The sequence below is a fragment of the Alnus glutinosa genome, chromosome 3, assembly GCF_958979055.1.
Source record: "Alnus glutinosa chromosome 3, dhAlnGlut1.1, whole genome shotgun sequence".
NCBI lineage: Eukaryota > Viridiplantae > Streptophyta > Magnoliopsida > Fagales > Betulaceae > Alnus > Alnus glutinosa.
The window spans coordinates 9,516,544-9,629,841 of NC_084888.1; the positions used below are offsets into that span (position 1 = coordinate 9,516,544).

General features: G+C 36.2%; 9 protein-coding genes across 18 annotated transcripts; 5 read left to right on the forward strand and 4 right to left on the reverse strand.

The window, feature by feature from the left end:
- Positions 1-28,231: 28,231 nt before the first annotated feature.
- On the reverse strand, positions 28,232-31,152 carry LOC133864166 (probable inactive purple acid phosphatase 29). 3 transcript variants are annotated; one of them, XM_062300418.1, is made up of 5 exons: positions 30,612-31,152; positions 29,847-30,244; positions 29,309-29,759; positions 28,944-29,216; positions 28,232-28,592 (listed from the first exon to the last, which is right to left on the reverse strand). In XM_062300418.1, the coding sequence occupies exons 1-5, from the start codon at positions 30,880-30,882 to the stop codon at positions 28,540-28,542; spliced, it is 1,446 nt and encodes a 481-aa protein (XP_062156402.1). In that variant the 5' UTR covers positions 30,883-31,152; the 3' UTR covers positions 28,232-28,539. The 3 variants fall into 3 exon arrangements, with proteins under 3 accessions (XP_062156402.1, XP_062156401.1, XP_062156403.1); XM_062300417.1 differs by having other exon boundaries at positions 28,233-28,592; positions 28,944-29,222; XM_062300419.1 differs by having other exon boundaries at positions 28,234-28,578; positions 28,944-29,222; positions 30,612-31,151.
- Positions 31,153-38,526: 7,374 nt separating this feature from the next.
- Positions 38,527-39,132, forward strand: LOC133863135 (aspartic proteinase-like). Its single transcript, XM_062299124.1, has 3 exons — positions 38,527-38,677; positions 38,771-38,890; positions 39,007-39,132. The coding sequence occupies exons 1-3, from the start codon at positions 38,603-38,605 to the stop codon at positions 39,130-39,132; spliced, it is 321 nt and encodes a 106-aa protein (XP_062155108.1). The 5' UTR covers positions 38,527-38,602.
- Positions 39,133-47,994: 8,862 nt separating this feature from the next.
- Positions 47,995-49,425, reverse strand: LOC133864952 (uncharacterized protein C594.04c-like). Its single transcript, XM_062301406.1, has 3 exons — positions 49,127-49,425; positions 48,774-49,037; positions 47,995-48,674 (listed from the first exon to the last, which is right to left on the reverse strand). Exons 1-3 carry the CDS (start codon positions 49,379-49,381, stop codon positions 48,195-48,197), a joined length of 999 nt encoding a protein of 332 aa, XP_062157390.1. The 5' UTR covers positions 49,382-49,425; the 3' UTR covers positions 47,995-48,194.
- Positions 49,426-52,953: 3,528 nt separating this feature from the next.
- On the forward strand, positions 52,954-56,445 carry LOC133863921 (uncharacterized). The gene is made up of 4 exons (XM_062300071.1): positions 52,954-53,317; positions 53,529-54,043; positions 54,694-55,605; positions 55,895-56,445. The coding sequence occupies exons 1-4, from the start codon at positions 53,144-53,146 to the stop codon at positions 56,139-56,141; spliced, it is 1,848 nt and encodes a 615-aa protein (XP_062156055.1). The 5' UTR covers positions 52,954-53,143; the 3' UTR covers positions 56,142-56,445.
- A 7,352-nt stretch (positions 56,446-63,797) lies between these two features.
- LOC133863053 (MLO-like protein 1) lies at positions 63,798-84,769 on the forward strand. Its single transcript, XM_062299027.1, has 13 exons — positions 63,798-64,072; positions 64,203-64,450; positions 68,399-68,515; positions 68,640-68,700; positions 69,020-69,117; positions 69,983-70,057; positions 70,163-70,251; positions 70,408-70,457; positions 74,875-74,915; positions 83,694-83,903; positions 84,005-84,072; positions 84,189-84,249; positions 84,348-84,769. The coding sequence occupies exons 1-13, from the start codon at positions 63,889-63,891 to the stop codon at positions 84,576-84,578; spliced, it is 1,533 nt and encodes a 510-aa protein (XP_062155011.1). The 5' UTR covers positions 63,798-63,888; the 3' UTR covers positions 84,579-84,769.
- A 1,125-nt stretch (positions 84,770-85,894) lies between these two features.
- On the forward strand, positions 85,895-95,541 carry LOC133863738 (UTP--glucose-1-phosphate uridylyltransferase-like). 8 transcript variants are annotated; one of them, XR_009899431.1, is made up of 21 exons: positions 85,895-86,746; positions 86,894-86,997; positions 87,098-87,188; positions 88,528-88,588; positions 88,671-88,748; positions 88,831-88,904; positions 91,094-91,166; positions 91,316-91,373; positions 91,491-91,537; positions 91,631-91,696; positions 92,852-92,884; positions 93,105-93,142; positions 93,225-93,300; positions 93,377-93,409; positions 93,506-93,589; positions 93,719-93,817; positions 93,899-94,003; positions 94,574-94,645; positions 94,787-94,973; positions 95,066-95,083; positions 95,283-95,541. XR_009899431.1 is itself a non-coding variant. In XM_062299815.1 (19 exons), exons 1-19 carry the CDS (start codon positions 86,073-86,075, stop codon positions 94,811-94,813), a joined length of 1,893 nt encoding a protein of 630 aa, XP_062155799.1. In that variant the 5' UTR covers positions 85,895-86,072; the 3' UTR covers positions 94,814-95,541. The 8 variants fall into 8 exon arrangements, 1 of the variants encoding a protein (XP_062155799.1); XR_009899429.1 differs by having other exon boundaries at positions 94,787-95,083; XR_009899430.1 differs by having other exon boundaries at positions 95,066-95,541.
- A 1,442-nt stretch (positions 95,542-96,983) lies between these two features.
- LOC133863699 (uncharacterized) lies at positions 96,984-97,531 on the reverse strand. The gene has a single exon (XM_062299749.1). It carries the CDS (start codon positions 97,510-97,512, stop codon positions 97,099-97,101), a length of 414 nt encoding a protein of 137 aa, XP_062155733.1. The 5' UTR covers positions 97,513-97,531; the 3' UTR covers positions 96,984-97,098.
- Positions 97,532-97,691: 160 nt separating this feature from the next.
- On the forward strand, positions 97,692-100,843 carry LOC133863698 (large ribosomal subunit protein uL3c). Its single transcript, XM_062299748.1, has 2 exons — positions 97,692-98,412; positions 100,437-100,843. The coding sequence occupies exons 1-2, from the start codon at positions 97,851-97,853 to the stop codon at positions 100,724-100,726; spliced, it is 852 nt and encodes a 283-aa protein (XP_062155732.1). The 5' UTR covers positions 97,692-97,850; the 3' UTR covers positions 100,727-100,843.
- A 5,068-nt stretch (positions 100,844-105,911) lies between these two features.
- Positions 105,912-113,051, reverse strand: LOC133864492 (chromo domain protein LHP1). Its single transcript, XM_062300843.1, has 7 exons — positions 112,893-113,051; positions 112,480-112,816; positions 111,456-111,481; positions 111,236-111,322; positions 110,120-110,896; positions 106,380-106,440; positions 105,912-106,251 (listed from the first exon to the last, which is right to left on the reverse strand). The coding sequence occupies exons 2-7, from the start codon at positions 112,789-112,791 to the stop codon at positions 106,177-106,179; spliced, it is 1,338 nt and encodes a 445-aa protein (XP_062156827.1). The 5' UTR covers positions 112,792-112,816; positions 112,893-113,051; the 3' UTR covers positions 105,912-106,176.
- Between the last annotated feature and the right edge of the window lie 247 nt (positions 113,052-113,298).

Consider the following 113,298-nt stretch of genomic DNA (forward strand, 5'->3'; position numbering starts at 1 on the left):
TTAGTATTATTAGTGTTTAAATAGCAATATTATGTTATGAGTTAGTAAAATAAATTATGGGTTTAAGATTGAAACCCTAACTAATGCGGTTAGATTAATTTGGGAGGCTTTTGGTGTTTAAAACCTAGATTACTAATTTATGGATTAATTGTAGTTATTGTGATGATTAATTCCAAATTAGCTATGGGTTTTGTAAAAAGATTAGTGAATATAATTTTAGGATTAATGATATTGAGAAAATGTAAGTGAAAATAATCTATTGATTAATGAATATAATTTGGGTTAACATTTAATGTTATAGGTAATTATTTAAAGGTAGTGATTTTAATGTTCAGTCCTAAATATGTGTTTTGGGTTAGTGGCGTTGTAGGTAAAATTAGTGAGTAATGTTTATAGGTATGTAATTGAGACCCTTAAAATATTATAGGTTTTCCAACAGTTTAGCCTTGAGCGATTCAAGTGCTAATTAGAACGTTAAATTATTTAGAGTATTAAATTGTGCAAGGTATTGTTTTTACAGTGGCACATTGCGCGGGCTGGTGAGTATTCTACTCACTCAGGGACCTTAGGAATTTAAATATATGAATTGTCATGTTTGGTTTAATTGGATGTTAACTCTATGATGATGATTTGGTATATGAAATTATGAACTATATTATGAATATGATATATGTTGTTGAATTGATATTGAAGAATGCATGAGACTTGTATTATAATGAGATAATGTAGAGATATACATTAAACTCCAAGTGAATGATGGCAAGACGTTGAATTGATGTTGTGTATTGCGTGAATATGATATATGTTGCTGAATTGATATGTAGGAATGCATGGGATTTGTATTGTGAATGGAAATGTGATAATGAGATAATGTAGAGATATGCATTAAGCTACATGTGAATGGATAACATGATGTTAGACATATATATATATATATATATATATATATATGTGATTGAATTGAGAATATGATGATAAGTTAGTGTTGAGATGATTGAAATTGATATGTTTGTAATTGTTGGGGATTGAGTAACATGAGATTATATTATGAATGTGGTATGAGTCGGAAGGAAGATGAATGAGAATAATGTGATTGAGTTGTGGATCGTGGGAATTGAATCTGTTGTGATAGTGGAAGTATATGAGTACTTAGTATACAAGGTAAGTCTAGGGTATGTGGCTCTAGCACTTGTGTATTGTTGCCCTGCGAGTATGTGGCTTTACGGGCAGTGTTAAAGGTAAGTCTAGGGTATGTGGCTCTAGCACTTGTGTATTGTTTCCCTGTGGGTATGTGGCTTTACGGGCAGTGTTAAAGGTAAATCTAGGGTATGTGGTTCTAGCACTTGTGTATTGTTGCCCTGCGGGTATGTGGCTTTAAGGGCGGTGTTAAAGGTAAGTCTAGGGTATGGGGCTTCTATCACTTGTTTGTCGTTTGCCCTGCGGCTATATAGCTTCACGTGCGGTGTATTATACAAGGCAAGTCTAGGGTATGTGGCTTCTAGCACTTGTATGTTCTTTGCCCTGCGGCTATGTAGCTTCACGGGCAGTGTATTATACAAGGCAAGTCTAGGGTATGTGGCTTCTAGTACTTGTGTGTTGTTTGCCCTGCGGGTATGTAGCTTCACGGGTAGTGTATATTGTCATTCTGATATTCTATACGTGAGTCTAGAGTAGATGCGTCTAGCTGCGGTGTTGGTAATTTCCGAGTTGGAATTAAAGATAATCTATAGGAGTGAATTTTATTCGATGATGTGTCAGCATGTGGACATAATGATTTGAGAGTGATGTTGTTGAACCTTGTATATGTGTACGTATGTTTGTGTGCTTTGTTTACTCCAGTGAGTACTATATTGCTGGGGCCTCAGTAATTTATTATTGAGGTGGTGAACTCATATTTTTACCTGTACAGTTGTGGTTAACCCCACTACCATACAGATACTGATGCTTTGGCTACAAGTTTAGCGGATGTAGAGGATGACCCCGTAGCTCTGTATTTGGGGTGCTGCAATTGAGGCACATCACTGGAGTCGTAGCTGTGTGGGCTTGGACGTCCACCTTTTGGTAGTTTTATTTATGGCTCATGTCGCTTGTGACACTTGTATTTATAAGCCAGTCTTTTGATATGTATTTAATAACTATGTAGAAGCCTTAAACAGATAGACATATTAATGGCTCTTTTGTTGTGATTAAGTGTTGTTTATAGATGTACCTTCCACTATGTTGATAAGTTATCCGCTGCATAGAAGTAACTCTAATTATCAGGTACACGTTATGGACTGTGTATCGTATGTTGGCTAAGCGACATGTAGTCGTGCCACTGTTATGACTCATAATATGTTTTCAAAAAAAAAAAAAAATTGGGTCGTCTCACAACAACATACTGTGAATGTACGGTAATCAGATAAGAGCAAAAGAAAAGAAAAGAACGAAACACTAAACCATAAAGTTGAAGACTTGCCAAGGTTATTTGAAAGAGAAGTGAAGAGGAAAGGTACAAGAAATTTACCTGTGGTGGTCCCCAACAGAGAGAGAGAGAGAGAGAGAGAGAGAGACAACTCGTAGGAAATGCTTGGGGTGAGAAAGGGTGAGACGGCTAGTAGCATTGTGAAAAGGGGGGAGATGGGCTGACTTAAGTACATATTTATAGGGCTAGGGTTTGACAATTTGGGCTTTTGCATCAAAAATTAAAATTGGGTATAAATATTAATATAATATTATTAAAAGTGAAAAATTAAATGACTTCTAATATAAACAAGTGTGTGCAAAAATGTGTGCAACAAAATATCAAAATACGGAATTAAAGGAGACAAATATTTTGTTAACGAAGTGAAAACTCAGTCAAAAGAAAAACCACTCCAAAGCAGCCAAACCTAGGATATCCACTATTCAGAAGACAAGACTAGTTACAAAGTAGTACCACTCACATACCCCTAATGCAGTGGTCGTACCTTGAACTCTAAAGTGTAATCCAACATGAACGCCTCCCAACTAGGTCTCCTACCTGAAAGGGTCTTCAATGGAATCATTTACCTTAGGGCCAACCCCTAAGATAGACTTCAGCGCAGCAACAACACACAACAACAACGGCTTAAAAGAGACTAACTCAGCACAACAACTCTAAAATATAACTCCCTAAGCACTAAGGAATTCAATACCGAATTATTGCAGTTCTCAAGCCTAGGGACCTCTATTTATAGGCTGCAGGTTCAAATGAGCGTCTGCCTTAAAAAACCTAGGCGATGTCCGGACGGTAGACATAAGGCGTCCAGACGGACAACTGTGCGATCGGCTTTCCAAACTTTTACTGAAATTCTTTCCTGATTTGAGCCATGTCTGGACGGTGTTGCCCTGTCGTCCGAACAGTTGCATCTTCGCTGCACGCAACTTCCATATTAAGGCTTCGCACGTCCAGACCATAAGAATGGTCGTCCTAACGGTTGATCTAATGCACGCAATTTCCATAAATGTAGCTCGCGCATCCGGACGATGGAGACTGGTATTCAGACGTCTTGATTTTGAATGCGCGACTTGCCTTTTGGATGAGCGCGTCCAGACAGGAATCCACATCTTCCGGACGGTTGCAGCTGTCTTCCTATATCTGTGTTTTGGAAAGAAATCCCATAGCTAGTCGAACACTGAGTGTCGTCCGGACGTGCTGCTAAAACATCCGGACGGATGCAAGCTAGAGCTGTTCGAAGCTTCTCGACACAGAGGAAGGTTCGGAAGGAAAGTTCTCATCGTTTAGACGGATGATGCTTTGGACAGTTGGGAGTCCGGACGGTATATCACGTCGTTCTGACGGCTGCAAGGGATCCAATTTCTCTGACTTGTAGACTCTGCAGAATCTTCTAGAAGACCTCTGAATAGCTGAATCCCTATTTAAATGCATCATTACATAGAAGTGATTTTGTCCAACAGAATGTGGCCAATTAGAAACTAACAAAAAGTAAAAGCATTTACTTAATAAAATATGAAAATCGATTATCTCGTAAATGGTCGCAGGAAGAGGCTGCATGTGTTTGTAGACCATGAAGAGGAGGAACCAATTGAATCGGTTGCTTATCTCTCAGACTCCTTTAGAGGGGGAGATTCAATATTCAGAGGATGATGTACCAAATCACAGTTCACAACCAACACAGCAGTCTGCTATACAGCTAGCACAACAGCCAGCACAACAGCCAGCACAGCAGTCTGCCCGAAAGTCTGTCCAAAAATCTGCCCAGGAACCTCAGAGGCAGTCAGTCCAGCAGCCTCAACAGCAGCCACAACAGCAGCCTCAAGATGAGGATGAGGAGAAGGATGATGACGAGTACCTTGAGTTGAGTGACTTTAAAGTCACTAATGGAGAAGAAGAAGACATCTTCACTTAAAGTGAAGAAAATGTTTTACGCCATGTGAGGGAAGAAACTAGCAAAAGGTATCAGTCATGGGATAAAGCATCTACATCAAAAGAGGGATGTGATGCAATAAATGACCCAGATGACATGTACTCAAATAGTGTGACATTTGACAGTATGAACAGCGATGAGGATGATGAAGGTGAACATTCTCCGAGAAGAATGAAGAGGTATCCCGAGTGGAAGCCGAAGCGGGACCTAAAAGAAATATTGCAATTATCAGTAAAATTGAAGTTCAGCAACCCTACTAAGTTCAAGAAAACCTTACAAGTGTTGCGGTGCAAAATTCATTTGACTACAAATACCAGCACAATGAGAAGATGCGGGTCTCCGCGGTCTACAAGAAAAATTGTCCATGGAGAATACACGCAAGCTGGTCCAACTGCAAATCATTTTTCCAGATCAAAACCTTTCACTCAATTCATAATTGTGGCAGCCATTACCACAACAAGCGGGCAACAATATCTTGGGTTGCTAATAGATATATAGACAGTTTTCGAGACCAGAGAGACTTGAAACCGAAAGCTCTGAGGGAGATGATCAGGAGGGATTACCATGTTGAGCTAAAACTGTTGAGCTGCCGCCGTGCAAAAAGAATGGCACTGGAGCTTTTAGATGGTATAGATGGTGAGCAGTACAAGCACGCCAGGGAGTACACCAATGCATTACTGCATTGGAATCAGGGTTCCTCAGCGTACATTCAGCGGGATGGAGTGTTCTTCCAGCAGATGTATGTCTCGTTGGCTGCCTGGAAGCAAGGGTTCTTGGCTGGCTGTAGGCCAATGATCTGTGTAGATGCTTGTTTCTTGAAAGGGAAGTGGAGAGGTCAGCTGCATGCAGCAATTGCTCAAGATGCAAATGATGACATCTTTCTGATAGCATATGCTATATGCGAGTCTGAAACCAGGGACACATGGACCTGGTTCTTGCAGGCATTGTTGGAAGATATTGGGTACCCTCGTGAGCATATGTGGTCATTCATGTCCGACCATCAAAAGTAATATTTAATGTAATTATCTTCTGCTCCTATAAAATGTACTCAAAAATATTTTAACATGTCTCTACTGAATATTATCAAACAGGCATTGATTCAGGCTTTAAAGGAACTGATGCCTTGCTTGGAGCACATATACTATGTCAAGTACTTGCATGCCAACCTCAAAAGGAAAGGCTTTAAGGGGATGGAGTACAAATATGCTCTTTGGGGTGCAAGATACAATTCAAGTATTACCTTGAGGTAATCAAAGGAATGGACCAGAGAGCATACAGCTACCTTAAGAAGGTTGACCTTAAGATGTGGTCATGCCATGCTTTCAGAACGAGTAGCTGCAGTGACATATTGCTGAACAACATTGCGGAAAGCTTCAATGCATGGGTGATGGAAGCGAGGGAACATCCGATTCTATCTTGTTTGGAGACAATACGAAGGCAGCTGATGAATCGGTTTGATAAGAAAAAGGCTAGAGCAGCAAATGCAACTAATATAATGTGCCCTAAGATCATGAAATAGCTGGAGTGAAATAAAGAGGCTGATGACTACATATGTCACTAGAGTAATAACCTCCAGTTTGAGATTGACCACAACCATGAGCCCAGGAGGATCGTTGACCTTGAAGCAAAAACTTGTGGATGTGGCCAGTGGTAGCTGAACTGTATTCCATGCCCTCATGCAATTTGTGCAATATACAAAAACAAGCGATACCCTAAAGAGTACATCAGCAATTGGTACTTAATGGACATATATAGACTGTCATATGCCCCCAGCATTCATCCAATGCCTGGACCCAATGATTGGCCCTTTGACCATGATGTAGACCCTATGGAGCCATCGATTCCAAAGCCACAACGAGGTAGGCCAAAAAACTCAGGAAAAGAGGCAATGATGAGACGGAGCCAGATTAAAGTTTTAAGGTCACTCGAAAGGGCTACGATGTATGTTGGGAAAATTGTGGTAAAAAAGGCCATAATGCTAGAATTTGCAGCCAACCTAAAAATCCAAACAGGAAGAAGTATCCCAAGAGGGTTAAGAAGCCAAAGCCAACAAATGTGAGTTATAATACAATTTTTTTATTATTATTTTAACTTTACGAGATAGCCACAAATTGATTTATAATTGAATGTTATGTGTTGTTAGTTTGTAATTGGTCACATTCTGTTGGACAAAATCACTTCTTTGTAAATATGCTTTTTATCAGGGATTCCGCTTTTCAGAAGTGTTCTAGAAGTTTCTACACAATTTGCAAGTCAGAAAATTCGGTTCCCTGCCAGCCGTCCGGACGACGTGTGGATTCCATTGAAGACCCCTTCAGGTAGGAGACATGGTTGGGAGACGTTTGTGTTAGGCTACACCTTAGAGTGAAAGGTACGACTACTGCATCAGAGGTATGTGAGTGATACTATCTTGTAACTAGTCTTGTCTTCTGAATAGTGGATATCTTGGGTTTGGCTACCCCGGAGTGGTTTTTCTCTTAATTGAGTTTCCACTTCGTCAACAAAATATTTGTCTCCTTTAATTCCGCATTTAATATTTTGTTGCACACTGTTTACACACACTTGTTAAAATTAGAAGTCCAATTATTTTCAATTGGTATCAGAGCAGGTACACTTTGTTAAGGATTTATTTCCTGAGTTTCATCCTCATCTCTTTGTGACTTCTATTTTTTGATTACACCTTTTAACAATGATTTTTCTCAGTATCTGAAGAAAATTATGATATTGAGCTCTCCAAAGTTTTTGCTAAATTTGATAAAATTGTTTCTCCAAAAGAGCTCAAAAAGGTGAAGCAAGAAAAAGAGTCATTGATTATACAATTGTCTGAATCACTTGCTTTGATTGACTCTTTGAAATCTGAGAATACCATGTTGTTGAATACTATTAATGAACTTGAGTCTAAATTGGAAAACTACTCAAGTGATAATTTTAAAAGCATGCTGTGTATTCATTCAGAAATTTCGAACAAGCCTGGTTTGACTGCTGATTTAAGTACTTCTACTTCACATGTTTCTAATTCTGAATTAGATTCTGTTGATATTAAGCATGTGATAGTAGATGCAGCTTGTTCTGAAAATTCTTGCTTAAATAATCATGTGATGCCAAAATCCAAGGAATCAAGAACACGAGGTAAGTTTGTTCCTACTTGTCATAATTGTGGAAAAATTAGTCATATTAGGCCAAATTGTTATTTGTTGAAATCCCACATGCCTTGGATTAAGCAGGATGCTCTGAGGAAAAGTGAAATTGAAGATTCTTCCTCATCTAAATATGTCCCTCCTCATAGGAGACATGCAAAAGGTAAGGGCAATGTTATTTGTAAGAATGCTAATCATAATTCTGCAGAGAATGTTAAGAAGCATTCAATCAAAAGAAGTCTGCCTACCTGTCATCACTGCAGCATCACCGGTCACATCCGATCCAAATGTCCACAGCTCCAGAAGTTGAATGTTCAGAGGAAGCTGCCAACAAGAGCTACATCAGGCACTCTACCTCCTACGGCACTCCAGGCTCCACGGCATCAGCAGCAATTTGTTCCTGCCTATCAGAGTGGCAAATCAAAGAAGAACAAACCAAGGCGCTACAAGAGAAAGCCGCAGAAGCCCACTAGCAACCATGGCTATGAAGGGTTGCTGAGCCTGATGCAAGATATGCTAAGGAGTATGACCAATATGGACATGACCCGCAAACCATCTCCACGGGTTAAGCAAGTATGGGTCAAGAAGGATGAGACCAATCACCCCTTGAGGGAGAGTGGACTCACCTAGTAAAGGTGAAGTCTCCCATGCCTAGGATTGTGGTTCCTAAATCCTAGTGCATGTCAGGTATGTTTGCATTGCATTGTTTATATTGTCATATCTTATTCATGCCTTGCATTCTGTTTAAGGAACCGTTTATTCTATCCCCCCATATTTTCTCTTGTTGTCTTGAGAAACATCTGCAGATATTCTTTTGGGGATGACAGTTAAAGCACGTCGGGCGGCTACTTTTCTGTCCTGGTATTTCTAAACCTCTCTCCATGAGGACAGGTTTGGCCTTACCTTACATGCTGGGAATAGATGTCATTTCCTTTTCCATAAGCATGTCTTTATTGTTTTTCTGTGTATTGGTTTTCAACAAAAAATAAAAAAATAAAAAAAAAATAAAAAATAAAATTGGGGGAGAAGATGCGGAACTTTATTTTTTCTTTTGATAGCTTTTCAGATATTGCATGTGTTTTTGCCTGATATATCAGTTTATTGCGTATTGATTAAATATGCTTATATATGATTGAGAGTTTATGCATGATATCTGCTAAGTTTTCCTGTGGCATCTTAATGATAGATAGTTACTTTCCTCATGCGATAAAAATGTGCATTATCCAAGATGCCCCTAAGGTACATCATTTTCCTCTCTGACTTCTTGCTTCTAGAAATTCTAATGAGAGAGATGTCTTTGATTAAGATGGTCAAATTGACCACATGCTAGTTGAACCTAGAGCCTAAAAATTCTGGCACTCTCTAGGTTGCAGCATCACTAGAATCAAGCAGTAATTCTTCAGTTTTCTATGCTATATGCTTACATTCACTGTTTCTGTGCTGAAATAAGCATTGTCCTTCATGATGCAAGTAAAATTTTACTTCGCCCTTCATGGTACAAATAAAACAATTAGGTGCTGCATCTTAGGGGGAGTGTATCAGATGAGGGTGGCTAGGCCCTAGTAAGATAAGGTTTGACTTTTGGCTGATCTTTCATTGATTTTCTCTCTTGTTTGGAAAATCTGGTTGCTTTTTGTCATATCAGTGAATTTCATACCTTATTGAGAAAGTCTTCACACACACAAACGCATTGCATGAGTTGAGTAATCTATTTAAAATTTCTATCTGTAGGGAAATTTGTACTTATTGAATACTTAACTCTCATTTATATCTTTGCATATTTTTGCAATGCTATTTGACTATTTTATCAGTTGATTATACATGCGTGTTCTGAAGCTAACTTTAGGGAAAAATATTTTTCTGCAAATTTTTCTCCAGTTTCAGATTTCAGTGTGAAGCATCCAGACGGACTTTTTCTTACGTCCAGACGAGAACAGTCTTGCCATATGCTGACCTAGCAGTTGCCATCCGAACGGTTAAGTGACACGTCCGGACGGGATCTCTACAGGTTTAAGACTTGCGTCTCTTTCTCTACCATACACACATCTTTGCATTTTTATTGATTTATCATTGCATGTTGTGTGTTTTTCTCGTGGATTTCTCCCGAGATTTGGTATTCTTTACACATCTTTTCTCATCCCATGATCTTCATTGTGTCTTCCGTTATTCTTTTAAGTTTTTGTGCTTTTAGAATATTGGAATATTTGTTGGGATATTTTTGAGATAGTGTGCATGAAAATCCTATTTTGTCTGTGTGTTGGGTTGATATTGATATATCTGGGTCATTTGGATTGCTATCTTTGCTTTTGTAGTACTTGGGCATCCAATTGACAGTTGTAATAATACCACTTTCTTTTTGGGACTAACAGGATCTAATGTTTCTTTGTGGTGTTATTTTTAGAAATATTTATGTATAAATCTTTTCTGAAATATGTCATATAGCAGCTCCCAGCACAATATATGACAGATGGATCCTTTGGAAAACTGACCGTTGTTGAAGTTGGATGTTCAAATTCCAAAGGTCTCAGGATTAAGATGAGTTTTTTCCCCTAGCTCATGCAGAGCCATCCGTAGCATTCCCTCATATCTGCATTAGTTTGAGATTCAGTGGTGAATCTCCTCATTTATCTTGCAGACCAGTTACTTAGAGGATGTCAATCTGCGGATAACAAGGATCAGGCTTTGCAAAATCAAGAGATTGAAGGTTTTCAGTCCATGGTTGCCGGCTTCCTGAGCTAGAAGCCGAAGTAGTACAAATCCAGCTTTTTATACGGATTTCTCTTTGTTACTTGATTTCAGCTTTTTGGACCAGGATTGTATTTTTAACCGGTCAAGTGATTTTTGTCCCAGAATGGCCAAAAGGGGAGTTTGTTAGTTTGTAATTGGCCACATTCTGTTGGACAAAATCACTTCTTTGTAAAGATGCTTTTTATCAGGGATTCCATTATTCAGAAGTGTTCCAGAAGATTCTGCACAATTTGCAAGTCAAAAAATTCGGTTCCCTGCTAGCCTTCCGGAATACATGTCATATCGTCCGGACGCCTAGCTGTCCAATGCATCAACCGTCCGGACACACATCAGACTAAAGCATCATCCGTTCGGACAACGTGGATTCCCGTCTGGACCTTCCTCTGTGTCAAGAAGTTTCGAACTGCTCTACCTTGCATACGTCCGGACGATTCAGCAACCCGTCCGGACGACCCTCAATGTTCGATCAAGCTTCAGGATTTCTTTCCAAACACAAATATGGGAAGATTGCTGCAACCATCCGGATGACGTGGATTCCCGTCCGGACATACTCATCCATAAGGCAAGTATCGAAATTCAAATCCAGACGTCTGGACGACAGTCAGCATGGTCCGGATGCACGTGCATCATGGAAATTGTGTGCATCAGATTGACTGTCCAGACGCCCATCCTCCTAGTCCGGACGCGCGGAGCTTCTATATGGAAATTACTTGCAGTGGAAGTGTGACCGTCCGGACGACAATGCCTCACCGTCCGGACGCCGCTCTCAAACAAGAAAGATCTTCAGCGAAATTTTCATAATTTTGGTCGCACAGTTTTCCGTCCGGACGGCCTATGACCACCATCCGGATGGCGCCTAGTTTTATCAAGCCAGACGCTCATTTGAACTGTTTAACTATAAATAGAGGCCCCTATGGTTGAGAACAGCAAGAATTCGGTATTGAATTCCACAAGTGCTTAGAGAGTTATTTTGTGAGGTTATTGAGCTGAGTTGTTCTCTCTGAAGCCTTTGATGTGTGTGATGTTGCTATGCTTAAACTGAAGTTTATCTTAGGGGTTGGCCCTAAGGTAAAGGATTCCATTGAAGACCTCTTCAGGTAGAAGACCTGGTTGGGAGGCGTTCGTGTTAGGCTACACGTTAGAGTGCAAGGTACGACCACTGCATCAAGGGTATGTGAGTGCTACTATCTTGTAACTAGTCTTGTCTTCTGAATAGTGGATATCCTGGGTTTGGCTGCCCCGGAGTGGTTTTTCTCCTAATTAAGTTTCCACTTCGTCAACAAAATATTCGTCTCCTTTAATTTCGCATTTAATATTTTGTTGCACACTGTTCACACACACTTGTTAAAATTAGAAGTCCAATAATTTTCATGTGTTTTCTATGTCTCAGGGACGACCCTTAGAAACAGTATCTACCCCTGGAAACACTACCCCTAGAAACACTGTTGGTCAACCATCTACAAGTCAACCATCAGGCAACAACCCTCAGACTACAGGTCAACCATCAAGTAACCCTCAGACTACAGGTCAACCATCAGGCAACCCTCAGACTACATCTCAACCCATTAGGAATAGAGAAAGGCGGGTCTTTGACCTATACAGGAGGATGGCACGAGTGAGCTTCTCATAAAGTTTGTGTGGATTTTCCTTTAATGCCTTACATTAATTTGTTACTTATTACTTGCAGCTTCAAGAACAAAATTGAAACCCAGTGCATCAACTGCAAGGAGGATTGCAACAGGATTAGAAAACAGATTGTGTCTTTGACATTTGGTCCATTAGTGGTGTATGTAAATTTTGAGATCTAGACATTGAATGTGAATGATTGTGAAGTTGTGAAAGATGTGGATATGTAGAGTAGTGCACAGGTTGGTCATTTTCTGAACAGGTTTAAGTGTAACAGGTTGAGTGTGTGTAACAAGTTGGTTATTTTTTGAACAGTTTTAATTGTAACAGGTTATTATTGGTTTTGGTCATTCAAAGTGATGAATGTAAATTTTGAGATCTAGACATTGAATGTGAATGAATGTGAAGTTATGAACCAGTTGGGCAGGTTATTATTGGTTTTGGTCATTCAAAGTGGTGTATTACATTTTGAGATATAGACATTGAATGTGAATGAATGTGAAATTGTGAAACATGTAGACATGTTATTATTTTTTTTGGTCATTTTTTGAATCAAGATTGGTTGTGTTTTGTTCATATTTTTGTTTACAAATGAATGAATTGTTTCATCAGGTTAGTTTCTGAACATGTTATTTTTTATGAATACCAGACGTAAGCAAATAATTTTATGTAAATAGGTACCATTTATGATAAAAGTAAAAAACTGAGGTCCCATTTGTCATACATTTGCAAAACCGAGGTACCATTTGTGTCACTGTCATGTTTTGTTTCAAAATTCTACTTTGATACAAGTTTTGTTTCAAAATGCAACTTTTTTACACAACATGTTGCAAAACATGCATACCAAACGTAAGCAAATAATTGTGTAAAAAGGTATCATTTATGATACATTTAAAAAACCGACGTACCATATGTGATAAATATGAAAAACCCGGGTACCATTTGTGTCACTGTCATTTTTTGTTTCAAAATGCTACTTTGATACATGTTTTGTTTCAAAATGCTACTTTGTTACACAACATGTTGCAAAACATACATACCAAACGTAATCAAATAAATTTGTGTAAAAAAGTACCATTTATGATAAATGTACTAAAACTAAGGTATCATTTAAGGTAACTTTTAAAAACCAAGGTACCATTTGTGATACATTTGAAAACCCCGAGGGCCATTTGTGATACAAATTGAAATACATTTGACCATTTTTTTTTGTATAGAAATTTTAAAGAAATACAATTAAGTGGCCACGCATATTTCATTGTGTTGCCAATTGTTACAGATGACTAATTATGTCTTGTTCATTTTTTGCTTACAAATGGATGAATTGTTTTGTTTCAAAATGTTTAGTTTGATACAGGACAATTCAAACTTAGACAATTCAAAACTTATATGATTCACATACATATGTCAAACTACCAAGTCACTTTAGAAGTGCAACACAAAAAACCAACAACATTGTAAACCATGACAACAACAAAGCATACATGAAAATTTTATCTCTTGCCCTATATATACAATTTTCCTTCTCTAGACACTTGATGATTTCCATGTGTTTATCATCCACCTTCTCCAATTTCTTAGCCCTTTCCATGCAACTTTCCATTTCATTCTCCAAGTCTTTCATCCTTGCCACCAATGTATCATTTTCATCCTTCAGGTCATTAACCTTCTTCATAATCTGTCTTAAGACCTCCACACCCGTTGCACAAGTTGGTTTGTCTAGCCATTTGAAAAATTTGCATGAAGATTTTGTCTGCATGTTGAAGTATAGGAAGTCAGTAAGAGCTCACTCAAATTATTTTGTAGAAGTTCTTCAATCATAACAACAACAAAGCATACATGAAATTGCTTGGAACTACCTACTCTTGAGTTGTAGGTGGCGAAACCCCAAAATCTTCTTCTAGGGTTTTCCTCAGTCCAGGAGATCTTTAATGGTGCTAGTAAATTACAATAACATATGTACGACATCCCAGCACGCCCCACCGAGGAAGATCCAGTTGATAACTACGTTTGATTCAAATGTCAAAACAACAAAACAAAAGATAATTTTTTTTTAACAGCCTGATACAAAAAAATAAAAAAAAATAAAAAACAATCCAAACTCAAAACCAAACCAATGGGTTAAGAACACACCATGTCTAAAGAAAGGGAAACTTCTTTCCCTCCCGAATCTCGTAGGCGACTTGATGATGCCATTCGTCCGATTGTGAACTAGATTCTAGGAGAAACGGTCGTGCAGGACTTGTGGGACGCAACGAAAATATGCGTCGACCTTATTTGCTTCAGTTCCTAAGCTTGATTTGGGGAGATTCGTCGGGCCATAGCTGGTTAGGGTTAGGAGTCAGGGTTTTCAGACATCTAGGGAAACAGGGTAGAAGGAAGACGACTTGTTCAGTTTTTAAATTTCCCTCTTTTTGAAATAATATTATGTGATTATGTGGATTTTCATAAACATGTAGAATGTCTGAGGTATGCACGGGGACAGGTGTCGCGCATATATGCTGACACATGTAGGATGACATGGATGGACGTTAGTTTTGGACGGAAAATTGGATGGAGGTACCATTTTCGTCTTTTCCACCTATGATAAGAATGAAAACTCAGGGAGCAAAAAATAAAGTTTTCAAACTACAGGGGTGTGTAGGATATTTAACTCGTTGACATAGTTATGTACAACACCCTGATTAATGCGCTTGGGAAGGCTGGCCAGATTGAGGAAGTAAACAAGCCTTTTGAGCAGATGAAGACTAGTGGGATCAATCCAGACATTGTCACTTTTAACACTCTCATTGAAGTTCATAGCAAGGCAGGTCGATTAAAGGATGCATATAAATTCCTAAAAATGATGCTGGATGCAAGCAGCTTGCCAAATCATTTACAGACTCGCACTACAAAAAAATTCCTTTTTGGCCACTTGCAATTAGCCACATGGATGGGGGCCATCCACGTGGCTAACATGTCACCACGTGTCAGTGGCGACGTGGGCTCGGTGTGGCAGATCATGTTGTTGTGAATTGTCTAGTTCGCAACGTGGCCACATCACCATTGGGCCACGTGGCCACATCACCATTGGGCCACGTGGCCTTCTGGCCACGTCGCGACACGTGGGCCACATGTATTAACCACGTGGCCCGAAGCCACTTGGCCCATTCACCAAGTGGATTCAACCACGTGGCCGATTGTGGCCACGTGTTCAACAAGACACATGGCAATTTTTGCCACATGGGATCAGAAACATGGCAAAATGCAAAAAAAAAAAAAAAAAATTCCAACTTTTTTATTAAATCCATTTTTTTTTTCAAAAATATCATCAAAATATTAGGACAACATTTGAGATTTAACATAAACTCAAATTCAAATTTCAAATCAATAATTCTGAGCCCAAAACAACAATAAATTAGTTATCAACGAAACACTATTGTTACCATCATAATAACAAAATAGGACTACAAAAACTCTACAAATCTTTAGGCCGTCGTTCTTGGGAATCACGAATTCCCGTACCAGGCGTGGTCTCAGCAACAGGCAATTGCTGTGCAAAGGACTATGTAGCGGGTGAAGGTGTCCCAACGGGGGAGTGCTAGCCCAGCGGTGATGGAGAGTACTGTCGTCCAAGAGGCGACAGCGGACCCATCGTCGTCTCATTAACTACAAATAATAAAAACATTAAAAAATTAATCTATATGCATATCAAGTCCATAGCATTGATTGAAAATAAGTTAAATACACAATTTTAATCATACCTACAGTTGCACTACTAACGAACAATGTACCACCTCCATTTGCAAGTGGAGACTGCTGAGCACCAGGGCTCGTATGTGATACTCCCATGGAGGTGAGAATGCCCTCAAAGTGCAGCATACGCTGCTCTAACGTCTCGAAGTGTCTCATGTGCTGCTTCAGGGCCTCATTCCTCTCAGTCTGAGCCTGTAGCAATGTCTCCATCGTCGCAATCCGACCCTGTGTACGAAGTAGCTCTGAGATGTACACTGTGATGGCCTCCATGTGAGCGAGCCAAGTATGAGAAAGACGTCCCCTGTACTGGAGTAATGTTTGGCCCAACCTGACGAACCCTCCCCGCGTATTCAGGACTTCCCAGTGCCTGTTCGTATGCATCGTGTGGTGCCCAACGCACCGTGTCTTCTAAGACGCTCTGAGTAGCAGCAGGGTCACACAATAAACTCTGTGACATCCTCTCCTGTATGTTGTCAATATACAATATATATGTAGTCAATATATACGTTATCACATGCATAACTTATAAATATTAAAAAAATAGATCAGTAGCATACGCATAGGACCCGTGTACGCTCGTTCGGATGGGACCCGTCCTTCCTTGTGTGCATCTTGACGAACGACTCCGCTCCAATGGGGGGCGTACTAGAAGTGGTTGCCTGTCGCCATCCAAATAAAATAAATAACAAACAGGAACATTATTTTTAAAAAACAATTATATACAAATATTATAACATCTACATATATATATGTTTATACCTCATCGTGATTAAACCTGGCATAGCTTTTTTATCCCAAGCAGTGGGGGAGGTCGTTCTGCTCTCGCATCCTCTTCATCCGTTCACAGGCCGCCTACACAGTGAACATTTCATAAAATTTAAGCATTAACACACTTAAATGAGACATAAAATTAATTGAACTGTTATTAAAAATACACATAATAGTAATACAATCAAAGACCTACATACCTTTTTTTGCTCAGTACACCAATCCCTCAGCAGGTGCTCCATATCAACTCTGTCATACTTCTCAAAAACTTTAGCAGGCACTCTTACACGTATACTTTCTGGCATGTCACCCTCTCGAATATCTAGCTGTGATTTAAATGAATGCTACCAAGAACAGTGCTTACGTCTTATATCAGCTCACGCTTCGTGCTGTGCCTTGCGCTCATCTACAGATACAGGGAGATAAAACTCCTCATGCACATGCAATTTAAACATTAAGTTTATAATGTTCAAAAAAAACATAACGCAAAGTTTTTAAAAATAAATTAATTAATTAATCAAAATACGGATGTGTAATGAAACATCTTTATTAAACATACCATTAGCGTGTCCCACATAGCCCTCTTAATCTGCTTATTTACCCTAAACCATTCATCCCGCATATGTATGTAAGACCCGCTCTTCACAAGATTTCCTATTTGCCGCCTAAAACGGTTACAGGCTCGTCCTAGGGGTTGTGTTGCGGCATTGTACTGCAATACAACCTTTTTCCCCCTCGGGAGCACCCAATTCCTCTCAGGGTCCCTAACCACTTCATAGTAGATGCTCCCATCTGGATTGTACCCTAACCAAAGAAAATAAAATACTTAAGTTAATATAAGAAGAAAATAAATTATATTAAACAATGATAGATGTATGTTATTTCAAACTTCATATTAATTGGTAATATAAAATGGGATTTAATGATGTATAAATATGAACTTACCTATCAACCAAATTTGGTCGGGTTGTATGCATTAGGTCGCTGGGTCATCTGCATGCTCCTCTCCAGCCCCTTCCCCCGGGGGAAGCTGTTGGTCGTCGTCTGAAGGCATATCTTGGGGGCTATCGGGGGGCGACTGATGGGGACCCAACATCGCAAAGTCTCCCTTATAGGGCATCTGGCTCTCCCCCAGATCTGGCCCTTGACTCTCCCTTGAAGAAATCGGCACCAAGCTCGCCCCGAGCTCTGGGCGTTGGCTCTCCCCCGGAGCGGGCATCTATCTCTTTCCCACGAAGCTGGCATCTGTGTCTCCCCCGGAGCCAGCATCTGGCTCTCCCCCGGCTGGGTCAACGGGAACCTGTAATCCTGCGTCTCACTATCAGATCCACATGGCTGGGGTCCAAACCAGGGGTAAGGTCCGTACTGAAAAGAAGACCAAGGGCTACTGATCCCTTGATGACCCTCTTAGGCCTAAAGTTGAGCCATATGACCCGAAGAGGTGATCCCTAGCTGCGAGAACGTCGGCGACATAGAATATGGCGAACAAGAATATCTAGCGGAGCTAGCCTACCCGTGCTCTGGCAGATACCCCGTCGTACTCGGCATCAATGGTCTATAAGCGTCATCTGGGTGGTGTGGTAGTGGCATAGTATACAGTAACCCCTGGGGTGTGGATGTGGACGTGGACGGCACGGGAATGTGTGGTGCCCAGTGCGCATAAGGAGTAGGTCTTTGGTCTTTTGAAACCTGCGAACAAATTTAGACAACAAAAGAAACATGTTAATGCATATAATTACCCAATTATATGTTAATAAGGAACATGCAAATTTGACAATGAGATTTATTACATTTTGGAATGATCGCACTTATTAATTATTATATGTTACAAATATAGTAATTGAATTTAAGCGAATTGTACCAGCAATTAATATTTATTCATCCAACTGGCACTTCAATCGGATCTATATCGAACCTGTCGTGCTCGAATTCATCATTCATGTCATTTAGGTTACCAGTGGTTAATACGAGCGGTTCGCACTCGTGATAGGTTGCACCTGCATCATGACTCCCTTCACCCTTACCAACGTCGTACACGTTCCTCGGTTTAGTCCTCACGGCACAAACCCAATCTGGGTTCCTTCCATCTTCGACGTAAAATATTTGGTCAACCTGAGATGTCAGCACGTAAGGCTCGTCAGTAATCAGCTCTCTCCTGTGGACAAGGTGATTGAAGTTGACAAACATTAGGCCATAATCGTCTATCCTAAATCCTGTCTCTTATGGGGTTCGCCCAATCGCACTTGAATAGGACGTATTTAGTCTTGTTATAATACTCGACCACAACTATATCGGTTAACTTCACGTAGTACGTTTCGCCATCAACGGTTGGCACACATACGCTGCTATTTTGAGTCCTCCTTCCCACATCATAGGCAAGAGTGCGGAACAGTTTGCCATTTACCACGTACCTGTTATACTTGACTGCTGTCTCCTTCAGCCCTCTACAATGCATAACCAATTTGTGACCCAATTCATCCTTACGTTGATTGACCAGTCCATCGACCTATGTGTGTATTACAATTAATAGAAATCACATTGATTAATTAGTTTGGTAAATCGATACTTAAACTACATTGAACACGCAGTATATATACTATATAATGAAATGCCACTATTTCCTTACATATGCACGGTACCATTCGCAGAACTGCTCATAGTGTTGGGCTTCAATAAGATCATCCGCAATGTGACCCCTAGTGCATGATTGCCTGAGCACATCCTCGTGCATCCTACATTCAGCGCATATAATTATGTACTAATTATTATTCAGAAACATATTTGAATTTACATACTATATAAACACGTCTTACATCCGCAATGGAAGGAACTCGTCAGAGTTGAACAAAATGAAACGATGAATCTGGTTCATTGTCAAACGGTTCAGGCTTACTCGCATTCCCGCCCCCTTTGAATCATTGGGATTTCTCTGAGGTTTGTTGTGGAAGCTTGGAGCGTTATCTAGATACCTCGAACAGAACGTCACCATCTCGGTCGCTATGTAACTCTATGCAATGCACCCCTTAGGGGTCGCTTTATTGCGCACATTAGACTTGAACCCCCCAAGGCTCCTAGTGTACACATATGCACATCAACTTAGTTAAAGTTTGTCAAACCAATTTCAAAATAAATAATATATATATATATATTCACATTTTACCTCTCTGCCGGGTACATTCACCTATACTGCACTGGTCCGCTGAGCCTACATTCGGGCACAAGATGCACGACCAAGTGGACCATGTTGGTAAAAAACTCGGGGGGAAATACCTGTTCCAGCTTGCACAAAGTGATACAGTCGGTCCATCTCATCTTGTGTTAACTTGGTTGAGCATATGCCTCTGAAGAATGCAAACATCTCTACAAGAGGTCTAACCACTTTATCTGGCAGTGGCAGGTGCAAAGCAATTGGGAGAAGCTACTACATCAGTACGTGACTGTCATGGTTCTTCAACCCCGAGATCGTACGTTCCTTGACTCGAACACACAATGAAATGTTCGAGGCATATCCGTCCGGGACTCTCACATTTCGAAGAACCTTCAGAAAGTTTTCTTTGTCCTCCCTGGACTTAGTGTAGCAAGCTGCGGGCATATATGTTTTATCATTTGCGGTTGTGAACGGATGTAATTTATGTCTCAACCCCATTTCTTGCAAGTCTTGTCGGGCTGCCAGGTTGTCTTCGTTTTCCCTTTGATGTCCAGAATAGTGCCAAGTATGTTGTCCATGACATTTTTTTCTATGTACATGACATCAAGAATATGGCGAAGTAAATTGTCCTTCCAATACGGCAGTGTGAAGAAAATACTTTTCTTCTTCCACACTACATCATCAGTACTTGCTACACCCGTCTTCCGCTTCTTCTGTTTCTTCTTACCCGTGTTCTCATCCCCAAATACAATTCCGTCCAATTGTTGAAGGATCTCATCCCCGCATGGCACATTTGAAGCACATTCTAATTCTTCAGTACTATCAAATGTTCTTCTGTTCAGCTGCCACAAATGCTTCGTTGGCAAGTATCTCATGTCCCTCATATAGCAAAATTTATTGTCGTTCTTCAAATATTTAGACCTTGTCGAATACATACAGCAAGGACATGCTTTCACACCTCTATTAGGCCACCCCGACAAATCAGCATATGCCGACAAGTCATTTATTGTCCACATCAACTAAGCTCGTATATTAAAATTATCCTTCTTTGAAGCATACTCACCAATCAATGGCTAAAGGTAGACATCGATATCCATACCAGGTGAGCTCGGGCTAGGGATAACTAGTGATAGTATGAACGACGTCTGTTTCATGCACATCCAAGGAGGCAAATTGTACAGTACAAGCATGACGGGCCATTTGCTGTGGGATGTGCTCATGTTTCCAAAATGATTAAATCCATCAGATGTCAAACCAAGCCGCACGTTCCTATTATCTGCCATAAAATCTGGATGTACTATATCGAATGATCTCCATGCTTCCCCGTCAGCCTGATGCCTCAATACGCCGTCCCTAGTGCGGCCTTCTGCATGCCACCTCATATAGGGTGCAGTATGCTCCGACATAAAAAGCCTCTGTAGCCATAGGATGAGTGGAAACCACCGCAACACCTTCACTGGACGTTTTTTCCTCGATGATATGGACTCACCATCCTCGTCTAAATGATTGTCATTCTTCCACTAAGATTCTCCACACATACGATACATGAATCTAAGTCCTTATTGTCTTTCCAGAATAACATACAACCATTACGGCACACCGGAATCTTCTCATACCCGAGCCCCATGTCACTTAGAAACTTCTTCGCCTCGTATGTATTACCTGGCAGGGTCTCATCACAAGGAGGCAATAACTGATTCATAAGCTCGAGAATATCAGAGAAAATTTTGTTACTAATACCTCCAACTCACTTCAAGTTGTACATGTGTACAGTAGCACTCAATTTACTATACTTGGTACCGGGGTGAAGTGGCTTCTCGGTAGTCTTTAGCAACTCGTAGTACTTCAGTGCGTCCCCTCCAGCCACCCCTTCATTAACTGCCTACGACTAGCTATTGACAGCTTCCCTAATATCGTGCATGCCAAAGGCATCACACAACACAGCGTGCATGTCGCTACCCAGTTCTGTGCCTCCGCCCTGTTCTGTACCTCCACCTTATTCTATGCTACCGGCCATCGCATCTGTGGCCACAGGATTTGAATACCGGCCAGGAACAGGTCCACTAATTGCGGTTTCACAGTGCATATACCACAAAATGTATCCTAAGGACATTCTCATACCCCCTTTCAGGTGGGCAAGAATGTAATCTGGAAAAGTAGTGCTGGTTATTTCGACAGTACTTACATGGGTAGTAAATTTTACCATCGGCGGTCGTACAGTTTCTAACAGCAAATTCTACGAACGCTCTACACCCGTCATTATACTATGTCGTACCCCTACGGGCTAACATCTAAGACTTGTCCATAATTGTCTGTACGCGAATCAACAGACCGAAACAAATTAAGATTTTTAATTTGAGCAATTAAAGGGCCTAAAACTCGTGTTTAAATTTCACGTTTGTTTTAAACTGTTGATTGACTATATAAATTTTAAATTTCCATAGTCCTGTCTTAAATTTGAGATTTTTTTTTTTTTGGTCATCTGTTCGAAGATACTAAAATTTCTCCATATTCATAGCACCTTAAAATTTATAAAACCTTCTCACATCAGCAGTTACACAGAAAAGAAAAGAAAAAAAAAAAAAAAAAAAAAAAAAAAAAAAAAAGGGTAAGAATGTGGTTGTTGAACTTGTTTAAATTTCATGTTTGTTTTAAACAAATTATTCCACGGGTTATTTTAAATATGCATATGTCGTCAAATTTTGTTCTTATTTTATTTTGGTCGAATATACCGAAATTCATGTGCATTAATAACACCTTTAAATTTTGAGAACCTTCTCACATCAATAATTAAACTGAAAAGACCAAAAAAGATAGGTAAGAATGTGGTTGTTGAACTTGTTTAAATTTCACATTTGTTTTTAACAAATTATTCCCTGAGTTATTTTAAATATGCATATGTCGTCAAATTTTGTTCTTATTTTATTATGGTCAAATATATCGAAATTCGTGTGTGTTAATAGCACCTTTAAATTTTGAGAACCTTCTCACATCAATAGTTAAACTGAAAAGACTAAAAAAAAAATAGGTAAGAACGTGGTTGTTGAACTTGTTTAAATTTCACGTTTGTTTTAAACAAATTATTCCACAGGTTATTTTAAATATGCATACGTCAAAAATTTTGGTCTTATTTTATTTTGGTCGAATATACCAAAATTTGTGTTAATAGCACCTTTAAATTTTGAGAATCTTCTCACATTAATAGTTAAACTGAAAAGACCAAAAAAAAAAAAAGGTAAGAACGTGGTTGTTGAACTTGTCTAAATTTCACGTTTGTTTTAAACAAATTATTCCACAGGTTATTTTAAATATGCATACGTCGAAAATTTTGGTCTTATTTTATTTTAATCGAATATACCAAAATTTGTGTGCGTTAATAGCACCTTTAAATTTTGAGAACCTTCTCACATCAATAGTTAAACTGAAAAGACCAAAAAAAAAGAAGGTAAGAACGTGGTTGTTGAACTTGTCTAAATTTCACGTTTGTTTTAAACAAATTATTCCACAGGTTATTTTAAATATGCATACATCGAAAATTTTAGTCTTATTTTATTTTGGTCGTATATACCGAAATTCGTCTACGTTCTTAGCACCTTAAAATTTTTAAAACCGTCTCACATCAACAATTAAACTGTGAAAAAATATACAAATAAATTGATAAACACGTGGTTGTTGCACTTGTTTAAATTTGATGTTTGTTTTCAACCGACTTTTTTTTTTTTTCTTTTAATAGAATTTAAGTTTTTCAACTGTTGATTCTGCATATTATTTTAAATATGCATATGTGAAAAAAAAAAAAATTCTTCTTATTATATTGTAGTTATGTCGAAAACAGTCCAGTTCATTCATGTTCATAGCCTAACTGTAAATCATGATTAACTTGCTCGCATTAACAATTAAACTTTTTTTAAAAAAAAAATATTTGAACGTGGTCGTTACACTTGTTGAAGATTGATGTTAGTTTTAAACTACTGATTTTGCATATTATTTTAAATATGGACCATGTGGGAAATTTATTTTTTTTTAAAGCGAATTGTATCGAATGCTTCTCATAAATCTATAATCTCCTCACGTCAACGGTTAAAGTTAAAGATGAGAGAAAAAATGTCAATCGTCGTTATTCACATTTATGACGTTTGTTTTAAATTTTTTAGTACGAATATTATTGTAAATGGTGGACGGTAAAAGATTTTTTTTTTTTTTTCCGGAATTACCATCAGGATTTATGTATATTAGTAGCACAATTTTTATTTTTTTGCCACAATTTATACATATTCATAACACAATTTGTTGATTATAATTTCGTATTTTAATTTTAGTCTGTCATTGTTGGTTTCGAACATATTTTAATAAAGTTAAAATGATAGTGAATATTGTTTAATTTTTTCCGCTTCCCAAAAATACCAAAATTCATAATAGCACACTAAAATATATATCAAAACTTCTCACAACAACAATTAAAACAAAAAAAAAAAAACAAAACAAAAAAAAAACACACAACATTATAGTAACATAAACACCAAAAAAAAAAAAAAAATAGAATCGAACAAAAAATTCCAACATCTACGTAATAACCAACCACAGTAAAACCAAAATAAACAAAAAAACAAATCATAGATATACAAAATTACAAAAAATCAGTAACATTGCAAGGGAAAAAAAATCTACAAGTGTATATTACATTTTTATACGTACCGGTTGCCCAAAAAAATCAGAAAATATTACAAAGAAATCAATAAAATGTACAAAGATATACCAAAAAATTCAAGACAAAAATGAAAAAATTTACTCACAATGGATTTCGTAGTGTAAGGATCGATGGTTGCCTATGTACCTGCATTTTTGGAGAAATAAAAAATGTTAGAACACTACTGCATGTAAACCGAGAGAGAGACAGAGGGAACTGAGCTAAGAGAGAGTTAGGGCTAGATACCGTTTGGGGGCCGACTGGAGTGTCGCCTTTCGGAGGTAGTTGCCGAACGGTGGGACTTTTTTCTTAGAGTGAGAGCGAGAAAGATAGAGTGTGTGTGTGTGTGTGTGTGTGTGTGTGTGTGTGTGTGTGTGTGTGTGTGTGTGTGTGTGTGTGAACTGAGCTAAGAGAGAGTTAGGGCTAGATACCGTTTGGGGGCCGACTGGAGTGTCGCCGTTCGGAGGTAGTTGCCGAACGGTGGGACTTTTTTCTTAGAGTGAGAGCGAGAAAGATAGTGTGTGTGTGTGGGCCGACTGGAGTGTCGCCGTTCGGAGGTAGTTGCCGAACGGTGGGACTTTTTTCTTAGAGTGAGAGCGAGAAAGATAGAGTGTGTGTGTGTGTGTGTGAGGTCCCGCGCACGCCACTTGGCCAAATTTGCCCACGTGGTCAAAACCACGTGGCTATTGGGCGACATGTATATCAAATACACGTTGCCCATTGTGTGACATGGGCTAAAACACGTGGCTATTTGCCACGTGTTACTTAGCCACGTCACTGTATAAGATTTTTAATAAAATTAAAATATTTTATATTATATATACTATATAATATGTATTTGTAATAAACCCATATAAACTCTAGCCCTAGGTATACTATATATAGCAATAAACCCTAAACTCTAAGCCCAAAATCCGAAACCCTAACCCTAAGTAAACTACTAAACCCTAACCCTAAGTATATTATTTATAGCACTAAACTATAAACCCTAACCCTAAGTATACTATTTATAGCACTAAACCCTAAGCCCAATTTAATATATTACATAAACCCTAACCCTAAGTATAATAAATATTGAAACATGCACTTAACCCTAAACTTTAACCCTAAGTGTATATACTATATAAAGCACTAAACTAGCTAGGGTACGTTATAGTTCATTAAATTAAATATTTAAAGTAGTTTCAAATTTTTTTAACGTGAAAAATTTAAAAATGTATATATATTTATAGTACATAAAAGTAACCCTAGCTATATATACGTACACATACCATATATAGCACAAATCTAAGGTTAGGGTATATAAATAGTATATGCAGAATATTATATATGTATATATGCAAATTAATTGGAAGTTATTTGGCATATACTTTTTAAAGTATTTAAATAGTACACGAATGTAAACCCTAACCCTAAATGTATGTACCACATATAGCACTAGAATACGGTACATTAGAGTTCAATAAATAAAACACACTCAAAAAAGTATATATGTTGGTATATATAAAGTAGTATTAATTTTCCAAAGTACAAATAAAATATATATGTTGGTATATATATAGCACTAAACTAGGGTTAAGGTTTAATAAATAAAATATACCATTAACACATGTATTAAAATAAACAAAGACTTATACAAGATTTGACTAAATGTAGAGAGTTGAAATAAACTATAGAGTATTAATTTGTTATAGTATAAAATACCAAAAATGTATATATAGTACGTACACAAGTTAATGTAAACTCTAACCCTACGTATGCTATATATAGCTTCAATCTAGGGTTATTTTTTAATAAATAGTATATGTACAATATTATGTATATAATATTGCATGGAAGTTAATTGGCATATATTCTTAAAGGAATATATATTATATGGATGTAAACCCTAACCCTAAGTATATATACTATATATAGCACTAAACTAGGGTTAGAGTTCAATAAATAAAATATACAGAAAAAAGTATATATGTTGAATTAAAGTAGTATTAATTTGTTAAAGTATAAAGTTTAAATATATATCTATATATAGCACAAATCTAGGGTTAGGGTATATAAATTGTATATATATATATTATGTATATAGTATTAACCCCCAAGTTGACATATATATTTTTTGAAACATATATTTTATATGTGTGCGGAGTACACAAATCTAAACCCTAACTATACGTATATATACTATATATAGCACTAAACTAAGGTTAGGGTTTAATATAGAAAATATATCATTAACACATGTATATATTATATAATGACTTATAAGAGATTTGTGTACTATGTGGAGAGTTGAATTGAGTTCAACTCGCCCTCCTTCACGTACATGACCCTCTAGGACAGTCTAACAAACCATCAATTGCTGCGGTGGTCAGCTCAAGGCAGTGGCCATTGAAATATAAGTATAGGGCATCTGTTCGGACACAGTCTCCAAGGTTTGAAATCCTAGATTCGTTATTTAAGCGTGTGTCTGAAACTATAGATGAAGGCCCTTATTAATTAGGGAGCTTTTGATTAACTTCTATAAGAGTTCAAGTCGGATTAGGAAACACCAGCCCTGGTCGGATCATTATATTCAGAGATGGCGTCAGCGAGTCACAATTCAACCAAGTTTTGAACATTGAACCAGATCTATATAATGATAGAGGCATGAAAATTTCTATCTTTGTAGGGTATGCTGGAATGCTCGGGACCACAAGGCCAACACATTACCATGTTCTATTTGACGAGGTTGACTTTTCTGCAGATGATCCTCATGAACTTGTGCATTCATTTTCTTATGCGTACCAGACAAGCACAATTGCGGTTTATGTATATAGTATTAATATATTGCAAATTGTTATATTTTTTAAAGTATATGTTTTATATGTGTAGTACACAACCCTAACTCTACGTATATATACTATATATAGCACTAAACTAAGGTTAATGCTATATATACATTATGTATATATATATATATACTAAAAAATATGTATATAGTATTAATTAAAACAAGTATATATTCTTATTGTATATATACTATATATATCTATATTGTATATATTATACAAATATATACTCTAGACTAGTCATACGTATATGTGCATGCTATATAAAAACTAAACTAGAGTTAATTAGAGTTCAAATCGTAAAATATACCAAAATATGTATGTAGTAATAATTAAAAGTTGTATTTATTTTTTAAAACATTTATTTTACATGTAAAGTATATTATTTTTTCAAATGTCAAAAAATTAAAGTAAAACAAAATAAAATAAAAATTACAACAGTTAGCCATGTGTATATATAACACGTGGTCATTTAGCGACGTGGGATTAGCCCACATGTGGACAGTCGGCCACGTGGTCTAAAAAACGTGGCTAACTGTGGCCACGTGGAATGTGGGCACGTGGCCACATTGCCGCGTGCCCTTTTTCCACATGGCCATGTGTCCACATGTGTTAATCCACGTGGCGACATGGTCATGTGCCCTAATCCCAGGCGGCTATGTTGCCACATGCACTAATCCCACGTGTCCAGGTAGCCGCACGGTCATTTGGACACGTCGCTGATACAAACAGCAACGTGGTCATCTAGACCACGTGGCGATTTGTATGAATATTTGTAGTGACGACTTTGGATTTTCTGGGAAAGGAGATTTGAGAAATCGAGGTACCAAAAGGCATCGATCATGGGCAACAAGGATGATCTGTCCTGGCGAAAATTTTGCTACCAAGGTTGGTTCAAGCATAATCAGAATTCTTGCACCTTGCGACCAAATAATTCTCTGTTGACTAGAAAAAACTCAGAATGGAAGAGGTAGAAGTAGAACCCCGGATCATAATGAAAGAGCTGTAGTAGTCAAATTTTTCGTTCCTTGAGTGTATTGTAATCTTTAACCAAGTTGCATGCTTTATGTATGGCAATTCGAGTTAAAGCCTAGTCATATTCTCAGATTGTGTCTGCTGCATTGCACCACGCATCCATATATGGCTCAAAATATTACAGTAACTTACTACAAATTCATCACAATGTTCAAAAATACAACCAGCCTTAATACATAAATATCCAAACTTTATTCAGATCTGAATACAATATTCGAACACACAATTACATGGCATACAAATTCATCCGTTACCTCCTGTAGTTTCACTAATTCTCAAGATCGATCGATACGTATGCCATACATAATGTTTAGATAACTTTATAGTACAACGACACATTAAAATGTTCCCAACAAACCAGTTCCAAAACTTTATTTCTCACAGCCAACTTGTTAGGTATGAACTTGTACGTATATAGTAATTGTTTTTCATATGCCTGCTACTCAAGTGCCACCAATTTGTTTTTTTCTGCGGGGTCCTGTTCAGAGCAAACTATATCGAAAAATTAGAAAATTGGGAGAAAACAGTTGATCGACATCGAATGGAAAACAAGTGTCACGGTAGCCAAAATGTGTCTTTACAAGGCAATAGATAACAAACAACAAAAAGGAGAGGATTGATTTGTGGTGTTCCCTATCTAATTTTCTGGTATGAAAGTAGAGTAAGGGCACTGGCAAGGATGGACTTCAATCTTTCAAGGAGACCTGAGCCTAGAGGCTACGTCTGTACCACGTCAAGAGAGAAGTGAAAAGTGAAAACACAAAGGTTAGGTTCCTAAAGCTACAGGATAAGCTAAGAGCAGCAATAAGCAAAAAGCATGCATGGAACTTTAGGAAAGCTTACCGGCAGAGCTCTTGCTCCAGAGGACCTGACCATCGATAGTAGTGAGATGCTGATCATCAAGGCGCTTCCATGTTTTGATTGACTTTACTGCACCCCAACCACCCTTTTCTGTTTTCTCCAAGTTCGCTACCACCACCCTTGCTCTCCTTGACCATCCAGCCTTCCCATAAGCATGGTATCCAAATCCCCCAGCATAACAGAGCTGTGTAGTGTTTAGCTTGCCACAGAAGTCATTGACATGATCATGGCCAGTGAAAGCTGCCTTCACATCCCCTGCAGCTACCATGGTCGTGAAGAAGCTAGAGTTCACAGAAGCAGAGCTAATGCGTTGCTGTTTCACACCAGTGAAGTTTAGGAAAGCTTACCGGCAGAGCTCTTGCTCCAGAGGACCTGACCATCTATAGCAGTGAGATGCTGATCATCAAGGCGCTTCCATGTTTTGATTGACTTTACTGCACCCCAACCACCCTTTTCTGTTTTCTCCAAGTTCGCTACCACCACCCTTGCTCTCCTTGACCATCCAGCCTTCCCATAAGCATGGTATCCAAATCCCCCAGCATAACAGAGCTGTGTAGTGTTTAGCTTGCCACAGAAGTCATTGACATGATCATGGCCAGTGAAAGCTGCCTTCACATCCCCTGCAGCTACCATGGTCGTGAAGAAGCCAGAGTTCACAGAAGCAGAGCTAATGCGTTGCTGTTTCACACCAGTGAAGTTGGTCGAGTCAAAACTTGCAAATTCCGGCAACGGAATGTGAAAGTATGCAAGCCCCGGTGCAGGTCCTTTCTGAGCCTCTGGCTTGTCCATGTATGCTCTCTGCAATGAAAACAGGTATGGTTGATAAACAGATTATCGTAAGTGTATTCTTTTTGTGATATTCTATACAAAAAAAGAGGTTAGTACCCGAAGCTTTGCAGAAGTGCGTTCAAACCATAGTTGTTGAGAGGGTTTAATCCAACCATAGCCAGGGATGGAAGAAACGGTGGAATAATCTCCACTGTCAAGGAAGTACAGATTGAGAACCGACTTGTTTTCAAAACCAGAGCCCTCAACCCCACCAACCTCGATGTTATAGTTCCCAAAACCATCAATATTGTGGGCTTCCACAGGATTGACCCGAGACACTGTGTTCTTCAGGCCAACTATATGTTTCATCACCCCTTCCCTTGAGAGGGTAGTAGATTGCTGATCATGGTTCCCGAGAACGGCAGCCCATGGGATGTTGGATGAGATTGCTGGCGCAAATGCAGCATTCAAAGACTTGGCCGCATCCGTAGCGTCAGCCCCAACGATATTATCCCCTGTACCAAAAAGTTAACGGTCGCACAGGTTGAGTAGAATCTATAACCAAGCAAGCTTAAGATACTGTCATGGGGTGAATTGGGTATAAGCTTTGCAAATGTTATCAATGAGTCCTGTTCTGTACATGGTAAAAAAGTGCCCACTTGCAATATAACTGAAAGAGGAATGCAAGAGCATCTTTTTTATTCTCTTGAAATGGTATAGATGTAATTTTTTTAATTAAAAATTTACATATATGTCATCCAAAACAATTTAATTACATCTATGTCATTCTAGGAAAACACCGTGAGAACACTGAGAGATGTTCTAGCATTTCTCGACTTGTAAAAGAAAGCAGCATAAAGAAAAGAAAGACGAGTAGTGTACCGGTGAAAACAATGAGATGGGGTTTCTCGGCGAGGATCATGCGGCGGAGAAAGGCGGTGGTGTTGAGGTCGGAGCAAGAGGCGACCTGTCTCGGGAGCACGTTCTCACAAGGCGTGGTCTTGCCGTTGGCAAAATGCATGTCCGCCACTTGCAGTATCTTGAACTCCCTACTTTTCCCAAACCGCAGTTGTCGTTCCGCCGCGAAGCCCCAGATAGGAAGCCAATAAATACAAAGGACTGCCACTCCCATCAACTTCCAACACCCTTCCATTTTCTTCTGCTTATGGGGTTTTCTTCTTCTCTTTTCAAAGTTCAAACAAGCCCAGAAAATGCCCAACTCCGTAGTCTTATCTCTCTCCCCGACTTTCTTCCATCTTCTTTGTTTACGTTCACAAAGAATGATTTGCTTTCAATAATTTATGCCCTGGGGCCTCGTATATTCCCACGGCAGAAGATATATACTTAAATACTTTGAGCTCTAAGCCCCAATTAAGTCGGATTAGATTAAGGTAATTATCACCAAATCTGACCCTGTCTAAAATTGATATTTCACCAATTTTAGATTTTTTTTTATTTGCTCTGAAAATGAGATTAAGGTAATTAATGCCCTATGAATGCAGGAATTATGTTATTCACCTAACCAAAAAAGGGAAAAAGAAAAATAAATTAAAAAAAAAAAAAAAAAAAAAAAAAAAAAAAAAGGGAAAAAAGGGAAAAAGAAAAGTTTAAACTTACTTTATATCTTTTTCTAATCATCAATCCAATCCAAAACATTTTTGGACCAGGACTTGTTGTGGAACAAGTGTGGTTAAAGTTTTCTTTAAATTAGTTAAAGGAAATTTTTTTAATGAATAACTTTACAAAAAGTATCGAATTATACGCCGTTTGGAGATAAATGTATTGAACTAGCAAACATCTCAAATTGAAGTATTCACTAGCAAATCCTAACAGAGTACCCAAAATACCCTTCTTTTTTTAAGGAAAAAAAAAATTAAGATTTAGGTGTTGGTCAAAATTTAACAGAATTTACAAAAATACCCATGTCTGAATTTTTGAAAAATTTTATAATTCTTTTTTTAAAAAAAAACAAAAAAAGTCACAGTTGGAAATTTTTACAAAATTTAACAGTAAATCCTAACAGAATACCCTTAAATGAGACGTTTAAAAACGTGAATACTCTTATTTGAAACGTTTGCTAGTGCAGTACTCTTATTTCAAAACGACATATAATTCAATACATTTTTATAAAGTTATTATTATTTTAATTAATCAATCTATTAACTGACCTATATTTTTAAATGACGCTTTGTTTAATATAATTAACTGAACATGTAATTTTCATATTTATTTTAAAAAATAAATATCAGTTTAATAAATTAAATGAAAAAAAATTATGTGATTTGTCCCTTAATTAAATAGACTTACACACTTCTCGATTCCCCCCCCCCCCAAGCAGCCTAACAGGACAAGGGAACTGCAAATTACCTGTCCGGCCTCTAATCAAGCATGCACGTTTTATCTTTTTCTTCGGGAATGGTTGTTGTGAATGAAACCATTTTGAGGTTAGTTGTTGGATATGCCGACCAAAACAAGGAAGAAAAGATATATGGGGAAGTGAATTACCCATTTCTATTTTCTTCGGTACATCCTAATTAAATTAGTTAAAGGAAATTTTTTTAAGGATAACTTTACAAAAATAAATATTGAATTCGAATTATATGCTGTATTGAGATAAAAGTATTGAACTATCAAACGTCTTAAAATGAAGTATTCATATTTTTAAATGTTTCACTTAGGCCTCGTTTGGTTTGCGGAATGTCTATTCCATTAGGAAAAGGAATAACTATTCATGGGAAGAAATGAAGCTGGAATGGAATAACTATTCCTATTCTTTTGTTTGGTTGTAACGGTGGAATAGAACATTGCATATGTATTCTTTTGTTTGGTACAGTGCAATACATTGGTGAATGGAATCATATTATAATCAAATTTTCTAAAATACCCTTATAAAACAAATATAATTTATATTCTTGAGGACATTTTTTTTTCTTTATTTAAGAAACATAAACAATCATACTATGACCTTTTTTGTTTTTGTTTTTTTTTTTTTTTTTTTTTAATTTCATAGAGTTCATGGCTTCTTTTTTTTTTTTTCATATACAATTACGCTACAAAATGATTTATAAGGAAAAAAAAAAAAAAACACACACACACACATAATCATCATATCACCATCATAAAAAAATAAAAAAATAGATCATCTGCAAAGCCCTTTTTATTTTATTCTTTTTTATTTGTTTTCCAGCAACAAACATTCATTCTTTTCTTACAAAGTAAAATGATTTATAAGAGAAAAAAAAAAAAAAAAAAAAAAAAAAAAAAAAAAAATCATCTACAAAGCTCTTTTTAATTTATGATTTTTTATTTGTTTTTCAGTAACAAACATTCGTTCTTTGCTTATAAAATTTTTCTCAAACCTCCGCAAGGCAATTGGAGTCCCCCGGCCCCGATATTAAGAGGTACTCGTTTTGCTACGTCTAAGTGCATTCTGTAGGCTAAATCATAGGAGGAGGAAAAAAAAAAAAAAAAAAAAAAAAGAAGAAGAAGAAAGACTACCCCACAACAAATTAAGTTGGGTTGAGAAACAGAGAGAGAGGGATGAGAATATAATTGCAGAGATGGAGAAAGATATTGATGGTGCACTTGAGTGATGAATTTTTGAAATCAGAATTAAATTCTTATTTTGTTTGCGAATTTTGAAATTTGACTTTTTAGAAAAAATTGAATAAAATATGATTTGTTTATAAAAAGTTGAATAAAATATAATTTGTTTTTTAAAAAGTTAAATAAAATATGATTTATTTCTGAAAAAAGTAGAATCAGAATTATATTTTATTGTCAAAATTTCGTATCAAAACACACCATGAGTTGAGAAACACAGAGAGAGAGAGGGGGGGATAAGAGACTTGGGTGTTGAGAAGGTTGGGGTTTTTGGGCAAAAGACGAATTTAATTTATTCCTATAGGAAAGGAATAGGTATTCCACTCCTTTTTGAGTGGAATACCTATTCCTCTTCGTAAAGGAATAGCTATTCCGTGGAAATAATTATTCCCTTAAATAATATACAACCAAACAAAAGAATAGCTATTCCGTAGGAATACCTATTCCTTTCCATGGGTTTAATCCGCAAACCAAACGTGGCCTTAGGGGTATTTTGTTAGGATTTGCTGTTAAATTCTAACGGAATACCCAAAATACCTTTTTTTTTTTAAGAAAAAAAAATTAAAATTTAGGTGTCGTCAAAGTTTAACAAAATTTATAGAAATACCAATGTTTGAATCAAGCAGCGCCGTTGATTTTTATAATTTTATGTTATCTTAATTAATCACTTGATCTTGAATTTTAAGGTAATTTGAGTCCATTAACTGTTTACTCCGTGGGACCGTGTCCTTTGCCACTGTGACACTGTCTGTCAAGTGTCAAGTGTCAAGGGAGGAATCTGTTAAAAAAGAGAGAAAAAGAAAAAGATTCAACGCACCTGTCACTCACTGGCTGTCACTAAGAAATGTCAAATTTTCACACCTAAATTATTTGGGGAGAATGGTAGACAGGGACGCTGTCCATCTTTTAATATTAAAATTATATATTATATATTTTTTTTCATTTATTCTTTTTTATTTTTTTATTTTTTTTATATAATATATTATTTTAATATTAAAAGATGGACAAGGGACGGGACAACCGTCCCCTGTCTATCATTTCCCAATTATTTGAATAGCTCAGAAAAAAGAGAGAAAATAATAATAAAATAAGAAGAAGAAAGAACGAAGAAGTTGCAAGGCCCTGATTCTCATGGAATGGAAGACTCAGGCAGATTATGCTTCTCTCAAATTATTTATTTGAATCTAAAAAAATTTAGATAAGAAAGATAATTTATAAAACTCATCTAACTAAATAAAAATTGAGTTAATCAACCACTTATCCAGTTAGATGGACCTTATTAATGGCTTCTCACAATCACTTATCTAGTTAGATGGACCTTATTAATGGCTTCTCACAACCACTTATCCAGTTAGATGGACCTTATTAATTTTCTTAAATTATTTGAGAAGATCTCAATTCCCGCCAATAGCTAAAAAAGGTTGTAATCACGACAATGCATGTAACACTCAATAAATTTATTAAGTTGACTAAGAATACTTTAGTATAAATAATAGTTTTAAGTTGGATTAATTATATTTGGAAAAAAAAAATATATATATATATATATATTTGATGTCGAATTTTATATCATCAGTTTGAATTGAGAAGTGGACGTACAGTTTGAACTATGTTCTGATTCGCATTATGGATAGTTTAACATTTACGATTTAAATACTTTGATTTAAAATATATTAATTAAAATAGTGAGAAATTTGTATGTAAATTATACAAAGACTAATTAATGGGTCATTAAATTTAAAATCACTTTTGTAATTTTAAGATGGGTTTCAAGTATGTAGTTTTTTTAAAAAAAAAGAGAGAGAGAGAGAGAGAGAGAGAGAGAGAGAAATGTGGGTTAGTACGTTGGAAATTGAAAGAGAAATCAAAAGAAATAGATGGAGAATGAAAATAGTTTGTCAAACTAGCCCTTATTAACTTTTCAAACTTTGAACTTTCAAAAATGAGAAATGCACAATTATTAAGATAAAACAAGTCTATACGTGACTTGAGAAGAAGCCTTGTACAACCTTCACGAATTTGTGTAGAAAGCTTGCGTGAAGCTTGAAGCAGGTGTGAAAAGGAAGAGGATTTCAACGCCTACATGTCTATCCAGCTAAAACTTCAACGAAAATACTCATTGGTCCGTTTGAAATTCATTTTATCCTCCCATTCTCTTATTTTCACTTTTCTCAAAAACATCAACTTTAAAACATTATTAAATTTTTTTTATTTTTATATCACATCAATACTTTTTTATTACTTTTTTAAATAAAAAATTCACTACAATACAAATTTTTTTTAACTTTTTCATATAAATTATTTCAGCTTTATATCACATCAATCCTATTTGTGTCTGTGAATGAAATTTCAAAGTCCATAGAAGTGCAGATTTCTATACCCACTCTGTGGCACATTGGGCCACAGCCAAATTCAACTCTGGCAGCATTCTCATCTATCCTCCTATCTCCTCCTTTATTCTAATTGTTAGCAGTAAAGATATTTCATAGACTTGTTTAAATCTAACTTTAGTTTTAGCTTTAAATTTTAGCTTTGTTTAAATTTTATTTTAGCTTTAGCTTTAGCTTATGTAGACCTTTTACCGCGGTCAAAGGTAAACATGAGCGTGAAACAAGTCTCCATTATAGCGTGTGTACCTAGGGATGTAATCGAGTCGAGCCGAGTCGAATTTGAAGATTTCAAAACTGACTCGTTTATGAGTCGAGCTCGAATTTGAGCCAAGCTATAAATTGCATGTTCAAGCTCGGCTCGTTTAAAACTTGGGCGAGCTCGAGTTCATTGAAAATGACATTCGAGCAAAGCCGAGTTACTCGATAAGCTCGACTCAACTAAAGCTCGAAGTAGACTATTAAATTTTTCAATGAGTGATCAAAGCAGAATTCAAGCTCAAGTTTATGAACAACATCTATGCATTTATTAATAACATAAATATATAATATGTAATTATATAAGGCATATTATAAAATATAGTACATAACTATAGTGTATAAGTAATAAATTAACAATATGTTATTATATATAACTAAGAGTATAAATTATGATATATGTATAATGTGAACAAATAGTAAGCCTAATATATTCTATATAACTAAGTAACTATAATATATAACTATTAATGTTAATCATGTGTGATGTAATATATGTGTTTATATATATATATATATATATATGTTATGTTGTTATATACTAACTATTAATAACTTAATATGTTAATTTAACATACTAAATATTGTTATCAAAATATTATAATTAATATGTAATACTATATATGTTATACTATATTTACTATTTACTAATATATATGTAAGATATGAACGAGCTAACGAATCGGACTAACGAGCCGAGCAAGCGATCCGATCGAGCTTTGAACGAGCTGAGCTCGCGAGCCCCTATCGAGTTTTGTCAAGCGAGTCGGATATGTATCACTTATTAATCGAGCGGGTTTCTACAGTAATGATTGAGTTTCTACAGTATTGAGCTCGAGTTCGGATCGGACTAAACCGATCGAATTGTCGAACGGACTGATTTATTTATATCTCTACGTGGACCTATCCAAACTCTCAACCAGTACTGTACATACACGTTACATAATTCACCAACCAAAAAAAAATTGATGTTCTACCACAGTATTTATTTATTTATTTTTATTTTTAAAGTTACTACAGTATTATTGTTCACGTGAATCACGTTGCCTTTTATTTAAAAATAAAAAATAAAAAATTATCATATTAAAATTTTAAAATAATAAGTGATTTAACACTTTTGAATCTTTTGATGATCAACCACACGATACGTAATGAAAATTCAAACACGGAATCGGTCACACTTTTCTTTTTCCCGTCATCTTGCAAACCTTAAAAACGTTTACGCTTGTCTTTTCATTCCCACTTCTTTTTGACGCCATAATTCTAATTTCTAGGTCCACTACTACTGCTTCTTCTTTTTTCTTTGGAGAAACTTCACAAAAGGGTATCAAACTAACGCGCTTTTTCACTTAAGGGTACTAATGTTGCAAAACGTTCAATTGAGTGTATGAATTTATCAAAACTATTCAATGTAGGGTATTCCATTACCCTCCGTTCTAAATCGATGACGGAACCCAAAACACATGCGTTTCACGTGATTTACTTAAGCATTTCTTCCCTTTATGCCCTTCAGAGCTCTCAAAAAAAAATTAACTAAAAACAAAAACCATGCCACCTTCAAAACGCTCCATTAGAATAAAAAATTACACTCTTCGTCGTCGTCGTCTTCTTCCCGCGTTTTCTCTCTCCTCCTTTGTTTATGTACCTGACTCACAACGAAACCAGATCACAGCATATATGAAAACTATCATGTTTCTTGATTGCAAACTCAAACTGCTCCATCAGACACAACCGACCACATGATCCATGGTCTTCCCTCTCATAAGCTCTTCCACAAGCCTTCTGTCTTCACGTTGAAGCAAAATACGCGCGCATGCAAGCGTAACTTTTTGTTCCTCTCTTCAGTCATCGCGTGTCATGGTACATAAGTAAATTTCTAATATTAACAGTGTTCATCATGGCTTTCCCAGTTTGGTTCTAAAACACAGACGTGAAGGAAAAGGCCTCCAAGGAGAAGCTCCTCTGTTCACCTCTGTTTTCATGTTCTAAAACAGAGGTGAACAGAGCCATAAGGATTTCCTTTGGCTGTAGAAGACCTTTTCTGCAATTATTTCCCACCAAAAGCTGATCAGCAAAACGAGAATACTAACATAGCGTAAGTCCTTCATACTTGCTATTTGAAGGCAGAGAGACAGAGACACGGGTAAAGAGCTGCTTTTTCTTTTCCTGCCATCTGAAGAGAGAGGAGTGTGTACGTGTATAAAGTCAGAGAGGAGAGGTCTCAATCTGGGGGTAAGCGAGATATCAGGGAATTGGGTTTTGTGTTCGGTAAAGGTGCAGTGCAGCAGTGGGTTTATTATTATAGGATGAAAAATGGAAATGGAACCAGAATAAAGCACCGGAAAACCGCAGCTCACTGCTCTGATCAGAGCTACCCTAAATAATAATATACATGAGACATGCACAACATATAACACACAAAAATCGAATCACCTGAATCTTGCAAACGCTAGCTCAAAGAATCCTGACCCAACAGAAGAATCGCAGCAAGAATCACAGCCAAACAGTACATCTAACTGATAGTCAAACCCAATTCTATGCAGCTCTGGAATTGAAACAGTGGTTGAAAAGGAAAACAGGAAGGTATCATCGCCTGGGAATGATCAGTCGTGCGCTTTTTGTGAGATGGCTGTTATTTGGATCCAGAATCAGCTAAGGGAAAAGGGAACGAAGGACCAAGTACTCAAATATGTGAATGAGGTGACTTTTTCTAAAACCACAGACACCAATAGAAGGCCAAACCAACTATAAATTTGTAAGCAATGTTTAAGTATTGGCTTTGATCTTTCACAGCTCTGTGAGAGCCTGCCAAGTCCATCGGGTGAATCAGTAATAGAATGTGATAGCATTTCAAACATACCAGACATTGCATTCACCATCGGGAACAAATCTTTTGTCCTCACTCCAGAACAGGTTAGGCTTTGATATCACAGATTTTTTTTTTCCACGTACTTGATACATGGATATTCTTGTTAGATCGATTTGTTGAGTTGTTTGCCTCATTCTTTACGTACATGCCTGACTTTCAGTACATTCTGAGAATTGGAGAAGGCATTGCTACTGTTTGCATCAGTGGATTTATAGCTATAGATATCGCTCCTCCACTAGGTCCTCTGTGGTATCTTATCCCAACCATTGCTAATGCTCATATATAACATATATGCATACAAAAAACAAAAACAAAACAAAAACAAAAAAAAAAAACAAAAACAGTGTGGTCCTTTCTCTCTGCCTTCCTTATTAGAGAGAGAGAGAAAGGACCGGGGTGGTGGAAATCTTTGAGGATTTTGTTGTGTTAATTCACATAGAAAATCTTCTGGTTTTTATAACAGTCAAGACTAAAGCCTTGGTTTTTTGGTGGGTTAGGTAGGTGGGATTGGGAACGAGAGGATTGCATGCACAAGGTAAAGATGGCCGTTAGTTTTTGCACTGTGTAGATTCTCAAAGCCTAGAGACAGACACGTTGTTGAGTTTCCAAAATTGAAACGCTCCGAATTCAGCCCTCCCCCAAAACCTGCATGCACCTTTTTTAAGAGCTCTTAGGGGCATAAAGGGAAGAAATTAAGTAAATCACGTGAAACGCACATGTTTTGGGTTCCGTGATCGATTTAGAACGGAGGGTGACGGAATACCTTACATTGAACGGTTTTGATAATTTCATACATTCGATTGAACGTTTTGCTACATTAGTACCCTTAAGTGAAAAAGCGCTATAGATGGGTACCCTTTTATAAAGTTTTCTTTTTTTCTCTTACTTTACAACTGAATTGAACTTACTGTTTGCTTTTATATATATATATATATATATATATATAATATATGAATAATAATGTTATTTAATAGCCTATACCATATACGACTGTTTTCGACTTTTAAATCAATAAAAACTTGTAAAAAAAAAAAAATGTTTTTCACTTATATATATATATATATATATTCTCAGCAACAAAAAAGGAGGGATCCGGCTTCTATACAGTAGTTTTCACTACCAAATAGATGATGTGAAAATTGTGTAGTCAATGAGTTTGGATCACCATATTTTACCGACATTTGGGTCGGTATGTTTTATTTGATTGGGTTGGAAGAACTCATCAACTAGTTCAAAAACAGAAAAAATTAAAATAAAATAATCAAATTCCTGCCAAAGATGTTATTATTTTCAACAAAAAATTAAAAAAAAAAAAAATAGAAGAAAAAGTACACAATTCCTCTTAAATTACCATCCAATTTGCAATGTTCTCTTCCGAAACTAAAGATTTCCATCAATATCCCTTTAAACAAAAAAAAAAATTGGTTTTTTTTTTTTTAAGAATTTTCTTAATAAGAATATTTTTGTCGTTAGGGGTTATATTGCAAATTTTTGATAGTTTAGAATGGATATTGATGCAATTTTTAGGTTGGAGAGAAATTACAAATGACTATACAGTTTTCATTGAGACCATAGCATGTTTACACGAGCGCCGCTTTCTCTCGAGTGTTGTCACACCAGATGTTATCCAAATATATTAATGTCTTCCTCTATTCGTCCGTTATTCTTTTTTCAAAACACATTTTATTTTCTTTTGTTATTTGAAATTAAAAAATAGGAAAAAATACACATATCCCCCTCAAATTACCACTCAATTGTCAATATACCCACCAAATTACCAATTGTGTCAATGTCCCCTCTCAAACTACCAAAAAATATCAATGTCCTCCTGAAGTCCAACAAAAAGACAAAATAGACCCTAAATTTTTTTGAATAAGACAAAAATGTCTTTATAAATTCAAAAAAAAAAAACTAAAACTAAAAAATTAAAAAACTAAAAAAAATTATTTTTTAAAAAACAAATTAAATGAAAAACGAAAAAAAAAAATAATTAGAAAAATAACGATTTTTTTTTAAAAAAAAAAAAAAAAAAAAAGGCAAACGAACAAATAACTGAAAATTATAAAATCATTTATTAAAAAAAAAAACCAAAACAAACGAAAAAGAAAAAAAAAATAAAAACCAGTTTTTTATTAAATTAAAAAAAAAAAGTTTTTTTTTTTTTTTTGGAATAAATTTTTGTTATTTTTTTTTAATTTTTTTTTAGTTTTTATTTTATTTTAATAATTTTATGAAAAATATTTTTGTCATTTGGGGGAGACATTGACATTTTTTGAAAGTTTAGGGGAGGACATTGACACAATTAATAATTTATGGAGTACATTAACAATAAAAAAATAGTTTAAAGAAATTATGTGTATTTTTTTCAAAAAAATACTAGACTATAAATACAAGCCACACAAAATTTTAACGAGCCGGGTCCACAAAGGAGGACATAATTCGGTCATTTTCTTTGTGGACCGTCAAACCCTATGAAAATTTGTACGCGGCACTAATTTCTCTGCCTATAAATAGCTTGACATATATTCGTTATTGTTTTTATACTAAAAATTCACACTTCTCTCGCTCTCTGAGAAAATTTTGGAGCTACTTAAAGTGAAATTGTAATGTATAAATCTTTTTATCCTTAAGCTTACGTCCATTCTAATTATTAAAATTTAAATTATGTTGATATAATGCCTAAATTGTTGGGGAAAGTGTGATTGAATATCTCAAGGAATGATATTATATCCAATCATTCTTTTAAAATTACAAATGCATCGTTGTGCTGCCTAAATATTTTTAGGTAATTTACAATAGCGCTGTTGTGATGCCCAAATAATATTAAGATATTTTAGATATGCCGTTGTGATACCCAAACAATACTAAGATATTTTAGATATGTTGTTATGACGCCCAAATAATATTAAAATATTTAAATATGATGTTATGATGCCCAAGTTACATTTATGACATTGTAAACATGGCGTTTTGCTGCCCAAATTTTTTAGGATTTAAAATAAGGCTTAGGAATGAGAAATAAAGAACATAAGCTTGAACGATAAGTTCAAACTTACTGACCCTGCATTATTTTACAAAAGTATGTTATGTATATTTTCTTGAGCCGTGTTATTTTGATTACACTTATGAATATATTTTGAAATGTTTTACATTTGTGTTAAATGAAAATGTATTTTCAAAAGGATATGATTGAGTTTTGGAAGGAAAATGTGATTTTCAAAAATGATAATATTATTAGAAATTATGTATGAATGCATGCAAAGGCCTAGCGATTAGGTGAAGATTATGCGCCTAACACCTTAAAATTATGAGAGGGATAAATTATTAGCACATTGCGGTTAAGTGGGGTATCACTTGACACCTCAAAGCTATAAAATGGTTAAATTATTAGCAACCTTGCAGTTAAGTGGGGTAGCGCTTAGCAAACTCCTAAGAGTACTCTCAATGGATTATGTATTTACAACTTTAAGCTAGAATATATAACAAAAGTACTAAAAAGAGACTCTATCGACTTATGTATTCCAACTCTAGAATATATTTTTCTTAATTTCATAAATAATGCAACTCTACAAGTAGAGTTGTACTATTCAGTTATCTTTTTTTTTTTTATTCTTTATCTCCACCTTTTCAGCTTTGTTTTTTTTTTTCCTTTTTCCCTCCACTACTCCACGTTATTCCTTTTTTTTCTTCCTTTATAGCGGAGATTTCAGGGAAAGTGTGTAAAGTAGTGGAGATATCAAGCAGGACCCACGTGAAAGAAAAATATTATAATGAAAAAAATTAATGAAAAATAATAATAAAATAATATAGAGTTAAGAATAGATAATCGGATGTATAGTGCATTTTAAAACTCATTAGCTAAACTAGATAAAATGGATTTTGATTAGCTATTCTAGATTGAAAAATACATAAGCCATTGGGAGTGCTTTAAGGATAAGTGAGAGTATAAATTCACTTATTGTTATGATGAGATGTTATGTTATACTATGTTATATAATGTTATGTGCTAAAGTATGTTAATTTTAACTAATGTTTTACTTATCATGCTATGAACTGTTTTATTGCTTTATATTATAAAATGTGGAGTTAATTATATAGCAAGAAAATGCAAAGGAAGATATTTATGTTTTATTACTATGTATCAAACTATCTATCACTTGGTTTACTATTTAGCCATACTTTTATTGAAAACAACTTTGTGAAAACCCTGCATACGTACGTGGCTATCTAGTAAACACTAGTGATGAGATATTTTATAAACAATTGAGAGCTCAGATTATAAATGGTCAGTTTACTTGAACTTGCAAATCCATGGACTCACTCTTCCACCTATAAATTTTTATAGATGCGGTTGAGGAGGAAGAAGAAAAAGAAGCAAACATGTTCGAATGTCCGATCTATGACAAGAGAGGCTAACTGGAGACCTCAGTTTTTGGAAGAATTAATGTACTTAATGTCAATAGTAGAAATACTGGTAGTTTTAGATGTGTGTATCTCAGTATGCCACTTACGGCAACTTCTGCTCTACAGTGTATGATTAATAACCTTGTAAAATGATGTAGTCTACTATCTGTAGCAGTTTTGGGTAAACTAAGTTTTTAGTTATATATATATATATATATATATATATATATATATATATATATATATATATATATAAAATATGTGAAGTTTTAAGATGCTCTGGTACAATTATATTTCTAATGAAACTTTGATCTTTTTTTTAAAAAAAGAAAAAGAAAGTCTGCTGCTATTTTATGTAGTAATGTTACGTGTAATTTTAAATAATTATACTTATGGCTTTCTTTGAAAGCTGGGGCGCTACGGTGCATAGTTAATAATATAGTTGAGCCATCAAGGTCAATACAAGTAGTCAAGATATTAGATATGCATAATCACAGTAATGCATGGGTGGTTCGAAGTGGCTAGTTGCGGTGCTGCTGTGGAATAGACATTGATCCTAACTCAAAATTATTGTAACTTAAAACTGAAAATGATAGTTTACAAATAAGCATGGCCGTAGGGGTGTAAACCCCACTATATAAGCAGATAATACCTTTATTCCATATCTGCATTGTTTTATATGTCAAAGTTTCGGTTTCGACCTGCGGATATAGGAGGACTGTTTGCTACCACTGCATCCTCAGATCAACCTGCTATTCTCAAGCCAAGTGAGAGCATCATTGGCATCTTGCTATGCAAGTATTATTAATATTACGCGGCTGTACAATAGAATTAGAGGTCAGATTTTAGTAATAGGCGGGCGGAATCCGCTCATAATCACACACGGACGGGTGGTTTTTTTACTAACCGCATGTAACATCTGCTTTGTGGCTCTTTTTTGAGTTCTCTTTCAGTGTTTTTAGTTTTTTTAGTTTTAACTATAGACTTAAATTATATGGGTCTTTTTTAAAAAATAAAAAATAAAAAATTATTATGAGCTTTTTTAAATGAGCTTAATCCAATTTTTGAAATTAAATCCGGAATCAACATCGTTCTAAGATTAAATCCCATAACAACATCGTTTTATAAGTCATCTATTTTTTGATATATATATATATATAGGTAGGCAGGCAGAGGGGCGGATAACAACCCACACTCCGTTATTCGCCTGCATATGTGTGAATAGTAAATATAGTATATACCCACCTGAGATTAGAGGTTAAAAATTCACTTGTGACCCGTACAAACAAGCAGATCCACCTGAAAAGTGAACACCCCCAAGCACAGGTCCTTCATAGGGCAGGAGGAACCACATGGGAGGGCTAGCTAGCCAGGACCTTAATTTTGGTCAAATGGAAAAGATGATTTTACACTCAATGCGAAAGTTGCGAGGGTTCAGTTAATGTATCCACTTCCTAGTAAGCATAGCTGCTATCTGGCAAATCATTTGATTGAAGTCCTAAAGCTTTTATCCGTGCAGAAGGCATGACAAGGCCTCCACATTCTTTCCAAATTCCAGATGAATAGACAGCTAAAAGATAGATCCCCAAAAGTTACCTATACAAAAGCAATTATATATATTCCTTAATTAGCTCCTCAATAGATTTCAAAACTTTACCTCGTAATCTCTTTTCATTATGTTAATGCAGTTGCTACTTTAGTTGGGTCCACGATAAAGCTAGGGACATGCAAGACAGCAGAGGATTAGAGTGGCGCGTCGCGAGGGGGTAACGGCGACAGGACTTCCGATCCCAAAGTCAGTGACAGAATATGGAAGCAATGAACTTTAGAGAGTGAGAGAAAGAGATGTCTTAGAGCATACGAGAGCGTTTGCTGCGCATAGTACTCTTAAGACATCAGTTCAAAATATGTGAATAGCATGTGTTCTTCAAGACATGAACATTTTTAAAATGGAGTAGAATACTACTATCTAACATGTGATGGTAGCTAGACACACTTCATTTTACTCTAGAATGGAGATGAAGAAAAAGTGGACATTCTGACAATTTGGCAGTATCATCCTGTCCTACATTTTGGAGGTTAGATGTATCTACCATATAGATGTGCAACCGCATCAAATATGCCCGCGACCCACATAGCATAGGATCCAAATCTCCACTTCCTCAAGCTTCTAAACAAAGAAATATAATAACCTACTTTAGCCACTTTTGTTTATATCATACTGCTTGCCAGGATCATTTTTTCTGGCCTCAGGCACAGGGAGAGCTTATAGCTAGCATGTGAGTGTTAAAGTGTCCCACATTGCTAAGAGATCCTTGTCTTGTAGACTTTATAAGCCATGGACACCCCTCTTCTCTCAATGCGTCTTTTGAGAGTGGCTAAGGTCTATGGACTATTACATGGTATCAGAGCAGGTTCCTTTGACAATGATGGGTCTTTCCCTCCTGTTGTTGAACACGTGTTTGGCCAAAGATGACACACGTAAGGGGGCGTGTTAAAGTGTCCCACATTACTAAGAGATCCTTGTCTTATAGACTTTATAAGCCATGGACATCCCTCTTCTCTCAATGCGTCTTTTGAGAGTGGCTAAGGTCCATGGACTTTTACAGTGAGTTCTTGCTTAAACATTCCAATCCAATCTACATGACATTTTGTATTACACTTTAAACACCAGCTAAAAAACTCTATGCAGCCAAATATTTTGCTTCACCATTCATTTATTAACATTAATCTCTCTCATATCACTTTAGGAACATCAGACTTAAACCTATTATAAACCATCGAAAACTTCAGAAAACAAAGGTGAATTCTTTAGCCTATGCAGAAAGATTTTATACAAGAACAATACATACAGTGATCTATTTGGCTAAGCACAAACAGAATCCAACTTTTTCTTGAAATAAACGTACATAAAGTCTGGATAATCAAGGCAGGAACACAGAATATAAAGGACTATTCTGTCTTGTCTTGTAGACTTTATAAGCCATGGACACCCCTCTTCTCTCAAGGCGTCTTTTGAGAGTGGCTAAGGTCTATGGACTATTACATGGTATCAGAGCAGGTTCCTTTGACAATGATGGGTCTTTCCCTCCCGTTGTTGAACACGTGTTTGGCCAAAGATGACACACGTAAGGGGGCGTGTTAAAGTGTCCCACATTACTAAGAGATCCTTGTCTTATAGACTTTATAAGCCATGGACATCCCTCTTCTCTCAATGCGTCTTTTGAGAGTGGCTAAGGTCCATGGACTTTTACAGTGAGTTCTTGCTTAAACATTCCAATCCAATCTACATGACATTTTGTATTACACTTTAAACACCAGCTAAAAAACTCTATGCAGCCAAATATTTTGCTTCACCATTCATTTATTAACATTAATCTCTCTCATATCACTTTAGGAACATCAGACTTAAACCTATTATAAACCATCGAAAACTTCAGAAAACAAAGGTGAATTCTTTAGCCTATGCAGAAAGATTTTATACAAGAACAATACATACAGTGATCTATTTGGCTAAGCACAAACAGAATCCAACTTTTTCTTGAAATAAACGTACATAAAGTCTGGATAATCAAGGCAGGAACACAGAATATAAAGGACTATTCTGTCTTGTCTTGTAGACTTTATAAGCCATGGACACCCCTCTTCTCTCAAGGCGTCTTTTGAGAGTGGCTAAGGTCTATGGACTATTACATGGTATCAGAGCAGGTTCCTTTGACAATGATGGGTCTTTCCCTCCCGTTGTTGAACACGTGTTTGGCCAAAGATGACACACGTAAGGGGGCGTGTTAAAGTGTCCCACATTACTAAGAGATCCTTGTCTTATAGACTTTATAAGCCATGGACATCCCTCTTCTCTCAATGCGTCTTTTGAGAGTGGCTAAGGTCCATGGACTTTTACAGTGAGTTCTTGCTTAAACATTCCAATCCAATCTACATGACATTTTGTATTACACTTTAAACACCAGCTAAAAAACTCTATGCAGCCAAATATTTTGCTTCACCATTCATTTATTAACATTAATCTCTCTCATATCACTTTAGGAACATCAGACTTAAACCTATTATAAACCATCGAAAACTTCAGAAAACAAAGGTGAATTCTTTAGCCTATGCAGAAAGATTTTATACAAGAACAATACATACAATGATCTATTTGGCTAAGCACAAACAGAATCCAACTTTTTCTTGAAATAAACGTACATAAAGTCTGGATAATCAAGGCAGGAACACAGAATATAAAGGACTATTCTGTCTTGTCTTGTAGACTTTATAAGCCATGGACACCCCTCTTCTCTCAAGGCGTCTTTTGAGAGTGGCTAAGGTCTATGGACTATTACATGGTATCAGAGCAGGTTCCTTTGACAATGATGGGTCTTTCCCTCCCGTTGTTGAACACGTGTTTGGCCAAAGATGACACACGTAAGGGGGCGTGTTAAAGTGTCCCACATTACTAAGAGATCCTTGTCTTATAGACTTTATAAGCCATGGACATCCCTCTTCTCTCAATGCGTCTTTTGAGAGTGGCTAAGGTCCATGGACTTTTACAGTGAGTTCTTGCTTAAACATTCCAATCCAATCTACATGACATTTTGTATTACACTTTAAACACCAGCTAAAAAACTCTATGCAGCCAAATATTTTGCTTCACCATTCATTTATTAACATTAATCTCTCTCATATCACTTTAGGAACATCAGACTTAAACCTATTATAAACCATCGAAAACTTCAGAAAACAAAGGTGAATTCTTTAGCCTATGCAGAAAGATTTTATACAAGAACAATACATACAATGATCTATTTGGCTAAGCACAAACAGAATCCAACTTTTTCTTGAAATAAACGTACATAAAGTCTGGATAATCAAGGCAGGAACACAGAATATAAAGGATAATGCTGATAAAGATAATTAACTACCAGAGCTTAGGCCCAATATATCAACTCAATTGCTTTTATCTTTTCCTCCTATCGTGGATGACCTGAACCAAGGTATCCACACTGAAGTTGTCTTCTGGTAAATCCTGTATGCCTCAGCTCTGTAATCTTGTTTCAGCATTCGGTCCTCTACAAGCTTAGTCACATACGCTAAGCACATACTATTGATAAGCGCTCCGAAAAAGGTCCATCCATGTCCCAGGTTCCATGCAAATATAACCAGTCCCCACCACCACAACTGCTCTCCAAAGTAATTTGGATGCCGGGAGTAATTCCACAAGCCCTTGTCAAGATTGGGTACCATTGGCTTTCCAAGCTCCTTTAGTTTGCTGTTCCTAGTCACAAAGTCATGGAGTTGTGTGTCCGCATGGTACGCGACAATGATGCCACACACGGAGACAACGATTGCAATTAAATCCCAGATGTTCAATGGCTCATTGACCGAGTGTAAAACATACAATGGGAGGGTTACTCCAATCAGAAATACCTGCAAAACCACCCATATAATTAGCTGACATAGTTTGGAAACCCATTGAGGTAATTCATCGAGCAGTTAACGTGAAGTCAGATAGGCACATTAAACTACCTGCTGAGAGAGGTAGACGGCGAGGAAGGACACCCACCACCAGTGCTTGCCGTACTGTTGGCGCATATCGGTGAACCTCCAGTCCTCCCTGGCGCCCCACCGCCAGCCTTCACGCCTGAAGTAGTTATGGTTGAGCCTTAAAGCCCACACCCAGGTCATCAACATCGCGATCCTCGACCTCCACCAGTTGAAGTGAGCCAAAGGGTGAGTTGCGTAGTAATGAACAAGCATCACCGGTATCACCGTCCAATACAAATCTATCATCTGCAGCCAAGCCAAATCAAACAGCGAAAGTCAACGATCAATCGGAAAGAAAAACGACAAAAAGCAGCCAGTAGGCAGCAGGCACGTACCCAGTGGCTGTCCTGGACATGGCCGATGAGCCAGAAGAGCACGTTAACGTTGAGGAAGAAGAGGGCGTTGGCTAGCAGAAGTGGGTGGTGATAGCACCATGTCCAAAGCGGAGGAAGAGAAAGCGAATCTCCCTCACTCCCAGTAGAAGCATTAATACTGTTAAGGAAGGAGAGGTAGAAGAGTATGGAGGGAAGGGGAGCTAAAAATGCTACAATGGCGTTTTTCAAGTTACCACCATCGCCACCAGAACCCATGCTTGTTCGTGTCCTGACTCCCCTTTGTTTGTGCTTGAGAGGCCTATTTATATTCTTCTCCGACGGCCCCACCGTGATCGATCATTAGCATTAATTCTCTTTCGGCACGGAGGGTAAGTGAGGTCCAAATGATGATTAGGCCCCGTTAACATGTCAAACCCCAGTGCATTGAGAATCTTAATCATTTGACGAATCCTGCCTTTTTTTTGTTTTTGGCCTCTATTAAATTCACTTACATTTTTAAAATCTATTTTACTCCCTATGGACAGATGTCACAAGATAATCTTATTAAAAGATATATGTTAATTTAATAAGACTAAATTAAAAGAATTTATTCCAACTAATTTTTTTTTTTTTTAATGTTGAGAAATAAAAATAAACATTCAATAGTTTGTCCCTATTGGATCGGTTGTGAAAATTACAACTTAAAATTACTTGTCCGTTGGGGCAGGATAATCTCAATTTAAAATGAAATTAATAATGACTATATTTGCATCTTCAATCATAACTAAAATTAAAATGTCCACAAAGATCCATTGTGTGCCAATTTTTTTTCTTGGGTTTTCTCATCATTTCACATTTTTTCATCTTATGTTCGAGCTATTTCTCTCCAACACCCACTTGAATCTCTCTCTTTGTCAAAATGACATGCCGCACTGCTGTTGTCTGTGATCTACCGTGATCAAATCTCTACGCCCGTGATCTACCGTTGGGTTTGCAAGGGCGTAGTGAGACAAGAATTACAAGCACCAAAGAAACAAGAGTTACAAGATGATAAATTAGATTTATTGTTGTTAATATAAAAGTACAAAAAACTTGTAACGTTCATATTTTTTCTCTATAAATAGAGTCTCATAAACAATCAAATGAATCAATGAAAAATGTAGTCAATAAAAAATTTTGACATATGAATGTAGATCATAAGTCAAACCATCTTAATTATGTGTCTCTCTTTCTTATTCTCACCTTAAACGTCGATCTTAGTTACCTAGTAGCAGGTCTCAAAACAAAAAGGCATTGTGGATTACAGGTTGAAAAGGAATAAAAAGCAATGATAAAGGGGCCTCTAATAATGCACACAATCCATCAAACAAATCCCATAATTATGAGGTCCGTTACTATACCATGCCTGCCGTGTTCGTAATGATGTTTGCTGCCAAACGTGGTGTGCCTAATCATATATGCCTCCCATCCCCTTCGCCCTTAAATATTGGTCCCCCACTCTCTTCTCTCTAATTCCCGCAATCCGCGCAAAGACAAGTCAAAAAAACTACTGCACTGGCCACTGTGCGCTGCCCCGCTTCGGGTGGAGCAGGAGCCAGGAGGCACTATATGCTCACACCAGTTCATCAACTTCGAAAGCACAAGGCATAAAATTCCTTTATGCTTTTAGCATGCATAGGTCCATTGGAGGACAAGTTCCTTGTAATCATAGCATAGGTACAATTTCAATTGCTCGACTACCTACCTCCGATTGGCTATGGCCTATGGGTTTGTGCGTGATATGCATATAGGGCTGCAGGGGCAAACCAGAATTTTTGATGTGGAGACGAATTTTCTTTTTTGATAAGTTGGGGATACGGACTTGTATAAATACAAAACCACATAAATACATATAATTTCTCAGTATGTTTATATAAAATAAAAGCATAGAAGTCTATTCCAGGCACTTAATAGTGGGTTTGTCTTAAACAACTCGCGGCAGTTAGAGAGAGAGGGTCTTGTTTTCTTCTATAGAGAGAGATGCTTGTGAGTTGATTTAGTGCCGAGGGAGGGAGGCTTCACGCCACCCTCCTTCTGAAGATAGTTTCCCTCTAGCTTTTCTAAGGTTATGATTGTTTTTTGACCTTCTATAATGTTAACCAATGGAGGCTAGATCTCTCCCAACCATTCGGGTAGTAAAGTTTTTTTCTTTCCTTTTCTATCTTGTTTTCTTTATTGGGTTTTTTTTTTTACAGAAGCGTCACAAGTAGTCGATTGAGGGGAATTGACATTTTTGGGGTGTCTCCGACGAAGGCGTTCTGGTAATGCTTTTTGTGTGATATTTTTGAACCTAGATCTGTGGTCTTCGGCTAGTTTTCTCGAGACACGCGCCCTTCCAGGGTGGTCACCAGTTTCCTCCGGCCTGGCAGCATCAAGCCATGGCCGTGATGGGTTATACTGCTCGGCGCGTGGCCAGCACGCACTAGGGTGTTTTCTCCCTAGATCCGTGAATGAGGGCCACAGAATCTATTAACTTAGCGGACGAAAAACGGGATTAGGGAGTGATTTGTAATTTAGGTCAACCCAAAGAACCAATGATGCAATTATTCCAAAATATATATATATTAAAAATGATTATTTTAATAAAATAAATAGAAATTTAGATAACCAGTTTGAGAGTAATCTTAAAAGTGGTTAAAATTAAACTAGCAAAAAGTAAATTTTGATTATCTAAAATAAATTGAAATTTAAATCGTTCATCGCGAATGCTCAAAACATTCCATGAAGCGGCAAGAAGTGTTCGTACTTCGGCAATAGTTGTAGATTTTCCCTTTAAAGTTGGCGATCCATCAATGAAGTCTATTGATATCTCTGTAGAAAGGGACTCAACAAACCCACTGTGTGAGTATGGTTTACCACGTGTCTTTGGCATACGTCACATTCTTTCTCATCCCCTTCCAATAGAAGGATGCTCGAATCCACGGCCCATCTGCCAAGCCTTTTTCAAATCTGGACCTCCTCTTGAATGGGCTCAACCCAATGAGGAATGAGAACTTCCCTCCTTTCAAATTCTCAAGAAAGTGCTGAATTTTCTCGACCCCTTTTGTACTGACATGGAACTCCTAGCCCATGAGCTTTGCTGTTGGAACTGTTCTTTCAACGACAGCTGTTTTAACTGGTAGAATAAATTACAATGCATCAATATATATATATATACTATTTTCTCATCAAGTTGTCTAATTACTCAAGAGTGTTAGTGAATTATTTACTAGAACGCACGTTAATGATATATGTTTCAAACTAGTTATTCAAGGTAATAAGTTAAATTGTTAAAAAATTATTCGGATAAAATCGAGCAAGATTAACTCATTTTTCTGTGTTAAAATGAGTCATCTGAGCTTAAGCACGCAATACAAAATAATAATTCATAATTCACCTATCTATAGTTGTAGGTGTATACTTATTCTAAGTGTTACAATTTATTTTGTTAAAAAAAAAAAAAAAGTAATTATTTTGGCATTAGTTTTAAATTAAACCTTAAAGTTTTAATTGCGTTATATCCACATCTTAATTTTATAATTGATAGAATGTGAACATTTAAGAAGACTTTGTTTACTAAAAATAGTGAAAAATCACATAAATTGTTCTTGAGATCTACTTGGACATTAAAAAATATATATATATATATATATAATTCCATCGAAATTATACATAAATAAAACTAAAAGGCCTGTGAAATATGGTAATTATGTTTAAGAAGCCTGGATGATTTTTTAGTAAATTAACTATATAATTATTCAAAAATATGCTATTTAACAACAACAACAACAAAAAAAAAAAAAAAAAAAAAAAGAAAGTGCTACAAGTCGTAGAGCATGCAGTAATCCCATCCATTGAAGGGACGAAAGTCGAAACCCTTGTATTCTTGTATACCTTGGTATCCCTGACGTTGGGTGAGTAGCTTTTGCGGAGCCTGAGCGAGGAGTCTCGTCCGCCCGGCCTTTACCTTGCTGCTTTTCTACTTTTCGCGTATCGGATAGCGGACCAATCAACGAATCGATGTCGGCTCGATATCTGAAAAAGGTTTTGAAAGAACAAGAACAGCACCTGCAGCGGCCGCCCCACCAAATAGAAGAGGAGGAGGAGGAGGAGCTGAACGGGAGTCGATCTGAGCCCTCCGATTCCTCAGTCAATCCCTTTTATCTTCTCAACGACGGAGATGACCCTGACCAGGTTCCTGCTTTTTCCTCATCTGATTTGTTTATAAATCTTCTTTCTTTTTGGTTAAATTATTGCGGATAGAGCAAAATTTAGGTTTGGAGTCGAATTGAAAAGCTTTGTTTCACGCAATTCATCCAAACCCTCTTCCCCCGAAAATCCCCATACCATACGGGACCGTTTTGAACACATGCGAATTTTATTTCAATCGCCATTTTGGCTGCAGGGGGATGATTCGGAAGTCGCGGACGAAAGCGTGGATGTAAATGTTTCTGAATTGAAACCGTCCGGGCTGGATAGTAAGGTTGATGTGGTTTCGAAATCCACAAACAAGTCGAAGAAAAAGAAAAAGAAGAGAGGCCAGGATGGTTCTTTGACGGGTTCAGATAAAGCGGAAAAACCCTGGGATGCGATTCTGGAAACTTTGTCTTTGGAAGCTAACGGTGTCCCTGCAAAAGCCGGTGACAAGCTGGTTAAACAATGCGCGCCCTCGGTGTTACGAGTTGATTCCAAATATTTGAATGCCGAAAATGAGCTGCGAAGAATATTTGGTTCGAAGGTGGTGAAGTCGTTTGAGAAAAGTAATCAAGCTGGGAGTTCTAGACAAATACGAGGTGGACGACCCAGAATTCATACTCATAGAAAGACTCTTCTTGTCACTCCTTCGGACCATTGGTCACGCTGGGATGGTTCTTTGTCCATGGAATTTCTGGAAACAAGGGATGGGTACCACTACTTTAGGTACACGTCATTCTCAGTTGCTCGGTTGTGGTGTTTTTGTTCCCTGTGTTTTTTAAAGTGTTGATACTCATCTTTTGCTGTCATTGCTGATCTTTTGTTACCTGCTCTTTGCTTTTGATGACACCTGAAAGTAAGCTTAGCTTCTTCATTTTTGTTGATAAGTAACACGTAAAGGCTAAAGTAAGCTTAGCTTCTACAAGTTTATGTAATGTTATATGGTGAACATATTAAATCATCAATTATCCTAAAATAAGAAATAGTAAATTTAATCGTTTAATTAATATTCTAACAATCCCACTCATGGGCTAAAAATTCAGACTTTGAAGTCAACACCTGTGCTCTAACCATGTTGGATCTAGGAGATAGATTGTTGAATATTTTCCTCAATTTTGGGTCGCTGTATCCCTCTCCAGGGCAGTAGTGTGACTAGTCGTCTCAATTTATACCTTTGCCTCCATCTTCTCATTTTGTATGCCATTATCTTCTTTTTTATTATTTTTTTTTCCTAATATATTGCCGACCGAGAGTTATGAGAATGTGTAAATGGTCGATGCCACACGACGCACAGTAACATTTGTCCCTGTCGCATTTTGATTTTAGTTTTCTCCAATCTCCATGTACTGTAATTGAGCCTTGTTCTCATGGTGTAGATATGTACACTCATCGTCCTATGGTCAAGCTCAGAGTGCATTTGAAGCTGCCAAAGCTATTCACGATCTCAATGGTATCGCAAGTATTTTGTTGGGCCATCCTTATCACTTAGGTTCACTGTTAACAATGGCAGAATATTTGAAGTTTGTGGGTGATCATCAAATGTCGGCAGATGCTTTAGCAAAGAGTTTATATGCCTTGGAATGTGCATGGCATCCAATGTTCACTCCCTTTCAGGGTAATTGCCAATTGAAATTCAGCCATGATATCAACAAACCGCTGTTCACAGCACTTTTCACTCACATTAAAAATATGGACAGGCGTGGCTGTCATCGATCTGCTCTAGAAGTTTGTAAATTGTTGTTATCATTGGATTCTGATGATCCAATGGGTGCCTTGTTCTGCATAGACTACTTATCCTTGAGAGCAGAGGAGTATGCATGGCTAGAACACTTCTCTGAGAGCTACAAAAGTGACAACTCCCTGTGGTTGTTTCCAAATTTCTCATATTCGCTTGCCATTTGCCGGTTTTATCTTGAGCGAGAGGAATCCTCAAAAGATTCTCATACGGATTCTACAAAGGCTACTGCAAATGATCTTATGAAGCAGGCTCTGATGCTCCACCCTTCTGTCCTAAAGAAACTAGTAGCAAAGGTACCTTTGAAGGATAAGGTGTGGACTGATATTGTCAAACATGCTTTCTTTCGATCAGATCAAATGGGAATCCCATCCTTGGATCACTTGATTAATTTGTATGTAGAGAGGAATTATATTATATGGAGGCTTCCAGAGCTGCAAAAATTGCTCAGGGACGCTGCAAAGCTGGTGATTGAAACACTGGAAACTAATAAGAGTGATGCCAAGGATTGGGCTTCTGTGAGAAAAGAAGCATTCTCGTCTGAGAAAAACGAGTGAGTATCTGAAGTCATATACATTGTTTTCTTAATTTGCTTTAACGACAATTTTTCTATATAAATTATTTATATTCAGAATCTATGTGTGCTTATTGATTCTATCACTGAGCAGTGAATAAATTTGTAGGCTGGTATCAGACATAGGAACTTGCCTAGGTCTTGATTCTAAGCTATATCTGGATCTTGTTCTCTCATGCCTTGTTCATATGATAATAGCACTTGGCAGAGTCTATTGCATAAGTTTGTTGTATTTGGATATATGGCTGACTGGTTTTCTTATTGCTAGGTATGGCCATCTATTGGTTTCAGATTTCTCCGATTCAGTGCCATCTATTCCACCTGAAAACCTGCAAGATTTTATGGTTGACCCAAGGATAAGGGGGCTTGCGCAGAATGAAGACCAAGTTGCCAATCCACTTGGCAATGGCCATGCTCCCCGTGATGTTGCGAATCGAAATGCACTGGCTGTCTTGTTTGAGTCAATGCTACCATGGGTTCATTATGGAGATGAAGACGGTGGGGAAGCTGATTGAGTATATAACCCAACTTCATGAGGTTGACCAAGGTAATGAAGAATATTGAATGCAATGGCACCAAAGTTTACACTTGGGTCGTTTATGGAAAAATCATCTGTTTCTTAATTATGTGAATGATATTAATTTTCCTGCATAGGGGAATTTAATCTCTTATGTCGGCAGTTTACGAGGGATATCTTGCTTGTACAAAGCTATATCTAGGAAATTGTCGCTAGGTACTATTCTTTTAGTAAGTGTACTGAGGGATTTTATGGGGGACTCTTTGGATGAAAAAAATATACTGTTGATCAAATTTACTTAAGACGGATCTCTTGACCTATCGATAAGTTAAACCATTATGGAGCAGATGGATTCAAACTAAAGCTGATCTTTGCTTGAATTATAGTAAAACTATTCCATTAAGGTCCATTTTACTTTATCGTTGAACATTACTATAGAATCAGCTGAATGATAAATTTCCTGCTGTTCGCTTTTAACAATGATTCTCTTCAATCTTTGTCTCCCCGGTTCTGAACATGAAAAGAAGAAACAATAATCCTAGTCACTCTTCTTGAAGGGTTGTCTCAAGTCTGTGTTGTGTGTGTTATCCGAAACGATCGAGTTTCTTAAATGGGCAACTTGTTGGACAATCCTACCTGGTTATAGAGTTTGTCTGGTCTTCATAAATTCATTAAAAAATCCCTTTTGACGGACAGATTTGGCGGCCCGGCTCAATGCCACCGTTTGTTTTGTCTCTCTCTAAAGCCAGGTTTTGTACTTTGAGCTTGAGAGGACCAAAATTTCTAGAAAGCTAACAAACAAACAAACAAACGAGAGCCACGCACACGACCAATCGAATAACTGGCGAAAGAGAGCAAAAAAAAGAAAAAAAGAATCCATACCAAAACTAAAACACAAGGATCCAAATTATTATTATTATTATTTTTTATTGTAAGTGGGATCCAAATTATTCAATCCTCACTCTTTCACACAGTTTTTTTCTTTTTTTCCTCCTCTTTTTTTATTTTTTATTTTTTATTTTTCTTTCCTTTTCTATTCACAAGAGGTTGATACAATTCCTAGACACGCACACACATACATACAAAATATCTTTTCTTGATATTTTTAAGAAAAAGTATACAAGTTTATCATCTACCTATTTCATTTTCAAAGTCATAATTAGATTCGTGGGACTCATGATCTTTTCTTGATATTTTTAAACAAAAAGTCCTTCTAAAAGGCAATTCCTTTAAATCCTAGTCAATCTTCCTTTAATTTTTTTTTTTTTTTCTCCCTATATCATAAGACTAAAAATTGAATAAATTTCATTGACCCAAGATGACAATAATATCCATGAGTTAAATAAAAAAATCTGCATCACTTTAGACCCACTACCTGGTTGAGGGTCATGAATTTTTTGTTTTTTAAATCTGAGGGTATAATTGTATTTTTTACACATTTCATAGGGTTATAATAGACATTTTATATTGTGTGGGGGTTACATAATGTATTTTCTATCAAAGTAAACAGAAAATCCTAACAGTGAGGGCTAAATAAAATGGTTAGGCAGATTGAAAAAAGGGTAATATTACAACTTCTTAAAGTTTGAGGGAACATTTCAAATTAGGAGGGGAATAATTGTAATTAATTGTTCAACACACGCTGTAAGTGTGATTACAAATTTGGATTGCTGGTGAAGTCTAACGAATGGTTATGAATGTAAGTTCTAATGCATACTGGGTTATTGAAAAGCGTAATGCTAAATACTATATCTTCATATTTCCTATCTCACTCGGCTTAAAAAAAAATAAATAAATAAAAAATAAAACTCCAATAGCTAATAGACATTATCACATCAGTTCAATGAAAAAAAAATGTATTATTATGTCAAAAAAACTAAAACAAATAAGCTAAAAGGAGGGGGGTTGGAGATGATCCAATTAATTTTATTTGAGGGACAAAATTATTATTTTATATTTTTATAAATAATTTTAATCTTCAAATAACACTAACATAATTCCCACCTATTAATTTGAACGGGAGAAAATACAAATGGGCCAGGTAGTGGAGAAGATGGTATTGAGAGAGATGGAGATGGGTGGGAAGCGGGAGGGTGGAATAGGCATTCAACATATAATTCCTCCTTTTTATAGAAATATAGTGACAAATAGAATATAGAAAATGGCTATTGTGGCAAGTTGAACTATGCAATTAATAATATTATAAGTTTATAACGTTAACATCAAACTCGAATCCAACTCAGTTGGGTCCATTTGACGGCCCACTGTCGTTCTGACACCTCCACTCCCTATCAAGTGCCTACAGTATCTCTGTCTGTGACCCTCGTTTTTCACAATATCTTTAACTCATTCTCACATCCATCACTCATATAGTCATATCTAATTTCTATATATTATTATTATTATTATTATTATTATTATTATTATTATTTTGGGGGGGTGGACGAGAGAGATTCTTGTAACATATGCTAATAATGCTATGATGCTAATATTTATGAAAATAAATTTTATTTAAATTGGGTTATATTTGTATTAAAGAGTTAGTAACTTTTTAACATGTTGGATGTTCTTAAATTTATCTGTCACCGAATCGAATAATTAAATTTATTTTTCAAATTTTGTTTACCATTAAAATACTACCATGTAAATTTATAAAAAAAATTATTGTAAAAATTGTAATACCACAAATATTTTATAATAAACTAGCAGTGATAACTTTTGAATTGTCTAATTTTTTTTTTCTAAGCTTTTAAATTGTTGAATTGTTTTTTTATTGGTGCGGATGAAAAACACCATTGTACCCGGAGTCGGATGAGAGTTTCATGGGTCCAAAAGCATAACGGAGGCTAGTCAACTTCACCAATATTTATTGTGAATCAATATCGTTCACTTATTATAAAAGTTTGAGCGGATAGAAATATGTAAATTTAATTATTTAATAAATACTTTAACGCTTATCTTCACGTGTGGATTCAAACTATTTTAACGCACACTCTCATTCACGTGTGAACTCAAACTACATTTTAATAGGTGTGACCCAACACATGAAATACTTAATTGAAATTGAGTAAATGGTAAAATCAAGGTTCGAACTCAATACTTTTGGCTCTAATACCATGTTCAAATTTTTAATCACCACTTATCTCAAAAGTTTAAGCTAATAATAATAAGTAAATTTAATTATTTAATTATTACTTTAACAAATATAAGCCAAAGTTTTTCTTTTTCTCCCTCTCATATCTTGCAATTATTGTAAGGTGTGGTGAAGCTTTTTTAATTTTTAATTTTATTTTTTTTTAAATAAAAATTAGGTGTGGTGAAGCTGATTAGCTAAAACAACACTATCGTTATTTTCAATCAATAACAGGCCTTACATTTGTTTCGAGTGAGTTACTAGAAATGACAGAAAACCTTCTTATGCAGCTTTCATGGAAGATAATAAAAGACATATAATTAAGAATCATTTTCGTCGTATGCGAATTGAAGACAAATTAAAAATTTATATATTTAACATTGATAAAACCAATTTATCTAATTTCTCCTCTCTCTCTCTCTCTCTCTCTCTCTCTCTCTCTCTCTTTTTTTTAAAGGATTTTAACGGGAATTTAAAGATAAAAAGAGAACTTGCTAAAACAAAAAAAAAAAAAAAAAAAAAAAAAAAAAAAAAAAAATGAAGATGAAGAATTAAAGTTCACATGCATTTGGGTCCATTTGACGGCCAACGATCACTCGGAGAGGCCCCTCGCCAATCGCTATCAAGAATTCAAGTTCACATGCATATGTGTGCCTCTTGTCAACAATATTTTCATATAAAAAAACAATATCTTTAACTCATTCTCACATCCATCACTCATATAGTCATATCTAATTTCTATATATTATTATTATTATTATTATTATTATTATTATTATTATTATTATTTTATTTTATTTTTGGGGGGGGGTGGACGAGAGAGATTCTTGTAACATATGCTAATAATGCTATGATGCTAATATTTATGAAAATAAATTTTATTTAAATTGGGTTATATTTGTATTAAAGAGTTAGTAACTTTTTAACATGTTGGATGTTCTTAAATTTATATGTTGATTAATTTTTTATTTTTTTTTTTATCATGGGGCTCTTAAAATTATTATTGAATTTGAAATAGATTGTTATTGAATTTTGAACAAATAGTAATTTTAAAAGTCACATCAACTTTAAGAGGATAAAAAGTGTTAAAGTATTGATTAAATGATTAAATTTACTCATTCTTATCAAATTACTATTGAATTTTGATCTAATGGTAATTTTAAAAGTCACATTAACTTTGAAAGAATAAAAATGTTAAAGTATTGATTAAATTAAATTTACTCATTCCTATCAGTTTAATCTTTTAAGAAAAATAGTAATTTAACATAGTATAAGAGAGAGGTCCTGAGTTCAAGCCTGACCTGCCTCATTCATTTATCTCCCCACAGGTAAGAGATTGTGTTAAAATATTGATTAAATGATTAAAATTTATTCATTTCTACCCGTTTAAACTTTTGAAACAAATAGTGATTTAACAATAGTCTCTAACATTACCCTTATAAGATTTTTTTTTTTTTCTTCCCTTTATTCTTATCATCATCATAATAATAATAATTTTTTTATGATAATAATGAGAATGATAAAGTCATGTTGATGGTAACGTGCATGATCATGGAGTTGTTGGGAATGTTTCAAAAAGGGTGAAAGAGAAAGCTCTTGAAATTACGTATATACTACTACTACGTATATATAGTCTATGCCGTCCTTTTCTACCAAGAGCCTAGTGGAGGGACTGAGGGAGGAGGCGGCTGAATGTCCAGGTGAATTAGGTAAATTGCATAAGGTACCCAATAAAATAAGGTTTTAAATAGTAATATTGTAATTATGTTTTTTTTTATAAATAAACTTTTTTTTTTTTTTTTTGACATGCCCACTCAAGAAAGAAAAGGGGGATTCGAACTAGTGACATCCGCTTCATGAGGCGTAGTCTCTGACCGATTGAGCTACCTCTTGGAGACTATAAATAAACTTTTAAAGCTTAATTATGACCATAAAAAAAAAAAAAAAGTTAGTTAGTTAGCAATCTTTAATTAAGGCCACAATTATGATAATAATTACAAGAGTAATAGTAAAAAAAACACCGACATTACACATCTTACTATGATGAGTCACACCCCATGTAAGGGGAGAGTGTGTAATTGGTGTGTAATGAATGTTTTTGTAACATTTCTTTAATTACTAACTAAATTTAGGAGAAAATAAAAGAAAAAATAAAAGGTCACATTAATGACATTCTTAAAATTTCACATAAACTTAAAACTAACACGTTGTCTAAGTTCGTTAATTACAATAGCTTTTAAAATAAAGTAAATTTCGTTTCGAGTAAATTAAATTATATGTAAAAAGAACTATATGTAGCTTAACCAAAAACATGTTATTTGTTAAAATTAAATGTCTAGTGGCATAGATGAATTTTGCATATCATTCTTTTAAAAAAAAGTCATAGGAAAAGGTGAAATGAATAATTTAAAATTAATATTACTTAATTAAAAAACTTCTCTATCTTTACCTTTTCAAAACCTCAAACCCAAAACACTTTTTTCAAAATATTTACCAAACAGACAACATTTTTCAAGAGTATATTCGTGTGAGGTGAAAGAGCAAAATGGATAGATCATAGATGCACGGACCCACCTCTAACGTTGTTCCTCGCTGAAATGAAAATCATCATTGTACCATACCACACAACGCAGGCCTTTTACTCACATCAATCGGTTCTGTGGGAGCCATCAGTGTCCTCTTCGTTGACTCTTGGGGTGAGCCTCACTCACGGCATAGATGTGCACCGTAAAGCGTGGCGTGATTTTTTGCTTTCTTTTTCGTGACCGAAAAATAGAAATGGATCACAAAAATAATTGATTGAATGAAATTGGAAAGAGGATAAAAGCAAAGAGAAAATAAAAAGATAAACTTAATTATGAATTTATATAAAAATTAGTGAGGCTTGGCGCTTTCGAAGAAGCTAAAGACACGCGCTACTATGCTAGTGGTACCAAATATATTAGGCAGGGGTAAAGAGGAAAGGACAGACGGACAGTAGCTGTGAGGCAGAAAGGGACATCGCTTTTTGCGCTTTTTTCTTTTTCTATATATATATATATATTATTATTTTTATATTAATTTTCATTTTTGTATGTTTCAAGAAGACAAAATCATATGATATATAATAATTCACATTTCACAACACACTTTCATTATTAGAAGTTAGGTACATCCCCACGGATCAACATTTTCTTAAATTAGTTGTATGAATATGGGAGAGAGAATTTAAGTATGTAATTGTGAGAGAATATTTTATGAAACTTACGTGAATGGATAAGTGGTTGAGCAGTGAGTCTTATAAGTGACATATCACAATCATCCGTTCCAATTCTCTTAAATTCAAATAAATAACTGGAGGTGATCTTAATCCTTATTCTACCCGCATCTTCAAGTTTTTCTATAAAACATCTCGTTCTCTTCTTTTTTACATTCGTAGATCATGATTTTGTTGTTTGTAGACACGAAGCTGCCTTACTGATTAACAAGGATCTTCTCCAATTCAAATGAATTGGATAGGAGCCCGTTAGTATAAAAATTATAGTAAAATTGTTCTTTTATATTTTTTTAGACAAATTTGACATTTCACTTAAACTAACCAGTTCCTCTCCGGTTCAAATAGAATCCAAATACCTTATTGACAAGAACCAAAAGTGCATAGAAGTGGTATTTGTTACAAAAGTATATATTTCTGAACTTTATATAAGGACGTTATATATAACACAAATATTTTATTTTATTTATATGACACCGTTAATCAACTATTAGATTAATCTTTGTTAAAAGAAAAAAATAATAAAATAATATTAATATAGAATATAACATTACTCCAAATAAAAAGTATTAATTTTCACGTGTATATGTATTTGCCGTGTAGATTTTTTTAACCAAGAGATATTTAAGTCTTTTCTAGAATGAGAAAAAAGACTTGACTTTAAATTATTATTTTTATATAGATATAAAAAAAAAATAATAATAATTTAAAGTCAAGTCTTTTTTCCCATTCACTTTTGGATAAGGACGGTTAAAATTTTGGAAAAGGTATGGTGCACAAGTGTCGCATCGCACTCGCACGTGCTAGGAATTAAAAAAAAGCTGAAAATTGGGCTCATGACACTCATGTTCTATTAAGTGGTTTAAAACAAATGTAGATGAAATTTTTTATTTAATTGTGCATATAATATTATATTATTTAAAATTTTTAAATGACGTGGCAACTTATTCACTATAGAAAAATATTACAAAAACACTTATTATACACTCTTGTTATTATTAATTTTTTTTTTTTTTAACTAATATAAAAAATTGGTTGACAGGCTGCCACGTAAATATTGCTGGATAATAGAATAATAATATCGGATTTATTATAATATTAAACTGTTAATTAATGTGTCGACCTCGACAGATGTGGGGGGTTTGTCGCATAGGCAGTCCTCCGCAAACAGGCAAACAAACATTTATCGCAAGTATATGCAAAAAAGTTATTTATTTAAATTATTTATTTTTAAATACAGAATAGATTTGGAATTTAGAAAAAGGAAAGTAAAGGCAGAGTTGGTACACTGACACGTCCACAGTCGCGCGGAGAAGAGTTAGGAGACGGAGAGACGGAGACGAGAGGAAAGTGGAAAGAATGAGTGGTGGTGAAGGAGAAGAGACGACGTTGGAGTACACGCCGACATGGGTGGTGGCCGGCGTGTGCACAGTCATCGTCGGCATTTCTCTGGCCATGGAACGCGTGCTCCACTACGCCGGCAAAAAGTTGAAAAAGAAGGGCCAGAAACCCCTATTCGAAGCCTTACAGAAAGTTAAAGAAGGTATCTCTCTCCACTTGTACATTTTTTTTTTATTCTTCTGCTGATTCTCTCTTTCTCTCTCTCTATCAATCTCTTTCCTTTGAGTGTGCTTAGCAAAATGAAGCGTAATATTGGTGGTGGCACTTGGCAGAATTGATGCTGTTGGGCTTCATATCGCTGCTTCTGACGGTGTTCCAGAATGTCATTTCCAAAATCTGCGTCCCGGAGGATTTGACCCGTCACTTGCTTCCCTGTAAACTCCAGCACGAAGAATCCACTGATAATGCAACCACTGTCCATTTTCAGAGCTTCTTTGTGCCCACCATTTTGGGCAGAGCCAGGAGGCTTCTAGCCGAGGTTGAGGCTTCGACGTCCGAGACCGGTTACTGTACCCGAAAGGTAACATAGAACTATAGAAGATCAACGAAACGTTTCAGTAATTTTATTTTTTATTTTTTTATGCTCAAAATGTTTTTTTTTCTTCTTCTTCTTCTTCTTCTTCTTCTTCTTAAAAGAATGTTATTAGTGGTATGGTAATTGGTTTGATTTGGTCAGATTTTTCTATTGGTTTCGAAAAGCATAAATGGGGGCTATAGTTTTTGCGGATCCAGAAGAAGTATTTGTGAATCTGATTAAATCTTGTGAAACCCATAATTATATTACGTGTTTTAAGCTGAGGATTTACGGAATATACTCAGGTATGGGACACTTGAATTCATTCAGTTATCTTTATGCCTACCACGGTGGAGCGGACCATGCCGCTTATTTGACTTGGAAACGATTGGAGACAATTTTCTAAAACTTTTAACTCATATTGTTTGATTTCTGCTTGAAACATGGAATTTAGCATTGATATTTCTTACTAAAAGAGTAAAAGGTACATATACATTCGTGCCCATAATTAATTGATGATTCAGTGCTAGTTCGGGAGATATCGGTAGATACAATTTAAAGAAAAAGACCTTTTTTCCTTATGTGGAATGTGCTCTTGTTTCTTCTAGTTGATCTACTTGTCTTTGTTTTATCTGTTTCTAAATCTGGTTTTAGGAGCTAACTTTACACTTCCACTTGTTTTGTATTTATATTATTACTTGGTTATGCATTGATTCAAATATTTACCAAAACAAAAGGGTTATGCACCAATAATCTTCAAAATGTTTGTTGCATTCAAATGATTGCTTGATCATGCGTCATATTAACCTTCGTTAAAGTGTGAGAAACCCAAAAGCTCAAATAACACCAAGTGAAAGGACATTTAAGTTTATAATGTTGTGATTCTTGTGAAGGAGTTGGTCTGTCTAGTTGTAATTCTTTTTTCTAGAAGCTTATTAGTGTATAGTTATTTATGAATTCTTACTTTGTGGCCGGGAGAAGTCACATATAACATTAAGTATGTGATGCGAGATAAAACTAAGATTGTTTTAACAACGTATGATAGCAGCAGAAACTATGAATTGAAGATAGAAAATGGAATTGAGAAAGAGAAAATAGCAAATAAAGAAGAGAAAACCTCTAATTGCCCCCAATAAGCAAACATAGAAATAACTATGAAAAACTTAAAATTTAATTGATACTTCAGAATTTGATTCAAAAATAATACATACATGCCTTTATATAGGCAAAATTTGAGTATTTTCCAAGCAGAATACTTGGAGAAAAAGAAAGAAATAAAAATACAAAACATAACCGTAAACTGGGAGACAAAGTAAAATTCTTGTACAAAAAATAAAATATATTATTCTAAAAATAATCTTCAAATATTTTGTATGATTCTTTCCATTCTTGGGCTGATCTTATTCAAGAAATAATCTTCAAATCTTATTCTCGATTTTCTCCTGCATCAGTCTCATTGGGCTGGAGAGAATTCTTCCTCGAATTCGAATCATCTTTGCCTCAATGTTTTGGATGTCCGATCAATTCATTCCATCCCGTATTTCTCAATGCCAAAATAACTTGAAACAAGAAGATAACCAAGTTGCAACCCATCACAACGGCCAGCCTCATACCAACTTGAAATAAATCAATTTTCTCACGTCTTTCATTTATTGTCTCCAATTTGTGCTCCATAACAGTCTTCAAATAATTATTAATTCTTTCTTGACCACAAAAATTAAAATTGTCATCCAACACGCCGAAATCAACATCCAAATTATTACTAGGAGAATTTGATAGAAAATTTTCAGTCCCAAGGAAATCAACATAACTAATTTCCTCATTACTCAACTGAAATCTCTCGTTATGTGGACTTTCATCAAACACATGGTAGCTATTATTTTCTTTGATAAATTTTATTGCATCAACCACAAAACTTACCCCATTTATTAAATCTTCTTCGTTAGGATGGATGTCATAAATTAGTGGAGAGACCCAATCTACAGAAAAATCTTCCTCAATAAATTTGTCCTCCTCCTCCACATAAGACGTATTTGGTAGATGGCCTTAAGATTGGTTAACAATAGTCAAGGCAGTGAGAGTGCCAGAAAATTATGAAAGCTCAACTCTGAAGCCTAAGTCTCTATGCCGCTTATCCTGAAACAAAATAGGGTTGTAATACGGGTTCTCGAAATTGGATTATGAATTGCGACCGTCAATATTGCAATTAATCTCTGTGTTTTGTGCCGCTAGACGCTGGGTTAACTCCGCAACCTGTCTCAGCAAGTCTTCAATCATTATGTCTTGTACACTGTGTTCATGGTATGTGACTTCCTCATTTAGAACCTGTCTACTCCAACCACGAACTCGATCACCAGTCATGAAAACTGATGAAAAAAATCACCTAAGAAGCTTAAACTCTGATACCAATTGACGTGAGAACAAATTAAAATTGTTCTGACAGCATATAATAGCAGTAGAAACTATAAATTGAAAATAGAAAAGTGAATTCAGAAAGAGAGAAAATAACAAATAGGGAAGAAAAAATCCATAATTGCCCAAAATAAGCAAACAAATAAATAACTCTAAATAACTTAAAATTTAATTGATATTTCAAAACTTGATTAAAAAATAATACAAACATGCATTTATATAGGCAAAGTTTGAGTATTTTCCAAGCAGAATACTTGGAGAAAATGAAAGAAATAAAAATACAAAACATAACCGTAATCTTCAAATATTTTGTATAATTCTTTCCATTCTTGGGCTGATCTTATTCAATAAATAATTTTCAAATCTTATGCCTGATTTTTTCTTGCATTAGTATGGCCTTTATACAGGCAAAGTTTAAGTATTTTCCAAGCAGAATACTTGGAGAAAATGAAAGAAATAGAAATATAAAACATAACCGTAAACTTGGAGACAAAGTAAAATTCTTGTACAAAAAATAAAATTTATTATTCTAATAATAATCTTCAAATATTTTGTATGATTCTTTCCATTATTAAGCTGATCTTATTCAATAAATAATCTTCAAATCTTATGCCTGATTTTCCCTGCATCAATATGTATGTTAATGCGTTTTTTGTTTTTGGTTTAAAAAAGCGTTCAAGTGACATAAAGGTAAAAATAGTTTTTGTATTTTGGAGTGTTTGTTAATGTCTTCCACTAGAAAACAGAAAACAAAAGACAAAAAATGAAGTCGTTAACACACATGGCAGCTATTTTTTCTGCATGGGAATTTGTTATTTATTTATTTTTAGAATTTATAATTTGGTCAGTAGAGGTAAAACAGAACCATGATAGATCTCTCCCATTGAATCATGCACTGGTGGATATTGACCTCTTTCTTTCCTCTAAAATTTGCGTTCATTAAATATGGCTAACAAGAAGCAGGAGTTAGTTTCTCCTATTGATTTGCCTGTTGTGAATCAACTCCGTTAAGATTACGACATCAGGGCATATTTGTTATTGATCCTTAACCTTTTGAATACTAATATCATTTGATATTGTGGAAACCATTTTCTGGGTTGTGCTTTTTCTTTCATTTTTCATTTACAATTATATGAATGTATGAAGCACTTGATGGTGCGCCATGGTAGCTTGCTGCTTCCTAATAAAGTGAGATCAGTTATAGGTGAAGCAAAACTGTAGTCTTTTTCTTTATTTTTTTTTTCTTTTTAACAGAGATATTATTAATTTTCTTTTGCAATTCAAAAATTTCATCAACAGCTTCTTAACTGACATGCCAGTCAGCTTTTTATTTTTCCTTTATTTTTTCTTATTTATGCTTTTGATGCAATGAAATCAAACTACTTCATGGGGTATTTCATGCATCACATTTTATATGGTTTTGGAGATTTAATCATCTCTCTCTCTCTCTGTATGGCTGGGTAACTTGTTGATGTTCTCTTGTTATTTGTAGCTGCAGATATATGCTAGATTATGTGCAGTAACTGTTTTTTTCCTTTTCAGAATAAGGTCCCATTATTATCCACTGAAGCGCTGCATCATCTGCATATCTTTATCTTCGTCCTAGCCATTGTCCATGTGACCTTCTGTGTCCTCACTGTTCTTTTTGGTGGGGCAAGGGTGAGTATCTGATATACTTCTAATACTTTATGTTATAAATTACCAGTCTAATAAACTCTCTCTCTCTCGCTCTTTTTTTTTTTAATTTTATTTTTCTTTCAATGATTTGTTTGCCATTATATAGATTCGCCAATGGAAACGCTGGGAGGATGAAATTGCAAAACAGAATTACGATGCACGTGGAGGTGAGGATCATTTATATTAATTATTTTCTGTATGGCTTGGCGACTTTTCATTAACTAGCGGATCTATGTGCTAAGCTTGTGTAAACTTTTGAAATAAGATGGTTCAAATAAGTCGGCCCAATATAGGAAAAAAAAAATTCATAAAAAAAAAGTCAACCCAATAAAGCCCTATATAGGATTTCATTTCTCCTGATTGCCTAATTAAAGTTGTAAAGATAAATGACTAACTGAATTACTTTCTCATGTAAGTCGCAGTAGAATTATTTGCCAGTTGATTTCTATCTTAGTTGCTTCTAATTAGTGAATTGTGATAGCGCAGTTCTGAAGTCAAGAAAAGTTACCAATGTCCATCAACATGCTTTTATCAAAGATCATTTTCTGGGTATTGGTAAAAACTCAGCTCTGCTGGGATGGTTGGTAAGTTACTGTCTTATGTGTAATAGAATCTAGCTTCCATATCTTATGCCAAGGCTATGGGTTATTAAAAATAAGATCACGGTCAAATGTTTCTTGATGCAACATGAGAAAATTAACTTAAAATTATGCTTGTCTGCATGAAAAAAAGTTTGTATCGACTCTACGCCCTTCATTTAGTCTTGCTTTTACTGTAGCATCTTCATATGCAGTTGAGATGGTGTTACATGGCCTAGTTTAGAATTATCAAATTTTGCACCAGGGGTGGAACCAGGGTTTCTGCATTTGGGGGAGGGGGCTAACCATATGTGTCGCTAAAATTTGTCCTTGGCTATAATGGAATTGGAGTATTTCAAAATTTTTGGGGGGCCTTAGGCCTCCCAAGACACAACAAGGTACCACCCCTGCAGGTTTGTTTCCTTGTAAAAACAAGGTTCTCTTTTCCCGGCATATATTATTAAGCCTTAAGAAAGGAACCATCTTTAGAGTTTTGCCCTACTTATTTGTCCGAACAAAGAGGAACAACAGTGTTGCGAAATGAAAATGTATGTCATAGGACTTATAAGGGATGAAGGGATGAGAGAGAAAATAAAAATGTAAGAATTCAGTTTGATATTTTTCTGCTTCCAGGAGAGGTGGGTGTACCCACCTTTAGTAGCCAGTCATAAAAGAGTCAGTCATGACTATCAGGTGCATCAGCATCCAGTATTGTTCTCATGTAAGCAACATGATGGAGAACTTTTTTGATGATCTTTTAAGCATTGTTATTAAAGTTTGAACCACAAAATATTTAGACGGAGGATACTGATTATCAGCTTGCTAAGTGCATTCTACCATGCTTCTGACCTTCTCTTTTTTTCCCCTTCAGCAATCTTTTGCCAAGCAGTTTTACGCATCTGTGACAAAATCAGACTATATGACACTACGACTAGGTTTTATCGTGGTAAGCTGTCTAATGTGAGGTGGCTGTTCATTTATTGGTTTTCAATATAGTTATTCTTCTGTTTCCTCTTACAAGGATTTTTTATATTTAATATTCGTATTGTAGACCCATTGCAGAGGAAACCCAAAGTTTAATTTTCACAAATACATGATACGTGCACTTGAAGATGATTTTAAGAGGGTTGTTGGTATAAGGCAAGTGATATCTGAGAATGCCATGTGATTTAAGGGCTTCTTACGCTTCCAGTACATTTTTATTTGCAAGGCATATACTTGAGTGCTGATTGTTGTATCTTTTTCTGCTTGCTTACTAATTTTCTTTGACTCACCATTTAATTTTCTTTGTTGCAGTTGGTATCTTTGGATATTTGTGGTCATTTTCCTGCTGCTTAATGTTAACGGTATGCTACCACATTGATTAATAGCTTACATATTGAAATCACGATGAGCAGTGATGTGTGCATATTTGTGCTCGGGTATCTAATTATCTTGGTAGCAGAAAATTTGTGTCAATTAATCTATTTTGTTTTCTCAAAGAGTTTTAGAGTTTGTTTGTTAACACTAGGAGCAGAAAAATTCATGGTTTTAAAGGTGTAAGAAGTATGACAGGAGAAAAAAAAATCTGATCAGCAATTGTTAGCTTTAATGAAAGAGCATAGCTAAGACTTGTTTTGACTTTTTAGTTTAGCTATTGGATTATGTTGTTAGGAATCCAATAAACTCCCTCTGATTATATTTTCGTTATTATCGTAATATTCTGATTTTATTTTCATTAGTGGCATAATATTTTGTTTCTATAATAAGTTGTAATCTTCTCTATATAAGCATGCAGATGCCAATCATGCCATATGGTTAATTCATGGAGAAATATAATATTACTGTTGGCAACCACCAAAGGTTGGCTCGCCGCCTTTCACACTACCATTAACCACAACCAAACAACACAACACAGTTGGCAATCAATGACAACACACTCACAACCATTGACCACAGTAGAAACAACTGGCCATACCTTCAAACAGTGCTGGCCACCACTACAGCACAAAAAGGCCAATCAAAAACAACTGAAGGTCGTTATAACAGCAACCATGCACGGTAGCACCACCGCAGAACCTACCACTGCATTGATGAGGCTGATGGCGACAACATCTCAACTATTAGAGTGATGACACCCCCATCAACCTCCAACCATAGGATCAGGCTAAGGCGTACAACACTAACTCTGTTTCAAAAGGGGGGAGAAAACAAAGAAGACAAAGACCAAAAAAAAAAAAAAACAATAGGGACTAAAGATTAATTTAAACTCTAGAATCTTGCTTTGGTACCATGTTAAGATTAATATATTTTAGAAAAAAGAGCGGCTCAATGTCTCACTTCTAGCCCTCACAATCCATTGATATATTTAGGAACATACAATAATCTGGAATATGAATACCTCACCATAGGACAACTCACCACCTTCTAGAATAGGGACACTTGTCCCTTTCTCTCTAATAAGAGTCTAGGAATGGAAGAGCGAGTAGAGCGATTGCAGCATACTATAAAGTCACTGTCTGAGGGGCAACCACAAATGCGACAAGTTTTTGGAACGGATCACAAAGGTGTTCTAATTTTTGCTTATCCATAGAAAGTCTTCCTCACACCCTGTTACCAAAGGTGATAGAATGTCTCATCTATCTGTTGAGACAAGGAGTTCTTTGACTCCGACTGCTTATAGTGCTACTATTGCACAAGTGGCTGAGGAAACAAATCATTTTAAAAAAGGAAAGCTCTCCATGAAGAAAAAAGCTTAAAATCACCAAATTGTCAAAACCTTCTACCTCTAAGTGGGAGTTTTTATATAAAAAAATGTTGGTCTTCTTTTTTTCTTTTGATAAGTAATTGAAATATCATTAAAAGCGTAAGGTACCCCGAAGTATAGAGGAAGTATACAAGAAACAACACCTAGTTAGAAGGAGAAAAAAGAACAAGGGAATCATGGTAACTAATATTAAAGGAGAAACAAAAGCAACTATTCAAAGATACAGAGTTTTGAAAAAAAAAGACTTGATCTCCTCCAAGGATTTGGATTAGGTGTTATAAAAAAAACTACAACACATCTCTTGTAGTCTTTTCAACGGTCCAGATCTATTTCCACTTAAGCATACAAGTCGACTACTCGTCTTGGCATAACCCAAGGTAGCCCAAATCGACTAAAGAAAATATTCCATAAGGTACAAGCAACCTCACTATGGAGTAGAAGATGGTTCATAAAGTCCTCATTCCTTTTACACATGCAGCACATGTCAATCACATTGATATGCCGTTTCCTAAGATTGTTCATAATAAGGATCTTCCCTAATGCTGTCAACCAAGCAAAAAAGGCCACCCTCAAAGAAACCTTAATCCGTCAAACACTTTTCCAAGAGAAAAGAAAGCCAACATTACAACTCTTACATCGAACAACCCTCTTTTGGAGGGGACCCATCCAAGCTTGTCTTCACCTTCCCGTCTCTTTCTGGCTGAATACAACACCCTAAAGAACGAGGCAAAGACATCCACCTCCCAATCATGAGCAGTTCTAGCAAAACTTACGAACTCAATGGAGTCACCAGAAAGTTTCAAGTGAGCTGCAACAAAAGCATATTTTGTGCAAGCAATACCATATAAATATGGAAAGGCTTTCTTTTGGGCCATATTCCCACACCATAGATCATGCAAGAATCTGGTATGACTTGGAAACTTCTTCCAACCTCCCTTCCTAATATTCTTCCATCACTCACCCTACGAACTGCCAAATTTAGAGTCCACCACAACTCTTCTTCAAGCCTCTCTCTCATGCCCGTAGTGCTTTAGCCATTTCCCTAAAAGAGCGCGATTGAACATCAACAAGTTTCTGACCCCAATCCTTTCTTAGAGATCGAAGAATAAACCTTGGACTAGCTTACTAGGTGATATGTGAACTCATTGCATAGCCCACCCCATAAGTTAATATGTTGAAGCTTCTCAATAGGATTTGCTGCACCCGCAGGAAGAGGAAAGAGGGACATGAAATATGTAGGTAAATTGGAAAGAGTGCTATTAATAAGGGTAATCCTACTACCTTTGGACAAATACATCATTTTTCAACTAGCCAACAAACGTTCTATCTTTTCAATAACATCGTCCCAAATAGACATGGCCTTATAGGAGGCCACGGGAGATCAAGAAATTTTAAAGGCAAAGAGGAAACCTTACAACCAAGAATATCAGCCAACGCATCCACATCATCAACATTATCCACAGGAATCAATTCCGACTTAGCCAAATTAACCTTCAAGCCCAAGATAGCTTCAAAACATAAGAACACACACCGTAGATGATGTAGATATTCTGGATCAACCCCATTGAAAATCAAAGTATTATCTGCAAATAGCAGGCGAGAAATAACAATCCCACTACCATTCCCCTATCCCCACAGAGAAGTTAGATAATAAGCCTGCACTCATTGCAGTAGAAATCGTGCTACCCAAAACCTCTATCACAATCACATGACACTACTACCCCCCCAAACCACACCTCCCCCCTCAGCATGTACAACAGAAAATCCCAATTCACTTGATCATGGGCTTTTTCTAAGTCTAGTTTGAAGAGTACACCCGGCTTCTTGACAAGAATAAGTCAACCAATTAGTGGTGGAAGCCCCCCAAGCCATAAGCTAGTTCCCCCAAAAAACTTTAAAAAATCCCTCAAAAACATTTATTATTATTTTTTTTATTTTTTATGTGGACCCTCCAACACTGATTTCCTCCCCCCAATTTTTTTTTTTTCAAAGTTTTGCCCCCCACACTAGAAATTCTTAGTTCTGCCCTGTAACCAATCCATCTCAACGTTTGGATGATAGAAGCAGCAGTTCTTGGGTTATGCACCTGTTGGACAGTATTTTTTATATTAAAAATAAAGTAAAATAGAGAGAGAGAGAGAGAGAGAGAGAGAGAGAGAGAGAGAGAGAGAGAGAGAGAGAGAGAGAGAGAGAGAGAGAGAGAGAGAGAGAGAGAGAGATTTTAAATTTCCTTGCTTGTAGATGCTGTATGACTAATTCATGGAGGTTGATCCCCTCAAAGTGATCATTTGGAGACCCAATTCTCTCGAAGTGATCGATTATCTTTACTTTTTCTTTGTTTTTCCTTTATTTTCTGATTTTCAAGCGATAGAACCCTTGGGTTCTTATCACATGCTTTGTCAATTCCTCTAGATTGGGTCATTTTCTTGTGAAGTATATGCTATTAAATCCAGTCACTTCTCATTACCTTCTTGTCTCTCCATGTTATCTTACTCGTGCCTTCATCAACTATACTTTTCCTATTTAGTGGAGTCATTGATAATCATTTCAAATGATCAAATTACCATGTTTAAGTTGATATTATCATTACCAAGTTTTCATCTCTATTGCCATTTTTCTTGTATCTGAGTAATATTTGCCAGGGTGCAAGCTTTGTTTTTTTTTTTTCCAAAAATTTAAATAATGAAAGAAGTATGATAATTCAGTAATTTAACGATGCAAGACACAATTTCATCATCATCATCATCATCATCATCATCTTCATCTTCATCTTCTTCTTTTTTATTTTTTATTTTTTTTATTTAATAGGCTTATACATACTCGAAATCACAAGCATAGCATTTTTGGATTTTCCTATGATGCTGGGAGAAAGTAACATATAATAATGAATGTTATTAATGATATCTACCATTCTCTGTTGTTTTTATGCCATAGGGTTACTTTTTTTTTTTGGCCAGCCATATGAGGGTGAGGGGCATTGCTTCTAACCTACAATTTTTCTCCCTTCATTAATGCAGGTTGGCATACGTATTTCTGGATAGCATTCCTTCCTTTCTTTGTGAGTAGTCTTCAAATGGTCCCTCACTCTAGTTTTGCATCCCACGCACATGTGCATCGTTTCTTATGTGCTTGCTTGCGATGTGCGAATTCATCATACTATGAAACCATGGAACGTCAGTATTTTATGGAGGAATGAGATGGAATAGGGAGATGCTTGGTAAAGTGGCTGCATAATGAGTTAAAACAATTTATTTGAAGAAACAAATGAAATAATCTGAAGTGTTAGCATATTTCCAAATCTACCTACCCAATGTGATATAATATTTCTTGCTTTCAATTTGTGTGAGCATCCATCTCTCCCACATTGTCCAAGTAATTGATCTGAAAGGCATTCTCTCAAGACAATTATGTTAGAAAGACCTGAACTGCAAACTGATGAGCTCTAGCTCGAATTCAACTGCCCTGCCCTTCAAGAACTGGATAGTGGGTGAGGGCCTAGGTCCAATTTAGTTGCGTGTTATTTACCATTGAAAGAAAAAATAACTTTTGGCAAAGCTTAATCTACTGGATATTTTAAAGTGAAAAACATTTGATTTCTATTATTATGTAAGTCGTACTGAAATTGGTCACTTTGATGATATTGATTAAAATTTCTATATCTGATTCATTGGTCTTCATACTACTTTTTATCTGTTCAATGGTATTCTTTTTAATTTCTATTAGAAGTGGAATAAACATGCCCAACCTGATTTTACCTAGGGCCGACAATTTTATATATGACCTGCGAATCCGACACGAAATTAAATGGTTAGGATTAATTAATATGACCCGTTTAATTAAATGGGTCGGGTTATGGTTGATCTATATAGTTTTAGACTTATGCTTCAACATGACCTGAATCCAATATGCGACATAATGGCAGACAACTTTTGACATGACCTACGAATCCAATACAAAATTAAAGGGTTAGGGTTGAGGGGTTTGACCTGTTTAATTAAATGAGTCTGGTTAAAGTTGACTTATATAGTTTTATGCCCATGTCTTAACGCGATTCGAACTCGACACAGGAACATGAATCGCCACCCACTTTTTATCCACCATAATTTTTTTAAGGGATTAATTACATTTTCCTCTCTTGAACTGCTACTAATTTACAAATTGCCCCCATGAACTACCATTGTTACACTCAACTGCATTGAACTACCATTTTGTTACAAAAAAAACCCCGCTGTTAAGGAATCTAGTTTGGTCAGTCGGAATATGCTTTTTTTAGACGTAAAAGGATAGGAATACCCTCAAATAAAAAATTTAATAATTTAAAAACTAAATATAATATTTTAAAGGGTTAGCCTATACACCCATGTGCTTTACTACCTTTATTTTTTGCTTCCTCAGTTTTCTTTTTAATCAAATTTGGTACTTGTGGTATAGGAAAAGATGGAAATAGTACCTCCGTCCAATTTTCCGTTCAAAACTAACGTCTAGCCATGTCATCCTATAGGTGTCGGTGTGCATGCGCGACACCTGTCCTCGTGGTACACCTCAGCGCTGATGTGGCTATAATTTTTTTTTTATTACTATTTTAATGATTTCTTTTATATATTAAAAAAATATATATATATATGGGGTGGCTGGCCAACCCGATTTTGGCCAAGGGGGTGGCTTAGCCACCCCTAAGGCCATTTTTGGGGGTGGCTGAAACCACCTCCATTTGGCTTGTGGTCGAAGGGGCAAAACCTAATTTGTGTTTTTTCTCACTTTGGCCCTTGGGGGTGGCCGAACCACCCCCATTGGCCACGGGGGTGGTTCGGCCACCCTCAGACCGGCCGATATGAAGGTGGTTTCGGCCACCTCCATATGGCCCAAAGGGGTGGTTGAGCCACCCCATATTTTTTTTTTTTTTTTTTAATTTTATATATATATATATATAAAAGAACTCATTAAAATAATAAAAATGATAGCCACGTCAGCGCTGAGGTATATCACGGGGACAGGTGTTGCGCATGTATGCCGACACTTGTAGGATGACATGGCTAGATGTTAGTTTTGGGCGGGAAATTGGACGGAGGTACCATTTCCGTCTTTTCCCATACTACAGGTACCAAATTTGATAAAAAAGAAAACTGAGGGGGCAAAAAATGAAGTTGGACAGGGGCGTGGATCCCAAATGCGTGGGTCAGGTTGAACGTGGGTCAGGTTGAACGTGCCCAGCAAAGTTCGCAAGCCCATTCTATCTCGGATTGGCCGTGGGTCAGGTTGAACGTGGGCCAGTCCAACGAACTAGGGGGTGTGGATCAGCAGGAGCAGGTATGTTTTGAGCCCGATCCTAAGGGCAAAGCTATTGCCCAACCGATTTTTCAAGTCCTTTCTTGCTCGGACCGGTTGCCGGTGAGAAGTGAAGCGGGTCAGTCCAGCAATTTAGAGGCATCGACATCTTCTGGTGTTCCTCTGGCTGTGCCGAGATCGTCGTTGCTCTCAGGTATCTCTCTTTCGGTGGGTGGAACGGTGGGTCCTGCGGTTTCTCCGGATCCGGTGGATTTGATGTCTGTTGTGACTATCGCCGAGCCGATAGAAGTCATGTCGCCGGCAAGGGTCCAATCGGAGCTGAACCTGGCGGTGAGAGAGAGCAGGGTCGACGCTTTGGCAGATTTTTTTCAAGTGCCAACAGATTTGCTGAGTGCGGTGTCTGAAGGTAGGGCTCGGATGTCTAGGCTTTTTGGTCCTTGCGCAGATAGTGGCGGTGGAGGATCATTTGCTTGGAAAGGGAATTTTTCAGGGGAGCTGGTTGTCTCTGGGTTGAACGGGTGGGGGTTGCCGTTGATGCCTCTTCAGGATTATCTTTGTATGCAGGCAAAGGATGGTGTGGGGAATTCCAACAGCCAGCATACTGGTTGCTCAGATTTGGTTGTGTTTCAAGAGGGTGATCAGCCTCATGCAGTGGCAGATAGTGGGAAGGTTTTCTGGGACGTGGATGTGGTGGAGAGAGAAGATTCGGTGGGATCGGTGTCTCCTCTAAATACCTATGCCAATTCAGAGGGGGATCACTCAGGTTACTCTGATTGGGTCATTCAGCGTGCGAATGAGATTTATCCCATTTTATGGATTTTGTTTGAGGGTCATAAGTTACAATTGCTGGATTTCTTGTCTTTTATTGAAGAGGATCGTCGTTTAGGTGAGGAGGGAGCTCTGTCTGGTGGGGGAAAGAAGGGAAAAAGGGAGGTTAAGAATTTGGAGTGTTCCATTAACTACGATGCTAGAGGATCATGCTCAAGCGGTGGGAAAAGGAAAACAAGAGGGCATCCAATTGTGTTATGAAGCCAAGAATTCTGTCATGGAATGTGAGGGGGCTGAATAAGAGAAACAAACGACTAAGGATTAGTAACTTGCTTAGAGATTGGAAGGCGGATATCATTTGCTTCCAAGAAACAAAGATTCATGGTATTTCGAGTAGCTTTGTGCGCAGTCTCTGGGGCTGCAATCATGTGGATTGGTGTTGTCTAGACTCCTGTGGGGCCTCAGGGGGTATTTTGATCATGTGGGATAATAGGGTGGTGGAGAAAGTTGATGTGTGTTTTGGGGTTTTTACTCTTGCTGTTTCCTTTAGGAATGTAGTGTATTGTTTCGTCTGGGCTTTCGCAGGTGTTTACGGTCCGAATTCTGATATGAATAGGAGTTTGCTCTGGGATGAGTTGGTTGGGATTCTTAGTTGGTGGAGCTTGCCATGGTGTATAGGAGGCGATTTCAATGTTGCTCGTTTCCCTAGTGAAAGGTCTGGTGAGGGTAGTAGGTCTGCTATGAGAGAGTTCTCTAATTTTATCTCTGAGATGGGTATCATGGATTTTCCTCTTGCTGGGGGTGCTTTTACTTGGTCACGTACTTTTGATCCCCCTGTGTGGTCTAGGATTGATCGTTTTCTAGTCTCCCCTGATTGGGAAGCTTAGTTTCCTGTGTCGTCTCAAAAAAGGCTTCCTTGCCTTTATTCAGATCACTTTCCGATTCTTCTTGATTGTGATGACTTCTCTAGGGGGAACAGGTCTTTCAAATTTGAGAACATGTGGCTTAAAGCAGAAGGATTTGTAGGGAAGGTGAAACTTTGGTGGGATTCTTACTCGTTTCAAGGTACTTCTAGTTTTGCCTTTGCTTGTAAACTAAAGGCATTGAAAAAGGATTTGAAGATTTGGAATGAAGAGGTTTTTGGTAAGGTAGAGAGGAACAAGAGGAAGTTGTTTGAAGAACTTCAAGCTTTTGATGCTACTGAAGAAAGTAGGGCTTTAGTTGAGGAGGAGATTCAAAAGAAGACAGAGATCGTCAGAGAGATAGAGAGGTGTTCTCTTTTGGAGGAGGTGAGCTGGTGGCAGAAATCTAGAGTCTTGTGGTTAAAAGAAGGGGACAAGTGTACTAAATTCTTCCACTCCATAGCAAATTCAAACAGAAGGTTCAACTCTATTGACCCTTTATTGATTGGAGATACTCTTTCTTCTAATAAGACAAAAATTGGCGATCACGTGGTTGAGTTCTATCAAAAGCTATTTCATGAGCAGAGTAGGTGGAGGCCTAGGGTGGACGGTATTTCCTTTGATTCTATTTCAGATTCTGATGCTAGCTGGTTGGAGAGAGCGTTCGATGAGGAGGGGGTCAAGAAGGTAGTGTCAGCTTTGAATGGTGATAAGGCACTGGGTCTTGATGGCTTTTCTATGGCCTTCTTCCAAGCGTGTTGGGATGTCGTGAGAGTGGACATTATGAAGGTTTTTGATGAGTTTCATGCCAGAGGTCTGTTTGAGAAGAGCCTGAATGCTTCGTTTATTTCTCTTATTCCGAAGGTTCCAGGGGCTAACTCCATCAAAGATTTCCGGCCTATTAGTTTGGTGGGAGGCATCTACAAGATTATTGCTAAAGTTCTAGCAAACAGATTGAAGTCAGTCTTGGAGAAGGTCATTTCCAAATCTCAGAGCGCTTTTATCAAAGGAAGACAGATTCTTGATCCGATTCTTATTGCTAATGAATGCATTGATAGTAGGCTTAGATCGGGGGTTCCAGGCATCATTTGCAAAATGGACTTGGAGAAAGCATACGATCATGTTAACTGGGAGTTTCTTTTGTATATGTTGAGGAGGTGTGGCTTTGGGGAAAAATGGTGTAGGTGGATAGCTCATTGCATATCAACTGTGCGGTTTTCGGTGTTAATCAATGGCTCCCCTTTTGGTTTTTTCAGTAGCTCTCGAGGTCTGAGACAAGGGGATCCTTTGTCACCCCTTTTGTTTATTTTTGTGATGGAAGCCTTGAGTTGTATGATCTCAGCTGCAGTTAGTGGGGGTTTGTTGGAAGGTTTTAAAATAGGTGACGCAGATTTTTCGCATCTTCTGTTTGCAGATGATACTCTGATTTTTTGTAGTGCTCTTGATTCTCAGTTACGTAATTTGCGGAGTCTCTTCCTCCTGTTTGAAGCAGCTTCGGGGTTGAAGGTTAATTTGGCTAAGTCAAATTTAACTCCAGTGGGGCATGTTGATCAAGCGGAAAGGCTAGCCGACATTTTAGGGTGTGGGTTTGTCACTTTGCCGGTTAAGTATCTTGGTCTTCCTTTGGGGGCCTCCTATAAGTCCACTCATATTTAGGACGGGGTTGTTGAGAAGATTGATCGTCATTTTGGCTAGTTGGAAAAGGATGTATCTCTCTAAGGGTGGTAGAGTAACCCTTATTAAGAGTACCTTAGCCAATGTGCCTACTTACTTTTTGTCTCTGTTCCATCTCCCGAGGAGTGTTGCCGCTCGCTTAGAGAAGCTACAACGGGATTTTCTTTGGGGTGGTTTGGGTGAAGAATCTAAATTTCACTTGGTGAGGTGGTCGAAAGTCTGTTCCCCAATTTCAGATGGGGGGTTGGGTATTCTGAATTTGTTATTGTTCAACCAAGCTTTGTTAGGTAAATGGTTGCGGCGGTATGGAATAGAGAGAGAAGCTTGGTGGAGAGTTGCGGTGGATGCCAAGTATGGTAGTTTGTAGGGTGGGTGGTGCTCCCGTGAGCCTGTAGGTGCTCATGGGGTGGGGCTGTGGAAGAATATTAGGAAAAGGTGGGGGAGTTTCTCTAGTTTCTCTAGATTGGAGGTGGGGGATGGGGTTAGGACAAAATTTTGGCATGATCTGTGGTGCGGGGATAAGGTGTTGAAGGAAGCTTTTCCTGTTCTTTTTGTTATTGCTCAGATGAAGGATGCTTATGTTGCAGATAATATGGAGGTTTTGGGTGGCTCTATCCAGTGGAATGTGAGTTTTGTTAGAGAGGCGCATGACTGGGAAGTGGGTGTCTTTGCATCCTTCTTTCATGTGTTACATTTAGCCATGGTGAGTAGAGATCGTGCTGACAGGCTTAGGTGGGTCCCTTCCAAGAAAGGGGTGTTCAAGGTTAAATCCTATTTCAGCTCCTTGGCCAGCGGTGAGGGTAGTCGTTTCCCTTGGAAGAGTGTGTGGAGGACTCAGGCTCCTTCGAGGGCAGCGTTCTTTGCGTGGTCGGCAGCCCTTGATAAGATTCTTACAGCGGATAATCTCAGGAAGCGAAAGATCATCATTGTGGATAGATGCTACTTGTGCAAAAGAGATGGGGAAACTGTGGACCACCTTCTTCTTCATTGTGATGTGGCTTCTACTTTGTGGAATCATGTCTTTTCTCGGTTTGGTATGTCTTGGGTTATGCCTAGGAAAGTTGTCGATTTATTTTCTTGTTGGTGGAAGGCGGGTAGGTCAAGGAGTGCTGCAGTTTGGAAGATGGTGCCTATATGCATTCTTTGGTCTATTTGGAAGGAGAGAGATCTTACGTGTTTTGAAGACTTGGAGAATTCCATGGAGAATATTGTTGCATCGTTTTTACATTTATTGTATCTTTGGACGGAGGCTTTTTTGTCACCCGTGTCTATTAGCTTTTCTGATTTTCTTGTTCGTTTTTCTTTGCCTTCTTAGACGTTTTCTTGTGTATACTTCCAGTGTACTTAGAAGGGCGCCTTACGCTTTTTTCTTTATATAAAATTTCATTTACTTATCAAAAAAAAAAAACTTAAACTTAAAAAAAAAAAAAAAAAAAAAAAAAAACAGGTGTTTGGGGGTGGTCCGGCACTCCGGCTACCTCCCCTAGTGTGTTTTTTTTTAAAAAAAAAAAAAATTATTTTATTGAAGGAAAATTTCACATACCCCCTCAAATTATCATACGATTGACAATGTCTTCCTCCAAAAAAAAAATAATAAAAAAAATCAATGTCCCTGTAAAAGGCAAAAATAACCCTAATTGGTTTTTTTTTAATAAGAATTTGCAGTTTTTTTTTTCCTGTTAAGTGTATTTTTGTCATTTTTTTGTGGGGGGGGTGGGGGCGCATTGACAATGTTTGGTAATTTGTCGGGGACATTAGCGCAATTTATAGTTTGGGGGAACATTAACAATCGGATGGTAGTTTGAGGGGGGTACGTGTACTTTTCTCATTTATTTATTTTTTAATTTGGTTAATTTTAAGGGCATTTATGTAAAGTGCCATACACTCCCACTTTCACACGCCTAATTGTACACTAACGTGGCGCTAAAAATTATCACTAGATCCAAAATTTTATACTGATCCATCCAAAATCAAATGGTTATTTTTAGCACCACGTCAGGGTGTGTGCATTTGAGATTGTGAGAGTGAGAGTGTGTAGCATTACTCTTAAGTAAATTTAGTTTCTAATCTTATGGTATTTTCGTCATTTCATGTTTTTTCTTACGATTTTGACTAACGGATGGGGTTTTTGCTACGAAGGGTAGTTAAGTGCAGTTGAGTATGACATGTGGTAGTTTATGGGGGTAACTTGTGCAGTTTGAGAGAGGAAAGGTAATTAACCATTTTTTAAGTTTAGGGTTTGATTATTGGTTTTTATTCTCATTATTATCCACTAATTCTATTTTTTCTCCAAACTGTAATTCTTTTTAGACGAAAAAAAGGAAAAAGAAACTCTTTTCTGTCTTTCTTATCTATGACCATCACAATGCAATTCTCCATTTGGTCTCATTCTTGTTGGAAGAAAATTTGAAGGTTGCATTAAGTCTTGTGTTGGCATGGAGAAGATGAAATTATTCTGGATATATACTAGATTTAGGGTATGCATATCTGCTTTATGATATGGCTATTTGCATATGCATCTCATGTGCTTTGGTCTTGTCCCTTCTTCCCACTCTTCAATGAAATTCCATTTTTATCCTTCGAAAAGAAGAAAAAAGAAAAAGTTATTGTCCTTTGGAAGTCATGTCATCAGAGAAAGTACTAAAGATTGTCACTGTGGTATTCATTTCTTATCAAGTAATGATATGGTTGAATCATCTGTATTTTTGAATATTCTTAGAATGACTGATTCTTAGCATCAATAGACAGGGAACACCTTTTGACGATCTCCAATACAAAGATTTGCTGCCTGCGATTAGCCTTTCCCTCAATGAAATTGTTTTTATTAGGTATCTGGATTATTAGACTCTTGAGGCTTCTTTTTTATTATCTCCATAAGCACCATTTCCTTGTTTAGCCTTATTACTCACTTTCAACAGCTAATTATTTCTGGGAAAGAGTGACATTACATGGGCTGGGTTTTTGTCCACTTATTCTTTTTTTCTTCTTCTTGTTTTTCTCTCTCAATGCATGTCTTACTCATTAGGTTTGATATAGATGTATAATGTATGCAGTTGTAGTTCATTTTAAATAGCACATACTTGAATGTCTTTGTGCATGTATATCATCATCACGACTCTTTCTTGATGGCCTTGCGCAACATTGAACTTTCATTGCTTTTGTTCCTTTCATCTAGTCCATATGTTGCTAATTCATTTATATTTCAGCTTCTACTTGCTGTGGGGACTAAGCTGGAGCATGTAATAACCCAGCTGGCTCATGAGGTTGCTGAGAAACATGTAGCTATAGAAGGTGAATTGGTAGTTCAACCATCGGATGAGCACTTTTGGTTTGGCCGGCCCTACATTGTCCTCTTTCTGATCCATTTTATCCTTTTCCAAAATTCTTTTGAGATTGGATTTTTTTTCTGGATATGGGTAAGAAATTCTTCAAGCACTATGTAGCATTATCTTCAATAATAAATAAGGGGATAGTAATTCAGATGGAATATATTTAATCTGCTTCTCTACATATGTAGGTTCAATATGGCTTTGACTCTTGCATAATGGGACAAGTTCGTTTTATTGTCCCGAGGCTCATTATTGGGTAATAAATGAAAGAGCCTGTTTACTTTTTCATCTTTTGCGAGATCAGAAGTATATTGGATCTTTTCTTTCTTTTTTAATCTTAGTCTTTTCCTTTTTGTTTTGTTGTTTATTCAGGGTCTTCATTCAGGTATTCTGTAGTTACAGCACCCTACCACTTTATGCCATTGTCACACAGGTGCTTTAAGTTGTTAAAACTAAAATTCATGTTCTTCCTTTTGGTTATTTCTTTTTTAAAAACTGTTGATCTTACCTGATGTCTGCATTGAAATGAAGATGGGAACTACTTACAAGAAGTCAATATTTGATGAGCATGTGCAAGTGGGCCTCATTGGTTGGGCTGAGAAGGTGAAGAAAAAGAAGGGGTTAAAAGCAGCTAGCAATGGCTCCGGCCAAGGAAGTTCCCATGAAGGTTCTACACCGAGTATTCAGATGGGGTCGGTTTTCCACAAGGCGTCTATACCGGAGGAGATTCAGGCTGCACCCGGTTCTGAAGGCTCAAAATGAGCACTGCCATTCCTGGCTAAGAGATAGCAGAGCCTCATCTAAGTAGGCTCATTTGTATAGTTATAATATCACCCCTGGCATGGGGCTGGAAGAGCTCAGTTGTAAAATAATCGTTAGTATTTTCTGCTTGGCTTAAAATGTCGGATTGCATACATTTTTTTTTTTGAATGCCAGTGTGTTTTTTCTGCCAATTAATGAAGTTTTTGTTATTCTTCAGAAGGAAAAGAAAAAGGGGTCCAATGTGATTTATGGCTTGTCAAAGTCGATGGGTGCTTTATTGCTAGTTATTCAGAAAAATGCCTGCCATTCTTAATTAACCGCCATGAGAATAAGGATGGAATAGTAAAAAAATAAATAAATTAAGGGTCTTAAATTAAGAAATTTAAACTTAACTTGAAGTTCAAAAAAGCCCCATATTTACTGAATGTGTTTTATTGATTGAATTTTATTTTTTTGCATCTAATAGTGTATATAGTACTACATAATTTTAAATGTGGTAGTAATATATATATACTATTAAATTTATGAAATTTAATTTGAACTATGAAACAAAGACGGTCGTAATAATTGTTGCTATTACAAAGACAAAAAAAGGAAAATTATCTTGGTGAGCCCTCTTCAATCTTATATTAATTTTGCACATAGAACAAATTGATCATATGCGCCCAACTACCATATTAAAAAGAATACTTGAAATTTGAAAGAATTTGCTTGACTTAAAAATTCTAAAAAGTATGGATATGTTTGTCATTGTATTTTGGAATATTTTTTGCTTTTGATTTAGAAAAGAAAAAAAAAAAGTATTCTGATTTGACATATAAACAATTTATATTTTATGTTGGTTGTTAATATTTTTGAAAAAAATAATATAAATATACGACTCCCAAAAATACATACAACATACTTTTTAACGTAGAAGAAAAATTATTCTTGAATTCAAAAAATTCAACGATAATTAATCCACAATCTATTAATAATTTTTACTTACATAAAAGAAAAAAGAGATATGATATGTTATTACCGCATGACACAATTATTAATTTTTTTATTAAACAAAAAATCACAAATTCATGTAAATGGGTTAGGGTTTGGTTTTATGTTTTTATTTTTTTTTATTTTTTATTTTTTATTTTAAAAAAAAGTCAATAATTATGTCTTTGAGTGACAAAATATATATATATATATATATATATATATATATATATATATATATATATATATATATATATTTAAAAAAAAAAAAAAAAAAAGAAAAAGAAAAAAGCCTGTTTAGTTGAGAGTGCATTGCTCAATTCTTTGCGTCCCAAAATTAAAGTTCTTGCCTATTTCACAGACCAAAAAGGTAATGGATGAGAGAAAACCCGACCCTTTTTGGTAATGGATCAAGTCGGATCAAATCGAACCATCATCTTCCATTTCCATTTTCAATTTTCCACAGATTACAAGACATAAAACCCATAAACCCTAACTCGCTGACTCGCTGGCTCGCTCAGAATGACGATCCACTCGGCGGTGATCCAGAAGCTTCTGAGCACGAACGCCCACCTAGGGCGGCGCGTGGCGGCCGACCACTTCAAGGCCTACACGTACGGCATCCGCAATGGCATGGCCATCATCGACTCGGACAAAACCCTAATAGCGCTCCGCAGTGCCTGCGCCTTCATTGGCGCCATGGCTCGGCAGAAGGCCCGCTTCATGTTCGTGAACACCAACCCGCTCTTCGACGAGATCTTCGAGCAGATGACCAAGAGGATCGGCCTCTACAATCCCAACCAAAACTCCCTCTGGCGCACCGGAGGCTTCCTCACCAATAGTTTCAGCCCCAAGAGGTTCCGCTCTCGCAACAAGAAGCTCTGCTTCGCTCCCGCGCAGCCCCCCGATTGCGTCGTCATCCTCGACACTGAGAGGAAGTCTTCCGCCATCTTCGAGGCCGATAAGCTTCAGATTCCCGTCGTGGCGCTCGTCGACTCCTCCATGCCGCTCGACGTTTACAAGCGCATCGCCTACCCTGTCCCGGCCAACGATTCAGTGCAGTTCGTCTATTTGTTCTGTAATTTGATCACCAAGACTTTTCTGTTGGAGCAGAAGAGGTTCGGCGGCACCGCAAGAGAAGATTCTGCTGCTGCTATTTCTAGTGCTGATAATGCTTCCAAGATCGAAAACCGCTGGTACGTAGGGAAATGAATCGAATCATTCTTTTTGGACTAGTTCCTATTCTTCTTCTTTTGCTTCCCTTTTCCCTTTCTGGGTTGCTTTTGTTGAAATGAAATGTGGGTTCCCTGCTTTGTGTGGAATTTGAATTGTGGCTTTGACAGTGAGGAAGCGAAACACATTGAGGAGAGCAAGAGTGAGAGTGTTGGGTTTGCCAAGGATGAAGTACTGGTTGTTCCTTATGAGAGCTTGACTCCTGTTTCTGGAGGTAATGCCACTTAGTTCATGTCTCATTGGTAGTTATTTGTACTTCATGTGAATGTTATTGTGAGCTTAGGACCTTTTTAGCTAACTTTTTGCCAATGCAGATGGAGCGGAGATTAAGGAGCTGTTGGATAAGCTTGTTGTGTTGAAGTTCAACGGTACTTTGGGCACGGAGATGGGTTTCGATGGCCCTAAGTAAGAACTAATGTCATTGGTACTTTTGAAAACCATATTACTAAATTGAAACTTTTGATGCCTCCATATCTATACTTTTGCTGTGGTGGATGCCTCTGTTTAATTGACAAATAGGCACTCACAGTAGTTGCTTTATTTATCTGGCGGATTATTTTTGATTGATGTGCCTTCTTGTTACTGAATGTTACCAACATATTTAGAATTGCATACCTTGATGGTTTCAAATCAAGAGCCCAACGGACTTGATAATGCTGGAATATGCTTTATCCCAGCAACTTTTTTATGGGGGCGTTCCTTTTCTAATTTTTAAAAGAATTGCATAGATAAACATTACAATTGTCAAAGTGGTTTCAGAGAGACATTAAGATGGAGTGAGCTTGTACAATGTAGACTGTCTGGCAGATGCTGACACTATTTGAAGTTGGTGACTTTGGCTCAGAAAAAAGAAGTTAGTGACTTTGACTCAGTTTTCATGTACAATGGCTACATGAATGTTGGTTTATTGACAAGTCACCTATATATCCATTTTTTTTGTTAAATAAAAAATAAAAATCAGTCTTTAGCTTGAATGGTTAGAGGGTTCTGAACTAGAAAAGGTCCAAGGATTTTGGTTGCGTTGTATGAGTGCCATTCTATCAGTAATTAGTCATTTTCTCTTAAATTGGTAAAACTTACCCCTGAAATTTCAATTTAATGTTCCCAAGTGATGTCTTCACTCATCTTTCATAGCCTTCTATTTTTTTTTGGTCAGAACTTACTTTTGCTTATGTATCCTCAAATTTTGGCATACAAGTCTTATTTGTAGATAATTATTTCAAGAAATCAACTTCTTGGGTCCTGATCTAGTTTTATCACTAGCTTATATGTCAATTATATGAACTGCTTGACCATAGAATAACATAATCCAGCATCTTCCAGTTGTTTTCGAAGTTTTGAAGTTAATACAAAGTTCTATAAAGAAGAATGCTTAAATTTTGTGAACAACCAAATTTTTTTGACTTTTAATTCCAGATATGATGAAATCGTGCTTGAATATTTCGTTGCCGAATTCTCGCTAATTGTAATGTTAATATGGGGTAAATTTGTTACAAATTCTAAATCAGATAACTTTTTTAGTATAGCAGCTTTCTAGTATATTCATAGGGTCTATACATTGATATATTTTGTTTGTCTTAAATGATGCACATTATGGATTATGTTTCAACAATGGAGGCTCATTTGTGCTTGTTGGCTTAATGTGTCTTATTTATGGCTTATTTACAGATCTTCCATAGAAGTATTTCTTGCATTTGAGTCCTATGTTGAATTTATACCAATTCTATTATTTTTTTTTACACAGGTCAGCAATTGAAGTTTGTAATGGGTTGACATTTCTGGACTTGATTGTTAATCAAATTGAGGTCAGTTCTTGGCTCTTTGTGCTGTGTGGTCACCGTTCTCTGGTCGTGGCTTTCATGTGTGCTACTTTTTTAATTTTTGTAGTCTCTGAACTCCAAGTATGGATGCAATGTTCCTTTGCTTCTTATGAATTCAATCAATACAAATGATGACACGGTGAAGGTAAAATTTCTTTATCATCCCATATTGAGTCATTGCCCTCGGATAATACGAGGATCTTCTCATTGTAGTCTTTGTAATTTAGGTTTTGGAGAAATATCCCAAGTCGAACATTGTGATGCTGAAATCATTTGATGGACAGAGTTGTGAGAATGAATCGTACGTCATCCTTTGCATTTGTATTCCTCTTCTTGTTCGTTGTACATAATAGATTGATTAGTTAATATATGCTGAAGTGGATATGATTGATGCCTTTCTGAAATGATCTGAAGTTGGTTTCTAGTTTCCGATGCCTTACGGTCTTCTCTGGTCCATCTTGTAGCTGTGTTTAGTTTACATATGAGGTGCAATTTAAGTAATTTTCATATTTCAACAGTGAAAACAGTCCAAAACACCTATCAACTAACTGAAGAATGTGCAGAGTCTTTGTTAATAAATAAGTTTTATATGTGTTTCAGAAGAACTTAATCCTTGAAGATATATTTTTCTTGTTAAAATTCACAAGTTTGCTAGATACCATTTTTTACTGTATTATTTTGTAATGCAGACTAAACCTTCTAAACTTGTAGTTCTTATCAGTCTAAGATACTACTATATTGGATGTCAAGCATTTTTTTTACCTTCTCTATCAACTTAAAGAGAACATACAATTTCATTTTAAGCTTAGAAAAATGCTACATCTACAATTGGTCTATAACTCTTTTACAACTTGCTGACACATGTCAGCATATGATTAGAGCAACATCGCAAAATTTATTAAAAAGCGCGAATGTGCAACCTAAGCACACAAAGAGTATATAAGAGAGAAGCCTAGCTAGAAGTGGAGAAAAGATCTAAGAATACATGCAAGTTCAAAAAACTAAAATCTGAGGCAGCAACCCAAAGCTTATAGCCATTTTCTTCTTTTATAAGTAAATTTAGTCCTATTAAAAGCGTAAGGCGCTCCTAAGTACACTGTAAGTATACAAAATGAAACATCTAACTAGGAATAGAAAATGAACAAGGAAATCAGCAACATTAATTGACTGTGGAGACAAAAAAAAACCGCCCAAAGATACAGCGTATGAAAAAACGAAGCTAAAATATCCTCCATGGAACTCTCCAAATCCTCGAAACACCTAAGATTTATTTCCTTCCAAACACACCAAAAAATGCAGATTGGCACAAACTTCTAAATCACAACGCTCTTCGGCCTTCCAGACTTCCACCAACAAGCAAACAAGTTGATAACTCTTCTAGGCATAACCCAAAACATACCAAAACGAGTAAAAATGTAATTCTACAGAGCGGAAGCCACATCACAGTGAAGAAGAAGGTGGTCCAAATCCTCAGAATGATGTTTTGTCTCACATGCTATTATAACACAGTAATTGAAAACAAATCTGATCTTGTCGAGAATTTCCAGCGGATTATTGAAATCAATTCCATAAGAAATCTCACAGGAAAATGAAGAAACACATGCGTATATAGATTAAAGGAGGGAACAATAGAATTTAAGGGTTTGTCTCAGACCCAAGAATGTCTCTCTCTTCTTTTATTTATGATAGAATAATAAAAAGTGGCTGCTACATTCTATTAATATGCATTTATAGCTAAAACATAACGCAAGTGTTGCCCTAATCATTGAAGAGACCTTTTACCCCTACAAGTGTTCAAGTCTTTCTACACTTGGATATCTGTGCATCATAGTTTGCTTGTTTCTAGTTTTGCAGATTTTTTGAATTTTTGTTTTTTTTTTCTTCAAATTAAGGGTTCTCTTGTATACTTCCCTTGTATTATGGTTGCACCCTTTTGCGCTTATTTAATGATAATGAAATTACTTATAAAAAAGTTAAAAATAACCCTACTTAAGTGACTCACATCACCCCTTTTAAAATACTTAAAATAAAACAAAACAAATGATACTTGACTGAAAATAAGAACTGAATAAGATCAGGCCAGCACTTTCAATGCTCTTGAGTCATATAATTAAAAAACACCCGCTTTTTATCACCAACATCGTTGTTCTTTATAATTACCAATCTCTCCATCCCATTATGAATGGCTCTTTTGCCATTTTACTGTGTTCCATAATGTGTGTCCTGTTCCAAATTTAAGATTTAAAATTTCTAACTTCCCTTGTTATCCTTACCTTGAAATTTATATCCTTCATGAAAACTTTAAAGCTCTAAAGATATATGGGCAAATTTGAAGAAAGAAAAAGAAAAAAGAAAAAACTTACAGTGAGTCAAGAGTTTTGGGAGCACCACATGCTTCTCCTTAAAATACATGTCCTTTTTTCTTTTTGGTTCCATTTGGCAATTAGGAGGAACTTTCTAATTAACCATGCTAATTTTGCACGTGTGAAGGTATCCTTCTGACCAGGACGTGAAGTTCCTTTCTCTAATGAAGAGTGGAACCCTTGATGTATTATTGTCACAGGTATAGTATTCTAAGTGACTTTGTAGATATTCGTTTCTTTTCCTTTTCCTCATTTTTTTTTTTTCAATAAATAAAGATTTATGGCAAAAATAAGTAAGAGTTAATGGTAGAGGTGGTGATGAAATTAACTTCTTCAGCATGTTTTCCAGGGTAAGGAGTATATCCTTGTGGTTGGCTCAGATAATGTTGCTGCTGTAATTGACCCAAGTATCCTTATTTTATTTATATTCATTGTAGTTTTTAATTAAAATTCTTTTTGTTATTGCTTACTCTTTTTTTGGGTGAACCCATTTGATCATTGTGCTCCTTAAGTGGACGTTTTAGAAATTTTAAAACATTTGGTCCAAAATAAGATTGAATATTGTATGGAGGTATGCAAGGGTGATCGCTATTCAATTCCTCAGTGGCTCCAATTTTCGTTTTCTTTTTCAATTAAATTTTCTAAATTTTCATGTTTTGTTCAGGTTACACCAACAACCTCATTTGGTATGGATAATGATATTCTTAATTCAAGCCAACAAAAGTTTCAGGTAGGTGGTATCTTGACTTTTGATTCTCTGTTTCCCCCTTAAACTTCCCCTTAAATTTGTTCCTTAGTGTACGATCTGAGAAGGAACTGCTCGCTACTTGCTTCCAAGAAAGAAAAGGGAAATAGTGAATCTTTTCATACCACCCTTTTGCAAGAACAGCACAGCCCCTAGCTGAAGTTGGAGTCACCAATGAGCTTTAGCTCAAATGGTACTTCCTCCCTTTCTAACAAAGTGGAGGGTGAGGTTGTGGGTTCAAGTCCTACTGAGTGCGTGTGTAACTTACCAATAATAAAAAGGAAAAAAAAAATTGTTCAGTTGGAGTTGTCAGACGTGGGATGGTCAATAGTAATAATTGTGATGAAAGAACCTAGAATGTTTACTACATAATTTTAATGTAGTAATTTATTTTGAATGACATGATTTATATATGGTAAACTGAGATGAATTAATTGATCAACCCAGACTTTAGTGGCTTGGTTTTATTTGGTAATGATTTAGTTGGTCCTCAAAAGTTGGCATTTACTTTCATTTGCAATAAATGATTAATAATGCATGTTAAATGCTTGGTAATGTTAAGCATGAGTCACGATGTGCAAGGATAAACCTGAAATTTAAAGCAGTAAGTGTCATAGATTCTATTTTGATGTGGAAAACAAATAATAGTAAAAAAAACAAATTCAAATAACGAAATCTTTTTTTCCAATAAATTGTCAATAGTTTTTCCTTAAATTTTAAGGTTGTAAATTTTGTTTCTTTTAACATAAGAATTTGCCCAAAGTACATATATTTAAGTTGTATTTGCACGTTCATGTTCTAATTTTCAGAAAAAACAGATGATGGCCACTTTATACCAGTATGCATAGAAATATGTTGACATATATTTTAAGGTTGCTAAAGCCTTTGTTAAAATAGCTGGGCATATTTTTGTTCCCCATTTGGCAACGGGTTTTAGCAACGAAGTCTATTTTGGATTACAAGTTTTTCATATTTACATCAAATTTTATTTTTTAGCAAAATATTCTAGAACCCCCCATATTCCCCTTTAAGAAAAGGGTCATGGTTCAAGATCTACCGGAGGCTTTGTGTAACTTACCATTGAAAAAAAAGTTTGACAATAGCTTCAATTAACTTTGTTCTCTTCTTATTTTCGTGCAGCTTGCCAAAATTGCAAGGAACTCTTCTCCACATGTGAGTTATAAATTTTTTTTGTGTCCTTTTTTCCTTTTCAGTTTTGTTGTTTGGATTCCTTGTCTTGTTTATCGCTTGTTCATCCTAAAATGAAATTCTGTACTGGAGTGCTGGTTGTACTTGAAAGATTTAACAATTAGCCACTTACTTAGCATCATTTTTTGGTTAGTATTACTTAACAATCTTCCTTTGTTTTTTTGTATTGATGAATAAACTCAAGTTGATGGACAAGTTCAAACTTGTTGATACAAGAAGCCTGTGAGTGAAGCATAGCCCTTGTGTATTTTCCCTGCTTAAGCTCGCAAATATTACTAACTTCCAATTTTGCTGTTTCCTACAGGTGGGCGAGCTTGAGAGCCACTGAAAGGCTTGTGGATACTGATGCACTAAAGTTTGAGACTTATTCTGTTTCCAAGGTACCATTGCTATTCATCATTTATTGAGGGAACTGACTTTAATAAACTTACTTCATGAAGTTGCTGTTGTTTCCAGGGAAGAGAAACAGCAGCTGGTTCCACAATACGGGTATCCATCATATGTATATAATGATAATCCTTCTTGTGCTATCTACAATTTTTTATTACTACCTTTATGTGACTATTGCTTTTGTGGTCAAGCCAGTTCTTTGATCGTGCAATTGGCATTAATGTCCCCCAATCTCGTTTTCTACCAATCAATGCGACATCAGATTTACTTATTCTCCAGGTGACTTTAGTGCATCTCTAACTCTAAACTATATTCTCTTTGCTATGATCCCCCCAGGGAAAAAAAAAGAACAAAACTTTAGGATCTTTGTTCAAGGAGTATTATGTTCACATCTGATTTTTTCTGCAGTCAGATCTGTACACCTATAACGATGAGATTTTAGTTCGAAATACAGCTAGAACAAATCCTGTAAATCCTTCGATTGATTTAGGACCAGAATTTGGACAGGTGAAGATTTATTTGATGAGACTACATTGTCTGCATTTACATGCTATTTATGTTTTTGGTGATTATTTCCTTCTTTCTCAGGTAAGTGACTTCCGAAGTCGCTTCAGGTCCATTCCTAATATCATTGAGCTGGATAGCTTGAAGGTAACGGGTGACGTGTGGTTTGGAACTGATATAACTCTCAAGGTATTTTACATGTTCCCTCTGCCCATTTTAACCCTTCTTTTATTGAATTGTTGCTTGTTCCGTTGTTTCTGAATGTAATTTTGAGCACTGTAAGGAGCATTCTGGTTACTTCATTGCCTGGTCTTCTGATATTGGTTTAAGAAAATCACATGATTTTCATTTCTTGTATTAATATACTGGTTAAAATAATTCATGCAGATTATACTATTGGAATATAAATTGGTACTTTTAGAATTTTGTCTTGTCCTTCACCAAATAAAGGAGAAAATTTCATATATCTTCTGATTCTTTTGTCTGTGTCCATCTGTTACTATTGCATACACTGATTTAATATCTAAAATTTGTCATTTCAATAAATTTTTCATTAAAAAAAATTATCTAAAATTTGTCTTGCCATTGGCCACCATATTGCACGTAGTACACCTGTTAGTGCATAATGCAGTTACATCTTATATTATATGAATGCTCTAATGGAATAATAGGTCATGCGGTGTTCCTTTTATTATTATAATTTTTTTTTTCTTTTCAGATTAGTCTCTCTAACTTCTTTCCTATCTTATGATTTTGAAGGGGAGAGTAAATATTGTTGCAAAACCTGGGATGAGGTTGGAAATTCCTGATGGAGTAGTACTCCATGATAAGGTAAATCAATGATGTTACCAGATCTTGAGTGGCTTTCTTTCTTCTTTTAAAAAAAATGGGACTTTTGGATGTAGGGTGGGGTGGCTGTCATTTCTAAGTTTGCTTTATCGAATGAAAACTTTGTTGTGCTTTTCTATCCAGGACATCAGGGACCCTAAGGACATTTGAGGAGTTAAGAGTTGTTTTGATAAGCTGCAAAGAATTTTTTTGATAGAATATGCTGCTGGAACATCTTCATTTAGAGCGGTAATAGCTGCCTTAGACACAGCCGGGGTAGTTCACATTGCATTATTGGCTTCTGCAGAGGATTCGAAGTCTACAAAACCGAGTAAGCGTCGTGGTCGATTTGTCCTTAGAAGCTCCATCAAAGGAACTTGCGTAATAAATCACCAACAATGCTTATCTCTATTTTGATTTCAGTGACATTTTTGCTGCAAGGTGAGGTCTATCTCTTTCGAATCTCAACGGCATCTCTCTCTCTCTCTCTCTCTCTCTCTCTCTCTCTCTCTCTCTCTCTCTCTATGTAGCCTTACACCACTTGCTCTTGTTGCTTTCAGTCAGATTTGAAATTTATATCCTCAATCACAACTTTATTGTAGAGTTGGATTATTGCCTTGGTCTTTCTTTTCTTTTCTAGGTATTGGGCGTCTTTGGTCAAAGCAAAATTATGAATAAGAAACCACACCTTCTTAGAGGCATAAGATTCTACAGGATAGAATTTCTTCTCTTTTTATTTACCGTCTTTCTTACATGAAGTGTATTATTTGGGCACTCTCAGTCCAATGAATTTGACTCAAGAGGCAAAATCAAGGCGTGCTGTTTCTGTTATGAGCATCGACGTTGTACAACCAGTGCTTTGTTTCTTTATACAGATTCTACAAAGAGTTACTTACCAATCGTTTTGGACAATTACCACAAACCGAATTGAAATTGAGAAATTTGAACAATCATGTCTACACCTGGCTCTAGTTGCAAATGATTGATATATTTAATTACATGGCTAAGACACGGTAAAATTAATAAATAAAAAACAGAATCCTAATTTTGCAAATTTAGGGCCAGTTTAGATTTGCGGTTTTAAAACGTGCGATTTGAAAATATGATTTTATTTTTTATTTTTTTTTAAAAAAAAACGCAGTTAAGCGTATAGTAAAATTATGATTTGGTCTTTAAAATTATGTGTTTTCATAAACGTATCATTTTTCTTGCAATTTGAAATTTTTTTTTTTTTTTTTTTGAACATTTTTAAAATGAAAAATTTTAAAATATACAACTTCAAATAATACACTTTTTTATTTTTTTTGTGATTTCATTTAAAATTGTATGTATATAACTGATGGGTAATAGAGGTCCGCATAGCTTTGCGAAGAAGTTTACCTGCCGAAAATATTAGGTCGCTATATTATGAAATGCTTTGAAGCTATTATTACACTTGTTTGGTTACAAAACAAAGGTCATAAATTTTCTACAAATTGGTTTATAAGAAATTTCTTACAACGCACGCATAAAAGGGACATGTGATCTTTAAACATGTAAGAAGCACGTTTTTTTTATTAATACTATTAAAAAACATATTAGAAGCTCATGCTATTTAAATAACATGTACTTTTTACATGCCAAGAGACACATGTCAATCTTACGTGTAGGTTGTAAGAAATTTCTTATAAACCGATTTTTAGAAAAGTCTTGTTCCAAAACAAAAATAAATAAATAAATAAATAAAAAATTAATGCTTTTAGAAGCAAGAATGGACAAAAAAAAATCATATAACAATTTTTTTCTAATAATAAAATTGTGATATCAAAATCGGTTAATATGAATATAATGATTTGTTTTCATAATTTTAACTAGAATTATGTAATTGATACCGGCTAGCATGTTTGGAGTAAAAACTGTCTTCTAAACTACGTGGGAGAGCTGGAGAAACTGTAAAAGGCTTGAGAATTCCAAAATGTGAATCACCACCAGTGCCATTTGAAACCGATGCTAATGCCCAGTAGCCTCCTTCCCTATAAAAGAAAACTCAAGAGAATCAACGAAATGGGGTAAATAGATTTTCTCCTCTCAAACTCACAATTCCATCCCTAGCATGTCTAGAAACCCTATCTGCAAAAAATTCACCAAACTTTCTTTCTGTTCTTTTTTTGTCTCCCAAAGATTCAAACACAAGAATGGGATCACCTAAATGACCCACAAATTTTCACACTCACTCTTCCTCTCAACAGCCTTGCTAGTTGCTACAGAGCTTCACCAAAGAGTCCCAAAAACACCATCTGTACCTTTTCAAACCCTTGATCGACCCTTCAAACCGGCGAAAACAAAAACAACAAAAAAGAAATAGAGCAAATACTATTCAACTATTATTTGTAAAAAAAAAAAAGAAAAAAAGAAAAAATAAATTACATTACAGAGAAATAGAGGGGGATAAAAGAACCCTCAAAACTCATCTCTCCTTAGAATCCGGAATCCGGTGCTGTTTTGGGGCATCCAATATACTCCAATTTCACACCCAAAGTCGCAGAAACCGCCCTAAACTTGAGCCTCAAGCCCTCCATCAGTTGTTGAACGCTCTCGTTCTCTGGGTCCATAACCGGGTATTTCTTCACCAACTCCTCCATCTGCCTGATCGTCTTCTGTACTCGATCCGAGAATCGAGTCGGGTCGACTTGAATCGCCGAGTTCCAGACGTGGATGCAACCATCGTAAAAGCCGAGCTCCTCCCCGGTCTCGAAACCCACCTTCAAGCCCACCTGTTGGCCCTCCTCTCTGCCGGCGACTAGGCCGTGTTCGTAGGCCTCCGAATATCCTTCCTTGAAGTGCGCTTCTTCCAGATTCAGAGAGGATTCAAAGATGTCCTCCACCTCCATCTCCACGACAACAAAGAAACATCACACTGAATGTCTTCGTAATATCGTATATATATGGGCCTTCAGAAAAGCCCAGATAGAAATTCGATATGGGCCTAAAACCCATCCTTTCGGTCGGCCCAAATATCACAAAGCTTCGTCAGTTGCCGCTTCCCTTTTCCAGTAGTTCCTACAGGATAAGAGAGAAGCGAGTAGAAAGAGAACAGCTTTTTTGTGGTGCTATCCATAACTGCGAGCGAGAGCGAGAGCGAGAGCGAGAATGAGTGAGTGATTAAATTTGTTAAATTATTCGAGTTTTGAGGAAAAACAAAATCAATTGCTGCAAGAAAGGAGGAAAGATGTCAATCCCGTCAGTATCGATTTGGAGAGCAACGATTCCAATTGGCCATAATGCTCACAATCATCCCCTTTCTCTCAAATGCTCTTTCATCAACAACGGCAGTAATCCATTTCTGCTCCAACTGCACCGTCCGGACCATTTGAAACTGTGCAGCAGGAAAGGGAAGGGCATGGTGGTCAGAATGGGGTACGAGGCAGGGGTGGGAGTGATGGGGACCAAGCTGGGCATGATGAGCTACTTCGAGCCCGACGGCAAGGTCGTCCCGGTCACCGTGGTGGGATTTAAAGAAGGAAACGTCGTGACCCAGGTCAAGACCGAGGCCACTGACGGCTACAACGCCGTCCAGCTCGGCTACCGGAGAGTCAGGGACCGCAAGCTCACAAAGCCGGAGCTGGGTCATTTGCAGAAGGTGGATGCCATTCCTATGCGCCATCTTCAGGAGTTTCGCTTGGTGTCCGTGGATGGCTTTGAGCCCAACCAGCGGCTTGTGTTTGATGAGATTTTCAAGGAGGGTGATCTTGTTGATGTCGCCGGTACCACCATTGGCAAGGGCTTCCAAGGTTTTGTTCTCTCTCCCTCTCCCTCTCCCTCTCCCTCTTCCCACTTTGCTCTACATTGATTTTGTTAGTATATAACTTCTTTTTCTACTAAAAAAAACTTCCTTTTTGAATTCACCTGGACCTGCGACTTAGAGTGTAGTGTTTGTATGGAAAGCTGTGGGTTTCTGATATAACTCATGCCACATCCTGTCATGACCAATGCTATACTCCTCATTTTCATTTTCATTTTTTTTGGGGGTTGTTCTTTTAATTTATGCTGGGTAGAGCGCCATGGTCGCATTGGATTATCAGTACTCATACTTTAAGTTGTTACATCTCGGAAACTGACCTTTTATAATAGCTCAATGCTAAGTTGATAATCCTCTAGACTTTTTGTTAGATACTAGGGACAATTTTCATTTATTCATCAAAAGAAAAAGCTTAGATATTGGCTTGCAATTCGTTGTATCATTTGACTACTTGAGTGCCTAGAAGTTGCGGTTACCGCTTCTTTTTTCTTTTTTTCTTTTTTGAAGTTGCAAAGAATATCTAGCATATTTCAGGTTTCAATGGGTATTTGAGTTTGAGAGTTTCTCTTCATCTGTAGTTTCCCATTCATTTGAACTTTCCAAAATTATTGAGTATGGTAGTGAAGGGTACATGACTATATTTAGTTCTATATGACATTATCCTCTGCATAATGGCCATGGACCATAACCTCCCTCATTATCAATGGAAGCAACTCCTCCCATTGAGATGGCCTGAGAGAAGATAGTAGAGCGAAATAAGACCTTTGTGAACCCCTGCTTCAATCGTGTATGCTTCCATTGTTGTACTAGGAGTTAACTTATACCATACACCAAATTCGCTATATATGATGTTATGATTTATTGCTTGCCCTCATGTTCATAACAAATACATTTTCCTTTTGTTGGGAAACATGACGGAAGCGAAATTTGGATTTTATACTTTCTTTGCCTCTAGCAGCTTCTGAAAATGTATGAAACTGGATAGAACACAAAAAATTACAGGTTTCTTATATTCCTCTTTCTTGTTATATAGAATATATTGCTTGACTGCCAAGAAAACTAAGGATAAAATGTTGAGTTTTTATTTTTATTTTTTTGGTAAATATAATTTCTTCTCTGCTGCCCTCCCAACACACAATAAGGTTTGATGTTTCCCTGTTGTATTTTTGGTTCTTGCAAGCACTGAGCCAAATAAATTATTAGGAGATGGAACTTTAAATCAGTTATGCATCTTGGTTCTTAGTTGCATTTTTTTTTTTTATTCCTAATTTCTAAAATGATAATGTTCATAGGAGATTTCAGTCATGGCAAAGTTGCATTGTAGTCTATTTCAAGCTTGGATATATCTGTCCAAAGTTGCATTGTAGTCTCAAAAAGATGTTGTATTGAGGACATTGGCTTTTGAAACTCATGTTTCTTTTGCAATGGAACAAGTCAATCAATAGTCTACTCCATAATAGCCTTACAATAATTTGAAACGTTCTAGGATGGAGAAAGCTTCTCAATGTAAGACCATGACTGCAGGAAAAATTAAGTGGAAGTAGCTTTTAAAAAGGCTCCACGCCTAGGTTTATATATTTGATCCACTGTTCCATTTCCTCTAGCTTAGTGGTTTCAATGAATAAAATCATAAAAGAGGTTGGACCCAAAATCGTAGCTGTGGCCAAACTTTCAGAATTTATCATCTCTCTATCCCCTATATATTCAATGCATACAGGCAGTCAGGCAGACACATGCGTAAATACCTACTGTTACCTACTGTTGTGAAAGAGTGTAATGCATTATGGAAGTATGCCATTTATGTTTTCACTTTGAGTAAGTCCTATGATAATAATGTCTTTCCACAGTTGAGAATTAGTCTACTCCATAATGTCTTCAGCTCCAATTTCTCTTTGTTTTAAGCTTCTAATGTCCAATGGGACACTCATATTGTAGATATATTGCCTGTGCGGTGTCTTCAAGTTATCTTAAGGCTTGACTCTAGTTTTACCTCTTTTTTGTTCAATTTTACCGCAGGTGGAATCAAGCGGCACAACTTTAAAAGGGGTCCAATGACCCATGGTTCCAAGAGTCATAGAGCTCTTGGATCCATTGGTGCTGGAACAACACCAGGTCGTGTATACAAGGGAAAGAAGATGCCTGGAAGGATGGGAGGAACCAAGACAAAGATCAGAAAGCTTAAGATTGTCAAAGTTGACAATGATCTTAATGTTGTCATGATTAAAGGTGCTGTTCCTGGTAAGCCAGGAAATCTTTTGAGGATAACTCCGGCAAAGATTGTTGGGAAGAATATTCCTAAGAATTAGCTTCTTTTTTTTAATATTTTTTTGGGTTAGATCTTCCTTTTTTTACTTGTTTTATTGTTGTGTATTTTTGCATTGTCAAATTACTTTAAGTCTATAACACTTACTGATTGTTAGCAATTGTCTTTATCGTTGCCAGTAACTGAATTCAGCATTATATATTGTCTTTGGCCTTCCCAATAGATTATGTTAATCATGGCTTTTAACTTGCTGTGTTGTCTGCGTGCTCAAGAGAAACCTTTACCTGTGAAAGGAATGGGAAAGTTGCAGGCAGTGTTCGCTTTTGGAAGTATGTTGTTTCTGATGGACTGTCCAAATTGCTAGCAATTTGGGTAGGTAATTGTTGTGGATCCTTATCTATTTTTGATAACTGTTGCTTGGTCGAGAAACGTGAAACTTGTGATGGTTGCCAATCCATGCATACAAGGGCCAGATGTTGTCACAAGGTCGAGAAAGGAGTGCATGCTACACATGTGAAGGTTCTACAAAGGAAAATTGTGGTGTGCCCCTGTTGAGAGCCTGGTTTTGTTTTTTTGACAAATTGTCTTCATGGTCATGCTAGATTTTGATTTGAATTTATAGGGATCTTGATGGTTTTGCTCCCGTCCGGTGGATCCAGGCTTAATTAAACCCTCCATCGGAGGACTTGAGATGAAAACATTGCAAATTTGGATAGGTGAAAGACTTTGCAAGAGGAAAGGCCTTGCAGCATCCAGTAAAGAGAGCGGCAACAACAACAACAACAAAAAAAAAAAGTCACTTTCTTTCTCTTCAATTTTTTATTTTTATTTTTATTTTTTTGTGGTGAGTTCTAGTGGCCAGTGGGCTCCTAAGAAGCTGACTAGTAAAAAAACTGTTTGATCTTAAATTTATGAGAGAGACAAAAAAAAAAAAAAAAAAATGATTGCAATTTTTCTCTTTTTCGGTATGATATGTTGAACTTTCTAGCTTGTCTTTTAATAAGAAAAAGTGATATTTTATTCATTTGAGGTCTATTTCATTAGGAATAATAGCTAAAATTCATCATTATAATTGACCTACATAGATCAAGTGCTTTAATAAAAAAGTGAAATTATATTACATATGATTTAGAAAATTAACATTATAAATGGTATGTACGGTCATTAAACTGCATTCCTGAAAATATAGCTAAAACCATTCGATTGCTTGAGTGCCCTCTTTCTTTCATTGGTCAATTAAGGAGGTACTACATGATTGTTAAAATTGTGACAATTATGCAAATAAAATCATGTTAAGGAATAATATCATATATTATATATAATACCACAAGCGTAATTGCGATAAATGACAATATAAAATTGGAGTAACGCTATACATTACTCCATTATCTCTCTCCATCCTCATAAACTTTTGTGGTGTGATCCTCCTACCAAAAAATCAATTTTCATGCACCAAATGTTATATGGACCACGCCACATAAACTTTGGGAGATGAGGGGAATAATGGAGTGATGTATAGCATTACTATTAAAATTGTGACAAGTAAGATATTTAAAATTGAATCGGGCCTTTAAGTCGGGTCCCATAAATATTTAAAATTGAATTGGGCTCTCTCTCTCTCTCTCTCTCTCTCTATATATATATATATATAATAGCATAAACCCTGAGAAAAGAAATCTAGGGTATCTAAATCTTGACAATTGGGCATTTTAGGAGTCATAAAATTGTGATAATTGGCATGGTAAAATTTTGGCAAGCGAAATTGTTATTTTGTGATTTAATGTTGCTTTAATTCGATCTACCAAGGAATATTATAAGCTATACATGACATATTAGCCTGAACATCAAAACTGGGGAATCAAGAAAGCAAATAAATTAATTAAAATAATTTGTTTGCTAATAGATATGTTGGATAAGCTTTGAATATGGGTAAAAATCGTTTTCATCGAAAAGAAATGTGAAAATTGGAAGATGATTTGTTAAGTTGGTAGGAAAATGAACCTTTTAAAGCCCAAATATTCTAATCACAATAATAAGCATCAATATTAAAGAAAAAATTGTTAAATAGTGCACTAAAAATAATATTATTACCTTCCTAATAATCAAAATTTAACATTTTAAATGGTTTTAGGGTGGCTGAAATTGTTAAATAGGCCAAAACAAAAATTCCACCAACAATGGTTAATAAAAAAAGTGGGTTAAAAAAAACCAAAATTTAATTTATAAAATGGATTTAGGGTGGCTAAATATGTGACAAGTATCAATTTTTCACTTAAAAAAAACAAAAACAAAACAAAACAAAACAAAACCTTTAATGATGGTTTAAATCAACAGTTATTTAAATTTAATGAAGTCCTCTATAACATTTCTTTTCTTTTTATTCTTCTTTATTAATATTTATATTTCGTATTATTATTTTCTAAGACTTTTCGCAAAATAAATAAATAAATTCTTATTTCTGTTGTTTCTTTTATGTTTTGTTGTTTTCTTTGTATTTTGTGAGTTATAGTCTCACTGTTCCTATATGGTTTGATTTTGTTGAGGAGACTTTAGCCGCCGGTATTTGTTCTTCTTCGACAGATCCCGACCAGATTTTGGTAGTACCTCCCCCTCAACAACCACTTTACGGTGGTTGTTGCATTTTTCGTTTGGGGCTCCTCACCATGTCCATTTGCCATTTGTTACCGTCTTGTACGGCCTTTAGAAAGCCCCATATTATTGTGCGTTTGGCAACAAAATTTTGGAAACATAATATGATTATGATTCTATTTTTTTCAAAAATAAATCCTATTTTATTTAATTTTTTTCTAAATAAATCATATTTTATTTAACTTTTTCTAAAATATCAAACCTCAAAATTCGTAAACAGAATAAAAATTTTATTTTGATTTCAAAAATTCAACACCCAAACGCATCATTACGATCCTTTTGAGATCTTTAATGAATCAATTGCATAATGTTTAGTTTTGTTTAAGTAATGCCTTTTTTGTTTGGACTTTGTTGTTGGGGCGCCCACCTCTTTTCGGTTGTTGGATCCGTTGTAACGTTTTTCCCCATATTTGACTCCCGACGTCACCTCAAACATCCATTCATGGTTGGTACTTGGTAGTTTAAGCATGCAAGGAATAATACAAACAAGTTGAAATCGAGCCACAAAGCCCCCCCCACCCGCACACGTTTCTTACAGGAAAGACATGGGAACCAATAGTAGGATGATGAGCTCTACTACCACTCTTTGAAACTTCAAGAAAAAAAAAAAAAAAAAAAAAAAAAAAAAAAAAAAACTCTGTTTTCATATAAAATGACTATTTTTTTTTTCACTTTTTACAAAAGCTCAAGCAAAGAATGTTTTATATATAGCATTCCAGCAGGAACCACAAAAAAGTAACAAAACAAGGCATAGTTGGGCATGTCTATTGGTGCAACCTTTTCCTTTTCTTTCTACTGAAGCACTGATGACAAGATCTCAGAACAGATTGCACAGAATAATGAAGAGCACACCCAAAAGCAATGTCCCAAACCCAAATCTAAAGCTAAAGCCATCGGCATCATAGCCAGAGTTGCTGGGTGGCTGAATGACAGAAAGAGACGACTTGCCCAGAGTGGGAAAAACCAAAGAGAGCAAGTGTACAAACAGCAAAAGCAAAAGCAGCAGCAGTATCAGAAGAAAGAAGGCGGTCCTGCCTTCTATGTCTTCCCCTATCTTCGTTACAGAGAGCACAGTTTCCAAAAAGGTTTGCAGGGTATAAGTAGGTCCACAGAGGAACAATCCTAAGGCTGCCACCACAAGGGAAGGCACCAGTGGTGATGGCCCTCTCTCTCCCATTACTCCTTTCAACCATCTCGAGGGTTAAAGCTAGGATATGGTGTGTATATATATATATATAAGATAGAAAAACAGCAGCATTGTGGTAGTTGCAGGTGGAGATGACTTCTAAGGAGTTTGATTCTTTTATTTGGTTAAGATATGATTAGTTGAAATGTTCGAAAAAAAGATATGATTAGTTGAGCTATGCCAACGTCTCGACATCAGCATCTCAAAACATGTAATATTTGTATTTAGCTTGGAGGACAATCAGAACAGGCTCTATCCAATATGAATTGTGAAGGAAATTAGCTCTACAATAAATTTTATATGAATTACATTCCATGAAGGGTGGAATGTTAGGAAGCATTTATTTAGCTGATTTCTTCTTATTGGTGGGAATATGCTTTACGGGGCTAACAATATTTTATGTGACTCGCGAACCCAACACAAAATTAATGAGTTAAGGTTGAAGAGTCTAATTCATTTAATTAAATGGCTCGAGTTAAGATTGAGATATATATTCTTATACCCATGTCTTGGTATAATCCGAACCCAACGCGCAGTAGTAGCAGGTTATAGTCGATGGGTCTAGCTTGTTTAATTAAACGAGTCAAGTTATGTTGACCTATATAGTCTTATATTCATATCTCAATACGATCCAAACCTAACACACGGATACGAATTGCCAACCTTAGTTCACTTAAAAGTTGATGACAAGAATAGTACTCCAATTGAAAAGGTTTTTCGATGCCTTCAAGAAGCTTGTAATTCTAAAGGTGATAATGACATGTAATAGTATATAGTACTTCAGGAATAATTCAACAACATGGATGAATTGATTTGTCTCCCAACACCATACGTGGAGAATGATGAGTGAGTAGTTTTGGAGATGAAATTAAGGCCTCCTAGATGGCGGAATTTGATATAAATCGGGCGTGGAGTTGGAGCAGTTGGATGCCTTGTGGAAACAGAAAGTATTTCTTTATGTTATCTATCCACATAGTTTCAAGCCAGAGCCAAATAGATTCATGATAAATCAACATGGAGCCCTTAAAACACCTCCAACCCCCTTTTCTTTCTCCTCTAAACCAATAGAGAAAAGGAAAACAAAATTTGATGGTATCATCAAAACATGATGCTAAAGAGTGGAAAGGAAACATCATATTACAAAATAAGTAATCATTATAGACAATCATTCCTAATAGTGTGCAGCTCTGTCCAAAATGAAAAAGAAAACAGCTGAGAGGCTGCAATCACCCTGACAACATAGTTCTGTAATGGAATACAATATGATTTCTTGTTCCCCCTCTTAGGACTATTCTTAGAGCTTACCTTGATTTCCTGCAATTTTTGGTAGCAATTCCATACATGCATGCACGCATAGAGAAAAACATATACACATGGGAGTAGAGAAAGAATGGGGAGGAAGCTGAGGCACTGAATAGAAATGATTTTCATCAGAAAATACAGAATGTTGAATGTAAAATTGAGTCATCTTCATGTTAATTATCCGGATAATACACATGCAGGCAAAAAAGAGAGACAGAGAGAGACAGATGGGCTACTGTTATATAACTAAGTTTTACACTGTTATTACTGCATTTGTTATCCTGCGCTATGCTGCAACTACAAAAGTACAACCCTGTATACAGCTAACTGAAAAGATGATGCAGGTCTGGCTACACTCACTCTTCATCTATACCTCTGTCCAAGGATGATGTGGGACTATACCGCAGATGTTGCTCATAAAAGTTGATCAACTGGAAAGAGAATAATATATAGGTAAGAAAAATAGTGCAACAGACTAGTAACAATATTTCATTTATAATTGACACCAAATGCGATGTTGATAAGGAAGATCAGAATCACAACAAAGAGAGTCAATTACCAGAAGTGGATCGTTAGCCTTGAGAAACTTGTTATCCACCACCACTTCTGTTCCATCAGACCTTTATAAAAGCAACAACACAATTATTAGGCTATAGAAGCATGTAAAGAGAAAGATAACATCCATATGAACAAACCGATTTGTGTTCAATAAAAAAAGCTGAAATGCTTACTTCTAGATCTCTTTATTAATAAAAAGGAAAATAAAAAACATCAAGCATCCTGACATGATCAGAATTCACCTAGACTATTTACTAAATCCTATCGAAAGCCCACATTATAAGGGACTTCAAATTTGCAAAGTTCATCTGAACAAGCAGCTTCTACCAGTTTTTTATTTTCGAACCAATCTACTTAACTAAGATCAATCCAAGTGAGAGGTCCAGTGAACTAAAAGAGAACTTTTGAGTTGATCCCAGTAATGGTTGATATTATTTCAGCATTGACAAATCCTGTTTATTCTCCCAGTTCTAATCATTTGACAATTTTCCACAACTGATAATCTAAATATTCAAAGGCTTTCTGTACATGGATACAGTTGAGGCTGAATATAAGCTTATACTACCATCCACACAGCTTGCTGCCCAGGGATGATAATATTTAATGCTTACAAGCATCAGCGCTTCATCACACTACTGACTAAATCCATGCACGAGAACAATCATAAAAAACCTACCAGAAGAGAGCAAGAGAGAGAGAATATATTATAGATAAAAAAATAAAAAAAAAATACTATAAAAGCACAGAGTACATCTTGAATATACATAATGGACTCATTTAGTCAATTGAGTTATGTGCTCTAGTATGGACAAACTGTTAACCAACTTGCATAGTTCCCACTTCCCTTCTCAATGAAACCAACTTTATTTGTTCTATGTAAAACATAAACCTTAGAGCAATATAGCGTCTTTCTAAACACAATGGCCCAAAAAGTACAACAGCTCCTATGAGGTCCGTCAGAGTTAGAAGCTAATTATTCAACTGAAATACAGACTTTGCTCGACTTAGCACCAGGCAACTAAAGCTCTAAGTCATGTCCTCCAGATTAATATTAATAATATGGTAAGCAATGTCCAGATGCAGGCTTTATAAACAAAACAGTAACACATTCATAAGGAAGCAGACCTTTTAATGGAATCAGAAACATCATTGCAAAATGCCTAGATTGCCAAATGTACATGTCATATATAAGATGGCATAAATACTACATATAGCTGAACTGGTACAACCCATCACTTATCATTCATATCTAAGAAGTATATTACTCGGGAAATTTTATGACAATAATTTCATCAAAATTCTCATATATGTAGTAATGGTATGATAGAAGAAAGAGTTAGCCTTGTTGGTAAAATCAAGAGTAAAGTGATGAAGATCCAGCAAGAACATTAGACTCGGACATATTTATGACAATATTCCAACAACGAAATGCCCAACTGATCATATGCAAGCCCTAAAGCAACTTTAAGTGTGATATCAGTATTAATTCAAACATAAAAACAAATAAATCATGCTTGAGAGAGAGAGAGAGAGGGGGGGGGGGGGGGCACAGAAATGGAGACAGACAGACAAAATTTAAAAGTAGGCATTTATGAACATATGAAATACAATGGTGGATTTAGAAAAATTTGATTCCCAGAAAAATTACCGAAGTGGTGCACTGGTAGTTTTACCTTACACACCAGTGTCAAAGGATCCATTCCCCCCCATACATATATAGATGTGATGAATACATATTACATACACAAAATATTAGAGGTAAGATAATATGTAAATTATGACTAATTGAAAATTTTATACAGTTTGTATACTGATGCAAATTACAAAAAAGATAAGCTCAATGACATGCTACGCTGATTGAAACTTAGCATTCAACATTATTTGCCTTAGATATTGCAGTAGCAGTTATATAAGATCAACCAGAAATGGCACAAGTCAATTAGTCTGGTGGGAGACAAAAGAAAAAATTACATATACTACTTCATTTTAAAATCATACACATTCACACCAAAAAAAAAAAAATCGAGCAATTTAGAATATATATCAAAACAACAAAAAAAAATGACAAAGAAGAAAAAAATGTCTTGGCTGGTTGCATTAAAAGAGGGGCCGGCTGTGGGTTAAATGTATGCACAGCAGCACAAGAAATTAAATTAACACTGAGAAGAATAAGGAAGACAGAAAACCTTAAACTTTAATAGGGCCTTCTACGGTCTCTCCAAGATGAATCAATGGAGTCACACCATTGAAAAAAAAAACGCAGATTCACAGATATTCTTGTTCATCATCATATGTCAAACTGTTCTACAAGGTCTCAGCTTTTATAAGCAAACTAACACAGAATACAATAAGGCCTGGACTAAACCCAAACAAGAATAAAATAAAATAAAACTCAACCAAGCAACCATGAATTTCAACAATAAAATACCAGTATCTATTAAATCACCCATCCCTGATATGAAATAGTTGTGGTTTTCTCCTGATTTAATGAGGCTGAAACCATGTTAATTTAAACATGCCCAAAAAAAGTAATACTAGAATACCTCTAGTATATAGAAACCATAGGAAGGAAAATTCCAGTGTCAATTAAGTGCAGCCAGATGGTAAAATCCCACAACCTTGACATTGCATATTAACATAGAAGTTTGAGACATTGGCCTATCTTTAATAACTATAACCATGACCTAAAATCTTTAACTGTTGAAATTAACCTATCTGACTGGTCCTATGTATCAACTTCTGTAGTCACAATATCCAGCTGTTTCCCCTTCCGATTAACATACATAACCATGTTATCCATCCTATTGGCTAGAAACTCTAATTCCAAGACACTATAAAACTTGTTCTTTAATGGACTATTTCTTTTTTTGCCTGCGCTGGTCCATGGCTTGAAACTCTTCTCTAATTCTGCTTATACATGGCACCAAAGCATTCTGCACTCTCATCAACAAACAAAGTAGATTTTTTTTCCTCGCGCAACATGCTCCTTACTAAAATTCAAGCAAACATAAAAGCATACCACATAAACAACTTTTAGAAACAGTTCCTGGTTCAAGTGGTGAATATAAAATCACAAATGCTTTATTGAGAGCACGCAATGTTCCAAACAATATCAAAACGTTGGAAAAGACAATAACTAATCAAACATAAAATCTGTCCCAGATTGACATAATTATAAACTGCATCTGTATTGTCCAAGATATTTAAGCGACTAAAATTCTAAGGTAATGCTGTAGAAAAACCATCCAAGTAGAGGAGAAGACAGATCTGCATCTAATTCTAGAAGATTCGATGCAACATGTAAAGTAATACATGACAACACCAAAATCTTCCACAAGTTGTCGGAATGGAATTTACAATTAGACCAAAGTATGGGAACAAAAGATGAGCTCAATCACATCTAAACTAAAAAAAAAAAAAAAACTATATGCACAGATTACGCAGAACCCAGTTGTAAACCATAAGTTTTTTGGCATATATTGATTAATGAGACTCTATAACATTTTATTTATTATTTTACTTAAAGAAAAAATCTTTCCCACAAACTTGATAAGAAACTGACGTTCAGTATAGATAACTGGCAATATACATCTAATGGAATGCATTTCTCCTGATCTATCAAATGCATTATCTAGACCTGGACCAAAAAAGAAACTCAGGTATATTTAACCATTAGTAGAAAGAAATGACAAACCTATTCTTAACAGTATAGAGAACTAAAAATTGAGTCGGATTACAAACCTCGTGGCCATAAAGGTTACTGACACATCCTGGACGTTGTTTGATACAGAAGCTGAGTAGCCCATTGGCCTGACAATCCTGGTGATATTAGATGCATTTTTTAAACCAGCAATCCCATTCCTGCTACTTGAATTCTCCGCTGGGTAACCAGGATTTCCAGTCCCTGGCGGTTGAACTCTACCAGAGCCACCACTTCTGGTTCTTGCATTAGCATTATGTGTAACAACTGGTTCACACGGGCATGACTCTTGTTTAAACCTCTTCACAGAACCAGACTTCCTTCTCTTAGCTCCTGTGCGACGATTGCTCAGAACTGGTTCAACACAGTCAGCCTTGGAAACCCCGTCTACAGGGCCATCACCTTCTGAAGCTTTGGCTTCTTCGAAATGTATTGCAATCTCATCCATGTTGACCTCGTTGGTAAACATTGTTGTTTTAAGCTCACTAAGCTTTGGATCATACTCATTTCCATCTTTGTTGTTATCAATTTGTTGAAAAATATGCTCACAACCATTCGCAACACCAATTTGCTTGGCAGTTTCAAGATGTTTCATGTCCCCCTTGCCATCTCCTTCATGAGTAGATTGAGGGACAGCACAAAAATTGGTTAGGCTTGATTTGTTGGGAGGGACAGTTTTCACAGTTTCACTAACAATGCTTATTTCTACATCAGTTACATCATAGTCAGTAATGTTGGAATGCTGCTGCTTCTTCTTGGGTTGGGTATGAGGAGTCCCATGTTTGCGCTTGCGTTTCCGATGCTTTCCTGATTGCAAGCTTCAAAACCAGGAGTAGAACAAATTATAAATTCATAAATAGAAAACTTCAATCAATTGATAGACTCTAACATGACTTTGTTCAATTGATAAGGAAAGTGAGGAAAAGGAAAGGAAAACGGATATAGAGCTTTACATTTGCAGCTGTTGTTTGTTGATAAAACAAATAAACCCAATTAAGCTCAGCCAAACAACAGTCTAGAAGTACACAAGTTTATTAATTTTGGCTTCGTGAACTTAGCCCACAAAAAATGTTCACAAATGCATTCCTTTAACCTCTAATTTTCTCACCAACCAAATGAAGATGTGCAAATCATGGAAAGGAAATGGAAGGGAGTACCTCTCTTCAAATGCATCAATAACATCAGAGCACGATTGGAGATTCTCTAAAGGCTCCCAGGTGTTTGCTGCCTCAGGCCATCCGCGCCTTCAATATAGAATAACAACAATATTTCCCAGGATCTATACTCACATTTAATTGATTTGACATACCACAACACACTAAATTGGGAAAGGTAAGTTAAGAATTGATTACAGAAAGGAATAAGAGGGAGACTCACCATTTGATTAGGTACTGAAGCTGACCCTATTTTTTGCAACATTTCGGTGTCCACCATCATCCATCCACACATACCGCCAGCAACAACAACCATAACAATAAAAATATACAACACGCATCATTTATATAACCCCAAGAAAGCCATCCAAAGAACAAAAGAAAAACAAGAATCAGCAATGTTAGAGCAGGGGATACCAATGTATTTTTTTTAATGAACTAAAAAAAAACAAAAGAAATAAAAAATCTGTATACACAAGTATCCCAGTGTTTATTGGATTTTATTACATTAAATCTACAATTAAAACTTAAAAAAAGGATGGAGTCCATTGTTAAATTATTAAAAAGAAAATTAACAATATATCATTATTATAGCATAATTTTTCATCTTTTAATGGGTGTAAAACTAAATAATTAATTCACCTTACCACAAGTTAAAGTTTTCCCCAAAATTTCAAAATTTTACATTTTTTCTAATTCAAAATTTGGGTAAAAATATTCCAAGCAAAAACTAGTTTTTATCTTCTTTTTTTCCCTTTTCAAATTTTGCAGTCATCTTTACTCTCCTAAAAATATTATCTTTCAATCCTATACATATTCTGTCTTTCAATCCTATAAATATTCTGTCTTTCAATCCTATGAAATCTCACACACACTGTAATCTATTTGTTTTCACTTAGAAGAGTAACATGTGCATCTATGTCTATGTGCTTTAGAAGCAAATTACAGCACCTCTAGTCCATAAATTCAAACTAGCTCAACATTGCATAATAAAACATTCAAACTAGTTCAAAGTAGATTTATTATTAGGGATTAATTCAAAAGCAAACTAATATAGTTTTTGATTTGCCAACACCCTAATGTGTCAAAGTTAATGTGCTTCTTTCTTCACGAAATCTTGCCTCCGCCAGGAAAAGGAGAAAAAAAAATGGGGGTATATTTTCAAGACGCATTTGGGTTTCCCTGATATAACTTTTAGAACCAGACAAAGGGTCTTCAAGAGAGAGAGAGAGAGTTAAAAGTGTTACCTTGCGAAGCCTTCTGCGGCGAATGGCCTCGATTTCGTAGAAGCCGTCGTCGAGCTTAGGACGCTCAGCAGCAGCGTCGTCGTCAGCCGCGGCTCCATCATCTTCAACCCTATCTTCTTCGTCCTCCTCCTCTGCCTCTTCAGCAGCAGCAGAAGGGTCTTGAACTTGGTCCTCTTGCTCTTTCTCTTTCTGGGTCAGATCATTTTCACCCAAAAGCGCCGCCAATGATTCACCGCCACCAGAAGCAGTTTCGTTTGAAGGAGCCCCGGCCTCGGAGCCACTGTTCCTCTTCTTCCCTCCTCCCCCTTTCATTTTCTTAACTAGTAGTAAAAGGAAACTAAAAGAGAGCGAAAAGTATATGAGAGAGAGAGAGAGAAAGAGAGAGAGCGATAAAGAGCAGAAGGAGCAGTTACATTTATTGCCGGGATTTGCTATACACTTCTTCCTCCTCTTTCCTTTGTTTCTCTGTGCGTGCGTCTCTCTGTTGGAGTCCGAGTCCCCAACCAAGGCTACCAAGCCCAAGCGCCACGCCAATTCCCAAATGACACTGTTTCTTTTCAGCCTTCAGGCTTGCTTTCTGTACTTTTCTCATGCCCTTTTTATATATATATATTTTTATTTTTTTATTTTTTTAGGAGTGTGGAGGGGTTGTATTTTGATTAATTTCAGTAAGTTTTCCCCCCTTATCCTGCCTATTTATTTTCGAGAAACATTTTTATATAAAAATGAAAAAAAAATTGTAATATTTGTGAGGGTTTAGTGATCGATAAATAATTATTGTACAACTTTCGTGTAATTTTTGTACAATTCTAACAATTT

What these genes read in the sequence shown, in the direction of transcription:
- LOC133864166 (XM_062300417.1), bottom strand. Translation starts at nt 30,882, where the DNA reads ATGGAAGGGTGTTGGAAGTTGATGGGAGTGGCAGTCCTTTGTATTTAT. An exon ending in CCATCTCATTGTTTTCACCG is followed by an intron (nt 30,245 to 30,611) that starts GTACACTACTCG and finishes TTTTTGGTACAG; the next exon opens with GGGATAATATCGTTGGGGCT. An exon ending in CTGGAGCAAGAGCTCTGCCG is followed by an intron (nt 29,223 to 29,308) that starts GTAAGCTTTCCT and finishes CGACCATGGTAG; the next exon opens with CTGCAGGGGATGTGAAGGCA.
- LOC133863135 (XM_062299124.1), top strand. Translation starts at nt 38,603, where the DNA reads ATGGCTGTTATTTGGATCCAGAATCAGCTAAGGGAAAAGGGAACGAAG. An exon ending in TACTCAAATATGTGAATGAG is followed by an intron (nt 38,678 to 38,770) that starts GTGACTTTTTCT and finishes GATCTTTCACAG; the next exon opens with CTCTGTGAGAGCCTGCCAAG. An exon ending in TTGTCCTCACTCCAGAACAG is followed by an intron (nt 38,891 to 39,006) that starts GTTAGGCTTTGA and finishes CCTGACTTTCAG; the next exon opens with TACATTCTGAGAATTGGAGA.
- LOC133864952 (XM_062301406.1), bottom strand. Translation starts at nt 49,381, where the DNA reads ATGGGTTCTGGTGGCGATGGTGGTAACTTGAAAAACGCCATTGTAGCA. An exon ending in ATGTCCAGGACAGCCACTGG is followed by an intron (nt 49,038 to 49,126) that starts GTACGTGCCTGC and finishes GCTTGGCTGCAG; the next exon opens with ATGATAGATTTGTATTGGAC. An exon ending in CCGTCTACCTCTCTCAGCAG is followed by an intron (nt 48,675 to 48,773) that starts GTAGTTTAATGT and finishes GTGGTTTTGCAG; the next exon opens with GTATTTCTGATTGGAGTAAC.
- LOC133863921 (XM_062300071.1), top strand. Translation starts at nt 53,144, where the DNA reads ATGTCGGCTCGATATCTGAAAAAGGTTTTGAAAGAACAAGAACAGCAC. An exon ending in ACGGAGATGACCCTGACCAG is followed by an intron (nt 53,318 to 53,528) that starts GTTCCTGCTTTT and finishes TTTTGGCTGCAG; the next exon opens with GGGGATGATTCGGAAGTCGC. An exon ending in GATGGGTACCACTACTTTAG is followed by an intron (nt 54,044 to 54,693) that starts GTACACGTCATT and finishes CTCATGGTGTAG; the next exon opens with ATATGTACACTCATCGTCCT.
- LOC133863053 (XM_062299027.1), top strand. Translation starts at nt 63,889, where the DNA reads ATGAGTGGTGGTGAAGGAGAAGAGACGACGTTGGAGTACACGCCGACA. An exon ending in CTTACAGAAAGTTAAAGAAG is followed by an intron (nt 64,073 to 64,202) that starts GTATCTCTCTCC and finishes GGCACTTGGCAG; the next exon opens with AATTGATGCTGTTGGGCTTC. An exon ending in CCTGCTGCTTAATGTTAACG is followed by an intron (nt 70,458 to 74,874) that starts GTATGCTACCAC and finishes TCATTAATGCAG; the next exon opens with GTTGGCATACGTATTTCTGG.
- LOC133863738 (XM_062299815.1), top strand. Translation starts at nt 86,073, where the DNA reads ATGACGATCCACTCGGCGGTGATCCAGAAGCTTCTGAGCACGAACGCC. An exon ending in TGATTGTTAATCAAATTGAG is followed by an intron (nt 88,589 to 88,670) that starts GTCAGTTCTTGG and finishes TAATTTTTGTAG; the next exon opens with TCTCTGAACTCCAAGTATGG. An exon ending in CAAATGATGACACGGTGAAG is followed by an intron (nt 88,749 to 88,830) that starts GTAAAATTTCTT and finishes TTTGTAATTTAG; the next exon opens with GTTTTGGAGAAATATCCCAA.
- LOC133863699 (XM_062299749.1), bottom strand. Translation starts at nt 97,512, where the DNA reads ATGGAGGTGGAGGACATCTTTGAATCCTCTCTGAATCTGGAAGAAGCG.
- LOC133863698 (XM_062299748.1), top strand. Translation starts at nt 97,851, where the DNA reads ATGTCAATCCCGTCAGTATCGATTTGGAGAGCAACGATTCCAATTGGC. An exon ending in CATTGGCAAGGGCTTCCAAG is followed by an intron (nt 98,413 to 100,436) that starts GTTTTGTTCTCT and finishes ATTTTACCGCAG; the next exon opens with GTGGAATCAAGCGGCACAAC.
- LOC133864492 (XM_062300843.1), bottom strand. Translation starts at nt 112,791, where the DNA reads ATGAAAGGGGGAGGAGGGAAGAAGAGGAACAGTGGCTCCGAGGCCGGG. An exon ending in GTAACCTTTATGGCCACGAG is followed by an intron (nt 106,441 to 110,119) that starts GTTTGTAATCCG and finishes GCTTTTATAAAG; the next exon opens with GTCTGATGGAACAGAAGTGG. An exon ending in AGGCTAACGATCCACTTCTG is followed by an intron (nt 106,252 to 106,379) that starts GTAATTGACTCT and finishes TTCTCTTTCCAG; the next exon opens with TTGATCAACTTTTATGAGCA.